The sequence below is a fragment of the Alternaria ethzedia genome, assembly GCF_023757985.1.
Source record: "Alternaria ethzedia strain BMP 0044 chromosome Unknown scaffold_32, whole genome shotgun sequence".
Classification (NCBI taxonomy): domain Eukaryota; kingdom Fungi; phylum Ascomycota; class Dothideomycetes; order Pleosporales; family Pleosporaceae; genus Alternaria; species Alternaria ethzedia.
Window position 1 is genome coordinate 5,556 of NW_026056225.1, and position 132,406 is coordinate 137,961.

At 51.8% G+C, this 132,406-nt stretch overlaps 52 protein-coding genes across 52 annotated transcripts in view; 26 read left to right on the plus strand and 26 right to left on the minus strand.

The window, feature by feature from the left end:
• Window positions 1-8,259: 8,259 nt before the first annotated feature.
• Window positions 8,260-8,782, minus strand: J4E87_009076 (uncharacterized protein; the record flags this gene model as incomplete). Its single annotated transcript, XM_049380656.1, has 2 exons — window positions 8,260-8,595; window positions 8,660-8,782. The coding sequence occupies 2 exons, from the start codon at window positions 8,780-8,782 to the stop codon at window positions 8,260-8,262; spliced, it is 459 nt and encodes a 152-aa protein (XP_049229500.1).
• A 790-nt stretch (window positions 8,783-9,572) lies between these two features.
• J4E87_009077 (uncharacterized protein) lies at window positions 9,573-10,523 on the plus strand (the record flags this gene model as incomplete). The annotated part of the gene is made up of 2 exons (XM_049380657.1): window positions 9,573-9,578; window positions 9,636-10,523. 2 exons carry the CDS (start codon window positions 9,573-9,575, stop codon window positions 10,521-10,523), a joined length of 894 nt encoding a protein of 297 aa, XP_049229501.1.
• A 419-nt stretch (window positions 10,524-10,942) lies between these two features.
• J4E87_009078 (uncharacterized protein) lies at window positions 10,943-11,310 on the minus strand (the record flags this gene model as incomplete). The annotated part of the gene is made up of 2 exons (XM_049380658.1): window positions 10,943-11,053; window positions 11,107-11,310. The coding sequence occupies 2 exons, from the start codon at window positions 11,308-11,310 to the stop codon at window positions 10,943-10,945; spliced, it is 315 nt and encodes a 104-aa protein (XP_049229502.1).
• Window positions 11,311-12,241: 931 nt separating this feature from the next.
• On the plus strand, window positions 12,242-12,967 carry J4E87_009079 (uncharacterized protein; the record flags this gene model as incomplete). Its single annotated transcript, XM_049380659.1, has 1 exon — window positions 12,242-12,967. The coding sequence occupies one exon, from the start codon at window positions 12,242-12,244 to the stop codon at window positions 12,965-12,967; it is 726 nt and encodes a 241-aa protein (XP_049229503.1).
• A 202-nt stretch (window positions 12,968-13,169) lies between these two features.
• On the minus strand, window positions 13,170-14,561 carry J4E87_009080 (uncharacterized protein; the record flags this gene model as incomplete). Its single annotated transcript, XM_049380660.1, has 1 exon — window positions 13,170-14,561. One exon carries the CDS (start codon window positions 14,559-14,561, stop codon window positions 13,170-13,172), a length of 1,392 nt encoding a protein of 463 aa, XP_049229504.1.
• A 98-nt stretch (window positions 14,562-14,659) lies between these two features.
• J4E87_009081 (uncharacterized protein) lies at window positions 14,660-15,089 on the plus strand (the record flags this gene model as incomplete). Its single annotated transcript, XM_049380661.1, has 2 exons — window positions 14,660-14,700; window positions 14,759-15,089. The coding sequence occupies 2 exons, from the start codon at window positions 14,660-14,662 to the stop codon at window positions 15,087-15,089; spliced, it is 372 nt and encodes a 123-aa protein (XP_049229505.1).
• Window positions 15,090-15,221: 132 nt separating this feature from the next.
• Window positions 15,222-17,412, minus strand: J4E87_009082 (uncharacterized protein; the record flags this gene model as incomplete). The annotated part of the gene is made up of 2 exons (XM_049380662.1): window positions 15,222-16,944; window positions 17,000-17,412. The coding sequence occupies 2 exons, from the start codon at window positions 17,410-17,412 to the stop codon at window positions 15,222-15,224; spliced, it is 2,136 nt and encodes a 711-aa protein (XP_049229506.1).
• A 375-nt stretch (window positions 17,413-17,787) lies between these two features.
• Window positions 17,788-20,379, plus strand: J4E87_009083 (uncharacterized protein; the record flags this gene model as incomplete). Its single annotated transcript, XM_049380663.1, has 2 exons — window positions 17,788-18,999; window positions 19,051-20,379. 2 exons carry the CDS (start codon window positions 17,788-17,790, stop codon window positions 20,377-20,379), a joined length of 2,541 nt encoding a protein of 846 aa, XP_049229507.1.
• A 605-nt stretch (window positions 20,380-20,984) lies between these two features.
• On the minus strand, window positions 20,985-22,058 carry J4E87_009084 (uncharacterized protein; the record flags this gene model as incomplete). The annotated part of the gene is made up of 1 exon (XM_049380664.1): window positions 20,985-22,058. One exon carries the CDS (start codon window positions 22,056-22,058, stop codon window positions 20,985-20,987), a length of 1,074 nt encoding a protein of 357 aa, XP_049229508.1.
• Window positions 22,059-22,987: 929 nt separating this feature from the next.
• On the plus strand, window positions 22,988-23,789 carry J4E87_009085 (uncharacterized protein; the record flags this gene model as incomplete). Its single annotated transcript, XM_049380665.1, has 2 exons — window positions 22,988-23,286; window positions 23,348-23,789. The coding sequence occupies 2 exons, from the start codon at window positions 22,988-22,990 to the stop codon at window positions 23,787-23,789; spliced, it is 741 nt and encodes a 246-aa protein (XP_049229509.1).
• A 2,417-nt stretch (window positions 23,790-26,206) lies between these two features.
• Window positions 26,207-26,823, minus strand: J4E87_009086 (uncharacterized protein; the record flags this gene model as incomplete). The annotated part of the gene is made up of 2 exons (XM_049380666.1): window positions 26,207-26,483; window positions 26,603-26,823. 2 exons carry the CDS (start codon window positions 26,821-26,823, stop codon window positions 26,207-26,209), a joined length of 498 nt encoding a protein of 165 aa, XP_049229510.1.
• Window positions 26,824-27,061: 238 nt separating this feature from the next.
• J4E87_009087 (uncharacterized protein) lies at window positions 27,062-28,273 on the minus strand (the record flags this gene model as incomplete). The annotated part of the gene is made up of 5 exons (XM_049380667.1): window positions 27,062-27,216; window positions 27,266-27,541; window positions 27,649-27,888; window positions 28,048-28,131; window positions 28,219-28,273. The coding sequence occupies 5 exons, from the start codon at window positions 28,271-28,273 to the stop codon at window positions 27,062-27,064; spliced, it is 810 nt and encodes a 269-aa protein (XP_049229511.1).
• A 1,854-nt stretch (window positions 28,274-30,127) lies between these two features.
• Window positions 30,128-32,972, plus strand: J4E87_009088 (uncharacterized protein; the record flags this gene model as incomplete). Its single annotated transcript, XM_049380668.1, has 3 exons — window positions 30,128-30,160; window positions 30,214-32,563; window positions 32,815-32,972. 3 exons carry the CDS (start codon window positions 30,128-30,130, stop codon window positions 32,970-32,972), a joined length of 2,541 nt encoding a protein of 846 aa, XP_049229512.1.
• A 279-nt stretch (window positions 32,973-33,251) lies between these two features.
• J4E87_009089 (uncharacterized protein) lies at window positions 33,252-35,302 on the plus strand (the record flags this gene model as incomplete). The annotated part of the gene is made up of 6 exons (XM_049380669.1): window positions 33,252-33,257; window positions 33,925-33,970; window positions 34,136-34,314; window positions 34,389-34,790; window positions 34,863-35,162; window positions 35,216-35,302. 6 exons carry the CDS (start codon window positions 33,252-33,254, stop codon window positions 35,300-35,302), a joined length of 1,020 nt encoding a protein of 339 aa, XP_049229513.1.
• A 983-nt stretch (window positions 35,303-36,285) lies between these two features.
• J4E87_009090 (uncharacterized protein) lies at window positions 36,286-38,575 on the plus strand (the record flags this gene model as incomplete). The annotated part of the gene is made up of 2 exons (XM_049380670.1): window positions 36,286-36,293; window positions 36,364-38,575. The coding sequence occupies 2 exons, from the start codon at window positions 36,286-36,288 to the stop codon at window positions 38,573-38,575; spliced, it is 2,220 nt and encodes a 739-aa protein (XP_049229514.1).
• An 825-nt stretch (window positions 38,576-39,400) lies between these two features.
• On the minus strand, window positions 39,401-41,023 carry J4E87_009091 (uncharacterized protein; the record flags this gene model as incomplete). The annotated part of the gene is made up of 1 exon (XM_049380671.1): window positions 39,401-41,023. One exon carries the CDS (start codon window positions 41,021-41,023, stop codon window positions 39,401-39,403), a length of 1,623 nt encoding a protein of 540 aa, XP_049229515.1.
• A 7-nt stretch (window positions 41,024-41,030) lies between these two features.
• On the plus strand, window positions 41,031-41,993 carry J4E87_009092 (uncharacterized protein; the record flags this gene model as incomplete). The annotated part of the gene is made up of 1 exon (XM_049380672.1): window positions 41,031-41,993. One exon carries the CDS (start codon window positions 41,031-41,033, stop codon window positions 41,991-41,993), a length of 963 nt encoding a protein of 320 aa, XP_049229516.1.
• Window positions 41,994-42,462: 469 nt separating this feature from the next.
• On the minus strand, window positions 42,463-43,840 carry J4E87_009093 (uncharacterized protein; the record flags this gene model as incomplete). The annotated part of the gene is made up of 3 exons (XM_049380673.1): window positions 42,463-42,512; window positions 42,567-43,709; window positions 43,774-43,840. The coding sequence occupies 3 exons, from the start codon at window positions 43,838-43,840 to the stop codon at window positions 42,463-42,465; spliced, it is 1,260 nt and encodes a 419-aa protein (XP_049229517.1).
• A 1,402-nt stretch (window positions 43,841-45,242) lies between these two features.
• J4E87_009094 (uncharacterized protein) lies at window positions 45,243-46,306 on the plus strand (the record flags this gene model as incomplete). Its single annotated transcript, XM_049380674.1, has 3 exons — window positions 45,243-45,365; window positions 45,497-46,068; window positions 46,117-46,306. The coding sequence occupies 3 exons, from the start codon at window positions 45,243-45,245 to the stop codon at window positions 46,304-46,306; spliced, it is 885 nt and encodes a 294-aa protein (XP_049229518.1).
• Window positions 46,307-46,938: 632 nt separating this feature from the next.
• Window positions 46,939-49,083, minus strand: J4E87_009095 (uncharacterized protein; the record flags this gene model as incomplete). Its single annotated transcript, XM_049380675.1, has 4 exons — window positions 46,939-47,372; window positions 47,426-48,230; window positions 48,294-48,909; window positions 48,965-49,083. The coding sequence occupies 4 exons, from the start codon at window positions 49,081-49,083 to the stop codon at window positions 46,939-46,941; spliced, it is 1,974 nt and encodes a 657-aa protein (XP_049229519.1).
• Window positions 49,084-50,467: 1,384 nt separating this feature from the next.
• J4E87_009096 (uncharacterized protein) lies at window positions 50,468-52,194 on the plus strand (the record flags this gene model as incomplete). Its single annotated transcript, XM_049380676.1, has 2 exons — window positions 50,468-51,673; window positions 51,796-52,194. 2 exons carry the CDS (start codon window positions 50,468-50,470, stop codon window positions 52,192-52,194), a joined length of 1,605 nt encoding a protein of 534 aa, XP_049229520.1.
• Window positions 52,195-52,846: 652 nt separating this feature from the next.
• Window positions 52,847-53,311, minus strand: J4E87_009097 (uncharacterized protein; the record flags this gene model as incomplete). Its single annotated transcript, XM_049380677.1, has 2 exons — window positions 52,847-53,065; window positions 53,303-53,311. 2 exons carry the CDS (start codon window positions 53,309-53,311, stop codon window positions 52,847-52,849), a joined length of 228 nt encoding a protein of 75 aa, XP_049229521.1.
• A 712-nt stretch (window positions 53,312-54,023) lies between these two features.
• On the plus strand, window positions 54,024-54,915 carry J4E87_009098 (uncharacterized protein; the record flags this gene model as incomplete). The annotated part of the gene is made up of 3 exons (XM_049380678.1): window positions 54,024-54,597; window positions 54,653-54,758; window positions 54,813-54,915. The coding sequence occupies 3 exons, from the start codon at window positions 54,024-54,026 to the stop codon at window positions 54,913-54,915; spliced, it is 783 nt and encodes a 260-aa protein (XP_049229522.1).
• Window positions 54,916-54,932: 17 nt separating this feature from the next.
• On the minus strand, window positions 54,933-56,713 carry J4E87_009099 (uncharacterized protein; the record flags this gene model as incomplete). The annotated part of the gene is made up of 3 exons (XM_049380679.1): window positions 54,933-55,095; window positions 55,184-56,306; window positions 56,356-56,713. 3 exons carry the CDS (start codon window positions 56,711-56,713, stop codon window positions 54,933-54,935), a joined length of 1,644 nt encoding a protein of 547 aa, XP_049229523.1.
• Window positions 56,714-56,920: 207 nt separating this feature from the next.
• J4E87_009100 (uncharacterized protein) lies at window positions 56,921-57,807 on the plus strand (the record flags this gene model as incomplete). Its single annotated transcript, XM_049380680.1, has 2 exons — window positions 56,921-57,242; window positions 57,293-57,807. The coding sequence occupies 2 exons, from the start codon at window positions 56,921-56,923 to the stop codon at window positions 57,805-57,807; spliced, it is 837 nt and encodes a 278-aa protein (XP_049229524.1).
• Window positions 57,808-58,247: 440 nt separating this feature from the next.
• Window positions 58,248-59,040, plus strand: RAC1 (Rho GTPase protein rac1; the record flags this gene model as incomplete). The annotated part of the gene is made up of 5 exons (XM_049380681.1): window positions 58,248-58,310; window positions 58,360-58,418; window positions 58,464-58,644; window positions 58,695-58,927; window positions 58,974-59,040. The coding sequence occupies 5 exons, from the start codon at window positions 58,248-58,250 to the stop codon at window positions 59,038-59,040; spliced, it is 603 nt and encodes a 200-aa protein (XP_049229525.1).
• A 450-nt stretch (window positions 59,041-59,490) lies between these two features.
• J4E87_009102 (uncharacterized protein) lies at window positions 59,491-61,029 on the plus strand (the record flags this gene model as incomplete). The annotated part of the gene is made up of 3 exons (XM_049380682.1): window positions 59,491-59,569; window positions 59,627-59,679; window positions 59,734-61,029. The coding sequence occupies 3 exons, from the start codon at window positions 59,491-59,493 to the stop codon at window positions 61,027-61,029; spliced, it is 1,428 nt and encodes a 475-aa protein (XP_049229526.1).
• Window positions 61,030-61,248: 219 nt separating this feature from the next.
• J4E87_009103 (uncharacterized protein) lies at window positions 61,249-63,985 on the minus strand (the record flags this gene model as incomplete). Its single annotated transcript, XM_049380683.1, has 6 exons — window positions 61,249-62,234; window positions 62,291-62,929; window positions 62,976-63,110; window positions 63,549-63,603; window positions 63,653-63,824; window positions 63,879-63,985. 6 exons carry the CDS (start codon window positions 63,983-63,985, stop codon window positions 61,249-61,251), a joined length of 2,094 nt encoding a protein of 697 aa, XP_049229527.1.
• A 241-nt stretch (window positions 63,986-64,226) lies between these two features.
• J4E87_009104 (uncharacterized protein) lies at window positions 64,227-66,231 on the plus strand (the record flags this gene model as incomplete). The annotated part of the gene is made up of 3 exons (XM_049380684.1): window positions 64,227-64,380; window positions 64,430-64,784; window positions 64,833-66,231. 3 exons carry the CDS (start codon window positions 64,227-64,229, stop codon window positions 66,229-66,231), a joined length of 1,908 nt encoding a protein of 635 aa, XP_049229528.1.
• A 604-nt stretch (window positions 66,232-66,835) lies between these two features.
• Window positions 66,836-67,421, minus strand: J4E87_009105 (uncharacterized protein; the record flags this gene model as incomplete). The annotated part of the gene is made up of 3 exons (XM_049380685.1): window positions 66,836-67,125; window positions 67,245-67,255; window positions 67,309-67,421. 3 exons carry the CDS (start codon window positions 67,419-67,421, stop codon window positions 66,836-66,838), a joined length of 414 nt encoding a protein of 137 aa, XP_049229529.1.
• Window positions 67,422-70,913: 3,492 nt separating this feature from the next.
• Window positions 70,914-72,629, minus strand: J4E87_009106 (uncharacterized protein; the record flags this gene model as incomplete). The annotated part of the gene is made up of 5 exons (XM_049380686.1): window positions 70,914-71,172; window positions 71,221-71,896; window positions 71,958-72,218; window positions 72,276-72,363; window positions 72,435-72,629. 5 exons carry the CDS (start codon window positions 72,627-72,629, stop codon window positions 70,914-70,916), a joined length of 1,479 nt encoding a protein of 492 aa, XP_049229530.1.
• A 149-nt stretch (window positions 72,630-72,778) lies between these two features.
• Window positions 72,779-75,205, plus strand: J4E87_009107 (uncharacterized protein; the record flags this gene model as incomplete). The annotated part of the gene is made up of 1 exon (XM_049380687.1): window positions 72,779-75,205. The coding sequence occupies one exon, from the start codon at window positions 72,779-72,781 to the stop codon at window positions 75,203-75,205; it is 2,427 nt and encodes an 808-aa protein (XP_049229531.1).
• Window positions 75,206-75,751: 546 nt separating this feature from the next.
• On the plus strand, window positions 75,752-76,613 carry J4E87_009108 (uncharacterized protein; the record flags this gene model as incomplete). The annotated part of the gene is made up of 3 exons (XM_049380688.1): window positions 75,752-76,299; window positions 76,389-76,417; window positions 76,483-76,613. 3 exons carry the CDS (start codon window positions 75,752-75,754, stop codon window positions 76,611-76,613), a joined length of 708 nt encoding a protein of 235 aa, XP_049229532.1.
• Window positions 76,614-76,942: 329 nt separating this feature from the next.
• J4E87_009109 (uncharacterized protein) lies at window positions 76,943-78,529 on the minus strand (the record flags this gene model as incomplete). The annotated part of the gene is made up of 1 exon (XM_049380689.1): window positions 76,943-78,529. One exon carries the CDS (start codon window positions 78,527-78,529, stop codon window positions 76,943-76,945), a length of 1,587 nt encoding a protein of 528 aa, XP_049229533.1.
• A 1,812-nt stretch (window positions 78,530-80,341) lies between these two features.
• J4E87_009110 (uncharacterized protein) lies at window positions 80,342-81,559 on the minus strand (the record flags this gene model as incomplete). The annotated part of the gene is made up of 3 exons (XM_049380690.1): window positions 80,342-80,476; window positions 80,532-80,905; window positions 80,998-81,559. The coding sequence occupies 3 exons, from the start codon at window positions 81,557-81,559 to the stop codon at window positions 80,342-80,344; spliced, it is 1,071 nt and encodes a 356-aa protein (XP_049229534.1).
• Window positions 81,560-82,282: 723 nt separating this feature from the next.
• On the minus strand, window positions 82,283-84,040 carry J4E87_009111 (uncharacterized protein; the record flags this gene model as incomplete). The annotated part of the gene is made up of 3 exons (XM_049380691.1): window positions 82,283-83,399; window positions 83,452-83,842; window positions 84,001-84,040. The coding sequence occupies 3 exons, from the start codon at window positions 84,038-84,040 to the stop codon at window positions 82,283-82,285; spliced, it is 1,548 nt and encodes a 515-aa protein (XP_049229535.1).
• Window positions 84,041-85,853: 1,813 nt separating this feature from the next.
• On the plus strand, window positions 85,854-86,583 carry J4E87_009112 (uncharacterized protein; the record flags this gene model as incomplete). Its single annotated transcript, XM_049380692.1, has 2 exons — window positions 85,854-86,366; window positions 86,416-86,583. 2 exons carry the CDS (start codon window positions 85,854-85,856, stop codon window positions 86,581-86,583), a joined length of 681 nt encoding a protein of 226 aa, XP_049229536.1.
• Window positions 86,584-87,274: 691 nt separating this feature from the next.
• On the plus strand, window positions 87,275-88,270 carry J4E87_009113 (uncharacterized protein; the record flags this gene model as incomplete). The annotated part of the gene is made up of 2 exons (XM_049380693.1): window positions 87,275-87,968; window positions 88,017-88,270. 2 exons carry the CDS (start codon window positions 87,275-87,277, stop codon window positions 88,268-88,270), a joined length of 948 nt encoding a protein of 315 aa, XP_049229537.1.
• A 754-nt stretch (window positions 88,271-89,024) lies between these two features.
• On the minus strand, window positions 89,025-90,904 carry J4E87_009114 (uncharacterized protein; the record flags this gene model as incomplete). Its single annotated transcript, XM_049380694.1, has 2 exons — window positions 89,025-89,831; window positions 89,879-90,904. The coding sequence occupies 2 exons, from the start codon at window positions 90,902-90,904 to the stop codon at window positions 89,025-89,027; spliced, it is 1,833 nt and encodes a 610-aa protein (XP_049229538.1).
• Window positions 90,905-91,186: 282 nt separating this feature from the next.
• J4E87_009115 (uncharacterized protein) lies at window positions 91,187-92,395 on the plus strand (the record flags this gene model as incomplete). Its single annotated transcript, XM_049380695.1, has 1 exon — window positions 91,187-92,395. The coding sequence occupies one exon, from the start codon at window positions 91,187-91,189 to the stop codon at window positions 92,393-92,395; it is 1,209 nt and encodes a 402-aa protein (XP_049229539.1).
• Window positions 92,396-92,699: 304 nt separating this feature from the next.
• On the minus strand, window positions 92,700-93,519 carry J4E87_009116 (uncharacterized protein; the record flags this gene model as incomplete). Its single annotated transcript, XM_049380696.1, has 4 exons — window positions 92,700-92,773; window positions 92,827-92,966; window positions 93,027-93,240; window positions 93,294-93,519. The coding sequence occupies 4 exons, from the start codon at window positions 93,517-93,519 to the stop codon at window positions 92,700-92,702; spliced, it is 654 nt and encodes a 217-aa protein (XP_049229540.1).
• A 7,753-nt stretch (window positions 93,520-101,272) lies between these two features.
• On the plus strand, window positions 101,273-102,553 carry J4E87_009117 (uncharacterized protein; the record flags this gene model as incomplete). The annotated part of the gene is made up of 1 exon (XM_049380697.1): window positions 101,273-102,553. The coding sequence occupies one exon, from the start codon at window positions 101,273-101,275 to the stop codon at window positions 102,551-102,553; it is 1,281 nt and encodes a 426-aa protein (XP_049229541.1).
• Window positions 102,554-102,841: 288 nt separating this feature from the next.
• J4E87_009118 (uncharacterized protein) lies at window positions 102,842-104,783 on the plus strand (the record flags this gene model as incomplete). Its single annotated transcript, XM_049380698.1, has 3 exons — window positions 102,842-102,850; window positions 102,879-104,568; window positions 104,632-104,783. The coding sequence occupies 3 exons, from the start codon at window positions 102,842-102,844 to the stop codon at window positions 104,781-104,783; spliced, it is 1,851 nt and encodes a 616-aa protein (XP_049229542.1).
• Window positions 104,784-104,948: 165 nt separating this feature from the next.
• On the minus strand, window positions 104,949-105,737 carry J4E87_009119 (uncharacterized protein; the record flags this gene model as incomplete). Its single annotated transcript, XM_049380699.1, has 1 exon — window positions 104,949-105,737. The coding sequence occupies one exon, from the start codon at window positions 105,735-105,737 to the stop codon at window positions 104,949-104,951; it is 789 nt and encodes a 262-aa protein (XP_049229543.1).
• A 1,031-nt stretch (window positions 105,738-106,768) lies between these two features.
• Window positions 106,769-107,764, plus strand: J4E87_009120 (uncharacterized protein; the record flags this gene model as incomplete). Its single annotated transcript, XM_049380700.1, has 1 exon — window positions 106,769-107,764. One exon carries the CDS (start codon window positions 106,769-106,771, stop codon window positions 107,762-107,764), a length of 996 nt encoding a protein of 331 aa, XP_049229544.1.
• A 40-nt stretch (window positions 107,765-107,804) lies between these two features.
• J4E87_009121 (uncharacterized protein) lies at window positions 107,805-110,456 on the minus strand (the record flags this gene model as incomplete). Its single annotated transcript, XM_049380701.1, has 2 exons — window positions 107,805-110,342; window positions 110,394-110,456. 2 exons carry the CDS (start codon window positions 110,454-110,456, stop codon window positions 107,805-107,807), a joined length of 2,601 nt encoding a protein of 866 aa, XP_049229545.1.
• Window positions 110,457-111,196: 740 nt separating this feature from the next.
• Window positions 111,197-112,474, minus strand: J4E87_009122 (uncharacterized protein; the record flags this gene model as incomplete). Its single annotated transcript, XM_049380702.1, has 1 exon — window positions 111,197-112,474. One exon carries the CDS (start codon window positions 112,472-112,474, stop codon window positions 111,197-111,199), a length of 1,278 nt encoding a protein of 425 aa, XP_049229546.1.
• Window positions 112,475-113,607: 1,133 nt separating this feature from the next.
• Window positions 113,608-114,341, minus strand: J4E87_009123 (uncharacterized protein; the record flags this gene model as incomplete). The annotated part of the gene is made up of 2 exons (XM_049380703.1): window positions 113,608-114,127; window positions 114,181-114,341. 2 exons carry the CDS (start codon window positions 114,339-114,341, stop codon window positions 113,608-113,610), a joined length of 681 nt encoding a protein of 226 aa, XP_049229547.1.
• Window positions 114,342-114,647: 306 nt separating this feature from the next.
• J4E87_009124 (uncharacterized protein) lies at window positions 114,648-118,260 on the plus strand (the record flags this gene model as incomplete). Its single annotated transcript, XM_049380704.1, has 7 exons — window positions 114,648-115,374; window positions 115,426-115,507; window positions 116,084-116,163; window positions 116,220-116,640; window positions 116,687-117,579; window positions 117,627-118,045; window positions 118,099-118,260. The coding sequence occupies 7 exons, from the start codon at window positions 114,648-114,650 to the stop codon at window positions 118,258-118,260; spliced, it is 2,784 nt and encodes a 927-aa protein (XP_049229548.1).
• Window positions 118,261-118,837: 577 nt separating this feature from the next.
• Window positions 118,838-123,836, minus strand: J4E87_009125 (uncharacterized protein; the record flags this gene model as incomplete). Its single annotated transcript, XM_049380705.1, has 4 exons — window positions 118,838-119,514; window positions 119,594-119,774; window positions 120,785-123,757; window positions 123,810-123,836. The coding sequence occupies 4 exons, from the start codon at window positions 123,834-123,836 to the stop codon at window positions 118,838-118,840; spliced, it is 3,858 nt and encodes a 1,285-aa protein (XP_049229549.1).
• A 309-nt stretch (window positions 123,837-124,145) lies between these two features.
• J4E87_009126 (uncharacterized protein) lies at window positions 124,146-128,726 on the plus strand (the record flags this gene model as incomplete). The annotated part of the gene is made up of 1 exon (XM_049380706.1): window positions 124,146-128,726. The coding sequence occupies one exon, from the start codon at window positions 124,146-124,148 to the stop codon at window positions 128,724-128,726; it is 4,581 nt and encodes a 1,526-aa protein (XP_049229550.1).
• Window positions 128,727-131,592: 2,866 nt separating this feature from the next.
• Window positions 131,593-132,406, minus strand: part of J4E87_009127 (uncharacterized protein) — a gene marked incomplete at both ends in the record, with an annotated part of 1,661 nt that continues 847 nt past the window's right edge. Inside the window, one exon of the mRNA XM_049380707.1 lies at window positions 131,593-132,406. This exon is cut by the window's right edge and continues 622 nt beyond it. Within this exon, the coding sequence (XP_049229551.1) occupies window positions 131,593-132,406 (814 nt within the window).

Sequence of the window (132,406 nt, forward strand, 5' to 3'; positions counted from 1 at the left end):
CTTAGCTAGTATAATTCTTAATAGTAAAGCTATAGTCTACTTAGTTAATAATAAAGCTTTAATTAAGTTTAATTTCTTTATTAAAACTAATAGAGAAATAGTTAAAGTAGGTAGTAAAATCTTTTTAGTAAGTAGTATTAGTAATTATATACTTTATTTTATTTTTAGTACTTCTAAAGAATCTAAGAAGGCTAATCTTATACTTACTAGTATTAAGATTATCTCTAGTTTCTATACTAATATTATCTTAGAGAAGGTTTTTAGAAATAGTAGTATATAGTATATAGGCTATAATTATATAATTAGAATAAGTACACTAGAAGTATTTATTATTCTTATAACTCTTAAGTATAGATTTAACCTTTTATGTATTAAATATAATACTTCTATCTATTCTTCTAATTCTAGTAGAGAACTTAGTAATCTATAAGATACTAGATAGCTTTTAAAAGCTAGAATTATATATATAGCTTAACTATACGCTCTATAGATTATAAAACTCTTTACTATTATAGTATAAGAAGTTTTTAGAAATACTAAGAGCTATTAGTATAATAGCTTCTTAAGAGAAGCTCTATCTTTTCTTTAATTAAGAATATAAAATTCTTATTCTCTTCTATATTAATAATATCTTATTACTCTATTATAAAAGTATAAAGTAATACGTAATAGCTATATAGGCTAAAATCTCTAGTAAGTATAAGATCTAAGATTAGAGAGATATAGAGTAGTTTCTTAGTATTTATATAATTAGAGACTAATATCTAAAGATAATTATACTTATTTATAATATATATATAGATAAGATACTTAAGAAGTTTAAGCTTAAAGATAGATTTTTTTCTCTAATACCTCTACTATTAGAGAAGCTAATTAAGAATACTAAAAAAGTAACTAAGCCTAAGATTAAAAGATACTAGAAAATAGTTAGCTCTATACTTTATATAGTAATTATACTCTAACTAGATATAGTATATACTATTTTAAAGCTTTTATACTTTCTTATAAACTTAAGTAATAAGTATAAAAAAACTATAAAGTAAGTAATTATATATCTCTACTATATCTACTTTAATATAATTTAGTATAGTAACTATAATAGACTTAATCTAATAATTACTAGAAATATATTCTTTACTAATAATCTAGAGACTTACTAATTATTATATAGATATATTACTATATTATATAAAGAAGTAATCTTTTAGAAAGCTATAAAGTAGAGTATAGTTACTACTTCTACTATAGAAGTAGAGCTACTTACTCTTAAGTATACTACTAAAAAAGCTATAGCGCTTAGACGCTTTTTTAAAAAGCTAGTACTTAATTTTAAAGAACTCTAGATAGTCTAGTATAATAATTAGTAAACTATTAAGCTAGTTATTAGAAAGAATAAGTATATTAATACTTAGCTTAGATACGTTAATATCTAGAATATATAGCTATAGTAAAAATATACTAAAGAATTATTTAAAGTTAAGTATTTAGAGACTATAATTATACCTATAAATAGATTAACTAAATTACTTACTTAATAATAGTTTAAGAAGTTTAAATAGCTACTTAACTTATAAAATTTATAATATTTAATTTTTAAAAAGTAGATAGAGTAGAGAAATCTTTATTTAGACTACTACTATAAAAATTAATTATACCTAAGCTAGATCTTAGTTACTCTAAATAGTACTTAGTTATAGAGAAGTAATTACTAATAATTAATATAAGTATAAAGTAGCTAAATTACTAAACTTTTCTACTAAACTAATCTATATAGCTACTAACTTACTAACTACTATAGTAGTAATCTCTCTAATTATAACCTTTATAGTTATTCTTATTAAAGACTAGCTTACTATTCTAGCTATTTTTAAAATTCTTAATCTAAGTTTATAAGTAAGTAGTTTTAGTAGCTTAAGTCTATATATAAATCTTAAGCTATATCTAATTATACTTAGTATATAGTATTATCTTCTTATACTTAGCCTTAGCTAGCTAATACTAAGTATAGTAGTAAAATCTATTACTTATAATACTAGATATAGAGCTATTAGACTAATAACTATATAGCTAAGAATTATAATACTAAAAATAATTATTATATAGCTAAGACTAAGAATTATACTACTAAGACTAGTAATTACACTACTAAGACTAGTTATTACGCTACTAAAACTAATAATAACTATACTAATTCTACTACTAATTCTATAGTAGCTAATTTCTAAACTAAGAAAGCTATAGCTAGAAAGTTAGTAGTAGTAGCTACTAAGTTAAGCTCTAATAATAATATTCTAAGTATTATAATATTAGATTAAAAGCTATAAATAGATAACTCTAAGTAGAAATTATAGGTAGAGCTATTTAACTACTACTTATATTAATTTCTTTTATTCTTTTACTTAGTATTATAAACTTACTATAAGTACTATATTAATTAAACTTATAGAGAGTTATAAGTAGAGTACTTTTTAAGCTCTTCTTACTTAAGAACTTAGAAGTTCTATCTAATAGTTTAGCTAGAGTCTTAGAGCTACTCTTAGCTTCTTTTTTCTACTTTTTATAAGCGTAGAGATTTTTATAAAGCTACTTATAATACTTAATAGTATTTTTAGAGCTTTAGCACTATTATTAAGTTAGTAAAGAATTTAAAAAAGCTAAAAAAAAAAATTATAAACTTACTTAAGTACTATAGTAATTTACTATACTTATAAAGTAATTATAAAAGCTATAGTTAGCTAGATAGTAATTATAAAAGTTATAGAATAAATACTATATAACTTAGTAAAGTTACTTAAAGTAATTAAGCTCTAGAATATTATTAAGAAGCTACTAATAGATATAGTACTTATACTAAAAATATTAAAAAGCATTATAGTTAGATATTACTTTAACTTACTTACGCTAATAACTAGTATATACTAGGTATAGATAATCTAAAAAAGTTTTAGACTTAGAAGTTTTACTCTTAGACCTCTTAGAAAAGTAACTATAACTATAGTTTTTACTTAAAAATACTTTCTTCTCTTAATCTTAAGTGCCTTAGTTCTTAATATAGTTAGATTACTAAAAGTCTAAACTTTAAGTTTAGAAAGTAATATCTTTAATAAAGATACTACTTTTAGAAATAAGCTTAATAGTTTCTTAAATATTCTTATTATTAAAATTATTAAACTAAAAGCTTTTATAACCTAAGTAGATATACTTAATATATAATTCTAAGCGCTTATAATTTTTATAGAAGTTATTACTAAAGTTTCTAAATACTATAAAGCTCTAATCTAGTTAATTATTAGAATTTATAAAGCTTTAAAATAGTTAAGTATTAAGAGCTTAATTACTTTAGGTAAAGCTACTAGAGAATAGACTATTAGCTACTATTATTCTAGAAGAAAGAAGTAGAATATAATTAGTAAATACCTAGAGTTAATTAAAGTAGATAGATTAAGCGCTTAACTATAAAGTATTATTAAGTAAAGTACTATTACACTAAGCGCTATTACGCTAAGTACTTACTTATATATTATAATTACTACTACTAAGAGTATTATAATTAGAGCGTAAAATACTATTATAGTAGAAGCTAAAGCGCTAATACTTATAGCTATTATTTAAGTTAAAAGTTAAGTTATTAAACTAAATTATAATAGTTAGCTATTAATTTAGATATAAAAGTAAGAACTTACTATAGTAATAGAGAAAATAAAAAAGTAAGTAAAGTAGTATATTAAGTAGAGTAGAGAATTAAGCGTAAAGCTTAAAAGCGCTAAGACTTAAAAGCTAAGAATTTTAAGTAAATAAGTTAATTAGATAGATAGCTTATTAGCTTATTAGCTTATTAGCTTAAGTATCTTAATAATATAAAAGTAGATAATTATAGTAAAAAAGAGAAGAATTAAAAAACTTATTATTATAAAGTCTCTAATTCTAGTCTAAGTACGCACTTATATAGATAGCTAGCGTAGCTTATTAAGCTATTAATTACACTATAAATCTTACCTAAAAGAGATTAGAAACTTAGATCTTACTATTAGAATTATCTTTTACTAGTTAGATACCTAAATTTCTATAGCTATTAGCTATATTCTAGACTATTATAAAGTAATTTCTAAACTAATAGAGTTAATTTCTAAACTATTAGACTTTATTTAAATAAGTAAAAGCTTACTACTATTAGTGTTAAGTATAATTAAACGCTTAGTTAGGCTATAACCTACTACTACGCTCTAGATTCTTAAGCCTAGACTTTACTAAAGTATACTAATTATAGTAGATTTAATAGAATTAATTTTAGTAGAATAGATTAATACTTTTACTACTCTAGAAAGTATATTAAAGTTAGAGAGTAGTTATAATTATCTAATTATAAATACGTAATTACTTAGCTCTTAGGTATATAGCTAGAGATTTTATTCTAACTTTCTTAAATAGTAGAATAATTATAATATACTTAATTATCTTTAATTATTAATTATCTCTAGCTCTAATAAAATACTTTAGCTAGTAGTTAAGAAGCTTAAGAAAGCTACTTTTACTAAAAGTACTAATAGTAAATATCTAGATATTTTCTTCTTTACTAATAAAAGTAAACCTTCTACTTATAAAAGAGAGTAGTATATTTAGAATTATAATTATAGTATAAGAGATACTATTAAATATCTTATTAATAAAATTAATATAAAACTAGATATTTATTACTACTTCTATAACGCTACTAACTTTAATACTATACTTACTTCTTTCTCTCTATTTAAAACTTCTTAGGCTTATACTAGTAGTCTAGCGTCTAGTCTATTATTATCTTCTAGCTTCTTATTCTCTCTAATAATATTACTACTACTAGTTCTACTACTTTCTTTTTAGTTTAAGATACTAATACTAGCTCTATTAGCTTCTATAGCTAGTTTATTAGAACTATATTATAGTAGATAGAATATAAAGTAGACTAGATATATTAGTAACACTATTAGTATATAGATTTTAGATAAGCTTTTTATTTTATCTAAAATCTAACTACTATTTATACTATAATAGTATATTACTAATATCTCTACTTAAATATTTATTTTACTATTTACTTTCTTTCTTATATATTTTCTTTATCTTTTTTTTATATTATAAGTAAGTAATATAGTTTAGATAGTATAATAAAACTATACTATAAGAAAAAGAAGATTTATACTAGTATATAAAGTATTTTTATAAAAATAAAATCTATAATAATCTAAGAATTATTTAGAAGAAAAACGTCTTTTTATAAAAGCTTTTTAAGATTATCTTATTATAAACTATTTTATTTTTTACTTATACTTTTTAGTATTAAACTCTTATATATTACTTTAGATAATAGAATCTCTTTATAATAGAACTCTTTTCTACTAAATTAATATCTATATACTTTCTTACTTATACTAACTATTTTATATTATTATAGTAATATATCTTTATACTTTCTAATACCTATACACTATATTAATATATCTTTAGATTTCTAAGAGTAATTTATAAAATAGAAAAAGTATACTTTTACTAAGATTTTAGAATATATATTCTAATTATAAACTTTAAAATATATTACTCTATTAGTTATAAGCTAATAAGTATATATAATTATATTATAATTTTCTTAGAAATTAGTATTAAAATTTTTCTATAAAGTAGTTTAGTATTAAAATAGCTTTATAGCTAGCCTAAATTTAAAAGCTTTAACTACTTTAAAAGTAGTACTACTAAGACTCTAAGCTTTAGCTTATCTATCTCTAAAGTGCTAAAACTTTTAGTTATATATTCTTTAGTATACTAGTAATAAACCTTACTTTTTTAGAACTAGTTTATAGGCTATAGAATTATTAGTTTACTAATAAATTATAATTATATATATATAGTAAGTAATATTACTAGCTATTAGAGATATACTCTCTAATAAAAGAAGTTTATATAATACTTACGTTAGGTTACTATTATAGCTAGAAGCTAAGCCTTAGTAAGAAATATTAAAACTTTAGATAGAAGTAATACGCGTGCGCGCGCGTAGCGTAATACTTTAGATAGAAGTAAATATTACGCGTATAGCGTAAGATATAATATAATTACTTATATATATAAGTATATCTTAGCGTAAGTAAAAACTATAGCTAATAGAAGCTCTATAAAAGATAGATAGCGTAGACCTCTAGAGCTTATATAAGCTTTACATCTTAAGAAGATTTAAAATACTACTTTCTAGTATAGCTAGAAAGTAGAGTAATTCTATTTATAATTACTTCTAGCTATATTATTAGACTCTCTACGTAAGCTATAGTACACTTTCTATACTAATATATAGTTTACTTATACTCTATACTTTTTAGTAAAGTACTTTTATACTTTAATAAGTATAATCTCTTTCTAATCTTCTAAGAGTATTTTATTACTACTAGAAATCTTTTAAAAAATACTACTTATATAGTAAATATAGAAACTATAGATATATAGAAAAAGATAGAATTACTACTTTTCTAAGTAGTCTATTAAAAGGTTATAATTTTAAAGCTCTTAACATTACTATTATAAGTTATTAGATATCTTATCTTTAGTATATAAGTAGTTAGAATTTATATATAGTTAAGTGTTATATAGATAAGAGTACTTAAAACTATCTAGAATATTAAATCTATAGTAGTATATAAATATAGCTTTACTTACTATAGTAAAAGAGCTAAGTTAGTATATATTCTACATAAACTTAAAAGCTATAGACATATCTAGGTATAAATATATTATATAGTATTTTTATACTATAAAAATATACTAAATTTAAAGTTAGAGATAGCTATTATTAGTCTAGATTCTCTCTTACTAGATCTAGTATCTCTTAGTATTTAGAATAATTTTTCTTCTATTAATAAAGTATTTCTCTAACTCTTAGATAGTAAAGTCTTATATAAAGAGAATACTATACTTCTTACTAGTAGAATATTTCTTATACTAAACTCTATCTCTTAGAACACTACTCTTAGTGTTATTTATAACTTCTTTTAGATATAATACTTTCTAGTTAAATATTTACTCTAATAACACTACGTATAGAATAGAAGTAATTCTAGTAGCTACTAGTGTATAAGATTTTAGCTATTACGCCTATATTAGTAATAGATAAGTAGACTCTAAAGCTTCTTTCTCTAGTAGCTAGCTTTCTAGCTAGCGCTGTATAGACTCTATACTTTCTATAATATCTATAATAGTAGTATTAATAGTAGTAGTAAAGAAGAAGTAGTATTATTAATTAGCTATATAATATTAGAAGCGTAAGTTACTATATAGGTCTAAAGGTAAGTAAGAGGTTCTAAGCGTAATACGCTATCTTAAGTATAGTACTAAGCTATATTAGGTATTTATATCTTAGCTAAATAAAATATTAAAGCTACTTAAATTAGCTTAGCTATTATATACAGATCTATAGAGTAGTTAGTTACTATTTAATAAAATAGTTAAGAATATATATATAATATATTTAAGCTAAAGATAGTCTATAAATACTATAAACTTTTTAGATTAGTAGTAAAATATTATATATACGTAAAGTAAAGCTAGAATACGTAGAGTTTAATAGAGTCTTTATAATATAATTACTTTATAAACTTACTTTATATAGTAGAATAGCTTTTTATAGATAACTATAGTGTACCTACTAGTCTATTTTAAGAATTAAAGTGCTCTAGCGCTAGTAAGAGCTTTAGAATAGCGCTATCTTTAATAGAAAAGTTTACGCTCTTAGCGTAATAAAAAAGCATTAGTAGTAGAAGTCTCTAATAAGCGTAAGATTATACTGCGTATTAACTTAGAAGCTTATTTCTACTTAATGTATTAATTTCTACTTGTAAACCTTTTCTACACACCTAAGTAGCTAAGCTAATCTATGTTAATAGTAAGTATGCGTTCTAGTCGCAATATGCGACGAGTAGAGTAACTTACACTAGGTCCTATCTATAAATTAAATTTCTTGTCTCGTCTAAGTTGCTCTTAGTCTTCGCGACACTCTCTTGTAGATTATTAGAAAGAAGCGAGACTAGGTTATATATGTTACTGCTGCGCATGCTGTATGCTATAGCGTGTGCGTAAGGGCCCGCCTAGGACTAATATGCGGGTCATCGCACTATTTTTCTCCGCCTCAATCCGCTGGCCTGATCAAGTTGAAGCACGATGCGATATGCCAGATCTCCTGTAGGTGGTTAGGGGTTCGTTCCGTCCTGGAAGAGTGACTATAAGATCGGCGCCCTAGTTCTAGCCCTCCGAGGTTGTCACGCGCGCCCTATCGCCGGTGAACGAGCCCGGATTTATAGTCGTTACTTTTGCGTTCAGTACTACGATCACGCCCAGTTCTTGCGCTCGCTTGACCATGGCCTGCTGCAGATCTACGCGATGGCAGTCGGAGAATGGCGCTTCGTACTTGCGGCGGATGTTCGCATCGAACTCTGCCTCGTGCGCAAGTATCTTGCCGCGATAGTTGTGGACAGTCAGTGCGATGGGCTCGCAGACACGATCGCGGATAGTGTCGTAAACAGACCAGTTCAGAAGGAGACGTGTAGCATTAGGTGTAAGTTGAAGGCCTGCGCCTATCTGGAATGCTGGTTAGTATAGACACCGATTGCAACCATCTGGTGTCGTAGACGTGAGCACATACTTCAGCCAGCTCCCTTGCGCCCTCCAATACCGTCACCGAGTGTCCTGACAAGGCACATTGTATCGCTGCGGCGAGTCCAGAGAGCCCAGCGCCCACGACTAAGATGTCGAGCTTGTGTGGCATAGCTGGCGTTGGTTCAAGTCGTGGCGGAAAAGGCAAGACAAAAGTCAAGCTGCGAAGACGAGTCGACCCAGCGGAACTGACGTGTGCAGGCGCGTCGTCGCCGTACTCGACTAACGTTCTATCGGACACGCATCTATCGCCGGCCGCAGCGCGTTTCGATGCGTGCAGGATAATGTCTCTTCCGGAGTGGTGTGGGGGATGCGGGGTTGCTTTAAGCCACCCTTGCAGTGCTTGCAGCACCCGGGCGTGCGCGCAGGTCGGTAACGCTTGGCGTGGGATAACAATGGTGGCAGCACACAGAACAACGGAGCATAATCCCAGGTGGCACGTCGAAAGATTGATGCTTTGTCGCTTTGGAGGTGTCGGTATCATTTGCGATGGGCCATTCGAAAAGCATGCCAACTAGCCTGTATCGCAGCACCTCCCCAATGCGAGATTGGTATTGTACGGCAGCTTGCTCGACCGTCGTCATGACGCTAATACTGCAACGATCACGGCCAGACGCTCGCTTGTACATCCCGTGGCATTCAAAGATTCCCGTTGCTCGATAGCTACGGAGATGCGCCGCGCCTCACGTCATGGGGTGGGGTAATGGAAAGACGTTCCGCCCTACCGTTGTTCAAGATATATTCCACGTCACTACGCGTCTGCAACAACATTCCACGCTGTTCGAACAAATACCATTCAACAACCATGGTCTCTCTCGACAAGCCAATCGTGCTCCATTACGAAGGCTCCATCTTCTCGCACCGGGTATTATGGTATCTATGGCTTCGCGGTATACCCTATGATGAATGTGTACATCATTTCCGTCTCTTTCAGTTGCGTCAGCTAAGAAGTCATCTAGATCCAGCCGGCATTCATGCCGCGTGAAGACCTTGAACTGCTGGGCGTCGGCTACAGAAAGATACCCGTCGTGATCATCGGAAAGGACATATACTGCGATTCTCGATTCATCATCTCCAAGCTAGAGTCTCTGTACCCCAACAGCGCTCTCTCACCTTCCACGCCAATGGATGTTGGTATCAGAAAGCTCTTCGAAAACTGGACAATCGACGGCGGCATCTTCGCCAACGCCGTGAGGATGATACCATACTGGCAGGAGACAAGCTTCCTATCGAATGAAGCCTTTGTAGATGATCGTCAGAAGCTCATGGGAAGGCGCTTCACCGCCGATGATATGGAGATGGGGCGGCCCGATGGCACGCAGCATTTGCAGCTCGCTTTTGACATGTTGGAGTCTACTTTCCTTGCCGATGGCAGGGCGTGGATTTTGAACACACAAGAACCCTCGCTAGCAGATATTGATTGTGTGTGGCCGTTCAAGTGGTTGATGTCGGAGCCCACTATGAAGGACAGTCTTCCCGCGCGTTACTTCAACGCTGAGACGTATCCGAGAGTATTTTCGTGGGTAGAGAGATTTGTGGCACAACTGGAAAAGAAAAGGAAGAGAATGCCAATGCTCAAAACGCTGGATGGAAATACTATGGCACAACGAACTCTTGGCACTTCTACCTCACCAGAAAACGTCACATTCATCGATGACAATTCACATAAGCTCAAATACGGCGACGAGGTCGAGATATTTCCTTCCGATTACGGACATATGGGAAAGACTGTTGGGAATCTCGTTGGTCTTACAATTGACGAGGTCACTATCTGTAACAGCAAAAGCATCCGTGTACATTTTCCGCGCTGGAACTTCAGTGTCGTCAAAATCGCGTCTAAGTCCATGATCTAGACAACTGATAGATCCGATTTCCGTTCATCTTTCTCGCTACGGTTAGTGAATTTAGTGAGCTCGTTCCAAGGCAATAGTTGCTGTCTCATCGCTTTTCATCACCGAAGCGTTTTCCTATCGGTCACTGTAGCTGCTGTAACATTGCGTTATAGAACACCAGCGGACTAGATGTTTAGCAATTCGCACTTTAGTTTGTAGTCATTGCAGGTAAGCTGGGACATTTGAAACATAACGCTACGATGGAGATGAGCATATGAGCCCATGCAAAATGGTACGTCCGTGTCATAAGCCTTTTGTTATCGAATTAAATTAATCGTGGTTGGTAAAACTTTGCAGGACGGTATACATCGACCTCTGACGCAACACGACGACAGCAAAGTCACTGCTGTTCACGAAAGCTATTCTTCCTTGTCCGCAGCTTATGAGGCTAATGAATTGCCAGCGCCATTCTCCTTGCAGTAATAGTTCAACTCATCACCACCGATGTGATTCCCTAGCGATTGACAAAGGTTGAGCTTGCCGACTTCGGTCTGCACAATGTTAGCATGCGAAGGGTTCATGGAGGGATTCTTGTATGTCTCACCATCTTGCAATCGGCACATGTATCCCATTGCTGGTCGCCAGTGTTGCGATTCAGATATGCGTCGCATGCCTTTGTTGTTGCGTCGGCGTTGTACACGTATTGTCCGCCGACTTCATCGACACAAAGACCTTCCCTGTGGAGGTCGGCGTTGACGAAGGAGCCCACGAGGATGGGAAGTGCGGAGAGGACGACTGAGAAATGCATGACGGCTTCAGGTTTCGAAATAGCTCAGACAGAGCGAAGGTAACGACAGAATTGACTGTAAAAGCCAGGTGCACCAAAGGATTAAAGAGCGGAAGTTGGGTACTGCTCAGAACCGGATGTGGAAACAAGATAAATAAGTAAGAACTGATGATAGAACGGATCCTCGTTCATGCTTTCATGGCCATCACTACAATTGTCCTTTGTCCATTCTCGGCGCAATTGTGGCGAGCGCGCCCCTTCTTCCAAGGTTTTGAAACGTGGTTGAGCCACCGCGGTATCGAGGGACCGCACAGCAATGCCCCAATCCCACATTCCCTCGGCAGGTGAACCGAGTGCACTATTAGAGCGGTGTCCTATTAGAAGTCGGGAATTCTATGCCTTGTATTATTAAGGGTAGATGCCGAGAACCCGGAAAGGGTTTGCACTTCATGCGCTTCGGCCCGAAAGAACGATGCGGGCGTGCTTTTGTTACAGTGATACTCGAGGAGCCACTCGACTCATGTTGCGCCTAGCGAGACCCACTCAGAATAAGTAATCCTACGGCGAGCCTTTGGGTAGGCATGGAAGAACTATTCGTACTTCGAGACAGCAAATCACCGGACAACCATGAAACCAATCAGCCGCGCACCTGAACACGTTACCTAGGTTCGTATACTCCACCACTATTGATCCTTCATAAATCCCTGCCAAGAAATGTATTGACGTACCTGTTTACCAAGATAGCTGGAATGTTAAAATTGCGTCTCAGAACCCATGTTACGATCAGTCATACAGCCGACGCTGCCAATGCGGTGCTAACTTGCTCGCATTTCTTGACGATAAGTAGAGCACGCCTCCCTGATCATGAATTCTTCTCACCACCTTACCTGCCCTGTCACTCTTTTCGTAAAGTTCTACACATTCGTTTCACCTCATATATGTACTCGCTATAATGCACTCCACTTCCTTCATCACCCTCATTTTTGGCGCCGCTCTCGTCGCGGCTGCTCCCGCACCCGTCAAAATCGGACTGGATGACGTTATCCTCCACGGCAAAGGCCACTTCACCGTTATGAAACGATCTGCCTTTGAAGAGCTGGAAGCTGCACGCAAGGCCAGTGCTGTACCTCCGAAGCCTGCCTACCTTGCTGAGATTCACTTCTCCGGCAACGAGACCAAAACACCAGACAAGCAGCACTTGAAACGCGACACCAGCATTATCATTCCAAACCCCAACTCTCGTTTCTTGGGCTGGGATGTTCAAATGAGCCAAGTCACCAAGGGCGCACCGACTACTATCTCCGTCGCCTCGGGTTTCTCCATTAGTAACAGCATTTCGGTTGGGGCGAGCAGCACTTTGACACTAGTCAAGGACTTCCTCCAAGTCTCCATGTCAATCGACTACAGCCAGACGTGGCAAACGACTCAGACGCAAACCTTCACCGCCGAGGTCCCCAAGGACAAGTATGGCGCTTTTGTCAGTAACCCTTGGACCAACCGTGCGAGTGGAAGTGTCTGGACGGGTACCATCGGTGGTTATGGAGAGCTATCCGACTACCAGGCTGACTCGTTCGAGTCAAAGCAGTTTGACAATATGGAATGGGTTGATGGTGTTATCAGTCTTTGTACAGGCGACGAGTTTCCTCTCAAGAGATGCTTGGGCGAGGGTACACTATGAGGCTGGACAGCACATACTGACTTGACTGCGTGTCGGAATCGAGGATGCATGGAGGATCAAGACGGCTTCATAGATCCAGTACAGCTAATAATGTTCAAGTGCTGTTTTGTAGAGGAGAGCGTTTGTTGTGAGACCCATCGAGCATGAGGCAATCGCATGTCAAACACCCAGCACTAGGCCGAGAGCCTGGTTGATCATGCCTCTATACCTGCATCGTTCTGTCCATCCAAGGCTTCAGCGCCGCAAGGCCGATGACAACAGCCTCCTCTGTTCTAATTGTCCTGCTGCCCTGTCCCGGAACCAAATTAACCCAAGCATCAAAAAGCTCGCTAGCCATCGATTTGCCCAATCCTCTTGCCGCGAGAACCGGGTCGTTGGCAATAGCCGGTTCTATGCCGGCCTGGCCTCCGAACACAATAAGGAGGTGTTTAAAGGGTTTGTGAGCTTTGGCTTTGGCTGCAAACGTAGCAGACTCATTGCTGGTGTCAGTAAATAGTGAATAGACGGACTGGCCGCGTTCCGATGTTCCTATAGACATGTCATAGCCATCTGGGTATTCGCAATCGGAGAAGACGGCGCTGAGTGATGGAGCGCGTCGGACCGTGTAACCCCAGTAGTAGCCGCCTTCCTCACGTGGAAGACTGGCCGCGCATGCCGTAGCATTTAGTAGATTACATTCCTGCTGAGATAGGTGGGGCCAGTTGGGAGGTGCATCGGCGTTGGTGAAGCGAACGGTTGTGCGCATGCCTTGCTCAGGAGGGGCTTCTTTGGGGACAGGGACGCGGATGGGATGCGGCAGACCGCATTTGACGTATGCATACTCTGAGTCATGAGACAGAGATGTCCCTGAGCTGTTGTTCTTGGGTATCAATGATGCGGGCAAATGGGCTGGGCCGACAAAGACACCCTCGCGGTACCGACACCACTCGTGGCTTCGAAGATGGTGCGGCATATCCATACTTGGGAGATTACCAACCCATTTGAGATTCTGATGTTCCTTGAAGATGCTCAATCGGGGATCCTCGGCGTCGTATCGTAGATGAGGTGGGCATTCGGCATAAGACAATAAATGGCAAAGGAACTGGTCTGGGCTCTGCCATGCCTCATCGTGCTCCAGGATAGAGTCGAGGACTTGTTGCTTGGACCGTCCTCTGCGGATGTATCTTGGATCAACGACTCTGGGATCGACATTGGTAGGATCTTCATCGAATACGACGATTTCATCGACACAGTAGATGGCAGCTGCGCGTGCGATTCGTCCGACTTGGATAGTCTTGTGATCGGGCTTCTTGGCATTGAGAGTCCAGCTTCCGGGCAAAGCGATGGTGACGGTCCAGTCGCGACCTTTGGTTGGTGCGAAAAGAGCGGTAGGTTTAGAAGTATCAACGTCGTCTATTTGTTGCTCTTGGGTGTCGCGTTTGCGTTTCTTGGCAGGACTGACGTTATCATGTGGAGGCTTATGCACGGCCATGGTCAGTCTTGGACTTGAGCTGGAGCCCTTCGAAGTCACGATGTCGTGGACAAAGATGGCGCAACGTGCTCTCGGGTAGCGGGTGCGGTCGCGGGAAAATGTGAACCGGTCGGTAGGTAGCATGTTGCTACTTGAAGGTTGCAACTTTTCGGCCTGTCTTGGCGCGCCCACCCCTGTCGCACCGCGGCTTGCGGACTTAACTGCGATGTCTCTTTCCCACCATGACAGTGGTACAAGCGCCTCACAATATGGACGCGCACAGGTATGCCTAGCCACCGCCCCCTTCCTTGCTCGCAGACAAAACTGACAACCCCGTCCAGGCCCACGGCGTCGCCTGCGACGCCCACCGGCACGCTCTTGGCCTTCCTCGCCCTCTACCTCACTACGCTCTTCTCCCTCGATACGTGGGCCGCCGCACGAGGCTCCCCCTACCGCGCACCAGGCATCGACAACTCGACGCATCGTCCTCCCGTCACGGCACCGGCACGAGGCAGCTACCAGGGCGGCATGCATGGTCGCGGTCGTGCTGGACCCGGGCCTGGTAGTCAAGCGCGGGGCCGTGGACACGCCGGGAGCGTCGCGCAGACGGGCGACTCGAGACCGCCGATTCAGATGGGTGGCACAGCTGGGTGCGGCGCTTGTTTGACCTAGGGCAGGCGACGCGAGGCGGTGGGCACAGCACTTGCATGGCTGACGATGAGTGGCGGCCTAGTCTTGAGCCTATCTTGACATCTTCATTGCTCCCTTTCGCGCCAAGCGACTCGGTGATGCTAACGATACTAACTACGCTCCCCTCCGCACATTCGTACTCATCAACGTGATCTTTTTGCCCTTCTTCTTCTTTCCGCCGGCCGGCTTCTTCGCACCTTCCTCGCCTCCTTCTAAAGACATGGCTTGCGCTCGGGCAAGCATGTCCTCCTCGGCAAGCAAATCCTTCTCCCAGCCCTGCAGCCATCCATCGTCGCCATCATGATGATCCTGCGGCCCAAACACTGGAGACGCGCCTGCCACTATCGCCGTACCCCATACGGTCCGTGGCGCTGACGGGCTTGACGAAGGAGAAGCCAGCGGAGCGAAGCCATCGCCACGCCGCCGTGGCCAGGGTGGCGACGTCGAAGAGTTGTCTCCATCCATGACGGGCTGCGCGTCCGGCATGCTGCCTGATGCTAGAGGCTGGAAGTCGTCGGCGGAGAATCTCTCCGTCATGCTTGGACGCCTTCTGCGCGCAGATGCAAACTCGGCGTACTCGGCCTTTTCCGCACGCTGTCGTGCCTTCTCTTCTTTGCTCTCTTTCTCAACATGCCTCTTTCGCCTCCTCTCAATATCGGGTCGGAAGCGGTCCAGGACTTCTGGGGCAACAGTATCGGTCCAATCACATTCAAGGAAAGCAACCTCACAGCCGTGTGGTAGATGCGCCAGGTATTTTGTGCGCTTGCGCAATTCGTCATCGACTACGTGTCCCGTAGATACGTGCTCGACACGGGGAAGGATCGTTGAGGGGAACGAGGCGAAATTTCCGAAAGCCGCTTTCAAAATGCGGATGTCTAACGGAGATAAGTAGTAATGCAATAGTGCTTGGTAGAAGAAATATTCCGCGGGCGTCTGGTGGTGCTCGTGGTGCTGTCGATTGCGAAGCTCTGCAAGCGTCAGAGACATGCCGTGGCTTGCTGCTGAAGAGTGCGAAGAGACAGACATGGCCCTGTCCTTGCCATAAGCAGTCCCGACCTGGGAATGGTCCTGTACAGTGTTCATGTCTGGCGCCGTCGTCTCGTTGAATACCATGGGCGCTCTCTTCATCTTGGGTTCCGCGGGCTTGCAGGCCTCGTCTGGGGGGTTTCCGATTCCTCTAAGTTTCTCCTTGGCCTCTCGGATATTCCGTATCGCCTTGTTGGTCCATTCCATGCTGTCTTCGGCAAACATGACTTCATCCTCTTTGCCTTGGTGCTCCAGCTTCACAATCTCTTGATCATGTTGGTCCAGCATGTAGTCCTCACCGCCGCGCATTATGCGGGCATAGTCGGTCACCTCGGCGGCATGATACCAGGGGATATCTTCGTCTTTGGTCATAGCGTAGGCGCCATCGCGGGGCATAGCCAGGGTGCTTCCCGCGGATCTGACAGCCAAGCGGAGAACTACATCGCCTCCCTCGCGGGGAGGCTCGCCCTCCTGGCCTGTGTACCAGCGCACTGGCCTCGTTTCAGAGGCGTATATGGTGTCGAAGCACAGCGGGCATTTGCTCGAACGCGCCCGCTTGTCTCGGGCCTTGGCGTCGTCTTCGGAATGCATGTAGCGGATGAGACATGGGAGACAGAAGATGTGGCCACACCTCGCCATCCTGGGGGCTAGGGGTGTGCCAAGGCAGATGGGACACGAGGCATCTTGCGAAATCTCGGAAGCCAGTATCTGCAGGACGTTGTTCCAATCGAGGTGGACATCGGCATCGACACTTTGGGCGCGGTAGTCGCCGCGGGGGTCTACGATGAAGCGGTAGTTGGCGTGCACGTATCTGCATGGTGTTAGCGGAATGGTCGACACGGTGCTGCTCCGGCTGGGACTCTCACCTTGCCTTGTCTACGGCGTGGTAGCCCGAGCCAAGGCCCCACGTCGGGTTGCGCCGATAGCTCCTTGCGTGGCCATGGGCGGCATGGTTGGTTGGGCGGGGCGGCAAGCTGAAGTTCATGAGGTGGGTAATGGACGTCTGGCCCTTGCGGTTCTGGAAGGGACGCATGGCGAGAGACTCGGCAATGGCATCCTCGTCCGTCTGCCTGAAGCGCTTCGACGCCTTGTGCTGTTTCTTCTGCTGCTGCGAGTTGCGGGGAGTCGGCAATGACCGCGCGGGCGCGCCACTACCCCGCGGCTGCGTGGAGAAGCTGCTGGTGCTGGCGGAGGGCGTCTGCGTCTGGGCGGGTGAAGCGGGCCCCGAGGGAGCGGAGGCCTTGGACGAGGCGGCGGCGGTGGGCGGATTGCTGGACATGACGCCCAGCTAAGGGTTCACGAGCAGGACAAGGGCGAATAATGCGAGTGCGGTGGTATGTAGCTGCGAGGGTTGGCGTCCCCAAGAGGTGGCTTGGAGACGACGAGAGTCGCAAGACCGAGTGGCGATGGTGCTCTGACGACAGCGTCTCCGCACAGACGGCTGCGATTGCCCTTTCGGATCACGTTGGCGCGGCTTCTTGTACAACCTCATCGATTCCGACCCCAACAGCAATCCACCCCGACCTCTAGTCGTCCTGATACCATGACCCCGCAGTCCCACTAGACACTCCCCTCGACCCGTTGCCGCGCACGCTGGCTGCGACGGCTCCCGCCAGCGCCCACGGTCGAGGCAACACGGCCTCCAGCGCCCACGATGCCCGGCCCGTACCTGCCTGGCAGCAGAAGGCACGAGCAGCAGTACTACCACCACGCGATGCCGCCCCAGACACACTCGCCCGTCCACCACAATCCCTATGCCGCGCCCTACCACCACCAGCAACACCACCACCAGCAACATCACCACCAGCACCACCAGCACCACCAGCAGGCACCGCACCATGGCCCTCTCCACGCCTATGCCCAGCAGCCGCCGCCGTGGTACTCTTACCAGCAGCCGCCGCTCCAGTACGCCATGCCTCCGCGCCCGTTCCAGCCTCAACCCCATGCCTCGCCCGTCGTCGTCTCTTCGCAGCTGCACACGCTTCCCCCGCGCATGCCCACGCCGGCGCCGCACTCGCCCGCTGCCATGACTGTCGACGCCCCGCCGCCCTCGCCCCATTCCGTCACATTCAGGCCTTTCTACCCGCCTCTGCCCTGGCTGTCCGCCCCCGACTCCGTCTTCCCGCCACGCGCGACACCCCGCCGGCGAAGGCGCAGGGCTCCCGTTCACATCGAGGACCAGGCTCTGGCCCTACCCTCGCGTGACGCCACGTACCTCGACCAAGGCACCCACGGCCAGCTGACCCCGTCCGAGGAGCCCGACGACTCGCAGGCTTCTACCATACCGGCACCCTCTGACGCTGATGTCGATACTCCGTCCACCTCACACCCGCCTTCGGAAGTCGATCTGGCGCAATCTGCCCCGCCGTCTGCTGCAACACCATTGCCCGTACAATCGCCAGCCCAGCCTTCAGCCACTGTCAAGCAACACGCCCGCAACCCCACGATCCCAGCCGTGCCCCGCGTTCCTGTCAAACCAATACAGGCTCCCAGTGCACCTTCGATGACGCAACAGTCGGTTAAATCGCCCGCCGGCACTCATCAGGAACACACCCAGAATGGAGACACTACAGCAACAACACCCCACACAGGCCCAAACTCCGAAGAGACTCCAAAGGCATCTCCGCCTCGGCCGGCAGCACCAAAATCCTGGGCAGAGCTGTTGAGGGCAAAGAACACTCCCGCCGTCGCGCAGCCAGCTCCCTCTCCCAACAATACCTTGGCTATTTCCAACGGCCCTGTAGTACCTAGCAACACCACGCTTGCACACGTTCTGGCGTCTTTCTCAGTTGACGCCGAGACAAAGGCTTCCTTTATCGAGCCTCGAGGGCTTGTAAACACGGGCAACTTGTGCTACATGAACTCGGTGCGACCTAACCCGCTACTCTACTCTGTGCCACGCTGACTTGTCTTGCAGATTCTCCAAGTACTACTGTTCTGCGTTCCCTTTTACGACTTCCTTGATCAGGTGGCAAAGCGCGCTGCGCACAGCTTCAAGTCCGAAACTCCTCTCGTGGATGCCATGATCATGTTCCTGCGCGACTTCCGACTCATCGACTCTGCCGACACCGTCGACCAACTCCGTCTTCGGCTAAAAGGCAACGAGCTCGAGCAGTACGGCGACCCGCTCACACCAGAGTACGTATACGACGTCATAAAGCGTCTACCTCGATTCGACAATATGAAGAGGGGTCAGCAAGAAGACGCCGAGGAGTTTCTGGGCTTCTTGCTTGCTGGACTGCACGACGAGTGCGTCCACATCATCAAGAGTGGCAAGCAGAGCCAGTCCGCAGACGCCGTCGCATCCCCCGGGACCGCACGATCAGGCTCCATTGATGGTGGTTGGGAAGAGGTTGGGCACAAGCAAAAAACTTCTATTACACAAAATTCTGGGGCGATTGATGTTGAAAGTCCCATCACCAAGATCTTCGGTGGCAAGCTGCGGTCGGAATACAAGAGGCCAGGCGAGAAGGCCTCGGTCACACTTGAGCCGTACCAACCCCTCCAGCTCGATATCGGTGAGCCCAACACTAACAACATCTCTGATGCTCTCAAGAATCTTACGCGTCTCGAGACGTTGGATGGTGCGGCTCGGGGTTCCAAAGCTTCCACCAAACAAGTGCATATTGAGACCCTCCCACCAGTCCTCATTCTTCACCTGAAGCGTTTTCACTACGACGAAAAGGGACCACAAAAGATTTGGAAGAAGATTGGGTACCCCTTGGAGTTGGAGCTACCGAAAGAGGTTTTTCCCCCGCATAAACGAAGCAGCTACCACATCCAAGGATGCTTCCCGCGTTATCGCCTCATTGGGGTCGTGTACCACCACGGTAAGAACGCAAGTGGTGGCCACTACACCGTCGACCTCCGGCGCCAGGAGGGCAAGGAATGGATCCGAATGGACGATACCATCATCCGCCGCATCCGCGCCGAGGATGTCGCTGAAGGCGGCGCTGAAGAGGATCCCAAGGTCCTCGCGGCCGGACTCGAGCAACACCAGAGCGATATGGGGATGAGCAAGAACTACTTTGCCCGGATTGACCTGGATGAGCAAGGGACGGACAAAGGAGGCTGGAACCAAGTCAGTGGAGCCGAGAAGCAAAAGGATAGCATCAAGAAATGGACTGGTGCTGTCAATGGCACGACAACCCCCATCTCACCGGGCAAGAGGACGCCACTGCCCAGCGAGAATGTGCGCGACAACAAGGTGGCCTACATCCTGTTCTATCAGCGCATGGAGAATTGAAGAAGTATGAAGTAAATGGGCCAGGCCGAAAGTGACGAACCGGCCTCTATCCTAGCCGCTTTATGCACGTCACCTCAGAGCTCTACTACAGCATGTACGACTGAGTAAAAATGTCACGATATGCATACCAATGAAGCGTGCAACAGATCTGCCGGGTCTGCATGGTTTACCGCGCAGCAGCGTGGTAGCGCCTTCAGGTCAATGTGATAGCCTGTGGCGGTTGTTGAGCACGCGACAAATAATAAAACGATCCAATGTTCACTCCTGCCCCATTCGTACATGCTCTGCTAACAACCACGGTACCTAGGTACTGATGTAACCCATTAGGTTAGCTGCTTAGCCCACCACCCAAGGCTCACGGTCGTGACGTGCGGGGAAGAACGCACACATGATAAGAGACAGTGCAAAGCTTCAATGTAACGCACAGCAATGTTCGATTCCAACAACCAAAGTACACTCCAATTTTCTTGATTCTACGTGAACTAAGGCTACCTGTCTGATTGCGTCTGCATCAATCGATGCAGTTCGATATTGTATCAAGGTGCGCTCGTCATTCTCTCAAATTCCATCACACACCGGCGCTCATGTGTTACCACTTATCGTGTCTACCTGTTCTTCACGGCTACCTTGTCCGCCCCCTTCTTCGCCACCTTGGTTCGCTTGTTCGTCTTTTGTTGCGCATTCCTGGCTGGCTTGTCCTTCTGTTTTTGAGCATCCCTGGCTGCATACAGTGCCGCCTTCGCTGCCGCCTTGACTCGGTCGTCCTCCTCTTTGCGCTCGGCTTTGAGTTGCTCTTCTGCCTCCTCAGCGATACGCTTCTCTGCTCTCTTCCTCGCCGTCTTCGCTCTTTCCGTCGCCAGGCGGCGCTGTTCGTCGTCGAAAACCTTGTACAATTTCTCCTGCATAACTCGGCCGACTTCGCAGGTACTTGGGCAGTTCAAATGCCCGAAGCATTGCAAGCCTTCTGGGCCATGATCGCAAATGTAATCGCCAGCGTCTGATTGGCAGCTACCCGGACACAATATCCGTTGCATGTTGAAGCAACGCAACTCGCACACGAAGTGCAAGGGATTGTCGCACGAACTGTGCCCACACAAGTGGGACGCCTGCACGTCCTTGTTCCACATCAAATCCTCAAATCCAATGACCTTCAAGACGAGGAGATTGAATTGGAATCTCCGGGTCATACCACCTGCTGTGATGCTGACCTGCCCATATCTGTGTCGCTCCCCGAATGGGTCTGCGGGGGTTGAAGCCTCCTTCGGTATCCAGCATCCGTTGTGACCAACGGCAATTCGGCCGGCAGAGAGGTGGTTCAGGAGCGTCTTGGGGTTTGACTGGCGCATGACATACTCTCGGTCGGGGTGCACTTTCGATTTGACTCCGGAGGATGTGGCGGCAAGGTCGTGATAGATCATTTCGTTGTCTTTGCGGAGCTTGTCGAGTTGGGCTCTGATATCAGGGATTGGATCTCTACGTACGTCAGGCGTAGGAGGCATCGAGGAACGGATGGACTTCAGAACCTTGGCGAGATAGCGTTTTCGCGTTCGGGGTGTCTTGTCGCCGAGTTTACGTTGGACACGTATAAGAGGGGGAGCTGTCGGGGAACGCGTTGAGGCAACAGTCCGACGCGGTTGCTTGGCGCGTGGCTTCCTGCTCGTTTTACGACTTGGAGCCATGGTTGGTTTCTGAGATGAAAGATACAATAATAATGTAGAGAAGACTTAAGTGCAGAATAATAAAGATAAAGGTTAATTGTTGTTGCTTGCACAGCTACGCTACGCTACTTAAGTAGTAATGTTTGCTGCCTTAAATGCTAGACGCTTTAACTTCTGCAAGCCTTAGACCGCTAGACGCTTAGAGCCTACCTATAACGCGGACAATCTCGCTGCAGACAAGGTAATAAAACTAGACCCTACTATCTGCATGCAAGGGGTTCTAAAAAAGTGCTGGCAATAACTAGAGAACTGACCTAATTGTCATACACTAGCATCCTCCGACCACCAGGTTATTTTCAGCCTAATATATATCGTATCCGCAATATCGGTCCTCCTGCAATGACAATCTCTATGCCATCGAATCAGCGACAACTTTCAGTAGCAAACCTAGGCACGTCGCGCGTGCTTACGTGTGGATGCTGACAGCGTCTTGAAAACGACCCTGCCGCTGGCGAAAAAGGAGATGGTAGAAGAGGTATCAATCGCAATGTGATTTGAAGCTGTTGGCACAATTGTCGAGGCACTGAACCGAGCGACATGGGCACACTGGTGACAGACGAGCCAAACATTACCGAATTAGCGTCGTGCGGGGAAGACACCTCGGCTCCAGCACTCGCAGGCTTACCCATCTTCGTTCTATCGGCAATTAGGTAGCTTCTCTCAGAAACTTGGGCTGTCTATACCTTTGAATACTTCTAGCGAAAGCAGTCGCAAATGTGGCCTCACACAAACGGTTCATACCTAGATAGTGACCGTCTCGTCCGTCCTGCCCGGCCCTGCCCAACATGACATCCGTCAACTGCCAAACAACGCCACCTCCCACCTCCCACGTCGTCCTCTCTTATCCAGCCGACTATGTCCTCCTCGTTACAATCAACCGCGAAAGACAAATGAACTCCATACCGTTCGAAGGACACCTTGAAATGGGCCAAGTATTCGATTGGTTCGACCACGAGCCCAACCTCCGCGTTGCCATTGTCACAGGAGCAGGCAAGAAGAGCTTTTGCGCCGGGCAAGATCTCATTCAACTCGGAAAGATAAGGAGCGGGGAGCTGAAAGCAAGTCCTGGTATGATGCGACACCCTGTGAGTGGGTTTGGGGGGCTGAGCAGAAGGATGGGAAAGAAGCCGGTTATCGCTGCTGTCAATGGGTTTGCGCTGGGTGGAGGATTCGAGATTGTTCTGGGCTGGTACGTCGCGCTTCGCTATGACTTTGAGAACGAGACAGGCTGCTAATCAGCGGCTTCACAGCGACATGGTGGTAGCGGCACCTCACGCAACCTTTGGTCTCCCAGAAGCTCTCCGTGGCATCTTCGCCGGCGCAGGAGGCCCACCACGTCTAGTCCGCAACGTAGGCCTACCCATCGCATCCGAGATGGCATTGACAGGCCGATCCATTACCGCACACCGAGCCAAAGAGCTTAACCTCGTCAATCGCATATCTCCATCCCAAGACGCGGTAGTGGAAGAGGCGTTGAACCTGGCAAATGAAATCGCAGCCATTTCACCCGATTCAGCAATTGTCACACGAGCGGCGCTGAAGGAAGCTTGGGAAACTGGGAGCGTGGAGCGGGCTACTCAACTGACGATTGAGCAGTATAACCACGGCTTGAACGCGGGGGATAATGCGCTAGAGGGGCTCAATGCTTTTGCAGAGAAGCGGAAACCGAATTGGCGACCTTCCAAGCTGTAGACGTGACTGCAATATGGAGCTTGCTATTTTGAATAGTCAACTCCCGTGCACTGTTCTGGTATAATTAGTTTTTCTTACCTATCGGTTCGTTCTGGTAATTGAACAAGTCTTCATTCTACGTGGGTGAATGTTACCCATCGTGCATATGTTGGCAAGCTTCGGTGATGCTTTTCCTAGCACACGGTGTGCTCGGCCAATAGCTTCGCACCAAATTTTACGAGGCTGCTGAACCAAGCCAGGTAGAGTAAGCACAGTACCTAGGTATGTGGGAAGAGGTAGTCATCGCATGCATCCTACATGCGCCCCATAACCCCACCTCTCCCCGCATGACAGCGCTCGGGTAGCGCTAGCTCGACATGATGTCAAAGGAAACTCCCGAGGCAGGCGCTACTAAAGCGGTTTATAATGGAGTATCTAGTCCGGAAAGATTGTTGACTCAAAGACGTTGACATTCTACTAACTTGAACTGCACGATCCAATAGAGAACTGAATACCCTGCTTTGACATCATACCCGATATCTTGCCATGGTGAACCGACGAGCTAGCGATGCAGCGGCTCCCCTAACTCAACCACCCGTTGCAACCGTCGCCAAGCGAAAACGACGTGCTTCCTGCCTAGGAGAACAAGAGCGTCGCGAACGGAAAAGAGCTATTGACCGTGAAGCTCAACGCTCACTGCGAGAAAAGACCAAAACGCACATCGCGGAATTGGAACGAACAATCCAGATACTTCGCGATCAAGATCGTAACGGGGCTACGTCGAGTCTGCTCTCCGAGATTGATAATCTACGAGCGGAAAATGAGCAGTTGAGGGATGTCATCGATAGCGTCAAGAGTGTGGTGGGGCTGGACCTTGGGGTGTCGAGCAAGACCGCTGCGGCGATCGTACCACCATACCTCGCTGATGATGGTGACGATGAGGACACTCCTCTCGCTGCGACGAGTGCCGGTACGCATAAATCTCTAGCACTGACCCTTGACTCACTTTTGATGCTAGGGCAGCAATCGCCTAAGCCAAGCATTGTCTCGTCTAGCAGTGTGACGAGACCACCTGCATCTCTGCCGGCGCCCATCGACCAGCCCACCACCCATAGTTCTTCTGAAACAATGCGCTCGCTCGATCTTGATGGTATGACAGTAATGCCAGATCTATTTCCGCCGCCTGTGGGGTCGAATCAACCACTTAGCTTGGAGCCCGTTCTCCCGCCTGTACACAAGAGCTCAGCAGAAGAAAAGGGAGGAGGCCAGCACTGGGCCCATGCATCAGCTACAGCAACATGGGCGCCCATGATGGAAGAAGTATGTTAATCATCGCCTTCTTTCCCTGGCTGACTCAGAACTACCTACAGATTTTCGGCCCAAACTGGCGTTGTCCCTCTCCAACAATCCTCCACATTGGCAACCCAGACAACCCCACCCCCCTAGCCTCATCCTCCATTTGCCCTATTTGGAAAAAGAGCAACGAACTCTTTGGCAAAGTCTTTACCTACAATCGTCGTTACTCAGGCAATTCTGACAAGTATTCATCTTCCTGCCACAATCTAGTGCCGGTCGATATCGCAGAAGCAGGACTTCTATACGCTGGCATAAAGCAGGGTTGGAACAGCTTAGCCTCGTTGGAATGGAAGAAAAGTCCAGCGCTTACTATTCTGAAACAGGTCGACGAGTTGCTGTTTGTTCATTTACCCAATGTAGAGAGGCTGGCTGTGGCGTATAAGAGCTTCAAACTGCTCAAGGTACGTCGACGCCAGCTCACCATGCATGAAGCATGCAAATCAGGAAGCTAACCTGCGTACGGTAGTATTATCTGAACGCAAGAAAAGAAGAATTAGACAGAGTACCCGACTGGCTCCGTCCAAGGTAACCTTCTCACCTAGCTACCCACCCGCATGCATTCCCTTATGCCATGCGAGCCGAGTTCACTCCTTCGTCTGTCCGTCCGTCCGTCTGACACTACGATCAGTTTCTCACAGTCATCCACGGCCCACCCCATCGCCCTTGACTTCTTCGCCTGGCCCACCCTCCGCTCCCGCCTCTTGAATAACCATGCCACGATCTTCCAAAACACCGATCTCTCATGTTGTTACTCGCGCTATCTGCGCTTCGACTGGCCTTTTCCCATTGAAGACGCTTTCTTCCTCGATGATAGCAGTGGAAACCACTACCCCAGTCCTCTGTTTGAGCGATACCACGGGGATCTGAAGTATTGGTCGGTAGACGAAAGATTCTTTGACACGTTTCCGGAGATGAAGGGGGATATTGAGGGGGACCGGTGCAGGGGAGGATGACTGTATGTTGAATCAGCCAAGGTAATTGCGTTGTCCATTTGATGCTATATTAGAGATTGACCATGATGGAGAAATATGCCATGTTCGCTATCTATGCTGTACCAGTACATTGCCACCCTGTCCGTTCCACTAGTACTGGCCAGCCGCCGCTTGACACGCCTTGAGCTGGTCCAAGTACCAACCACAGATAGTCAGACTACCTTGGTTCTCATCCATACATTTGCGAAAGGTCTGAACATCGTTTGCGCAAGGACCGGACTGCGCCATTTGGGCGGATGCGGTGTCGGCGGGCTGGTGCTGGGCAGAGAACTCGGTGTTCTGAGGCGAAGCTTCGGCGGGGGCAGATGAACCGCCTCCGAACCAGCCTCCGACAGCGTGGCCGATAGAGGAACCTACTGCGACACCGCTGTTGCGAAGGTCAGCGACGAAAACGCATGTTGGTGCATTGGGCCGGGTTGGGATGCAGAGAGTATCCGCGTAGTGGCAAACAGGTAGCGCAAAGGTGGGTGCTCAGGATCTACTTACGCAGCAGTGCTGGCCATTTGCCCAAACAGACCGGGTCCCTGCGGCGTGGGAGCTTGCGCCTGTTGCTGGGGAGGCGCATGAGCGCTGGCTGGTGCGTGTGGGGGAGCTGCCGCCGTAGAATGAGGGCGCGAAGGAGCGGGCGCACGGGCAGTGGTTGCTTGCTTCGCGGCTGGGACCTGCGGGCGACGAGGAGGAGCGGTCCCAGAGCGTTGACGAGGCATGTTGAGCGATTTGGTGGTGGGTTGTGCGTTGCAGGTAGACTCGGGTGTGGTGGCAGGCAATGGGGATTCAAGGCATCGACATGGCGATTTCAAGCCGTTTTTTAGAGCAGCATTCGGGCTTGGCGCGGGTGGGCACGTCGCCGGCTTCCGCATTGGCTTATTGGCTCGTCGTCCATCAATTTGTACCCTGACAGGAACATCACAACATGGTGTGCCACGTCCGTTTGCCCGATCCATTCTAACAAATATCTTCGACCTCGACGTCACCACCACTCCTTGGCCCGAGGTCAGTTCGCAGCGTCCGATCGAAAAGCTCCTTGAGCATCTCAAAGCAGATCCCCGCCAACGCAGCATCGTACCGGCCCTTACTAAGTTCGTCGCGAATGAAAGCGTCTATAGCGTATGAGTGTTGTTTCCATAATCGCGCCGATACAGAACTCACGTTGTGCCCAAGCTGGTTCGTAGAATGAAAATGTTACTCCAGCCTCTTGAAGCGTCTGTCTTATCAAATCCCTACCCTCGGCTGGGACATGAGTATCCATCTTACCAAAGATCATGACCAGTTCTCCTTTGATGTCCTTGGTGCGAGCGAGTGAGTCATCCTTTTTGCCCTTACCCAACGTGGAGCTGTGGATATCGGTTGCGAAATAGCAAATTGCACTGGAGATGCGGAGATCGAAAGCGCAACGATAGGCTAGATGACCGCCTAGACACATGCCTGTTTACGGTTAGCCTGGATTGATGGGAACGCTGAAGTTGAGTGGGAAAGGGGTATAATGGAGATGGGACTGAATAAGGACAAGATACAAGATGGCGGCAACGTACCGGTAGCGCCAACACGGCCATTACACGTTGGCAGTTCAAGCAGGGCGTCAATGGAAAGCGTGGCATCTTCGTCATATGCTTCGACTGTCTTGGTGATTTTCCATTCGTTCCCAGCATCTGTACCCGGACCGTCGTACGCTAGAGGCTCGGGGCCGGTAAACTCGTGGTAGGAGGACGGTGCTGCGACGATATAGCCTCGGGATGCTATTTGACGGGCAAAGCGAGCAACAGGCCCAGTGACTTATCAAAGCTCAATTAGTAGATGAAATAGGTAGCGCAGATGGATGATGGGGACACATAGGTGGTTGTTGAAGAGTAAAAAGATGAATGATAAAGTTCATGTGGTGAGCGAGGTAGACGAGAAGATTTGACGTCGTGCAAGCAGGCGACTATATGTACCTTGGTATATCTCGGAGAACACAACAACAGCCGGAAATTTGGCCTTTGGGTAGTTGGCAATAGTAGGGTGGAAGATGAAGACCCCTGGACGGCGAGCATACAAATTAGCCTCCGTGTAACAACCTTCTCGTGACACCCATGGACGGCACACCTGGGCACGCAGTAACATACTCATATCACCACCTGCCTTGGTGGGTACATCTTTGTGTGTCTCTACAACGAGCATTGCGTGTTTCTTGTCTTGTTTGACCTGAGCGTTGTTTGGCTATTGGTAAGGCTGCGGCGTACGTGTTTGTGAAGGTGGTTTCGAGGTGGGGTGGTGGGGTAATGTTATGCGCACGGTCCAGGCGACATTGAAGCACATGCGATGCAGAGACAACCAGCGTCTCTATTATGCCACGAGGGGTTTGAGAAATTAAATGTCAGAACTGTGCTGATGCAAATGCCGCGAGTGTGATGAAAACATCTGCCATGCCATTTTTTATTATTGGGGTTGGCTTTTGCAGTTCATTCGACCTTCGCCGCGGTGGTTTCTACCTGACATGACCTCGGGATGCTGAGAGTGACAGATCGCAGAGTTGGTTTGCGGCTATGAGTACATGGTAGTCTGGGAGAAAGATATCAAGTCCATGTGACGACGTGCATTGCTGGAGGGCCATATCAGGGATCTGATAACATTTTCATGCGAGTTGGAATATCTACAAAAGCTTGTCCCAAACTACGGGTACCCAGTGGGTCAGTTCAGTAGTGTTGGTGGAGGCCGTCTAGGGGACACATGCGAGGTGATGTCAATCCCGAGCTAGACGGGGAAGGAGAAAAGAATAGCGACTTGAGGGACGGAGAGGTACGGGCTTGGTACGCTGCACCGAGAGGTGACGAAACGGTCGAGTGGGATTCATGAGGCCTCACCGCCAATGGCGCCAGTTCGGCGGCAGACTTGCGACGGTCGTGATGTGACTAGAGGAGAATAGCGAAGGGTTGCAGAGCAGACATGGACTAGCTGCACCGACAGTCGAGCATGCGATAGTGCAAGCACTGCGACGTGTGCGCGAGGTTCTTGAGAGTAGTCATGCGGGAATCCCGTGGCTGGGATGCTTGGGCACCTAGTGTTCGAAGGGTATGAGGCCCAAAAACACCCAATGGTTCTGTGCGTACGTCGATGCCACGAAACGGGCCGGGCGGTGTGCTTGGCCTCCTGCTCGATGTGTGCGCGGACGTCACGCACATCTGGCCGTGTCTTGACTGCTGGATCCCGCATGTCGCACGGCGTTGGGGACGATTGACGGCAGCCACATCTCGCGAGATTCCTCCAGGGTGCGCGGCGCGAGCCAATCACGTGTCTACCAGCTCTTGACTTGACTTTTGATGCCAAACTCGACCCTCGAAGCTTGCACTCCAACAAGGCCGCTCCCCGGCGCTTTCACCGTCGTCTCTTGCTTGCTTCTTCCCGCAGACTCAACGCCCCCCTCGACAGCACCGGGCGTTCCAAGGCGGCAAGCCGTGTTGGGGAAGCCATCCAATTTCCCAGGTGCTCGCTCGACTGCCCGAGCCCCACCCAAGCCCATTGTCGAGCACCGTTGTGCTCGTCCCCAACGCGAAGCAGCGCTGGTTTGGTCGGTTCCTGTTGTTGCACACGCCCGTCCCGCGCCTCCGCTGCCGCAGTCGCCGCGCCAGTCTTTGGCTCGCCGCCAGTACTCGCCGCCTGGCCTGGCCGCGCTGTGTGTGCTGCGGATTTGGAAGCCCTGGGCAGCTCTGTCCTGCGCCGCTGCATATCGTGCTGCCTGTCCGCAGTTCCTTGCTTCTACCTCGCGCTCCGTAGGTCGAGTCCAACCCCCGCCGCCAAGACTTTCTTCGCCAGCATCCCAACCATGACTGACTCTCACTCTACTCTACCCTCCTCTGTGTCCCCAGTGCCTCGCTGACTGGCGCAGTACCTAGGTCGCCGCTACCGCCCCGGAGGCACCTCGTCCCCTCCCTCCACGGCCCTCGCACCGCGCCTTCCCTCCCAGTAAACGTCGTGTTTTGCTACGACAGCCCCGGCGCCCTACATGCAGCCGTCGTTGTCTGCGGCTTTCTCATCATGGATACCGAGGATGGCCACGTCTTCATAAGGGTGCGGTTCTCAATGACTGGCCTTGCTCGGAACATGCGTTGACACGGCTCTAGAACCTGGCTTACTTTGTACGAACCCACGAAAAGGCCCTCGCCAACGCCCTGCAACTGCAGCGGCAGATGCCCAAGAATGGCCAGGCCATTATCTCACCCTCGTCTCCCAACGGCCCCGCTAGTCCGCCCTCATCCTCGTCGTCAAGCGTCTGGGCCGCCGCCCTGTCTTTGCCGTCCCTGACCTTCACCTCACAGTCCATCAAGCCAGCCAAGCTCACATTGACGCCCCACCATCTCTTCTACATCCTTTCTCGATTCGAGGAGCTCGGCATACCTGTTGGTCCCATGAATGTGCGACTGGAGAACATCCACACGGACGCTTCACCCGCAAACTATGTCTCGTTCCTCGGCAGCGCTCAGCGCAGCAAAACAAAGTCTTCCGACCGCGACTCCATACATTCAGTGTCGAGCGTTCGCAGTGTCATGTCAGGCATGTCCTCGCTTTGGTCCACCTTTCGCATTGGATCAAACAGTGAAGCCAAGGCAGAGAAACAGAAAGTTCAACTCCAAGAAGACTTGCGATATCTCTACTCTGCATTTACTAAGATTCCCTGCCTGAGGCTGTCTCCTGACCACAAAGCCCGTCTCATTGCGGGTTATGAAGAATTTCCCTTCGACACTGCCGTCCCTTTGTTCGCTTTCAAGAATGTCACTGCGCTTGAGATTCACGATGTAGACTTTCGGCAATTCTATGGCTGGGACCGCCTGGCCGAAAACCTTCGCAGTCTTACTGTCAAGCGAGCAGGTGTTGACGATCCCGCTGACCTTCTTATCAATGTCGTCTTGGACGACATGGACAAGCGTCGTAGACGGTCGGCAAAGACACACGCTTCTTCCGCGCCTTGGTCTACCGCAAGCCCGTCCGCCAAGGTTGGTCAGTTGGCGCCATCAGAATCTCCACCACTTTCCCCTACCTCCGCCAGTAAACAGAGCACAAGCCCAAGAAGCGCGGTCGTGGCGCCGGAGAATTCGTCCAAGACGCGCCAGCGACAGCGCAGTACCTCTCCCACGCGGCCCCCAAGCTCTCGTCATGGTTCGTCCCATGCCTATGGTCGAAGCACTACAAATGCACCCAACATCCGCCGCTCGTCTGGGAGTTCTAGTTCTAGCGTGCGCTCTACCACCCCAAGAGGCAGCTCCTCTAACCTCCTCTCCATGGGCTGGTTTCCTGCAACCAAGTGGCGCTTCTTGCGACATCTGAGCTTGGCCGACAATGCTCTGACCAACATATCAGTTGCAAGTCTGGCTCCCTTGGCAAACACATTACAGTCTCTTGATATTTCTGCCAATTTATTTGCTGAGATTCCTGACAGTCTTGCCAGCCTGACCTGTTTGCGCGCACTGAACCTGTCCAATTGCATGATTGACAGCTTGCACTCTTTGGGTCGTAACCCGCTGCCAGCCATCACGACGCTCAACCTTCGTTCCAACCGCTTGACATCGTTGGCTGGTGTTGAGCGACTGCTATCTCTGGAGCGGGTCGATTTCCGTGATAACAGGTTGACTGATCCTACAGAAGTTGCGCGACTGACTGGTGTTCCCGACATAACTGATATCTATGTCAATCGCAATCCGTTTTGCAAGACGCACTCCACCTACAGAGTGACCATTTTCAATCTGTTCCGCAAGACGCCAGGCTATACGGAAGATATTGTCATCGATTCTGTAGGACCTAGCAATGCCGAGAAGAAGCAACTCGTTGACCGAGTTCCCGAACGCCATGGTGTTCCCATCGTTAAGCCGCCACCCGAGGATGACTCGCAACCCCCGCGACACGTACCACCAAAGGTTGTCAAATCTGTCGATACTTCCTCCGACATAACAGGTGTGCTTCAGCGTACCGGTTCCCTGCAACGTACCAAGAGTGGGCGCAGTGCACAAGGTTCCCAAAAGAAGAAGAAGGGCCCTAAAAGGAGAATTGTCGAGCTCTCTCAGACCGACTCGCTGCAGTCGTCATCGCACTCTAGTTTGACAGGGTTGGCATACGAGGATACTGTCGTCGGACAAGCCCCTAAGATCACGAAGACAGCAAGCAACACATTGGCCACGGATACGCCCCGGCTTGTAGAGCCGTCTAAGGGACAAGTTTCTGGGGATCCTACCAAGAAGAGTATTTTAGAGGAGCGTACAGTCGCACACGAACCTCACACAAGCCACCAACAGTTGCCCTCAATCGATACCGCACCCCCGACCAAAACCGCGGATCCGGAATCAACGGAATTCGACGTCGGTGAGGACTTGTACAAGAAGAAGATCGAAGCCCTTCGGCAAGACTTCGGTAACACATGGCTTAGCGCGCTAGGAGACGAGAGCTGGGACAATACGTCGGTCACTAGTTTTCCTTCGGATCGTGGGTATAGCTCCCCTACCATGCGGCCAACACTACCTCGTACACCGAGCCAAAGCATCGTTTCTGGTCGTACACTTGGCTGACCTAATTTCCCCCGATCTGTCCACTTGCGATACCCAAAACAATTTGTTCGCTTTGCCAGACTCGCACTGCAGCTTCCGGAAGCGGACGCTTTTGTCTATACAGTTTGTTCATCAATTTATTCACGGGACTTCGGGCAAGGCGTTGGATAGATGTAAGTCGAATTTGAGCGTCGCAGTTTGTCACGCTCGTGGGACCGATCGAGACCATTTTCCGAGGGTGTTTCGACCTTACCGGCGGGATCTCTTCCTCTCCCTTGTCAACAGGCGGTCGTGTTGCATTTCTGCGTGTTCTCCTCTGGGAGCATAACGGCCATATTCCTGGTTGAATGGATAGTGTAAGATAACTTCTATGCCGGCGCACTGTAGGTTGGTTGCCCGTTACCTTTGGCGATGAGTGCGTAGCTTCTTGTTCCCTTTGTGTTGCTTGTTAGCGTCGTCTACGTTCTGGTGAGGGAGCCCAAGGAAGAAGGCAGGCGTTGGTTGATCTATTGCATCATGAAGCGCGCATTAGCAGTGAATGCTCACATGACTACAAATACAATAGCAGTTTCCTCGCAGATGGTGCACACGTTCAGCATGTATTGTTGACTACTGCGACATGTAAGATGTATGTAACGCGTGAGGTGCTGCCGGCGCTCAAGTGGGACATTGATTGGAGACGGCAAACACAGGCAAAGACTGGGTTGGAAACGGGGTGAGAGTGAAGGGCTTCGGCAATAGCTGGAGGAGTAGATACACCCTCTACAGTTGATTCCGCAAGGCAGTCGAGACGTCTGCAACCTCTCCCAGGTCCGACGCGCGTCTGTGTTGGGCTAGCACGCTCTGGTGCCAAGGCAGCCCCAGCCTAGGACTAACTGAAACGCTGCAAAACTACTACTCGGGCGGCGCGATCCTCTCACCACCGCAACCCAACCCGGCCTACAAATCAGCGTATACAAACACTTCGCGCGCGATCCCATAGGTACACTGTGTTGAGCAGTCGCACGCCGTTCGCCCCCAGTGTCCTCGCAGCCAGACCGTCCCCGCTTGCTACAGGCGGTGAAGTTACTCTTAGCATCCCACTCGACAGGCTTCCGGTCACAACAACGCCTCAGCGGCCCCCCCACCCACTGCACCGCACTCGCCTGCCCACGACGCAGCAGCAGCCCGCACAGGTATCGCCGTCTCAACAAGCACAATTGACCAGCGCACATCGCAGCCGCCCCACTCGTCGCGTGATCCCAGCTCTGCCGCCAGGCGCTTTTGAGGGGCTTTGAGCCATACTCCACCCGCCCATAGCGTCGACCACCCACGACCCGATCCGGCCGACTCTTTGAGATCAGAGGTACGTCGGCGTTCCCATTGGAGCCCCCAAGGCATAGGGCACTGCTAACACGCCCGGTGCAGGAGAATTACCGCCAGTGCTACGCGCAGCCCTCTGCCACCCACCCGCGCGAGGTCTTCCCTTGCACCTTCAGCCACCCACACCAGTGCCAGTAGCAAGTCCCAGCTATGGCCGAGAACGAGGTGGACCTGGACTCCATCATAGACCGTCTGCTCGAGGTCCGTGGCAGCCGGCCTGGCAAACAGGTACAGCTGCTCGAGACGGAGATCCGCTATCTATGCACCAAGGCACGCGAAATCTTCATCTCACAGCCTATCCTGCTCGAGCTCGAGGCACCGATAAAGGTCAGTCACAACGCGCAGTGCTGCGAAGCCCGAGATCTGGCTTCTGAGCACCTACTGACTGCTTTGCCTTCCAGATTTGCGGAGACATCCACGGCCAGTACTATGATCTGCTGCGGCTCTTCGAGTACGGCGGCTTCCCTCCAGAGGCCAACTACCTCTTCCTAGGCGACTACGTCGACCGTGGCAAGCAGTCTCTCGAGACGATATGCCTTCTGCTGGCGTACAAGATCAAGTACCCCGAGAACTTCTTCGTCCTCCGTGGCAACCACGAGTGCGCCTCCATCAACCGCATCTACGGCTTCTACGACGAGTGCAAACGAAGATACAACATCAAGCTGTGGAAGACGTTTACCGACTGCTTCAACTGCCTACCCATTGCCGCCATCATCGACGAGAAGATCTTCACTATGCACGGCGGTCTCAGCCCAGACCTTAACTCGATGGAACAGATCAGGCGCGTCATGCGACCCACGGACGTGAGTCAGGCTCAGATTGCAACTGCAACTGCAACTGCAGTGTCCATGAAGCGCACAGGCTAACAAGGACAGATTCCCGACTGCGGTCTCCTCTGCGACCTTCTCTGGTCCGACCCAGACAAGGACATTACCGGATGGAGCGAGAATGACCGAGGTGTGAGCTTCACATTCGGGCCCGACGTAGTATCGCGCTTCCTGCAAAAGCATGACATGGACCTTATCTGCCGTGCGCACCAAGTTGTCGAAGACGGTTACGAGTTCTTTTCCAAGCGCCAGCTCGTCACACTGTTCAGCGCACCCAACTACTGCGGTGAATTTGACAACGCTGGCGCGATGATGAGCGTTGACGAGAGTCTGCTGTGTTCCTTCCAGGTAAGCTCTAGGCGCACAAGGTTACGTCGAACAGGTACTAATGGGGTATGCAGATTCTCAAGCCTGCAGAGAAGAAACAAAAGTACGTCCCCAGCCTTGGCAGCGGCAGAGCAGCGTCTCCTCGCACCAAGAAAAGCTAGAAGTAGCCATGACCACACTCATTCAGAATCAATACGAACTTCTCTTACAGCAGGTTTGGGCGTCGTTAGACGATGGCAATCGTTAGCCCACCCCCGAGACCCGATGCCGAACGACGCGAAACACGCTCCATCTCGATTTCCTTACCCCCTTTCAGCCATGGGCTTGCGGACGGCCGTTGGCATTTGTACACAATCCTGTCGTTGATTCTTGCCATTCCAGTACCGTTACACGCACACGACGACAAAGGACACGACGGTCGGCCCTCTCTTTCCCGGACGATTCAACGACGACGACGGTGGCTAGCCTTGGCGTTTGGCATGGTTGGCGGCGACACAAGAGGGCGGATATCAGAGCATTGTTTTATGTGGACGTCACAGGCAACAGCACTGGAGAAAGCGCGGAAAGGTCGAAGGGGGGAAAGACATGGTGGACAACATGGGGGAATTCACCGCTGGCTCGCGGCTTGTCATGACGGGGTGCGAGACGTCGATGCGATAATGTCAGTCGTTTTCTTTTCTCTTTGTGTCGCGTTTGAACAAGCAGCCTTTTGGGGATGAAGCATGTAAGCTAGTGTGGAATGGAGTATGCGTATCCCTTGCTCGTGGTTGGCGTGTTTGCCATGGTGACCAAAGTGGATTGGATCAGCGTGCGACAGTGTCCGTGTCAGCCACTTGGGTGTGGCGGTGCAGAAAAGCAGGCCTGCAGCAGGCAAGGGCGGGCGCGGGCGGCGGGATGGCCTGTGTGTGATTGGCGGCGGCGCGCGCGGGGGCTTGGGAGGCGATCTGAGCGTAGGCGCCCGACGCGAGCGTCGTCGTCGTCGTCGTCGTTGTTTGAAGGTCCATCACGCAGTGTTTGTCAGACGCTCTTCGTCACGTCACTCCTTGTCCACCCCGTCGGCCGGCCGCGCCCTCGTGCTGTTTCGCTCGGTTGGATTCTGTCATGCCTGCGACGACATAGCACATTGCCTGCATCGCCATCTGCCATGGCCGAGTACTCGTACGTCCACGTTGGCCGAGCGAGGCGCTGCGTGGGCCATCGCTAACGTCCATTCTCCCACCAGCTTCATAGCCCACTCGGCCCCCTGGGTCCACGGCTCAGGTGCAATGACGCCCTCGCGACTGCGCTCTCTGTCGCCCATGCCCAAGAGCCATGTCACACGATCCATGTCGACACCACAGCTCGCCAAAACCGCCCAGTCGCAATCGCAGTCCGACAGCGACGGCATCAACACCATCCCCGACCCGCGCTCGGCCACTCCACAGCCGCCTCTGTCGCGCCACGACTCGACCGACTCGCACCCCGACCTCAGCCAGGAAGTCTCGACCCTCAGCACCAAGCTCATCAACGCCATCAATCACTCCACCATGCTCGACGATGCACTGCAGCAGACGAGACACGAGCTCGACGCCGCGCGCGAGAAGCTGGCCCACCTCGAGGCCCAGGTCAAGGCCCATGAGGCCAAGCTCTCCACGGGGCTGCTGGTGGACAAGGTCGTCTACGACAAGATGGAGAAGCAGCTGTCCACGGAGCTGCGCGAGGAGCGCAAACGCAGAGCCCACGCAGAAGCTGCCAAGCGCAAGACGGACAGCGAAGTCGAGGCCCTGACGGCTGCCCTGTTCGAAGAGGCCAACGTCATGGTTGCAGCTGCGCGCAAAGAGACGGAGGCTTCGGAGAAACGCGGCGAGCAACTCAAGCAGCAGTTGGGCGACGCTGACGTCCTGCAACACTCCCTCCAGGACCAGCTGCACGATCTCAAGGCCGTTGTCGAGAGGATGAGCTCTCATGGCGACGACAACGAAAGCCACGCTCTCACTGCAACCACCGCTCCGTCAACACCAGGCATCGCTCCGGCCGACAAGATGAGCAAGCTGTTCGAGGCCATGAACCTGACACCCACCACGCCGGGAACCGACGACATCAGCCCCGATCATCCCCTCCACTTTTCCCATCTTATCCATCCCGTACTACGCTCCGATCTTGCCGCTTTCAACGAGTTTCAGGACATGCTCAAGATCAGCGCCCGTTCCTCTGCCCCAGCAAGTCGCGCATCCAGCGGCAACTACAGCAGCCTGAATGTGCTGGGACTGGCATCACTGACCAACAGCTCCACCACGTCGCTGCCCTCCAAGTCGCCCACTTCGGCTACCAACTCACCTCGCGAATCTGTAGCCACTGCTGGTATGCCCAACCTCAAGGACGAGAAGTTCTATAAACGTGCTCTGGTCGAGGACATAGAGCCAACACTGCGTCTGGATATCGCCCCCGGTCTCTCATGGATGGCACGCCGCACGGTACTGAACAGCATCACTTCTGGTTCCCTGGTCGTAGAGCCGAACCCTGCTCCTCCATCCAAATTTCGGGTTCCCATCTTTCCATGCTCGCTTTGTGGCGAAGCAAGGAATGGTGATCAGTACGCCCGAAAATTTCGATTCAAGCCCTCCGATACTGAAGACTCTCAGCGCTACCCCTTGTGTGACTGGTGTCTGGGTCGCGTTCGGGCAACGTGCGACTACATTGGTTTCCTACGCATGGTAGCAGCGGGGCACTGGCGCGCAGAGACGGATGAAGAGAAGAAGTCGTCCTGGGAAGAGAGTGTGCGACTTCGCGAACGCATGTTCTGGACTCGCGTTGGTGGCGGTGTGGTTCCTTCCTTCGTTCCTTTGCGAGATGGCCCACGCAGTCCCCCATTCACGAACAGCGATGTGAAGTTTGAGGAGAGGATGAGTGAAGAGAGCATCATGTCGTTTGAGCCTCGAGACATCACAGCAGGTGGTTCTGCTGCGTCGATGGCGAATGAGCCAAGGAAGAGCGATGAAGACCCTTTTCGGAGCAAAAGCGGTGATAAGGTCAAGAGAATTTCCATTGGCAAGACGGTCCTTTTGAAGCACAACGACGCTTTGACCTCAGAGTCCAAGACAATCGCCAATCCGGAAGCCGAAACATCGTCAGCCGAAGCTCACCACGGTAGTCAGAATGAGTCTGTCACTGCAGCCCCGTCAATACCCTCATTGACAGTGGAAGAGGAAAAGGACATTGAACAGCAAGCTGAAGCTCAACTCCAAGACGAAGTGAACAAGTCTCTCGATACCAGGAAAGCAACAGCGGTCTCTGAACAGGAACAGGAAATGACGAAGCTGGAGGATCCACGCCTACAGCGTCAACGCTCCTCTTCGAACCCTGCACCTGCTTTGCCGAGCAGAGAGAAGGATGCCAGTGGCAGTAGACTTAGTTTGAGGATGCCCGGTACGAGTATGCCTGGTGCTTTCGACTGAGCCATACATGATGCAGTAACTGGCTGATTCTTGTTGGGTAACTCGCTATTTGCCGGTCTTGTGCTTGGAGTTTTACACGACCATTACTCTTTTATTCAATCATGTTACACTATCCTAGTTGACGTTTGTATACGGCGAGTAAGAGGCGAATGCTTTGGTTGTTTTTCTTTACTTGCTGAGCATCTTCAGTGGCTTGTTAGAGGGGTAGGTTTACGGACCCGTTACTGTCGGATATACACATAGCAAGAGAGGTATCTTCGCTGCTAGTTCTCGTCTCGGGATGGTGGGAACTTGAGTTTGATGGATACCGGGAGTTGTTCTGGTAGTCTTTTGTTCTGGTTAAGAAGCTTTGGGGGAAGGGTTTGCGGTGGGCAGGAGTATTATTGGTCTGGTTGACTAAACATGTTGGATGTGTGTCTTTACACATAATGTACTATAGCTTTATCTAATACTAGCTCTTGGAAGATAGGACAAGAAAGAGAAACGATGAAGAGTAGGAGAAGAAATATACACATTGACCATGTCCATCGCCTGCAGTTCTACTAATCGCAATCTGTCGTTTACTTCTTTGGTATCGAGAGAATTACAAGGACGCTACTATTCTTTCGGTTGCTCTACTGTTATGCCTACCGGCTCTTGGGTGGACATGTGCATCATCAGAAGCCGGGATATAAGCAGATCTACGCTCTAGGGACATGGACATGGCGACTGATGGCGCATTCTGCTCTGCGGATTGTATCTAGTATTGATTCTGATAGCCCGTGGAGCGCTGTGTAGTCGAACTGTGCAAAAGGTTTGGCCGTAGCGTCAAAGACGAATGCCGTCTCACGGTGTGCCTTTCTTATGGGCTTCCGCGCCATCCCTCTTAACCACCAAGTCCGCCTCCGCCCTCCCCCCTTTCTTACTCCCTACCAGGGGAAGCTCTTCTTCCATGTCATGCTGCACCACCATGCTCTTGCCCTTGATCAACTGCATAACCATATAGTTCATGGCACATCGAATACCCAATTCCTCGCCTCGCCTCACAATCCAGCCGTTGAGATAGTCAATCTCGGTGTGCGCACCCTGACGCGTATCGGCTAGCATACTGCTCACGTTGTCGCTGGTGCGGTGTGCAACGGCCACAACCACGGTCTCAAGGCGGCCTGGGTCGAAGCGCTGGGACACGTTGGGAATGTATTGGAGTTCGGGGAGGGAGCGAATGACGAGGCTTATCTCGGATAGGAGGAGGCGCATTGTGCGGGTCAAGGCGTAGTTGTTCAGAATGGCGCCGTTGCGCGCGTCGAGGAGGGCGGTTAGGGGGTTTATGATGCAATTGACGGCCAACTTGTCGAGTTGGATTTGCAAGAGATCGGGGGGCGAGAAGGAGGCTGCGCTGAGTACTGGAGTGCGGAGGAGGGTGCGGAGTAGATAGCGTTGGTTAGGCGTGAAGGGGAATTTGGCGCTCCTTGGGGGTGGGTACTCTGGATTGAGTTTGTCGGGAGGGTGCGGGTAGACGGGCTTGCCATGTCTTGATGCGGAGAATCTTAAGTCGGGGGTGTAGGGCTCGTTGGCATGGCCGTCTCGTTGGTGGGGTAGGATGCCCAGCGAGAGGGTGCCGAAACCAGCGTGGACAGTAGTGAAGCGACTGTGTGGCGAGGCGTGCATGCCATGAGAGTTGATGCCGAGCATATAGTGTGGCCGGTGGTCGGGGTCCGGGAAGACGGCCGCGTTGACTTGGTCGATGACGCCCATGCCGTTGTGCAGGAAGCAGACGACCGAGTGGTTGTGCAGCCGGTGCTTTACGGCGGAGATGGCCTGCAGGACATGGGGGGCTTTGGAGCAGACGATGAGCGAGCTGATGGGCTCAGCAGACTCGCCAGGCAGCATCTGAGGGCCTTGGGTCGTGTCTAGCGAGGAGGGATTCAGGCCGACCTCGTGGCCATGGTAGCGAAGACGGGGGATGGCTAGCTCGGCATCGTAGCCGTCTCTGGTGTCGACACGGCCGTCGGTGACGAGGGCCAGGCGGCGTTGCGAGTCGTTCCATTCGTTCAACTTTTGCCAGCCCCCGAAGACCAGCGTTACTGGAGGAGGGTTGGGTATGCCGCGCAGGGCGTGGGCGATGAATTTGCCCACGTTGCCGACACCGATGATGTGAATGCGTCGGTCGAGTACAGGCTGTCTGCGATAGAAGCCGGCCGTGTGGAGGAAGGCTCTCGTCTGAGCCGAAGCCGCGGCGCATCGTGACGCTGCGTGTGGTATCCGAGGCCGGAGCCTGGGGAGAAAGGGTGAAACGGAGGAGAACGACAGCTTGAACGACTTGGGATTCCCATGGGCTTCGGGGCCGAGGCGAGTTAGTGAGTGAGGCTGTCTGCTGTGAGCGATCCGACCTCGGGACGCTTGCACGTCGGAGCGCTCGGCCCGCTGCTTTTCTTTGGCGTGCGCATGCGACCGCCGCTTGACCTCCATCACCACCATGGACCCGCAGACCGACCTCCCCGACCTCGTCGAGGACCTCGAAGTCAACATCGATGAGCTCACCGCCGCGCTCGACCCTCTGCTGGCCGCGCCTCTTCACACGACCGCGTCCTCTCTCCCGCTCCTCGACAAGGCAGAGTTCTACTGCATGTCCGCATACGCCATCGAAGCTATTCTCTTCTCCGTGCTCAAGGCGTCGGGCGTCAATGCCACGCAACACCATGTCTTCAAGGAAATTGCCCGTCTCAAGCAGTACAACAGCAAGATCAAGCACATCAAGGACCGCGGCGTCATGGGCAGCGCCGAGGGCAGAGCGCGACTAGACCTTGGCGCCGCCCAACGCTTCATCAAGCACGGCCTGGCTGGCAACGACAGGTACGACTTGGAGCGGCAGGAGCGCATGGCCAAGGAGAAGGCCCGCGCCCACCTCAAGGCTCAAAACATCAACAAGAAATTCGACTCCGACGGCAACGCCCTCGAGTCTACTGACGCCACGTCCAGCAAGAGGGCTGTCGACGAGCTCAATGCTCAGGAGGACTATTCGGACAGCCACGTCCTGCAAGGCTCCGACCAAGCAGAGCCGGCTCCCAAGAAAGCTCGCGTCGACGCAGCTGCCGAATCGCAACAAGAACCCGCGCCAGATACCGGCACACCGCAGCCCAAAAAGCGCCGTCGCCCCGCAAAGAGAGACAACAAGACAACAAAGACCAGGCAGGACTTGGACACAGTCAGCCTTGCAACACCCTCAAGAGCAGAGGAGCGCGTAACGAGGACGAGGAACAAGAGGCTTTCGACGCAAAACTCACAGGAAGACGAGCCTGTAGTGCCGACCCCAGATCGCGCGCCCAAGACGCGGAGTGAGACTTTTAGCGCGCTTCTTGATGGCTCGTTGAACCAAACCAAGAAGAAAGGGATTGGTGGTAAAGGAAACAGGAAGGGGGGCAAGGGAAAAGCCAAGTGATTTCATGGCCATGGGTTTTCACAGAGTCCATTGGGCTGTGCGACACATCTCGAAACCTCTGAATATTTGAGTTCACTCCCGACATATGGCGAGCGAGTGGTCGCAGTATGCATTGGCAAGTTTGTGCAAAAAGTAATGATACCCCCTAATCAAACTTCTTATAATTTCGACACCATTGCACGGAGTATATACACTTGATCTGAGTGCACTGACGAGAATATACCCCATGTGCGAGTACATGCGAAATCACAGATCTATGTCAACAGCATCATGGATGCATATAACAGACAAGTATAACATTGCTCATCAAGAGCGAGCACTGCGGCAGAACCAAATTGACAGGGAGATTACTATTCATTGAGCTACTACGCTACTTGGGGGTATTCATGCAAATCACACCATCAAAACCACCATGTGACTTGCTCTCGCAACACACTACGAGTGAGATGGCAAAAAGACGACGACAAATCTAGTCCATGATGCCAGTCTTGCCGTCGTGGTCAGCGTCCTTCTTGGGGTCTAGAGTGTCTTGTCAGCGTCAATCCAACTTTCAACCGCATGGGGAAGACGTACTCAGCTTGTCCATCATGGATGGCTTGCCGTGAACATCAGTGGTACCATGAGTGCCGGGAGCGCCACCTGAAACGTGTTGGTCATGTTGCAGAGAAGAGTGAGGCTCAGCGTGGGAAACAGGCTCGGTGAGGGCCTTGGGAAGATCGCCACTCTCGTTATTGCGGTGAGAGAGGTTGTCACGGCCTGTTCCCTCGACCTCCCCTGGGACGGTCTTGACGTGCTCACCTGTGGTGTATCCTCCTTGGCCCATGTTGCCTGAGCCGATGCCGCCAGCGTTGCTGCCGTAGGCTCCTGTGTTTGTACTGCCTACACCCCCAACACGCGGGTCGGCCGAGTTGGCCATGTGAGAGCTGTGAGGGCCAGTGGGGTCATTGTGAGAGTGGCCAAGACCGCCAGTGCTACCTACACCCCCAACACGCGGGTCGGCAGAGTTGGCCATGTGGGAGCCGTGGGGGCCGGTAGGGTCGTTGTGGGAGTGTCCAAGACCACCGGTAGTGCTATGGCCGGTGAGACCGGTTCCAGTAGTGTTGTATGCGCCAGCTCCAGTGCTACCAACACCACCGACGCGGGGGTCAGCCTGGTTGGCCATGCGTGAGCTGTGGGGACCAGTTGGGTCGTTGAAATCGGCAGTGCCGTGACCACCAGTCAGTCCACTGCTGTTACCTGAGCTGTAAGCTCCAGTAGTCGAAGAGCCGAGCCCTGTGCCGGTGAGGCCGCTGCCAGTAGTACCATGGGTGCCGTGGGACTCAGTATACTGTCCAGCACCATAACCGCCTGCGCCAGCAGTGTTACCGGCGTTTCCAAGACGGTCGGAGTCGACCCGGGGGTCAGCCTTGTTCATCGTGTGGGAGCCGTGAGGACCGGTAGGGTCATTGTGAGAGGTAGAGCCGTGGGTAGTTGAGGACCCGAGACCAGTGCTCCCATGAGTGGCTGATGACCCAAGACCCGTAGAACCATGGGTAGAAGATGTGTACTCGGGGTTGCGCTCGCCATGGCTACCAGAAGTACCGAGGCCAGTGCTTACACCAGAGCCATGGTGGGTACCGGAGAAGCCCCCAGTGCCAGTGGTAGCATTGGAAGTATTAGGTACAGTAGGATCGGCAGTGTTGGCAGTATGAGAGCTGTGAGGACCGGTGGGATCATCTAGAGAAGTGTGAGTAGCTGACGGTGGTCTTCAGGCCCTCGGCAGTCTGCAGGAAGTGCTTACCATGGGTCTTGTCCTTGTGCATCACCTGGTCGACCTTGGCCTTAACTTTGTCCATCACTCCTGACATGATCGCGGTGTGAAGTTTAAATAAGAGGTGGTATAGATAGCTGATTGGGCTTGAATGAAGTTGATTAGAGTGTTGCGTGGGTGTGGTGGTCGTCGTTGCGTAGATGGTCACCAAAAGCAAGCGCTGGTGGTCCAATATATACACTACAGGCGAGGGCCAAAGTCAGAGAGACCCATGGTCCTACGTCATGCCTTTGCATCAGCACACGTCGTACAAACGGCACCTGGGCAGTCACTGCTCACATCCCTGTTTCCTACTTTGGTCTTGGCACCTTGATCGAGGGAAGTGCTGACCACGCTGAAGCCTACATTGACGCTACACTTTCTAAATTGCTGATTTTATCCCAACGTAGGCTGCACATCCGCGCAGCTTTTTCGAGTATACGAGGCGTTTGGCTCTATCCCCTAGCACAGCCACTGGTGAATACCTGGCTCAACTCGTGTCGGACGTCATGCACGATGTGCCTGTTGTTTTCAAACGTGGCCATTGCAAGCCCCAACCGGCCATGGGTCGGTATTCTTTCCCTAATCCCTCAGCTTATACCTGCCGTGGCGTTCTCTCCTGTCTGCCGCTGCCACAAGATTTGGCTAATTACATCAGCCACTCCAGCGCTGGACCCTCGATGAGGGGCTTCGCGACGGATGCAGCTAGCCAATGTCCGGTTCGGTTGTGGTGGGGGCTAGCACGCGGCTGGCGCTGCGTCATTTTGCGATCCGGTGCATGGAAAGTGGGGAAGAGGAAAGCTTAGCCACGTCTTCAATTCCTGATTTACCCTGTCTTGCATCGGATTTTTGGTCCTTGACGCGTGTTTGTAGCAGATCTTCTGTAAAATCTTGATAACACCGCCACATTTACCTGGCACAATGGCCACGGTGGGGACTTTGTCAAGGGCCTAGAAGCGTGCGAATCCGGCATGGACTCACTCCTGAACTTGTGCCTTGGAAATGCATTCCTGAGCCATCGCCCATAGGTGGACTATTCTAAACTATTGCAGCATCAGCGGGACAGCAAATTGCCCTGACATTGCAATTACGCAGGATTCCCTGCACCTCAAAGCAAATGCGCAAAACCAGCACTGTATGACGTGCCTTGCACTGATCCGCTACCGTCCCAGCTTGCCTTATTGGCATTTTATACAATCAACATGTACCATCTCTCGGGTTTCTTCTCTCCTGCGGTAACAAGTTATCTGCTCAAACGACGTAGTTGGCGCAGGGACAGAGTCCGCGTTGTTAGGATTGGAGCTTGGGCCAAGTACGCGATTATGACGTAGTTTTCCACATTCCACAGCTTCACCCCACCAACACCTGGGCAAGGGAACACCACTTGTCTTCCATCACGACTCAGACGCCTTTCCCTACTTCCTAATCTTCTTAACCTTTCCGATCTATCCGTTGCAACCATGTCAGAGTCCAGAGTGAGAGTACCCGACAAGGTCAAGGAAGTCGCCAAGGAAGACTTCAACCAAGCTAGACAGCTTGCCTCAGAAGCTGTCCGCTCGGCCGCATATCTCTACCCTTTCAAGGTACGCGTCTGAATCCTTGCTACCTACATTGCATCGACGTTTGCCTGGAGAGGCCGGTCTGGGAGTGCTTTTCGGCCCTCTCGACCACACTAGGGGATTGCATTCAAAGCACAACACTGACATGACCCAAGGGCATTGCGTACTTCTTCACACACCGTGCTCTATGGAAGCCTCTCGCTGCGAAACTGGTCCCTACTGTCTCGCTCGGTCTTGGTGTCACCGTGCTCATGTTTGCCGTCACATACATTCCCCAAGTCGCACTTCTCACCCTTTTCAACGGACCACTCGCAGTCTTCACCACGGTTCTGCTCGTACTCAGCGAGTCGTCCACTATCTTCTCGGTTCTCAGCAAGAACTTCCTCATTGACGAAGCGCTTATTGATACCTTTGATTCAACCTTGGTCAGCCGCAACCAGACCACATTAGTTTCCAAAGAGCGCCAGGTAAAGTCGGGAACTGACCCTGTTGCGAAACTGGGCAAGCTCGTCTCGAAGCCTTTCGCAAAATTCGCCCCCAGCGCCATCATCCGATACTTCATGTACCTTCCGCTCAACTTCATCCCGGTCGTGGGCACCGTACTATTCGTCATCCTCCAAGGACGCAAGTTTGGTCCCACCGCACATGCCCGCTACTTCCAACTCAAGCAGATGAAGAAGCAGGAGAAGGAGCGCTTCATTGACGAGCGCAAGGCCGCATATGCTAGGTCGGTCCGTCTACGTGTAGTCATACTCAGACCACTAACCTTCCATAGTTTCGGCATCCCAGCTGTCCTCCTCGAACTCGTCCCGATTGCCGGAATCTTCTTTTCCTTCACAAACACCGTTGGCGCTGCGTTGTGGGCTGCCGATATGGAGCAGGGCGTTCAAAGCGGCGAGGCTAGCACCACGGCGCCGAACCTACGCCAACAAGCTGAACTGGCCAAGAATAGGCGGGAGTTGTGAGAATACACTGCTCTCGGTGTGAGGATGGATTCTTATCAAGTGGTGCTAATGATTTCGTCCAAGTGAAGTCGAGCCTTACGTTCGTTACGGAACTGATGGACGCTACCGATACCCGTGGAAACCTTAGTAGGCGCGAGGCAATCTGCTTGGTTGGCCGTGACATTCGCAGGAACTGTGTTGTTAGGGTGCTGTTGCCATGAACTGTGATAGCATTTGGCTCCACAGTGGCTTTCCTAGTGACAACAAAAACCAAAGACCTTCTCAGGATATTGGTTACATAACAACACTGTGACGCTTTCATGCAGCACCCGTCTGTTCATGTTCCCCCCCAACACGTAAAAACTAATGAATGATCAAATTCTGATAACTATGGCAATCGCGAAAAGCAACTAAAGACTTTTTCACATCACTTTCCGTGGCAGCTTTTTCCTGCGATGAAGATGTGTGAACACACTTTAGGCTCGAACCAAGGACAACTCAAATGTTGCACGAAGTAATATCATCACCAAGAATACATTACAACTACCCTAGAGCAGACGTAATTTTAGTATTACCACAACATCATCATCGTCCACGTGGTCATGAACCCTGCACCGTCCTTCTCTCTTCGACATTCCACCTAAAAAGATGCTCTACTCTTCAGCACTTGGCTTGCCTCTTCCTAGGCCAAAGCAAGTCGCCATGTTGTAGAAGATATCAATGCTGTTGTATGTCCCTTGGAAGAGCTCCTGGCATGGGCCCATGGCATAGACAGGCACATCCGTCAACGAATGCACACCTTGGTCGTTCTCGACAGGCAGCGTACCATTGATCAAGATACCGCCCTCGCCATCCTCGGGGTTTGCGTAGTTGTCGTCGCTATCTTCTTCGATTTCGGCTGCGGGCTCGCGGGGACCGCTCTTGCGGACGGACCAATTCTCCCGACGATCAGGATCTGCCATTAACCCCTGAAACAAACTGAATCTGGGCTCCCAAGTCGACGGGAAGTTAGAATCTGTGTACGTCAGATTGCCGGTGTTGATGTATTGGGATTCGCCAGATTGCTCGTACGTCCCCACAGCATTGCCTGTACGAAGTCAGTTAATGTCTCACAACAGTTCGTACATGGGTATTACTTGCGTTTCTTGCGGTCGACGTTTTGGGCAGCTAGATAGTGGGTGTCGACGGAGCCCATGACATCGAAGCCATGGCCGTGGTCGGCAGTGACAAGGATCAGAGTCTCCTTGAGGCAGTTGGTGGAGTTGAGGTGGTCAATAGTGGCCTTCACCGTGTCGTCGAGTTCGAGAAGTTCACCGAGTGCGCGATCATAGTCGAGAACATGCATCATCTTGTCAATGCTGGCGGCTTCTGACATAAGGAACCATCCTTTGTCGCCTGAGCGAGTTTCGAGGATGTCAATGGCCTTGAGGGTCATCTCTTTGAGACCCGGCTGATCAAGAGCGGGTGTCTCATCTCCAGTAGGGGAAAGCGATTGGTTGAGGTTGTCACGGTAGACATTGCGGTCGAGCCACTTGGCCATATTGGAGGTGGTGAAGATACCGAGAGCCTTTTCCTCATTGCTGGCAGAGAGCAGAGCAGTGCGGTTCTGAATGATCTGATAGTCCTGCGCGGCAAACTCATCATAGTAGTTCTTGTCCTGATACGTGACACCTCCAAGTTCAGACGGGTAGAACTGCTCGGCGCCACCACCGAAAATGACATCGAGAGGAACCTTTGTCCAGGTGTAATTCTGTAGACCATTGAGGTAGGTATCGACGATAGCTCCATACTGGCTACGGAGACGGGTGTGTGATACCAAGGCAGCGGGAGTAGCATCCGCAATGTATGCTGTCGATACTATTCCTACGTGACCTCCGGTAAGACGATGAAAGATCTCAGCAATGCTCTCAACCTTCGGGTCATCAAAAGGATCCTTGCTACTGTCCTATACTGTTTGTTAGTAAAATGATGATGTATACAAGTGCGCAACGAGATGGAAGACACGTACCGCATAAACGTTCAAAGAGTTGACTGTTGACTTGTGACCAGTGTTGAGCGCAGCAGCAGAGTTAGCGGAGTCGGTGATGAAGCTATCGATCGAGTGGGTCATCTGGTGGCCAACGACAGGGAATTTGTCCATGGCCATGAGAGATTGGTATTTGCCGTTGACCTGCTTATGGCCTATCAAACGAGCAGCTGTGATCATGTTTGTGGTCATCCCGTCACCGATGAAGAGAACGATGTTCTTGGCCTTGCGCTCCTCAGCCAGGTCGCGAACGAGCCAAGTAGCCTCCGTCTTGCTTCCATTGTTATAGTTGAGGGTAGCAGTGTACTCGCCAGGTTCGTAAAGAGCGATGCGGCGGTACGCTCGAGCGGCAACGTTGACTAGGGTTGGCTTTTGCGCGTCGCGTGCGAAGAGGTCTTCGTACCATGTGAAGTTCCACTTCTCCAATTTGGGTTCTTCGAGGTTGAAAAACTCTGTTACTAGCTTCGCTTCCTCGCCCTTCTTTCCAAGAGTGAAGGTAAACTGCTCATCCAGAGGTAGACCGATGAACTCGGATCCGTTCCTTGGCTGGTGAACTTCTAGACGGATGTCGAAGTACTGGCCCGCAAGAAAGTCGGCCCTGAGTTGTGTATCAGCAATTGAGCTCTCTGAGCTCGTTCAATCTGCATGCTTACTGGTCAGGAGGGAACACGCAACCGAGCGTTGGGCAAGCTCCCAGACGGCGGAATGTCTGCGCGGAGACAGACCCGACCAAAAGGGCTGCAGCCACGACAGCTGAGCATGTACACTTCATAACGAACGCGATTGAGAGATCAGTAGGTGGGCAAGACTCTCAAAAGTGCGATGAACCGACATTCTGGGAAGCTGTTGCTCCAACCTTTATAAGCTCACAGAGCTTCCCGGACCTGCATACATGCATCAAGACGAATCAGACTATGTCCCGCGTATCAATCTACTAGCGTCCACATTTCATACCCGAGGCATGCCTTCCTCTGCAGTACAAGGTGCATTAAGTGCCTTTTCCCGTCCCTCGTGCGATAACACAGCGCTCTTACTGCTCGAGAGGAAGACTCCGGCTACCTGGGCCCAGTCCCCATTCCGCTGGCCTGGTCCGCGCCGCGAGCCACTGTCATCATCGAGAATCTTAACGAGCTGCCTCATTGGGAAAGACATGCACGTTTCTGCCAGTTAATGGAAGGCTGGAGGATGAGGACTTGGCGTGGCTTGGTACATCTTGGCGTCACGTTCCGCGCAGCTATGATCTGATTCGCTATCCAATGGTTCTCTCGTGGAAGCCAAAATTGGTATCCCCGTAGATTTTCCCTTGGCGATGGGGTATTGCGGGCGGCTGGGATTTTGATGCCTACGGTGTGCTCCGGACGGGGCAATTCCATTCGCCATCGTAGTGAGGGCCAGCGACACAACACAACAAAGCTTTGCTAGCCTAGCTCGTCGACGGATATAGTGCCGACGAGCTCAAGGAAGAGAGCTTGATCGCAGTCCGAAAGACGCATCACGTGTCAGCAACTAGGCACCGTGCCCGGCTGGCATAATTCGGCTGCGGTCAATCTGTCAGACCAACAAAACTCCAACATAGAAATTATGCAACTCCTTGTCTGCGCGTTAGAGCAGAATTATGTCAGTCGCATTAACACCTCGCACTAGCAACGTAGTTTGTCGCGTGCTCACATCCATCGTCGTCGCCTGGAACCCTGAATCGAATGCAGCCCTATGCAAAGCACCAAAATCCCAGGAAGCGGCGACAGATCGCGAAACGCAGCGGGAACCAAGGGTCTCTCCAGATCTTGTATCTGAAACGCCGATAGGCATGCCTTCGATTGGTGTTCGACGCCAGGTGTCCATCAGGGTAACGTCTTGATCGGCTCTAGTTGGTGTGGTTGGGTGGTCCGCCGACGTCACCACTCTGAACCTTTAGTCTAAGGTTTATCGATGATCAGGTACAAAGGTACGCCTAAGCGCAGAGCGCATGTTCAATGCCTTCCTTCGAACGCGTCTTCTTATTGCAAACTCTACCTAGGCCGGCAGCTGCTCAATTTAGATGTGTTAGTGTCAAAGTACGACAACCGATCCGCGCGTTTCAACACGCGACTCTTTTCCAAAGTAGAGCACCGCCAAAAAAGCCCGCACAGCCGAACAAATCCCAGACACATACGAACATGTCCAAAAGAACATCATACGAACGCTCCGAACTCGGGCATACGACTCTCAAACGCGCGAAACGAGTAGATGATAATCTTCCCTACGATCAAGTTCAAGAAGCCCTCGGTGCACAAGAGGAAATCAAGGTTGTGACAAAGGTAGCGCACTGGTTTCGTCCAAAAGATCTCCGCATTCAAGATAACACCGCGCTGCATCATGCTTCCGAGCTTGCCCAAAGTGCGAGGAAGCCTCTGGTATGTTTTTACGTCAATTGCGCTGCAGACGAGTCGTGGCATGGGACTAGCCCTGCAAGGGTCGACTTCATGTGCGAGGGATTGCGCATCATGCAGAAAGAGCTCAAGGAATTGAACATACCGCTAGTCTTCCTAGAGTGCGAGGATAGGAAGAAGATCGTACAGACAGCAGTGGATTGGATGAAAAAGTGGGAGATTTCACACGTGTTTGGCAACTTGGAGTACGAGATTGATGAGATGCGGAGGGATTTGAAACTCTGCCAAACAGCTGGGGATGGTATTCAAGTCTCATTGTACCATGACCAGACCGTTGTCGAGCCTGGTACAATGCTTACAGGTGCTGGGACACCCATGAAAGTCTTTACACCCTTCTTCAAAGCGTGGCTCGAGAGGCTGAAAGACGAGCCGGAATTGCTTGACACTAACCCTTCACCTACCGCAAATGCTCCCTCTGCGAAGAAGGAGCTAAAAAGTCTCTTCGATACAGCCGTGCCCCAGCCTGCAAAAGACAAGCAATTCGAGTCGGAAGAAGACAAGAAGAGGATACGGAAGCTGTGGCCTGTCGGTCACGATGCAGCAGCACAACGAATGGATGCGTTCCTAAAGCAAATTGACCACTACGCCGCTACACGCTCAAATCCTGCCGCAAATAGCACGTCACGCATGTCTGCCTACTTTAGTGCGGGCATGTTCTCCGTACGCGAAGCACTGCAGAAAGTTGTAGATTACAATCGCGGCAGTACCGATTTTACCGAAGCCAAGGCATCCAATGGCGTCTACGGCTGGGTCCGCGAGATTGTTTTCAGAGAACTCTACAGACAGACAACCATGACTACGCCACACACCTCCATGAACCTCCCACAGAATCTCAAATTCGACGCAGTAGAGTGGGAAGACGATCAAGCAGGCTGGGAGAAATGGTATGAAGGCAAAACAGGCGAACCTCTTGTAGATGCCGGCATGCTGTTGGTTAGGATCCTATCACGTGATTCACTCACTAGCGTCGCCCTAGTAGTATATATACAGGGCTTCCTCCCTCTTACATAGAACAATCATCACATCTTTCTCTTCTTGTTCTACACATGCGGCAGCTCAAAGCCGAGGCATACATGCACAATCGCTTACGTATGAACGTGTCTTCCTATCTCTACTGCAACCTCCTGCTCGACTACCGCCGCGGCGAACGCTACTTTGCCGAAACTCTGATTGACTGGGACCTTTCCAACAATACCCAAGGCTGGGAGCCTTCTTACACCGTCTTCAACCCCGTCTCTCAGGCCGAGAAGAACGATCCCGATGGTGATTATATCCGTAAATGGATCCCAGAGCTCAAAGATGTCAAGGGAAAGGCGGTATTTGCTCCTTACGCGAGGTTGTCAAAGAGCGAGTTCGAAAAGCTGGGTTATCCAAAACCGCATGTGGACTGGAAAGAGACGAAAGCTAGGGCGTTGGATAGGTTCAAACGAGGGTTGAGGAACGCGGATATCTAGGTGAGCGTGCGACTGTATATAGGGCGAGGTTCATACTACACCAATGTTGAAACCCATACGATGTGGATGCATGTAGCACTAGGCTCATGGCTACTACCTTGATGTAACCCTCTCCGGCAAGGTCCGTGAATTTGGCAATATGAATGATTGCTTTACAAGCAACAAAGGTGGCACAGCTCGCGCCACTATCTTGATCTGGCAAAGTTTTCATGATCGAAAAAGAAATCGTCCCAAGTCTAGTGGGCCTTCCCCTGCCAGCACACACGGGAATAAAACGACCAAATTATTATGCTACTCCGGCTGACCACCAATAGAGCGGAGGTGAATCATCGCATATTATACGCCCATCCAGAGCTACTCTTGTCTCCAGTCGGCATAAACCAGTGCCGAGAGTAAATATAGTGTTGCGACAACGCGTAATGCTACTGATTAGTCTAAAGTACGCGCAACAATCTGCAGCCAACCCGAGTCACGATATCGAATGCGCGCAACCCAGTGCTCATGCGCGATTTTCCCTAATATCCCCACAAGCAGCACCTGACTTGTCTCTACATTTTTTTAATCTGCTTCCTCACCCTCCCAATTTCGATCTCTTGGGCCCGTAGATCTCTCACAACGGTGGCTAATTGGGGGATTGGGCCTTCGACTGCACCTACAAATGTCGATTGCGCAGTACGTAGTGCGGGCGGAACAAGGATACCAAACCATCTGAGAGGATCTGTAGGCTTTCCGACAGATCCGGTTTCTTCTTGGTTGTCCCTTGATCCTTGGGCGGGTTCGTCATCCAAATCGGAAGTAGGGCCTGTTTCTCCTTCTCTAGCTTCTGAACCTGTGGAAGGGAGGCCCGGTCCTTGGACTTCGTTCGCTTGTTCTGTTGATCTCATGTGGTTGTCAAGGCTCGCGTCCTGGCGAGTGGTAGCGGAAGATTTGATGGAAAAATGGGGTCGATCGTTCTTCTTGGTACATCCGTGTTCGGAGACATGGCTGTGGTCTGTCAACAGAGCACATAAGGTAGATAGACATTCCAGAGGATCGTTGTAGCACCCCTGGTAGCTATGAAATCTCGAAGAAAACTGTATAACTCACACCTTGCGTACACTCTGCATACGTTCGTCATAGCAGTCCTGTCCGTACCGGATCGCTGAGGACGAATTGTAAAAGTTTGCTTGAGCAAGCGACATGTAACCCTTGTTGGCATCAACACCACGTGCCATTAACCAGACGTAAACATTGCTTACCGAGGATAGCTCTGCGGAAAGCTGCTGCATAATGTCGTGATATTCATGCAGTGTATGCAAATAGTGTTCAAGTCGAGTATCCAAAACATCAAGAAGCGCATCTTTATCCCGCCTCGCAGCCATCTCTGCTCGATCCATTGGTGGGTCCTGTGCATCCGCCATGATGTTGCAGTCTTGCATGGATGGGAGTGAAAAAAGAGTGATGTAAGAGGAGCAGTGCGATGGGAGGTCGAGATCAGCCCAGAGCCAGGCTTAGGTTGGCGGGTGCTAAGACGCGGGAACCATACCGCATCGGCGTCTAGCAGCCGGGTAGCTCGCAGCTCGCATATCCGACACGACTGAGCCATTCCCAACTTTCCATCCACCCAACCACCCGCCATGTCGAAACCAAATCCATTCCTCAATCTTTTCCGGCGATACTACTCACAGCCCGCATCGGCATTCTTCCGCACCGCCCACGCCCGTCCCCCACCCACGCGACCCCAATGTCCGCACACACGCATCCTCTTCCTCCGCTCACAAAGTCGCCGAGTGGGCGGCGGCCCCGGCCTGGACCCAAGTTTCGTCTCGATTCTCGACCGGCCGGCGAAGATGGCGCGAGTAGGAAAACAACATGGGCCCGGCCTAATCATCCTCGCGATAATCCCCGTCACAGCCTTCATACTAGGATGCTGGCAAGTGCAGCGTCTGGGCTGGAAAACCGAATTAGTCGCCCGCTTTGAAGATAGATTGACCTTCCCGCCTCTCGAACTCCCGCTACGAATCGACCCGGCTGCAATTCAGGATTTTGACTATCGCAGGGTCTATGCGAGGGGCGTGTTGAGACATGATCAGGAAATGTTGATTGGGCCGCGGATTTTGGATGGCGAAGAGGGGTACACGGTTGTTACGCCGCTCGAACGGCGGGATGCGCGCGGCAATGTGCATAAGATATTGGCGTGTAGGGGGTGGATCAAGAAGGACGCTGCGCCGCAGTGGTTTCGCAAGAAGAATGGGGCGTTGCCTGAGGGTGAGGTTACGATTGAGGGCTTGTTGAGGATACCGCCCAAGGGCAACATGTTTACGCCGAAAAACGAGCCGGAAAAGGGAAAGTGGTTCTTTCCCAGTGTCGAGGAGATGGCCGAGTATAGCGGGAGTCAGGCTGTGTGGGTGGAGGAGACGATGAGTAAGTAATCTGTCTTTCTTGGATGATGTGATTGGGGTATCTAACTATGACACAGCGCCTGATTTGCTCACAAATTATGAACGTGAACCCAAGGGCGTACCGATTGGTAGGGCGCCCACCGTGAACCTACGAAACAACCACACGCAGTACATCTTCACATGGTACGGTTCGCCGCCTCGCTCTTTTCCTGCAAGCAATCATCTAACTCCAAGTAGGTACGCGCTCAGTTTCGCGACCTCAGTCATGTTTTGGATGGTCGTCAAGAAGCCCATGTCGGGCACCCAACGGAGAGTACGCCACAGCGTTGATTGGTCGTGAGACATTACCGTGCCTTTTCAGTCGTCATCTTCGTCTTCCTCACGGACAGCATTCAATCGTTTCCGTTTATATCTCTTCAACTTGGCCGGACGCTCCATACGCAGCTGCTGAAGTAACTCCCTAGGAAGCATCCTTTGCGCCAGAGAAAACGAGGTACAGGTACCGGTGGTCTTGCGAGTCCTGCTTGAAAGTCAGTATACCGAACGTATATGTCTGCTATAAGTCTGCACGCCATGTACGCCAAACAGAGTCGAGTAGAGCAGCATACCTCTTCATAAGCGCGATGACATCGCTTTCTTCAATCGTCGTTCGTCCACCGTGCTGTGCATATGCTGCGAGATCTATGCTAATCTGCTCGAAGAAGTCGTTGGTCGTGCGTACGAGTGCGTCGAGTGTTTCCGTATTGAGTTGGGTCTTGCCTCCCTGCGACTTCAAGAAGCTCAAAGTGAGCTTCTTGACAGGCGCGGCTGGAAACGAGGGGAAGCCGATACCGTGTTCGGATACCATGTATTCTTTCGGTTTGCGAACACTCTTCATCTGGGCTACATGTGTTTGCTTGGGCGACTTGGCCTGCAGGCTTCGATCAATTGCAGATTCTTCTTCTCGATAGGCGACTAGTTCGGCGTCGTTGTCTGCAGGGGGATCTGATGCCCAACCTAACATGCCGGCGGTTACTGTTTGGTCTTTGCCGTCGAAAGCAGCAGCTATTCCGTCCTTGTCGTCGCTATTGAGTGAGTCGTAATCATCGGACTGGTGCAGAAGCTCGTCATCCGGCTCTTGTTCGTCTTCTTCCCGCTCGTCTTGAAATGCTTGTACGTCTTCTTGGGCTGGCACACGCATGCGCTCCGGTATCATAAAGCGAAAGGTAGGCTCTTCTAAATCGTCCTCTGCCTCTCCAAACACGCCCAAATCCTCCTCACTCGGCCTTGCGTCTCTTCGCCCGGTCAGTGCTTGTACTGTGGTTTCGTCTCCATCTAGAGCTTCGTCGATTGCAGGATCAAAGAGGCCATCTGCGCGCGTGTTGATGAAGGTGCCATCGACCTCGTACTCCTCCTGGACCGCCCCGAGCTCGCTTAGGTCGCCGAATCGCTCACTCTGCCTTCCCGTGAACATGAAGCGTGGATCCTCACTGATGGCTCGCCGTCCAAACTCGAGCGATTGTACGGTCCCGCCATCGACGTCGTCTGGTAGGTCTGGTAGGAGAGACTGCCGTGGTGGGGCACTGTGGAAACTATCGTCGTCGTCGTACATGTTCTCCAGGGGCATTGAAAGACGGGGCGGAGGCATGGCAGGGCCGTCTTCGACGTCTGGAAGGTCGAGGGTGGAATGGCGCGTTCGCCGAGGTAGGGCTTGTGGGGAGGGCTGGGCCGGGCGCGGTTCACGAGCGAGGGCTGCATGGACAGTTAGCTAGGTGAGAGATGGCGGCTGCAAGAGCCGTACCTCTGCTAAGATGGCGCAGTATGTCCCGCGGTGTCTCCCTCTGTACGCGGCCGCTTCGTCTCCGGGTGTTTCCTGGCGTCCTTGCCGCATTGGCTCGCTCTCTCAGGGCTCGTATCGCGTGGGGAGTAGTGGGTGCAATCCTGCGCGAAGGAAGAGGGCGAGCTGCGGGTCCGCCCCGCGGTGTCGCGCCCGATGCTGGTGTGCGAAGAGCTGGCGTCCGCCTGCTTGCTGGAGTAGGGCCCACACTAGTGGCCTGGTGGAAGGGTGTCGTGGGCTCCATGGACGCGTCGTTGTCGGGTGTCGGCTGCAAGTCGCGCCGCGGGGGAAGGCGCTGCGTTTTGCGCGCAGACTCGGCCATGGCAAGAGAGGCATGCGAGAGGCGAGGTGGGTGCCCAGGCGGGTGTTGATGGGCGTCAGGGAAACGCGTCGCTTACCAAGGTAGCGCGACTTCCCCGGCGTGCATCTGCGCTAGCCGCTTATCGATAGCAGCTGAAGCTCGATGCGCTGCAACTTTTTCCGTCGCGAACTCAGGTGTCGCGCCGTCACACAAAACACTAGTCTCACCATGTCCGACTCGGAATCAGAGGGAGGCGTGCCCCTGATGGAAGCCCAGTTCGATCTTGACGCGTCGTCGAAGAAAAGGAAACGGCAAGCCGAGCCCGAAGCCAGCAAGGACGGCAAAAAAGCAGCCAAGAAGGCCAAACGTAAAGAGAAGAAGAAGCAGAAAGCAAAGGCGATTTCTGAAGACGATCTGGACCAAGGGCTGGGAGTCAATCACGCTTTCGAGCGCATGGATGGTCAGCTTGTTGCCGACTATGTCAACGCACGAACACGGCTTTACGGGAAGGATTTGAGCAGTGTCGAGCTCGAGGACTTGTGGATTTCTGGTCAGTGTTTGAGCGCCCGAGACATGTCGTGAAATGCTGACGTCAAGCAGCGCGGACGGTGCAGGACAGCAGCAGCTGGACGGAGCCGCGAACTACAGACAAGCTGCCTGCCTTCCTCAAGAAGCAGGCAGGGACGCTGGAGGCGACGCCATGCAAGCCGCCCGGCGCTCCCCACACGCTTGTAGTGACGGGCTCTGGGATGCGAGCGGCAGACGTCTGCCGATGTCTCAAGTCTGGGCTACCTACCCAGGGAGTCGAGAAGCCCAGCGTGGCCAAGCTGTTTGCAAAGCACCTGAAGCTCGCAGACCAGGTCGCGCATTTGAGCAAGAGCAGAATCGACTACGGGGTTGGGACACCGGATCGGTTGATGGCGCTCTTGCAAGAGGGAGCCTTGTCGACGGCCAACTTGAAACGAGTCGTGGTGGACGTGTCGTACATTGACGGGAAGAAGCGCGGCATTCTCGACATGAGAGAGTTGCACGAGGCCGTGGTCAGGCTGGTGGTGTGCAAGCAGCTGGTGGGCGAGGACAGGCAAGGCGGCGAGGGACTGTTTGTGTGGTATTGAAGCATGTAGGCGTAGCACGAGCCCGTAGCTAGCTAGCACGGCGGATGGCAGGCGTGAGCAGCGTGTTGCACAAGGGTTTCAAGAGGGTACGCGCTCGTCGAGCTTGGTCGCTCCAGCTCCAGCTCGCTTCGTGACCCGCCGCCTGCCAAGCGATAAAACGCCCCCCTACGCTGCAGATAGCTCCCGCGCCTTCACAGAAGCTACCTGCTACCCGCATCGTGCTGCGCAGTCTCGCCGGTGCGTCCTCTACCTCCCACGCGCCGCCTCGCTGCATCTGCATCGTGCCCTGCCCTGTCCTGCCCTGCCTGCCTGCCTGCCTGCCGCCCTGCCTGCCCTGCCCTGCCCTGCGCCCGACTCGATCCGCTCCACCCTCGCCGCCCCGTTGCTCCGCCGAACCGGGTCCGCCAAAGCCACGCTCCCCGGGCGACACCTCGCGCACCATGGCTGCTCCCGCGACGCAATCGCTCAAGTGCGTCGTGACCGGCGACGGCGCTGTAGGCAAGGTGAGCCTCGCCGCCCCCGCGACAGCCGCGCAGCCTGCTAACCGCGCAGACATGTCTCCTCATCTCGTACACGACCAACGCCTTCCCGGGCGAGTACATCCCCACCGTGTACGCCCGCCCCTCGCTGCACCACGCGTGAGCTAACTCGCCCAGCTTCGACAACTACTCGGCAAATGTCATGGTCGACGGCAAGCCCATAAGCCTGGGGCTGTGGGACACGGCCGGCCAGGAGGACTACGACCGACTGCGCCCGCTCTCGTACCCCCAGACGGACGTGTTCCTCATCTGCTTCTCCATCGTCAGCCCCCCGTCGTTTGACAACGTCAAGGCAAAGGTACCAAGCCGCCCGCCACGCCGCGTGCGCACCCGCTAACCCCCTGCCAGTGGTACCCTGAGATAGATCACCACGCGCCCGGCGTTCCCATTATCCTCGTCGGCACCAAGCTCGATCTGAGGGACGATGAGGCGACCAAGGAGTCGTTGAGGCAGAAGAAGATGGCGCCCATCCAGTACGAGCAGGCCGTCATGGTCGCAAAGGAGATCAAGGCGCAGAAGTACCTCGAGTGCTCCGCCCTCACACAGCGCAACCTGAAGAGTGTCTTTGACGAAGCTATTCGGTACGTCCCCATGTGCTCCCTGCATGACTGTCCTAACCTGCCCCAGCGCCGTCCTCAGCCCCCGTCCCCAGCAGTCGGCGACCAAGAACAAGAAGAAGTGCACCATCCTATAAGCCGATACCAGGGCCCAGGGGCCACGGCTTTGGCCTGACTGGGAAAAGACCAACAACTTGGATATGCCACTCACTCCCGACACTGTACACGGTCGGCATCATTGGGAAGCCCAAGCGGAACGGCTGGACCAAGCAGAAGGGGCACATGCTGTGCAGCACCTTCTGGCTTGATGTTTGGATATAGAGCGAGTCTAGCATTGGCTTATTGCAGCATTACCCTTCTTCGGCGTGGAGGATTCATGGGCTTGGCATTACCGATAGAACTGTTTATTGCATCTTTTCCCTTTGCACATCTCCAACGCCGTGTGAATAAGCCACTGAATGAAGCGGGCGCTGACGGCCGCCGGCCATGCTCGTGCGTCGTCTGCCCTCGGTACCACGCGCCGAGCAGGTTCCCAGGCTAATCCCCGCGGTAGTGCAGACATGGAGCCACCACCACCACCCACCAACATGTTCCACCAAGGCAGCCTACAGAGCGGAATCGCGCTTGCCATTCAGGAGCAGAAACTCGTTGCCTGCTTCGTTCGAGGTACGTGACGGTGCACTATCGGAATCTGGGAAGCATCGTGACTGACTAGCTGCGTAGACGACGGCGCCACGAGCCACGAGTGGGAAGGCGAGTGGCTGAAGAGCGGATGGGTACGTTGGGACTCGGCCAGGTTTTCACAACACGCGCTGATGATGCATGTCTAGCTGTCGACTCTGCTCCACCAAAAAGCGGTCGTCCTGCGACTCGAAGCGGGCTCGACCGAAGCCGGTTTTCTGGCTGCCTTCTCCGATGTCTCGAGCGTGCCCACTTTCGTCGTCATCCAGAACGGCCAACTCCAAGTTCAACTCAAGAACGATGCCACGAGAGATGACTTTATCAACTCAATCCGACGCGTCCTGGGAGCGAATCCCATCCCAGCCTCCAACGCAGCACCAACCTCTCCCCCACAAGCAAGCACACCAGAACCTACGAATAGTATAGCGAATGCTGCAGCCGAAGACGACCTGTATGGCCTCCCCGAAACCTCACTACCCACCCTCACGTCCAACACACCAGGCAAGCAAAAAGCCACAGGCTCCCAGCACCCCACTCTCCCATCCACATCCGCCACCAAAGCCCAACAAGAAGCCCGCGACGCCCTGCGAAAGAAGAAACGAGAAGATGCCGAAGAGTTAGCCCGTATAAAAGCACGAATAGAAGCCGACAAAGCAGCGCGCAAAGTAGATGCCGAATTGCGCAAAGCAGAACGCGAAAAGGAGAGGAACAAGGGCGCACTACGAGCCCCCGACACATCACAGCCAGTGCCAACGTCCTCGCGAGGCACCAACTCCAAAACCGTCGCTCTCAATGTTCGTTTGTTCGATGGCCGCACCATTCGCTCTACATTCCCTCGCTCCGCCACCCTGCAGACCGACGTGCGGTCCTGGGTTGACACTGAGTTTGGGAAATTGACCCAGGATGACGAGCACATCAACAACAAACAACTGCCTCCTTACTTTTTCCGACATATACTCGCTCCATCGCCCAGTCGTGAGCTCTCTGCCGGCGACGAGGCCGTCGAGTTGGGCGATATTGATCTAGCGCCCAGTGCGACGTTGGTACTGGTGCCAGTAAAGGGTTACTCGGATGCGTATTCCGGGGGCACTGGAGGAGGTATAGCAGGAGCCGCGACGGGCATCGTTGGCGGGGCCTTTGGGCTTCTCACTTCTACTGTTGGCTACGTGGGGAGTACCATCAGTTCCGTTATAGGCTACGGGGCGCAACACGAGCAAGGTGGTGATGGTAGTAGCAGTAACAACCATGGCGGTGGTGGTCGTACCATGGGCAGCAGACCTACCCGGGATCCCAGTCACGATCCTGTGCTGGATCAGGCAACTTCGGGTGGGATGAGGGTAAGAACGCTGGCGGACCAGCGGGCAAGAGATGTACCTCAACAGTTCTATAACGGGAATCAGTTGAGTACTGAACCTAGGCCTGAGGACAACGATAAGCGAGATTGAGGCTGTGGTCTTATTCTCAAAGACATGATGCAAATAAGGTAGATGACCCTAACTCCATCGCCGAGCAGCCAAAAGACGTCTTCCTCGTGCTGGCGTAACAAGAGGAGGAGTTCGTGGTGCGTAGGATGGCTGAAAAACAAACGCTTTTGTGTCCTTTCCATCCGGGACTTGCCATCATCCCCTCATCTTCGCTACACGATTAGAGCTGCCATTCGCCATTCAAACAAAAGCCTTTTCTTCATCCACAGACTCCATGAGCCCCGCCGCCTTCAACAGTTCACTATCCACCATGGTCCCTGCAAATGGTACCTGGGGACCCTCAACCTGCGGCTTCCAATCCTCGCGCTTCTCGACCACTTCACCCGCGGCCAGTCCGCCGTGACTCAGCGCCTTGATCTCTAAAGCCTCAATCTTCGCCTCCATGCTCTTCACCTTAACTTCCAACTTCACGCGACCCTTGTCTAGCTCTGCAGCATCAGTAGGGCAGGCAGACAAGGCAACTTGTAACTCAGCGAGCCGCTCGCGAGCTTCATCTAGCTCAGCGTGCTCAGACGTCGTCTGCGGCAAGAGATTTTGCAAGTAGAGCCCAGCGTCATTCTCGTGGTCTGAAGATAGTGCAAGAGGATTTTCGGGGCTGGGCTTGGGGGCTTCGGTAAAGATTTGGAGGCCAGGTGGGTTGCGATAGTGGACCGGGTCTTGCGCGACGTCTTGGAAGAAAGAGAGAATGGCATGCTGGGTGGGAGGGTAGGTAAAGATGCATTCACCAACCGAATTGTCGCCGCCCGCGAAGGTAGGGCAGATGACAGCTTGACCCGAGGACCATTCTGTGCTTTCTTCTCCACTAGTAGAGGTTGATGTTGCGGTTGGAGTGGAAGCCCCGGCCGAAGAGGTGACGCTGAGAGCGAGGCTGTGGAAAGCCTTCGTTAGAGCCGAGACTGGGCCTGTAGGAATCGAAGCGTGCCAAGACATGTGCTTGATTGATTGCATGGTTGATGGTGTGTCTGCAGAACAAGGCCCGTTGACTTGTCGATTGTAGTCAGTCGGTAAGTCGACACAGTGCTGGGGGTTGCATGTCAGATCGCTGAATCGCCACTGACGTGTGCGCTGATGCATGAAAGCGCGAATCTGTTCATCTTTGATTTGGGAGTCGTCGATCAAGGAGTGAATGAACGCCATGGCCGTGATACGGGTACCATACTTGCCGACTATAACAATACGTTAGTGTAAACTCCTCAGGTGAAAGCAGGGCCAGGAGACGTACAGTCGTGCGTGAGCAGGTTCAAGATACTCTCCGTTCCGTCTTCAATAGCGATGACGTAGACTTCTGCGTCAGCTGCAACACGATCGGGGTTGCAGATGACTTCGTCAAAGACAGTCTTGACATGTTTCTTGGCATTTTCATGACCTGGAACACGGTTCTCGTTGTCACGGATGCGGACCATGTCGTGGGCGATTGACTTGCGTGGCATGGCGGACCAACTGCGTAGAGTCATGGCCTGGTCGTACTTGTGCGAGTACAGCAGCTGGCCCGCGTTCAAGACAATCAAAGCAGGAGTGGTAGTCTTGTCTTGGAGAACATGACCATCTTTGAAAATCTTCGCGTCCCTTTCAGCGGTGTTGTCAGTGTCGGAGCACTTGACCATCTCCTTGGCAAAGTTGACGACTGAGCCACCGTTGATGCCGAGTTCCCGCTGCAACTGTCTATACGCCAGGATGCCTAGATCTTGCATGGTGTCGTTTACCAGTACAATCAGTCGCTTTCGCGTCTTGAGGAGGTCAGGCGGTGGAGCAAGGATAGGTACATGTGGACCATTGGGCTTGGTCATGGCGAAGTCGGGAAGGTGGATGCACTCGAGGCCGAGGTAGGACAGGCGCTTCTCTGCTTCCTTGCGCTGGCAGGCTGTGACGTGTTAGCTGCGAGTGTTTCAATGGAGATTGGAATGTACTTTGCATGGCCTCGCGGCGCACCTCGTTGACGCGCTCATTGTTGGTCGCGTGGTAGACATAGGGCTTCTCGGGGGCGTCGATCATACGGATATCACCTGAGAGGTTGATGAAGAAGCCAAGTTGGTTGAGGTCGGCTGGAAATGATGGATCCGGCTCCAGAGTGTCTTCTATGCGGCGGAACATGCTGACGCAGATGCTTGAGGGCGTCTATGGACCGTAGACAGTGGCGAAGTGAGTTGCTAGAAAACGGCAGCCAGAGCTATTGCGGGAGTAGGGATTGTAGGTGTAATGGCTACGGAAGTCGGCTTTTATCACTGGCGCAGTGGGTAGCCGCTGCCGTCGTTTGTAGCGCGTGGTGAGAGCAAACCGATTAGGAAAGGGTGTCTCGCACGGTGAGAGAGCGAGGGGAGGGCAAAGTAGACAGTGAGATGGGTCAACCACGAAGATTTCGCACGCAATGTCTCACAGTGTGCGCCCGAAGAGCGGCCATGTGCAAGGCTACATGTGTAGCCAAAAGTAGGTGGGATTGTACATGGAACCAGTCGGGTTCTCGTAGAAGCACAGCTACCAACTTGCCTTCTTCACGCCCGGCAGGTTCCCCGCGAGAGCGTTTACGCGAAATTGATACTGTAGCATCGTCAGCCCTGCGTCGCGCGAAGAGAAGGCCATGGCATACTCGGCCCATTCTGAAGTCGCTGAAGACACCACGGCCCTTGCCGCCCATTATACACCTGTTCTTGATCTGGGTGTAGCGTGTGTAGCAGTGCATCTGCGAGAGCTGGAGCTGAGCCTGCGCGCGGACTCGTTGCGGAAGCGTGGTATTGCGGATCAGGTATCGCAGAGCTTGTCTGTGTCGTCGTCAGTCGTTGCGCCATGGGAGCGTTAGGTGCAGAGGCGCATGCCGTTCTGGCTCATTCTCCGAGTACACCTTCCGCTTGGTGTGGTCGCGGATATTGCGAATCTTTGCGAAACATCCAATGTCCAGCTTGGCCGCGCGGAATTGAGACATGGTGGCGGTGGGCGGAATGGGTTGGATGTCTGCGCGCACTCGACCATGAGCCACAACATTGTTCAATCCCGGTGTTCTGCCGCCCGATGCCCGCTCCCCACCAATCAGCGCAATCCAGCCTCTGACGCTTTCCCTTGCACTATATACTCCAACGCCGCCGAACCGTTCGAGCTCACAGCACTGTTCCTGAACAGTACATGTTGGCAATCTAGTCTGCAGCGCTACCCAACGTCCAGCTGGCATGTTTACCGCACATGATGTGAAGGACATCTTCGCCCTCTTCCCTCCGCAAGACACTTCCGATTTTGTTCCGCGGCTTGCGCTATCCTCCAGCGGCCATGCTTTCGTTACGCTCCAGTTTGTCCAGGCTCGTTTCAGAAGCCGCGTGACCAAAGGTGAGCGTTCGTAGTCTCTCTTGGCTACATTTACTGAAGCATGCACCAGAGACACAGCGGATACCGGTTTCCACATTGGCCAACGACCTCGACATAGGTCGATTACTTGTCCATCAACTAGTCCACAGCCACCCCAAGCTATGTTTGTTCAGCGCGGACGAGGAAAGCATTATTCCCATAGATGAGCGAGACACGATAGTCACTCGCCTGTCATCTGGGGGACTGGCATCCAAGGCCGAATTCATTGCCCAGCACCGTGTCTCTTCCAAGAGTCTTGACTTCCTCCTGTCCAGTCAAGATTATAACGTCCTGGAAACTAACGGCTACATCTACGCTAAGGCCTATGCTCACAAGATCGCGGACATAGTAAAGAGTATGATTCAAAAGACGGTCGATGATGTCCGGTAAGTGCAGGACTTGCCTTAGATGCATCGCATGCTCACTCTGTACAGGACTCTCAATATCAAACCAGCTGATTTGCCTGACAATCCCCCTACATGGTTCATTCTGCATACTCTCGAGCGACTCTTGCAGTCTGAAAATCTTACTTCCAAGGTCAACATCCAGGAAACTGACGTTAGCGTTTTGTGCACACCCAAGCGATATCTAGAATCCGAACGCGATACCACAGTCTACGATCTGCAGTCCGGCGCTCTTGCCTATCTCGATGTGCAAAGATTCGCCTCCGACTTCATCGAACTTTTCCCGTCTTCCCAAGTCGCATTGTCTTACTTCCAGCAACTCTCAGGCATTGAGGTAATAGACTCTTTCGCTGTATCACTGATCTGGATCTCCAGGTTAGAGCAAGATTGCGTACGCATCCTTGAACAAGAAGGTTGTACCCTTGATGTCACCGAAGTGATTGGCTCCCGTCTTCCACCAACTATAAGGGAGCAGGTGGCCGGCCGAGCCAAGAACTCCATTGTCGCTCACTTCTCCGAGACCACTGGAGGGCTGAAGATAGTGCGCGTCGGCACTCTGATACTCACTGAAAGGCGCCGAGACGGAGCACTCGACGAGCTCGCTGGCTACGCAAAAGAAGCTGCAAAGGCACAATGGCAAAGTCTACACGACGATCCAACCCTAGTGGAAGACGTGAAATTCACTCGAGACAAGATCAAAGACATGATTCCTCCCACAGGCCTTGTTCAGCGCCTTCTCCTCCAACAAAAACCAGTTGAGAAGTTATTAGAAGAGCGCTTCTGGTTCCACGTGTCCTCGTTCGAAACACTGAATGAAGAGGAGTTTGCCATGTACTGGACAGATCGCATGCTCACCCGATATCGGATATACAGCGCCGGTTTAGTTTCAGTCATGGACCAAAAGGTGCACAGCCAGCTTGCTCAGGTCTTTGCAACTTACGCACACAAGGACCTTATACCCGATACTATTGCCAAAGCACGAGCGCAGGGTCTAGTCCTCAGCCGCAAAACAAGAAAGAATGTTACCAAGTTCTCGAGTGTGCTGGAGTCCACGACGCCTCTGGATAATACATCACTATCTTCAGCTTTGGAGAAATTCAACAAAAAACAAGGTATCAACCATCCATCTACAGATTCGCTGGCTGCTGCCAAGCAATCGATGCTCGACGACATGCTTCGCCGAATCAAGAAACAAAAAGCTTCCGACGGCCCCGTACTCTTCTTAACGCTAGTTATCTTGCTCTTCGCAAAGCAGTACGATGGTGTCGTATATGCAACGGGAAAGTTCACACCAAAGCTGTTGAAGTTATTGAAAGGCAAGCTGGAGTATGAGCAGTATGAGCAGCTTGAGAGATGGAAGGAAGCTGCCAAGGCCAATACCTTGAGCGCGGAGGATAGGGAGGGTATGGCCAGGATGGCAGCGACGTGAGATCATTGGTTTCAATGCCTACGACAACTCCAAGATCGCGCTTGTGATCGAATCTGGTACTTTCATTTGGGGGTTACATGCAAATGCTTGTCATGGTCTTTGCGACAGGTTGGCTTGTTCATCTATACCTCAGATAACACTCGGAAGATGGTATACTGGTAGAAACCCACGCTTACCTAGCATTAGAACAATGTTTGAGTCTTTCACGCGGCATCTATAGCCTCACTTCGTCCGAACCCTCTTTTCAACTGCGCACACTGTTTGCACCAAGCGGATGGTGGTACTACTCCCATTTGCGGCTGCGATTTTATCGAACGGCACATCTGATGTTGTTCTTCTCTTGTGCTTGCTTCTTCACTAATCCACAGGTTATCATTCGTCATGATTGAGCACTAAGTAGCGAGTATTGAACAACCACCGGTAGATGGATAATAGTCACAAATCATGTACGACTTGATGCACGTCGTGAAGTTGCCATGAGAAGTCGTACCTTAGCTTTCATGCGCAAGACTACCTGCCTTACATGTCCCAGAAGCACCGCCTAATGCAACACCCAGCATCTGTGTGTGTGTCTCTCTCTCTTTGTTTACCTATCCTCGCTTCCCTATACATCCTTCATGAGTTCCTCGAGCTCATCATCATCGTCCCAGTTCCCTCCCCTCCTGTTGACAACAATCTTCTGCTCTTCCTTCTCCTGTTGCTCTGCTACAGCCCCCAGTATCTCTTTGAGCTGATCTTCTGTAACCTTCTGTCGTAATTGGCCAGTCCGCGCAAGCATTATAAGTCTGTTCTCGATGTCGGTTGCGCGCGATTCCTTGACAAGGCGGATACGGCCGAGACGGTCGGCTGCTTCGGGGAGAAGGATTTGTGAGAGAATGGAGGAACGCTGGTCGGCTGATGGGAAGGGTTAGCCCGTGGTTGCTAATGGACGGCGGGGTTTGGACGAGTGGGCGAAGGGGGAGTGTGTGGTCAAGTGATGCATGTCTGCGCCAGGAGAGATTCTGAAAACGTACCCTCTTGCTGCCTGTAACTCTGCCTTAGTAAGAAACCTTGATCTTCGTGTATAATTGTATTTACTTTCGCGAATCTTGCTCGGCGCCTTCGCCTCCTTGTCCTCCGCTTCCCCCGCCCTGTTGTTGTAACTGCTGCAGGCGCGCGCGTCTTATCTGCTCGAGATCTTCGTCGGACATTTCGGTATTATGTAGAGTATCTGAGGGCTCGACGCGAAAGGTTGTTAGAGTAACGGCCTCTGCGGCGCAAGTACTGGTCGAGCAAAAGTGTGTTTACGCGGGGAAGTTCGCGGGTTGCTAGGGCACGGTCCCAATCGCACACCCCCCACTCCCTAGGTAGCTTGTCAGACACCTCAACCAAGAAGAGAATGCGATCTTGACTAAGACTGGGGCCTGGTCTTAGTTTGAGCTGGTCATTGAAGGCGCGCTCTGGTATGCGGGATGATTGAGATAGCTTTGAGGTGCTTCGCTGGAGTGTTGCCCGGCTGGTGTGTCGCCGACGCCCCAAAGATGCTCAGGGTGACGATAAAGCTGCAGCCGTCATCTCACGATGCTTTCTTTACATGTCGATCTTGGATATACTTACGGATGCTCTAATTGCTGTACTCCAGGGTGTGATTAGGAAGACTGAGAGGTGGAACTGACGAAGCTGGCTCAATGTATCGCTGCATTACGAAATTGACGACTGAGATGGACACGCAGTTGGCGTCATCGGCCATCGCGTAGGCCATAGTTTTAGTACCAGCTGAAAAGGCAGCTCTACATAGCTAGGCTGTGGACAAAGGGCGGAATGATAGAGACGATTTGTCGCTCACGACTTGTGTTTTACGAAGAACGTGTTTAGAATGACAAACTCAAGTCACGACTGATAGCGTGCGGCTATTCTAGTATGCTTTCAAGTATTCCACTTCGATTAGCCCTCTCGTCCAATCTGATTTCGCAACATGAAGCCCCCGCGTGTTGCATTCCACATTACGAGGCGGGTATTGACGCTTCTGCGACACCTTCAGCCCGCGGCAAATTTGCTACTACTCCTTAACTTCTCCCCAAACTTCCATAGCATGAACGGCGCTGGGACACCCAAAGCCAAGGCAATAAAGCCCAGCACGCTATTTCCCCATCCAAAATCCAACTTGTCATACATGGCCGGTGCAAACAACGGAAATCCAAACCCAGCCAACGACCTGAGCACCGTCGCCGCCGCGATAGCACTCGCAGCGTAGCGTGTATAGCTGTCAACAAGATAAGTCTGTATACACTGAAACCCCACAATAACACCCGCGCAAAATATCGCAGCACCGATATTAGGCATGATCCAATGTACCTGCGCTTGTGCACTCCAACCATACCAAAAAAGGCCGATTGGAACGAGAAGAGACGCAGGGATCATGATTGGAATGCGAAATTCTGGTTTACCGATGCCGTTGTTGCGTTTCTTTAGGCGGCGGTAGAGGGCGTCATTGAGGGGTGCGGTGATCTGTGTGCCGAGGAAGAAGCCCATGCCCATGGAGATGAAGTTCAAAGAACCAATCCCTATAGTCATGCCATAGCGCGTGACCCATAAGCTGGGGAAGGTCGAGAGCATCAGATACATGAGGCCATACAGGTAGGCCGTGTAGCAAGCTAGAACTTGCACAATGGGCTGGGTGATGAGCAGCTTGAACGGCCTTCTCATGGCGATTTTAATAGTTGTTGCAAGCGTTCGATCAGGATTATCGAACTCAGTGTGTAGCTCTTCGTTGCTTGTCTCTTTACGCAGTTTGTTTCGCTTCCACTCAAGGAGCTTTGGTGCGTATGTTTCTTGCAGAAAGAAGAACCCGAGACATTGCACTATTGCTGTGAAGATCGTGGTGGCGTAGAAACACCATCTCCAAGTCGTGTTTTGAGAGATGAAACCACCGGCAATAGGCCCGATAGCCGGGCCCAGTAATGAAGCCAGTGAATAGATTGCTATGGCTCGGCCACGCTGCTCGGGAAGGAAACAATCGCTAAGAACACCCTAGTAAGTCAATTAGCGTTTTATCTTCCAACGGCATTTTTCAGGAAGAGAGTACATACACCACCAATAGCTAATGGTGCAGATCCGCCTAAACCACTGAAGAATCGGAATGCCATGAGTTGGCCAGACGTCTGAGCAAATCCACATCCCAAATTCCAAGCCAAGTAGAACAAGTTTGACAGCTGCAAGACGATGACTCGTCCATAGATCTCCGATAGTGGGCCTAGGAACAGCGGTCCAATTGCATACGCCAGAACGAAGATGGATAAGGTAAGCTGGGCTTCGACTTCATTTGTGATGCCAAATTCAGCACTGATGCTGCTCAGAGCTGGCGAGATCATGGACGAGGATATTGGCGAGACGAGGGTAAAAGAAGAGACAATGATAGTTGCTGCCCATTTCCGCTTCATGGACCCTACCAGCTGTTAGACCACAACTTATCTGTGCTTAGTTGGGGAGACCAAACCTACAGATCTTTGGATTATGTGGGTCGAACTCTGAATCCCATGTGACCTTATGTATGTTAGATGTTACAGTAGCAGTCAATATTTGTCGGGTAGACTATACCAAATTTGGGTCTTTGACGGACCGCGTAGACTTTTGCTCTTCTAAAGGTGATAGTGCCACCACATCACGCTCGTATGGAGTACCACCCCGTATCTCCTCGTAAGTCGTATTTTCCTCTTGAGCGGTATCGTCTTTTACTTCTCTCCCACCTTTGTCATCGCCGCTGTCGCCGCCGTCGTCGTTGTCACTGGACGAGTTCTCGTCTCGCCTTTCAGTCTCAGTCTTGTGCAATGAACTGGCGTCCTCGTCGACATGGGTTCCCTCGCCATCTTCATGGTGATAAACCGAATGATCGTCTGGGAATTGACTGGACAAGATACGATGTAATGGTGCGTTGTCGAGTCGCCGTTGTCGGGATACTGATCGGCACGTGGATGATCTTTGAGCTCGTGGTCGTCTTGTGCTTTCCATGGTGACGTGAGACTGAGAAGAGGCGTTCACAAAGACTGGGTATGCTGTCAAATACGTGTAGCAGACTATGATTACTAGTGTAGGGCGTGAACTTCCATGTATATAAATATAACTCGTCTGTGTTTTTCAACGATAGAGAAGGTTGTGGTGAGGGAAACAGTGTCGCTATGCCGGCGTTCAAGCTTGGAAAGTGAATAGATACAGAACTTGCATGCGGCGAACTTCGCGATTTTGATAGAGTCTGCACGCTCGGTTTTAAGCACGTGTAGGACGAATCTCCGTGGATCGCGTGCCCCACAACGTTGGTCCTTTGATTCAGAGACTGTCGGTGCATCGGTAGACATTATTTCCCGAGCGCAGACTGAAAAGGAGTGGATACGGTTAGTCGTGCAGGGTTATCTGGGTGTGGCGTAGAAGCTTGGTAATATTGTAGAGGCCGGTAGTATGGGGTGACGTCAGGGGTTGCTGATTTCCGGCGCTACTGTCGCGTCGTGTAGTGTAGACATATATCCGATGTGGTAACTCCGACCTCGAGCCGAGACGAAGGAAAGTACACAGAAGTATGTACTGAGCTGTTGGTAAACAAAGCATCATCGTGGTAAATAGATAGTAGTAAACCGGAGACTGAATTTTGTACGCATCTGATTCGATACATTTCATCCCGTGTTGTATATATGCACATATGGTGGGAGTACTCAATTCACCACTACCAAGGGACGCGGAGTCAATTTTGTGCCATGACTGAACAGGTTATCGGGGTCGTACTTGTGCTTAAGTTCCTCGAGTCGCTTCACGTTTGCGCCGAAGATCTCGTTCGCCTCAACATCGGCAGCTGCATAGTTGCCGTACTGACCTACACCACCATCCTTTGACCGTTCCGAGGCAGTTTCTGAGGCTTTTTTGAGAAGGTTTCGTGAGAACGTACGAATTTTGTCGTCAAGTGAAGGATCGAACCTGTGCTCTCTTTAATATTAACTCCTCTGTGGTGCTGATTTGGCTTACCATTTCATCATCACAGCTACATTATAGTAATCGCCACGATTTGAGAAAGCCGTCTTGTCGTTGGAAATCTCCATGACCTTCTTATAAGGAACGGCTTCAAAAAGCATCATGCTTTCGTTCATTCGCTCATGCGACGCCACAAAAGCATTGAACTCAGCGTGAAGCTGCATAGCGAAGTTTGGGTCCATGGGGAGTCTGAAAGCGCCACCACCGAAAAGCTTACGTCCATCAAAGCCGGCTCCTTGGTTAAGAAGGCTGTTGAGTTGAGGGTAGGGAATCATGGCGGTCATGTTCGCTATTGGGCCGAGTTCAAATAAGTCGGCGAAGAAGGCGTTTCCTTCTTCTTCGTTACCATTGTGAAAGATCTGGCAAATTACAACTGAAGCATTCGCTGGTGGTGGGGCAGAGAAGCCCATTAGCATCGCTTGGTTGCCGTCGTTGGTAGTATGAAACTTATTTGCGAACTGAACGACCTGTGGTAGCTTATCCGGAAGGAAAACCAGCGGCCCCGCAAACACATGGCTCCTCTGTTGATAACCCTGGAATGTGAATGCCGTCACTACTCCAAAATTCTGACCTGCGCCTCGTACAGCCCAGTATAGGTCGGGGTTTGAGGTGGCTGACGCGACAACTTGTTCACCAGAAGCGAGGACAATGTCAACGGACAAGAGATTATCTGGAAGATGTCAGTAACGCAGACTTTGTCAATACTCATTGATACTGGTTCATGCACATACCAATCGTTAAGCCGTACTTTCCTGTAAGATAACCATAGCCTCCTCCCAGAGTCAAGCCCCCCACGCCGGTATGGTTGACGGTGCCACCTACAGTTGCAAGACCAAACTTGGCAGCCTCAACGTCGACATCTTCCCAGATAGTCCCACCGTCTGCCTTGATTGTTTCGGCATCCACATCGACAATCACCTTGCGCATCTTGGAAAGATCGATGACGATGCCATCTCGGATAGACGCAGCTCCAGACGTGCTGTGGCCTCCCCCTACAGGAAGTGAGTCTTTCTCTCACATGTAACTTGGCTGTACTCTAATGTGCTTACCGCGGACTGTGAAGGGGATTCTGTGCTCGCGTATTTGAGCTAAAACCGCGGAGACGTCACGGGCGGACCGGACTAGGACTACAGCAGCCTTTGCTCGTATAAGTGCGTGAACATGATGCAGAAACATTTGTATAGAAAGACAGAACTAGGGGGACGTACAGCTCGTTTTATGCAGTGCTCACTCCACCTCTCGATGCTCTTTTCGTACTCTTCACCGTCGCCCGGAAGTAGGACTTCAGCAGTCGTGTTGTCGAGTAGCTTCTTCAGCGACGGATAGTCAAAGTCTCCAGACCCCAGGCCCATTTTCATAGTTTCGAAACAACTAAACGATGTTGTATAGTTGGTGGGAGCCATCTCTAGCGGGGCGCAGGCTGAGTAAACATGTCGGCACGCATCTGGATTGGGCAGGGCTTAGCGCGTGGACCCTGGATTCAAGATGCGGCGAACTTTGCCTCGAGCGGCCAGAATGCATTGCTCGACAAGATCAAGGTCGGCGTTCGATGATGCTGAAGACGAGAGGCTTACCGTCAGTATGTGCATCGTGCCGACTAAACATTGCCATTTCACGAGCGCGTAGCGCAAGATTACCCTCTCAGACACGGCACGCGCCGCCGCCGCTACGCTTGGTCGCCCCGGAGCCTACAACGCCCCGAAGAGCCTTCTCTACAGCCTTTGGAAGACGACAATTGCAGCAACATGCCTCACGGGATACTGAAGGCTTGCCTCCCTCGGCAGCCGACGCGGTTAGCCACGAAGTCAACGCGCGGAGAGCAAGGCAGCAGTTCGGCGATACGTTGCCGCGGGACCACTTGACCGACGACGAGTACACAATATACAAGAGGCTGTATGGCCCAGCCGTCTTCGCAGATGCTGCCGAAGAGGCGGAACGCGTTGACGGTGCAGTTGACGACGAGATTGTCGAGCAGGAGGGGCCTGATGGTTCCATCGTCTTGCTCAGGAAGGGGGTGGACGGCCAACTCGAAGAGATTGAAGTCGCGGAAGAGGTCGATGCCGAAGACGAGGCAGCTGCTGAGCCGGACCAAGAGACAATGACACCTGAAGAATGGGAAGCGCGCAGGGAGGAAGAGGCGCAGGCATACCACGACGACATCTACGAGCAGAGTCGACTGCAACAAGAGGAAGCAGAGGCCTGGGAGGACGTAGATGAAGTGCAAGAGGAAGACGGCTTTATGCGCGCACATCCATTGACCATCGAGGGCCGCTTCAAGCCATCGCCTTCGACCGTCTTTCTGCCCAAGAACTCGCTCGTCGACCCTACCGCGCTGCTTCTGACGCGCGCCAACCACAAACACCTCGCCGAGTCTGCGAACCGTATCTTTGGCGGTCGTGGTTTGCCTCACTCCGCTAGCACGACCCCTGCACGCTTGGGCCACGAGCAGAAACCAATTCCGCTCGACCCTTCGCAGTCAGATATGGGCAACATCGAGGCTGATGTTTACATGGCTTCTGTACAGCCAGGCACATACGCAAGTGTCATGAGCGCCATGGTTGAAGTCCGTCGCCGATTAGGGTCAGGATGGCTGCAACACATGCTGCAGGACAAAAAGGGTGGCACCATACTAGACGCTGGCTCTGGTGGTGTCGGCGTGCTCGCATGGCACGAGATGCTAGAGGCCGAATGGCAACGTATGCACGAGTACTCGGGAAACACGTCGCTTGGCGCTACCCCGTTGGGAAAGGCGACTGTCTTGACCGCATCTGATGCACTGCGCCACCGTGCAAGCAAGTTGCTGGACAACACAACATTTATCCCGCGACTGCCAGAGACTGTGACAGCGGCCGACGATGCAAACACGCAGCAACCGCGCAAGTTCTATGACGTCATCATTGCGCCACATACACTTTGGCCCATCCGACAAGACTATCTTCGCAGAGAGCAAGTCGAAAAATACTGGTCTCTTCTGAACCCCAAGGGTGGTGTTCTCATCCTCATTGAGAAAGGCCTACCACGAGGCTTTGAAGTTGTAGCCGCTGCCCGTTCATACCTTCTAAACAAACACATATCTTCTCCCGGCTCAGAAACTATCGAGACGCTACTCGAATCTCAGGTGTCAAAACCGGACGAAGAGACTAGATTCTCTGAGAAGGAGACGGGAATGATCGTTGCACCATGCACGAATCACAGCACGTGCCCGATGTATCAGTCTACAGGTGTGAGCCAAGGAAGGAAGGACTTTTGTTTCTTCAATCAGCGGTACATCCGCCCTCCATACCTTCAACGTATCTTGAATGCAAAAGACAAGAACCATGAGGATGTGCAGTTCAGCTACCTAGCCGTCCAGCGTGGACGCGACCAGCGCCTTCCACAATATGACATCCTCGGCAAAGGGTTCGTGCAAGGTGAAGCATCAACCGCCGCAGCTTTTGAAGGGCACGAATGGCGCCCATCATCAGACCCAGGAACCGAAGAGCCCGTCATGTCCTCATCTACCGACGTTAACCCACTCACCTTCCCACGTCTTGTGCTCCCCGCACTTAAGCGCAGAGGCCATATCATCTTAGATGTGTGCACACCTGCTGGCACGCTAGAGCGCTGGACCGTCCCACGCTCCTTCAGCAAGCAAGCTTACCGCGACGCGCGAAAAGTCCGCTGGGGCGACCTCTGGGCCCTCGGCGCAAAGACGCGGATACCACGCAACGTACGTCTAGGCCGGCCAAACGACGAATTCGACAAAAAGGGCAGGAAAGTCAAGAAGGCGAAGCAAGTCACTATCGAAATAGGTGTTGGTGAGAAAGATGGAAGGACCGTCGAGGAAGGCCCCGCAAAGGTGCTTGGCAAGGGAGGGAGGTTGTTGGTTGGTGACCGCGATGGACGGTATACTGCGGATCGGAAAATTCGGGGTAGCAAGGGAAGGAAAGGGAGGAAGCAGAGGGTTGAGCACGATGCTTATGACTTGGATGACGTATGAATGGTGACTATAGGTATGAGTGGTGTATTGTACGATATGGCTGTTTCCGCGGATTCAGAGAATTGCCGCTCAGTTCAAGTTCTCTTCCATTTCGCTTCCTGCGCGGCACAGTTCCGTTGCATTTCAACCTACCAAACGGCCAAATATCCCGATTCGCCAAGTCATGTTGATTGGTAAGTCTTCGCTTGGCACCGATTACGTCCTGTTTGTAACCCTTCATGCACGTTCCCGACGTCCTCCTTCTGGATTCGTCCTCTTGGCTTCTCACCTACTCAACGACTGGCAAAGAGCGAGAATGTATGAAAGCAAAGTCCGGGGTGATTGTGCTGACATACAGGTATGCAGCACAGATTATAAATGCAACGGGACTCTGGAAGCTGGCGGATGGATGGGAGGCTGCCTGATTGTCCGTTCCACTGCATATAAGTATCAACGGAGGGCACATGCATCTTCAATAGGACCACCAACCGCTTCTGTATCTTGGCCCCATTTGTCTCTTGTCTCATCGTACCGCCTCACGCACCTGGGCAGCATCAACCCAACATCATGCCCACCAAACCCGTCGCCCTCATTCTCGGCGCAGGCCCCAATGTAGGCTTAGCCATAAGCACCTCATTCACCATCCTGAACTACCGCGTTGCAACTGCCTCCCGATCCGGCACGAACAGCATCAACCCTGACACGGGCATCCTCACCCTGAAAGCCGATTTCACGGCGCCAACATCCATTCCCAACCTCTTCTCGCTCGTGCTAAAAGAGTACGGCACATCGCCCAGCGTTGTGGTCTGGAATGCCGCCGCGCTGACGCCTCCCCCTGTGGAAGAGAGCGTGCTATCCATATCCCAGGAACAATTTGCCAAAGACCTGAATGTCAATACCGTGAGTCCGTATGTAGCAGCGCAGGAAGCGGTCAAGAGCTGGGAAAGCATGGGGGAGGAGCATGCAGGGGATAAGAAGACGTTTATCTACACTGGCAATACGCTGAATCAGACCATTGCGCCTGTCCCGCTGTTCTTGACACTGGGTGTGGGAAAGAGCGCGAGTGCGCATTGGGTTGGCATGGCAGATGCTTTGTACAAGGAGAAGGGGTATCGGTGAGTTGTTTTTTTCCCTCTACGCAACACTTCTCTTGCTGTCAACGTGTGGGTTGGACATGGGATGTTCTGCTAATATCGGGTTATAGGTTCTTCTATGCAGACCAACGACAGCATGGTAAGAAAATGACTATACAAACCGCATATGAGAGATACACTAACTTCATAACTTTACATTTGCAGATGGTGCACCCATGCTAAACGGTGTAGATGGCCCTGCGCACGGCGCATTCTATGCGCAGTTGGTGCAGCAAGAAAGGGATGTACCGTGGTTAGCTACGTTTGTCAAGGACAAGGGCTATGTCAAGTTTTAGACGTGTCAGGATCGCGACTTTGCTTGAGAGGTGGAGCTATGGAAAGACTACATGCACGGGTCATTTCTATAGATGAATTTGATTAATGTCAGCATGGCCTATATACAGACGACCCGCTGCCGTCGACTACGACTGCTAGCCCAACGCAAACGCTCTCGTTATATGCCGTACAAAGTAAAATGGGTATATCCTCCTTCCGGCTTATGACACCAGTGCAAACTCTAAAAAGAAAAGTAGTGGTCCCTCTAAGCCGAGTGTAGGCTCGGTTGACGCCCAGTGATGCAGCAAGACATAAGAGAGTATGTGTAGATGTAATGTATGATGGATGCTCAGATCATCAAGCCGGCACCAATTGTGACGGCGCTCAGGCCTGTCTCGCGACTGTCCTCGCTCGCTCGTCGCTTTCCTAACGTCTTCAGTTGACGCGCGGTATCCATCTTTGTTTGCGACATGCCAGACGGCGATGGTGGGCCTGATGGGCCTGTAGCATCGCTGTTTGACTTGGAGCGCATAGGGCCTAGGTCTTCGCCGAAAGTGATTGAGGTGATGGAATCATCACTGACACCACGAATAGGCGAGCTGGGTCTCTCTGATGAGGCAGCAGCGGATTCAGTTTTGTCTGCGGTGGCTGTTGGTGAGCTGTGGATCGTTGTAAGCCTTGCAGAGCGTTTGGACCTCGCGAAACCATGCACGTCGTAACGGGGTGGGTGCGGGGTATAGTCGACGAGCATGTGCGCCTTGACGCTAATGCGGAAGCGTTGGCCTTTTCCAAAGACTACGTCGCTGACACGTGGAGAAGAAGCAAGCAACACTGGAGCGCAACGGCGGCGGTAACGCAGGGTCTGCGCAGGGCAAGGTCGGATCGCGGGTGCCGATTTGGAATCTGACGAGGAGTCACTCTCAGGACGCTCGTCATCGCCTTGCTCGTAATCGTGCGAAGATATGCGTGCTAGAGATTCTCTCGCATGCCGCGTCGGGAAACGAACGTCTTCGGGGTCGAAGTCGTCGAATTCTAAGTCTGGCGCGGGTGCTGCGTGACTGATGCCCGAATCGCGGGTGCCAGCCAGATGTGGGTAAAGTTGGCGGATAATCTGCTCCTGTTGTGCAATGATGCGTCGGCCGGCTTCTAGACTTGTCAGACTCTCGAGGTTTTCTCCGAACTGCGCGTTGTCCAGAATGCGTTGACGCCTGCCCCTTCGAGGAAGACTTCTGTAGCGGGGCTCGCTGCGATCTTCTAGGGGTGCACTGATGTCGATGGCGGCGCAAAACAATTCCACCCAGTCGAGCATGCCTTGCTCGGTCGACGGACAGAGCAAGAACTGCTCAAACTCCAGGCGCAGGCGGATGGCATGTTCCCGTACAGGCTCGAAAAGCTGTGGATCCGTTTCGTACAGTTTAGGCCGAGCGACAGCGGGCACCAGGTGGGCGAAAGGAGACTTTGGTATCAGCAACGTCTTCTTGAAATCAGATGCCACGCCAACTTCAGCATGCTGCAAGGAATAGGTTCGCAACAAGCGACCTGGGCATGGCTCTTTGTTCTTGCTGAGGAGACGCGGGTACTTTATGCGGTGTATGCTCAACTGCGTGCCTCGAAGTATGGCGTAGACATCATGCCATTCTCGATGTCCCGAGACCTGGAATGGCGAGGATAGTTCCTGCTTGATGCCAACAAGTCCTTCCATCTCGACGGTGCAGGTGTAGGGCGGGGGTGACTGGATACTGCGCACCGCCTCTTTCTCTCTCCTTGTCCTTTCGTCTAGGACGCGACGGGTCTGAGGATCGGTTGCGCGAGCATACGAGGGCGGCGACCCGATGGGCAGTTGGGCGTGGGTGTGGTAGGTGTTGTGGTATCCATATGTTGACGTGGCCGGCGAAGGGTTTGTCGAGCGAGGCCGTGGTGCACGTGTTTGAGCCATGGCTTCAGTGGTCGAGTCTATGGAGCAGGGCGGTGCGTTGAAGAGTAGATGGCTGCAAGGCTGCAGGGCTCTAGGCCAAGGTCAGGGCACGACTTTAGTGTAGGTATCGGCGCTGTATTTGGAAGCGGCGTGTGGTGCCAAAGCAGCTCATGGACCTATCGAGGAGAAGGCGCCATGAACGGGTGGCTTGCGGTAGTGGTTTGACGATGGAATCCCCGGACTCGATGTGTCACAGTGATTTGTTCTCGTCAGGAAAAAGTAAGTCGAGCAAACGGACAAAGTCCAGTGTCGCTGTCGAGATGACGCCACAGGAGCTGCAGAAGCGAAAGAAGCGGTGGCAGGCGCGTTGGGTATATCTAAAAGCGACGACAGGGGTGGTCCTGCTGTGGAATGAAATGCGGACGGGGCGCGTCGTATGTGACCGAGGAAGATGCGACACCAGTCTGGCGGAGAGATTGACAGCGCAGGGCAGTGCGAATGGAAGCTGACGGAGAAGAGGAGCATCACTTGTTGCTATCAGCTGCCCTGCAGTTGTTGGTGCCATGCAAGGATAACTCGTCAAGGCCTGAAGACGTTCCAGATGCCGCTAACAGGACCTAGAAACAGGCCCACCCGCCCCTTTGAGCCAAGTCGAGTCCTGCACCTCTGCAAGCGATCCGTCGTCCGCCGCACTCCACTCCACCCTGCGTGCTTTTTGCCTCAGCTGGGAATCTCGCGCACCTCCCACCGAGCCTAGAATCACCACACCATCGCTTTTCTCGCTGCTCCCACACCACGCTGACAGTCTCGGCTCCACCACCATGACACGCCCCGCGCCCTGCTAACGCAAACCGCGCCACTTTAGCTGAGTCAGGCCTCGCCCTAGGTCGGCTTTATCTTGGCTTCGACACATGACGGCTTCTTGCCCTAGGCATGCGGAAGTCATCAGCTAATTGCAATCCCACGGCTCGGGTTCGCAGTACGCTGGCGCAGGCGGCACGCGTTCGCCGCTTGTCTTTGTCCTCCGTACCTCGGACACGCTCGCCTTGTGGCCTATACTGACCGACACACGCAGGTCGCACCCTCCTGTCCGATTCCAGATATCGCCAACACCTTCTTCCTGCTCGACTATCTTCCTTTCTTCTTTGCCGCTCCTTTTCGAACATCGTCTTTTTGTCTTTCTACGTCATCTTTCCCTCACTTTCGCGTCACCTATGAGGCAATCCTGCTTGTGCCACGCCAAAGACATTTTCAATAAACAATTTCCGTGGTACGGTTTGCGTAGGGTGAAGAGCCAGATGACTATCGCTATCTCAAATTAGCCCTAGGACAATCATACATCGCATAGCGGATATCTGCAGTGATGCACTCTATGCGTGTCTCACACTCATATCCGGCATATTCGTGGCAACCGGCACCTTTGTCTCGACAGCTTCGTCTAGTATCCTGGTCTTGATTTGAAACCTATGATCCTCTCCATACCGTCATCATCCATCACCTTAAATTTCGCTCATGCCTCCGTGGCTGGTTACTCTATTCTTCAATAGCAGATCGAGAGCTACATTTGAGTAGGTCTGTCACCGAGGTAGTGCTCCAAAGAGCGCTGACTAGTATTTGGAGGCAAGTTAAGATGAACCCATTGTAAAACACAGCCACTCGTAAACCCTTCAGCCACGCATTCAGCCGCATCATAACGAAGGAAGGAGTCAAGCAGAGCAGAAAAATGATTCGCCTCTGATTTGCTTCACGTAGGGTTTGGCGCAGATCTATCTTGAGTGTAGCATGGCGGTACCAAATTTCTACTTGATGTAGAGCATCGTGGACTGTACCCATCTACGCAGCGATCTTGATAACAGCCCGTCCAGCAAGCTTCCCTGCATTCATGTCTGCACAGAACCGATCAATATCCTCCAAACCACCATGAGTCAGAATCGGATGTACGAGTCCTCGCGAAGTAAAGTCGAGTGCCTACCCGCCCAGTTAGTAGCAGTCTCCCTACCTAGCTCGCGAGAATAACACTCACCTCCTCAACGTCCTTTAGCGTTCCTGTCACGCTTCCCACAACATTCAATCTCTTGAGGCACATCAGGATTGGACTAGCTCCCGCAATGATCGACGAATCTTTCGGTAGACCTACACACACCATCGTGCCGTTGGGTCTCAGCAAGTTTGGCGCTTGTTCGTAGCCTGCTTTCGTTGCTGCGAAAACGATCACGCCATGGGCGCCATAAGTAGTAATCTTCATGATCTCGGAAGTGATGTTCGAGCATGTAGTGAAGTCGATAAACCTCTCGGCACCAAGAGAGAGGCAGAGATCGCGTTTAGCGGCGCCGCCGTCGATGGCAATAACGCGCATACCCATATGGCGAGCGTACTGAACACCAAAATGACCAAGGCCTGGGTGGTATCAGTATCATCTTATATGACGGTTTCAATTTCGTCGCTGCGAAAGACGGAAGAGGACACAAAAGCGCTATGCGCATACTCACCACCACCCGCTCCCGGAATGACAATCCACTGCCCGGGGAGTACCTTACTTCTCTTGCAAGCCACATATGCTGTAACACCACCACACATGATCGGGCCCGCCTCCTCGTCCTTGACACCATCAGGCAATCTCGTCGCATACCTCGCATCCGTTAAGCAATACTCCTGGAACGTTCCCGCAACAGTAAATCCACTGTTCAGCTGCTTCGGGCAATGACATTCGTCTTGGCCATTAGTACAAAACTCGCATCGTCGGCATACAGACGCAATCCATTTGATACCAGCGCGATTACCAGGCTGCCAGAGATCCTGCACGTTTGCGCCAACGGCTACAACGATGCCAGCGCCCTCATGGCCTGCGATGCCTTTGGTACATTCGGCCATCTTGAAGTCCCACTCATCATGGAGCAGGGATTTGTCCGAGGCACAGAGGCCACTGTAGTTTATCTTGACGAGAATCTGGTCAGGAGCTGGTTCCGGGACAGGAATCTCCTTGATGGTAATCGTAGCGTTGTCGCCGGTGCCTTGTTTGATGGCCGCCTTTTGTGTTTTGGGGAGTTGCATAATGTTACTGTATTCGGGACGATGTGAAGAAAGGGACTATGGCTGATTGAGGAACATTGAGTCACTCCGAATACACCTATATATGTATCAACACGGACACCCGGCACTCACTGTCCTATGTGCGGGGGTCGAACTTAACGGACCTTGTTCTTGGCCTTTGTACGAATAGTCGAACGTTACTGATCGGGGTCGCAAAAGCATGAGCAGTCCGAATTCGGTACACAGATAATCCCTCTACCATTGTCAAGACGTTGCGTTCATAATCTACCGTGCATCGTCACCGAAGCCCTCGTGATCCTACGGCACTGCAACTCGGGAGACCAGATCGGATAAAGCACGTTCGTGTCAAGGTCTGCGGGGAGTATCCGCTGTGTATACGAACCGAGGATGAGGGGCACGCGAGACGGTGGACGTGCGGAGACGACTAACGATTAGCGTGCAAGGCGGGGTACAGACATGAGGTAGATTGGACATGAGCGAGCCGTTTGTGACAGAGTTGAAAGATTCGGGAAAACTAAGAGGAGAGAATTATTGGGTTGTTGTTGCTGCTCTCATGCTGCAGTACTTGGTGTCTACGAGGGGTTGAACCTCAGTTCGGGACGCCCCAGGGCGCATCATACTCATGCAGCCTTCTTTCAAGGCTATACCGAAATTTGTACGCCGACCAGTGCAGTTATCCTCTGAACCCAGAACGCCGTGCCAAATTCAATGCTCCCATTCTTCTTACCATGCCGTGATATCGTCGACCTCAGCCTCACCAAACGTGCTGCTTTTGGTGGCGACCATACCAGAATCGCTTGTTGCGGTCTCTACGTTTGGTGTTCTATTCATGATCTCTGGAAGCTCGGTCTCGAGGAAGCCTAGTAAGTGTTTGTTTACCTGCTCAAATTCGAGGAGGAAGGCGTCGTGACCATCTGGAGAATCGATCGTCTTAAGTGTAGCCTTGGGAATACAAGCGGCCAATTCCTTCTGTTCGGCAAATGTGAAGAGACCGTCCGACTGTATACCTAGTACCAGTGTAGGCTGTTCAATCAAGGAAAGCGCATAATGAAGGGCCGATACTGGATCTAGTGTGTCGGGTGTCTCGCCTTCAGGATAGCGGTAGCGGGATACATCATGCGTATCCAGCTTTCTTGTGATTGCGATGTAACAATTAGCGTCAAAACGCTTGATGAACTTGTCGGCCTGGTAACGGAGGTAGGACTGTGCTGAGAAGTAGTGCGGCGCAAGAGGCTTCGATGAGCGCGGGAATTGACTGTTGCTACTTGTCGAGCTTGACCTTTCGAGGTTCGGAGTGGCTGGGTCCGATGCATCATGGAACTCGAGGTCGGCATGTGCGGCTGCAGAACCGGGTATGGCGGTACTGCTGTTTGTCCGTGACATCAGACGCGGCGAGCCAGCGTTCTTGTGACCGTGGTTGTGTATCGCCCAGTGTTCATGGGAGGGATTGGACGGAGTGGTCGGTCGCGGTACAGTATTGATGCTCTGTTTCTTGGATAGGTCTGGTGTGTTGCGCCCAAATCTTGATTCGAACGAGTCGCGGCTTCTGTAAGTCAGTAAAGCAGACATGCGTGCGGCTCCAAGCCCGGTCGATGGAGGATCTTCATATGCGTAATAGCCGTCGTCGTATTTGGGGTCACTGTAGATACTTTGCCGTTGCGCTTCGCCCCAGCTGATGCCCCATGCGCTGTAGCGAGCGGAAGTGGCTATCGGGATGATGGTCTTGACGTAGTCTTTTCCGAAGTAGGCAAACTCGAGGACAAGCATACCGCCCATGGATCCTCCAATGACGGCAGCGACCTGCTTCACACCAAGATCATCCAAGAGGAGCTTGAAGACACTGTGCCCGTTAGCAGCTTCCAAGTACGAATTCCAGATTTCGCTCGACTAACTTGACATCGTCTCTTACAGTTGTCAGTGGAAACTCGGGTCCGTACGGACCCAGCGAGACGTCGCCATCTTTTGCTGTGACCGGGCTTGCGCTCCCGTAAGGACTGCCGAGACTGTTCATACAGACGACGAAGAAGCGCGATATATCAAAAGCCTTCCCAGGCCCACCTAGCAACGGTCCCCACCAGTCTCCCACGTCAGCGCTTCCGGTGAGCGCATGGCATATCACCATGGCATTGTCTCCGCTGGGCGCGAGGGTACCGTAGGTCTTGTAGGCAACGCTGACATTGTGTAACACGACGCCGGATTCGAGCGTGACCCGGGGGATGACGGCAAAGGTCTGGTCGGGGATAAGTTTGGCGAACGGATTCTCGGGCTGCGACGACACCGTCCCTACCGCATGTCAGTTTGGATCATGCACCGCCAGAACGCGTCAAGAAAGCCCGTCTGGATTCTTCAACATTCCGCATAGCAAATTACAGCAACCAGCCGTTCTTGCTTTGCCTGTCCGAAATGCTTGCGACGGCAAGAAAAGTTCAAAATGCACCTACTGTACTTCGTCGATCCATTGGCAGATCCATAAGTATCCATAGTCGCGATGTCGTACGTGTAGTCGTAGGGAAGAGTGGAGCCTGCGTTGCAGGAAGTCTGGCGTATCGATCACATTGTGGGGAGTCATCACATTGGTGTCGAGTGCTGCTTGCAGACGCCCGCTAGACGAGGCTCGCCAAGACAATGACGTGCTTTTGGGATTTGCCTGGCCCGTATGATGCCCTCGATCTGTCAAACATCAACCATCACCCTTTGCCTAGATTGGTTTTTTGAAGTGTCTGCCCAAGCCTTGATACTCTTGACACTGCTTCCAAAGTTCCCCGCAATGCCCGAGACCAGACTCGAGGCTTCCCTCCGAGTGTTGCCTGTCCGCCATCGTCTAGGATTGTTTTCACCTACTTGGCGATATAATCACTGCTTTGCGCAAAATGGCGTTACCATACGATTTCTCCCATGAGGTTGTGCAACAACACGAAGACTGTCGCCAAACCCTCGAGTGCAATCAAGAGACAGAGTCACCGGCTGCCCGTAGGTGTTTCAAGTTAGATGATTGGACAACAACAGAAAGGTTGAGCTCTCCCGACTTTGATTGCGATGGTCATGAGCAAATTGCAGGTTGTTGTCTGGTTTTTATAGTACACAGAAATATATTGTTGGCCCAAATACGACTTGTCATCGTCGAAATAATGCATCAACCGACTGGCGCAAAGCGTACTCTGACCAGTCAACGGCTGCAAATGGAAACCAAGCTCACCGTGCACTATATAGAATTCCTGCGATGGGAGCGAAATGAAGGCATCTAAAACAACAAGGACGGACACGGCTATGTAGCACGCACCTCTCGCTAACGGACGCCACACGTGGCTTGCGCGTGACACTAGCTCTCTCTGCCCACCCAAACGCGTCCGCATCCAACATCAACCATTATTACTGACATGCGATGCGACGGGTAGTAGTAACAGGCTTAGGGCTTGTAACCCCTCTTGGACTAGGTGACGCGACGTTCACCTTGCTTTGATCCCATTTCTCCTAACGCGGATAGGTGTTCGACGAACCTGGAAGCGTCTGATCGATAGCCAGTGTGGCATCGTTTCCATCAAAGACAGAAGCCCTGAATTCGCGCTGCTACCGAGCCAAGTCGCTGGTCTGGTTCCTCAGGGTAGCAAAACCGATGGCAAATGGAATACAAAGGAGCATCTAAGCCACAGCGTATGTGCCGCCACCCAACGTTCTCGTCTTTGACAATGTTAATTTTATTACAGGATGAACGCCGTATGGCACGCTTCGCACAGTACGCCATGGTGGCGTCCGATGAAGCTCTCAATGATGCGGGATGGTTTTCGAAGGAAGAGGCCGATCTTGAAGTCACAGTACGGAGGCTCAGCATCCGCCCAGCCTGCATCTTACTCACGCCGAGATAGGGAGTGTACATGGGATCTGGTATCGGCAGTTTAGACGATGTGTATGATACCACAATTGCTTATGAGAGAGGCGTGGGTTGTCCCAGCTATCGATCGTAACTGTCAACTGATTGTGCTAGGGTTACCGAAAGGTGTCCCCGCTCTTTGTTCCACGACTGTTGATCAACCTAGCCGCAGGTCACATATCGATGCGTTATGGGTTCAAGGTGGCTATAACCTTCTGGCTATGTTTGTTGATGCTGAGCCATGATAGGGACCGAACCATGCGGCAACAACAGCATGTACGACCGGAGCACATAGCATCGGAGACGCGTCACGTTTGATTCAGTTCGGAGATGCAGATGTTATGATAGCCGGCGGAGCTGAATCATGCATTCATCCTCTCGCCATATCAGGCTTTGCTAGGGCTAGAAGCCTGGCTACTGAGTTCAATGAACGGCCCATGGAGTCCAGTCGACCATTCGACCGAGAACGGGATGGTTTTGTCATTGGAGAAGGAGCCGGAGTTGTGGTTCTCGAGGTACGCGATCGCTGTGTGCAAGGTTGCCGTACCTGTCGTATCTAATCAGGTGCAGGAACTCGAGCACGCAAGGAAGCGAGGTGCGAACATCTATGCTGAAGTCGCCGGCTACGGACTGTCCAGCGACGCACACCACATGACGGCACCTCGCGAAGATGGCCAAGGCCCACGTCTCGCAATGAAGCATGCACTACGACATGCCGGCCTCAAGCCAAGCGCTGTCGACTACGTGAACGCCCATGCGACGAGCACCCCACTAGGTGATGCTGCGGAGAACCGAGCCATCAAAGAGCTTCTGCTTGGCGAAGACGGAAAAGATAGAGCTTGTGAAATCAATGTGAGCAGTACAAAAGGTGCGGTCGGACATCTTCTGGGTGCTGCAGGGAGCGTGGAGACAATTTTCACGATTCTTGGGATGCATCACGTAAGTCAGATGTGGTTCTTGCCATAGCCTACATGTTGACGATGACCAGAACATCCTACCTCCGACTCTCAATCTTGAGAATCCAGGAGATCCGGCGGTTGACTTTAACTGCAACTACGTCGCCAATGCTGCTCAACAGCACAGAGTCAATGTGGCTCTCTCGAATAGCTTCGGTTTTGGTGGCACCAACGCATGTCTATGCTTCCGCAAAATCTGAGAGTCGACGATAGTTCACCATATACAATACGAGCTTCTGATCGTCAAAACTTGATGCCGAGGTTTTGTGGATTCGCGACTATTAGTACACCATGATGCTAATTACCCCGCCAGAGGGTCACGATAACAGCTGCTAGCCCCACTTGGCGTCATTTGCATCCCACGGTGCTCTGCGATACTTACCTTCCAAGCTTCATTATAGGTACCTCTCTAAACTTCTTTCTCTTTCTATCACACTTCGATCGCAATTTCTCGTGTCCTTTGTTACGCGCGAGAGCGAGATCTGGTAGAATGGCAACCTCCCGCCCCTCATCTGTAGTGGGTAGCGATGCAGGGAGCAAATTATCATTCTTTCGCAATGCATCCAACAAAGCATCTGCATATCATGCGCAGACACCCTACCTCAGAAGGCTCCCATTCGCGGCAATCGCAATCATCATCACCCTCGTCGCTGTAAACCTCCTTGTTTGGGCGGCAGTTGGTATAGTCTTAGTAAGTAAAGAAGGTGAATCCAAATGGCGTTGATCGCATATGCTAAACGTCGGCAGCACTGGCATACGCCACTGATCTCGACAGCAATCCTCTCGTACACTCTGGGCTTGCGCCATGCCCTGGATGCAGATCATATTTCGGCGATCGATCTCATGACTCGCCGTCTGGTTGCTGCAGGCCAGCGGCCAGTGACGGTTGGAATGTTTTTCAGTCTCGGACATTCTACCATCGTCATCATCACGTCGCTCATCGTTGCAGGAACTGCAGCGGCGGTGTCAGACAAGTTTGACAATTTCGAGCGTGTCGGTGGCATCATCGGCACTTCTGTCTCTGCTGCTTTCTTGTTGCTCCTTGGTCTTATGAACATCTACATTCTGTACAAGCTCATAGTACAGATGCGAAAGATGGTTTCGAGCGACCCTGGTAGTGAGCACGAACAGTTCAAGATACAGGGCGGCGGTTGCCTCTTCCCGATATTGCAGAAGCTCTTCAAGTTGGTCGACCGACCCTGGAAGATGTATCCTCTGGGTGTACTTTTCGGGCTAGGTTTCGACACTTCTTCCGAGATCGCTATCCTAGGAATAAGTTCGATTCAAGCCACAAAGGGGACATCAATTTGGCTGATCTTGATCTTTCCACTGCTCTTCACAGCAGGCATGTGCCTTCTCGATACCACCGATGGTGCGCTGATGATGAGTCTGTACACAAGCACGCAACTTGCGCGCGACCCGATCGCCATTTGCTACTACAGCATTGTGCTAACAGTCATTACCGTGGTTGTCGCGACCATCATCGGGATAGTGCAGTTCCTCAATCTGGTGCTCAACGTTGCCGAGCCGCATGGCAAGTTTTGGGAAGGCGTCGAAAAGCTGGGCGATGCTTGGGATATAGTTGGTGAGTTGATTGATCGCACTAAAAGAATTCGACACTAACAGGATGCAGGCGGAGCTATATGCGGTACATTTATCGTTTTCGGTGGTCTCAGTGTTCTGCTGTACAAGCCTTGGAGACGTCGCATCGATAGGAAAAGAGTCAACAATGCGCACTTTGAGCCATTACCCCAGGAAAATGATGTGCGCGGCTCCGACGAAGAGCACAACCGAGGGATCGTCCCATCGAGTACGACACAGACAAAAGCGGTGGAGGTGAACATCGAGCCAGTAGAAGCCATAGGCGCTGGTCCTGCACGTTGTTGAAAACTTTGTGTCAACAGCACCAGACGTCGACCCTTCAATTTGATATTACCTGACAACCTGCCTATATCCTTTACCTCTTCCGATCCCGAGACCATTTTCCGTCAAACTGCGGACTCATACATGTCAAGTCGAGCATTCTCCCTGCGGAATCTTTCGAATACGCTATGACGTCCTGAAGAGCACACGAGACCGCTGCAGAGATCTGTTGGAGCTGGCCGTTCGAAGTGATGGTGTATGAGTAGTCTGTCAGAGTCATATGCATCGATTGAAAAAGGCAAATCGTGTATATCTGAGGAGGTGCGATCTTTTGGACCGAAAGTCGGGTTCGTGTACGGTAGAAGCAGACTGTATATGGGTGATGACATGGACGGGCGTGGAAATGAGCGGCAGCTGCCGAACCTATGTGTCTATGATGAAAAGGCGTGTTTGGTGACCTGCAACTTGATTGGGTCTGAGTGATTGTGGATGATGGCGCTGCTGAATTGGGACCGAAGGAATGCCGCAGGAGGCTGTCCATGCTTTACAAGAAGAGGGGAAGACATTGAAGAACTCTTTGTTACGCACTCAAACCACTGTCTCTTATGATGAATCACCATGATGGGCACAGAGACGAGTTGCGCATTAGAGACAACACATGTTTGTCTTTCTACTACCGCTCACGGCGTAACTTTAGCTCTTCAAGATTGTACACAACCATGAGAACCTTGGTGCCAACTCCACCTTTTATTAGCTTGGAGTCAAGCTTGCGCGGCTTTCAAACCTCCCAGTCTGCGATCTTCAGGACAGCTTCTTGAGTGCCAAACACACGCAATGTATTGCCAAACTCGTTCCAAAACTCTGAATCAAAGGCTGGGATGAGCTCCATTGGCTGTCGCTTAACCTGCTCCAACGGCACCCATCCCGTCTTATCTTGGACGTAGACGTCATTTTCCCATGACCCGGCGACGTCTTGAACCTGTTCGTCCCATTTTGCAAGTTCACTATCTTCAGGAAGCTTAACCTCTCCGTCATCTTCAGTCGAGGAAGATTCGGCGTCAGGGCTCAGAGCTTTGAGCGTGTCGAATAGGTTCTTAGTTTCGAATCGTTGTTGTCTTGCCTCCTTTTTCCTAGCCTTGGCCCTTTGTTTCTTTGTTTTCTTGGGTTGAGGCTGCTCCACTGGGGGCAGGGGAACGGGCAGGTCGACCTTCTCGCGTCCATCTTTTAGAAAATCCTGAACATCTTCCGCCAACACTCCTTTCGTTTTGTTACTGGAACGGCTGGGCAATGGCGCCGGAACCTGTTCTCCTCGCTCCGCACCAAGCTTGGCGGCGAGCCTGATCATGATGGTGGCAGTAAGGAGGCTGTCATAGCCTGCTTCGTGGAAGGCCTCAGTCTCTTGGTACTTTGGATGGTCGGCATGCGTGACAATGTGGGGCAACGGCTGCAGACTTGAATTCTCGGCAATATCCTGTAGTGTAGGGGAGGCGTTGAGGTCGCCTTCAGCATGAGTCGCTAGATATTTAGTGTCGATGATGTTAGGGAACAGCTCATGGATAGCATCCTGGAAGCCTTGCAGGGTATCCTGTACAGAGTTAGCGCGTTAACCAGATAAGGAGATGTTGCACGTGCAGGCAGTTGGCCGACAAAAGTACGATAAAAGTAGACAATGTCAGTGAACATGTTGTGGCCGACTAGCACGGGCTGCTTGATTTTAAGTCTCTCTATGGCTCTGTCGTAGCGATCCCTTATATCATGTGCGTCGGCAGTGACAATGGTGCCAGTAGTGCGTGCGACATAGAGTGGATCTGCGCGATTGATGTCGCCGCCCTTGACTAAAGCCTCAAAGATCCAGCGGAAGCCGGTTTGTCGGACAATGGATTCTTTGACGCGGTTCTTGATCCTGCGCATGTTGTCGGCCTCACGCACAGGGTCTAGATGAAGGATACGAATACACTCTCCGCGTCCTATGGACACCAACTCTGGGAACTCTGCGCGCACGAGCTGATGCACGAGACGCTTCTCGAATCGCGTGATGACGGGTATTACGGGCGGAGTGGAAAGCCCTGTATGAGTTGTAATGTCCAAGGACGGCGAAGTGCTAGATTTCCATTTCTCAATGGCTTGCCTCACCCTGCGCATAAAGTCGAGCGACTCGACATCTGCCGAGTTAAGTTGCAGATCGGGTATGGGATTCTTGTTCTCGAGTCGATCCCAGGCCATGCGCTTTGCTCGCTCTGCTTCCTCGCGGGATAAGTACTGTACGCCTGTGGCAAATGGAGCCCCCAGGTCGAAACCATTGTTGAGGAGGAAGGTACACGCGCCGCTCTGAAACTTGATCTCACGCTCAAAGTCGATGCGCTCGTCAAAAAGCGGGCTGATGTTGATGTTGTAAGGCCTCAAGACATAGGTATTGGCAAGGTAGTCGAAGCGCGCGCAAGTGATACCTACCTGTAGGATCTGATAGCGGTCGGCGCCCATTTTGGTCTCGGCATAGCGCTCCTCCATGGTGAAGCGGGCCGGGCCATGTGCAGGTTTGTCTTGGATGCGCGATGGAATGCCGGACAGTTCGAGATCAAAAGACACAAAGTCGGCCTCGGATATGTGGATGAAGATGGCCAGCAAGTGGTGCGGGAAGGTAGCTGCGTCGACGTCCATGATGGCGAGACGCGTAGAGATGGTCGTGGAGGTTAGCAGCGATGGATCAAGCGACAAAGCGCGTGTCTAGCTCCTGCCTCTGAGCTTGACGCAGGCAAGCGCGTGTCAATACCTTGACAACGTCTGCAGACTGATGCAAACGCAGATAGCTCGGGGTGTCGGAGGCAGGTGACGCGCCAAGGCGGTTCGGGTGAGGTGAGGTCAGCCGAGGTTCGAAATGTTGACACCGGGCGCTCCGTCACCCACCGCTATGCGCTCGTGAAGCTCAGAGGACATCGAAACATGGCGACGCTCTACGACGACGTCAGCGGGTCGCGCTACCTCTCATCATCCATCTCGTCGCTCTCGACGTCACGGCAACAGTCGTCGCAGATGGCCAAAGCCTACCGACAGGCTGCCCAGCTGTTCCTGACGCGACGCCTCCCCGAGGCGCTGTCGACCATCGAGCCCATCATCAGCCCGCCGCCAATCGACGCGGCCGACGTCGTGGGCCACGCGCCCGTCGCGACGGCGTCGCGCGGCACCCGGGTCAAGGTGTGGAGCTTCTACCTCACCTTCCTCAACGCCGTGGTCGAGCTGGGCGCCGAAGAGGGCAAGCACGCCTTTGGCAGCACGCGATGGAAGCACTTGGTCTCGCAGTGTCGCGACGGCAGCATCTGGGACCACGTGGTCCGCGACGGCTATGCGGGTGTCGAGGGCGACGTCGACGCCGACGTGGTCGTCAACCTCGCCACCCTCCTCCTTACCCATGCGCCCTCGCAGCGGCTCAACCAGCAGAAGCTCGAGACGTACCTGTCCGCCACGGCCAACCCGGCCCCCGACGCCTCCGCACACCTGTCTGACACCCCGCGCGACCTGGAAAAGCGCATCAAACTCCTCGAGCTCTACACCCTGCACGTCCTGCCACGCAACGACGAATGGGACTATGCCCGCGACTTCATCGACATGTCCGAGGTGCTGGACCAAGAGCGCAAGGAAGCCTTCCTGCTCGCACTGCACTCTCTCAAGGAAGAAAAGGAAGACACGCAAGCCCGCGAAGAGAAGCTGCGCCAGCAACAACAGGAGCAAATGGACCAGCGCCGCAGAGAAACCGAGGCCCAGCGCCTCGACCAGGCGCGCGCACAAGACGAACGCCGCATACGCGAGGAACAAAACAGACGCCAACCCCGCGGCTCAGACGAGCCACAACCCACGCCATCGCAGTCTTCCCGCACCTCCCGAACGCCCGCCAAGAAACCAACCACACCACCACCCGGCCTCTACAACCGCGCGTCTACCATGTTCGCAAACATACACACCATGATTTCGGATACGGCCCATCACATGACTTCCAATCCCATGGCTTTCTTCCGTACTTTACTTTTCTTATTGGCGTTTGGCTTGGCGTTTGGCAGGCGCCATCTTAGAGAGAGGATACTACGCATCATACGGAGTGCGTGGGACAAGGTGAGACGTACCGTAGGAATGGGCGTCAAGGTTTCCTACATCTAACCTGTCTGCCATATGTGGGTCCGGTTCTTATGGTTATATATTCTTCTTTCTAAACATTACTACCGTCGGCCATGCTAACCTCTTGCAATACTATCATGCTCTTCGTCTTCGTCCTTGGTGTCGGTCCTGTCATATCACATACGCTAGCCTTCATTGCAGCCTTGGCCTGTCCCGGGCTAATGCCATTGCGCGTGTCTTCCCACATTCCAGACATTAGCCGTTACGGAGACAGAGCTGTTCAAAAAGACTGCCCATCCTTTGCATATGACTACGTTCGTGCTGGAACGCAACCAAATCCATGCGCTTACTGGACCTTGTGTCTGGAACCCAGTGTCTTCCTTCTTTGCTTGATCATGTAGGTGTACATGGTGTAGGAACCTAATAAGATGTGAATTTCGAGTATAAACAGGCCGCCATAAAAGAGTACATACCTGGAATGTAGAGCATCAAACAGAAGTAAAAGACGGGCGGTATGACTGGGTTGACCTTCGCTCCAGGAGCAATAGACCGGTACAGTAACCACCACTCAGCCCCGATACCGACCGGATAGAGTGGGTAGAACATGGTATACCTGGGACAGTCAGCTACCTAGGTAGGACCAAGTAGCGGATGAGGTGGCTTGAGAACATACCGGAGCCATACCAGTCCTTTCGGAGCTTTCCCGTGCATGTTGACCGCAAGATACAGGTACCGGACGGTGTCTGCGACCGACCAAGCAAGGAGCAAGGCAAGATAAGCATGCGAAGTTGCCGTGCTTTGCGGAAAGCTGTACCACACCACCCAAACCTGTATGACGCGTGTAACAACTTGAAGTGCGGTTGTGCTGACTGGAGATTTGATGACACCTGGTATCGTTCTCAATGAGATGCACAAGAAGAGGTAGGAATGATGAACATACCAAACGCCGCATGTAAGACTTCTATCAACGAAGCGGTCTGTATCCATCGCGCATATGGCTCTGTTGCATCAAAGAGCTCGAATTTGCTATTTCGAGCATTAGACACGGCTCGAACGAAGACCGATGCCCATAGCGATGCGAAGAGGACGTTGTATGCAGTAAGGTAAATCGTGCGAAATTGCCATGTCACTGCTGGCGTAGTAAGCTCCATACGTTGGTTAGCCATTCTCGCTCCTGCCGCTCAGGATTTAGTTGGTGACACTTCGAGGCATGAGTGAACACATTGCGCAAGCAGAAATTGTCGTCGTGGTTTCCATCGGCCACCAAGTCAAATGTAGGCGATGAGCCGAGGCTAACTCGGTGTAACTCCGCTACTGAAGAGCACTCGTAACCTCTCGTTTCGAACTTTGAAACACTCTGTGTAAGGATATCTATGATTTTAGCTTCTAGCTTCCGCTTTTCTTCCTCCAATTCTTAGGCGCAAGCGCGAACTTCAGGTGCCATCTGCTGCATTGGCTAGGGTCGGTTGGGCACTGGCCAATCGGAAACACGTAATGACTGATTGCAGGCTGCCACTGGGAACTGCTCACCATCAAACAGAAAGCGTATCAAGCAGCACCTATACCCAAATGTGTACTACGGCCACAAAGAGTAAGGCGTGCACAAGCTCGCATCGCATCCCAGTTTCTTACTTCAAATCCTTACAAGCATTGCAGACGCCTGGCTGAATTGCTCACCTAGACAGCTGTTTGGAAAGCTTGCGACAGCCACTTACATACCTACCCAATGTATCAGTCTACACTCTTGAGTGTACGCCCCCATGGTCGCGTTGAGCCGACTGTTCGTGTGACACAAGCTCATGCGTGCGTCTACTAGTCTGCGCTACCCGAATGAATATCAGGGAAAGCGGGTGAACTCAAAGATATGGTCCCTCTATATCTGTTGTAAGCTTCCAAAGCAAAAGGAAGTAGTGCGACCATGTCCACAAATTCTGCATGCATCACTAAAGCGGCCTCTGTTGTTGCAACTTCAAAGCAGGTACATGTAATGGCGAAATAGCTTTCTTGGGCGGCATCCATGTTATTGATCTTTCCTCTTTTGCTTTTATGAATAGGGGTGTTGGCGAAGTATGGACTTTTGAGACGCTGAGTCGTCCAACCCCGGCGACGGAGATTCGCCAACAATAGTAGGAAATTGTTCTTCCACGCGCTGAGTCCATCGAATCTCCCCTTCTTGTCCATCCTGTTCCCCATCATTCAATGCGTTCGCGTGAGTTGGCGAGTTTATCGCACATAGCTCTACGACTGTGCCATCATTCTCGGCATCCACGATTGCGGATAGGCGATATGGATCCTTTGTATCGCGAGATGAGGCTTTGCCTCGCTGTTGTGCTGTATTAGAGGCATTATTTTTGTCCTGCAATGACTTGTAGCTTCGTTTGCTCGTAGAGTTGTAAGTGCTGCGGTCCGTGGTGTAGCTTGAAGGAATATTCGTGGGCATCTTGAACCCGTTCTGGCAGTATCGTATCAGGTTTCTGATTGTGGGGACGGCAGCGCATATATGTGCAACTCCACTGGAGGTGAATCCAGTAATCGATGTGCCAGTCACTGTGTAGGTTGGGTCGATAGTGTCGACAACCCCTGGTAAAAATGGCAAGCGTACGATGGACATGATAATAACACTTCGGAAGGGTTAGATTACACAAATCGAACAAGACCAAGACAAGACGTACCAGATACCAAGGCTAAAGAAGATGAGTAGCTGTATCTTCTTTGCAGTCTTCATCTGCAGCTTCCATACAATCGGGATAGGAAGACTGAATAGGATAGTCTCAGCGATGATCTCGTATACAACCGTCAGTCTCAAGACGGCAATATAGTCGATGCATTTCGCGGTTTCTTGCTCTTGAAGATTCCAGATAGCGCGGACTGGAATACATTGGAACGCAGCCAGGAAAAGTAGGGGCAGGGTGAACAGAGCCGTAAAAGCCATGAAGGCGAAGACCGCGCGCTTCAACCAGACGTTCGGAAAAATGCGAATATACAAGCAGAGAATGCTGTACTTTATGAGAAGCAATTCGACACCCCACAAGATGGTAGCAATATAGGCTGTCTGTAGTCAGTACTTATGTATCAGAGCTAGCAGATGGAAGCGTACTCCATTTGCCGATTGCGACGACACGTGGATATGTCAGGTCCCATATATGATGGCCGAGTCCCGCTTTGAGGTTCAATAATAGGGCAACAGTCATAGGGATGACCAGGACCTGCACAATCGTAAGTAAGATGACACTGATTTGTCCATCGAACACCTACCACCGCTGCTAGATGGAGCCAATCGTCCCACCAGAGCTTATTGCTGCCCACATATCGAGAAGCAAAGCGCATTACAATCACAATGATTGGTATGATTCCAGTCACGTATGCCACTATCCGGATGGAGTTCGATAGGTTATCGTGCGGCTTGTCGCAAATAGAGGCTTGAATGCGGAGCGTAGCTACAAACACATCAGTGATACCGCTTCCGATCACTGCGACGAACATACCAAAGGTCTCGTTGTAGTTGCACTGCTTTTCCAAGCACGGTTGCAAAATCTTGGTCGAGTTTTTGGAACTACATTGGCACTCTATGTCGAGGAGCGTACAGCCAATGGCAGGCAGGTTTTCGTTGATACAATCTAGCTTTGCAACAGTCAGCTGCAACAATCGTCCTCTTGTGCCATGTATATCTTACGGCGCATGGCGGAATCTGGCTCAATGCATCCAGTGCCGCATCGTCTAATGAGACAGCATTCGTCGTGGGGCAACAGGCGCTGACCAACAGCACAAAGGTAAACGCTAGGTGCGGGAACAGAAGGAGCATTTTGACAAGGTAGTTTACGACGATGTGCACGGGTAGTAATAATTGCTTTTCGTGCTGGTGTAGAATGCAGAGTCCGCTGTAAAAGCCACAACACATGAGCGCACGGGCGAGGCCATGTAACCTCGCCGAATCTACCCAATTCCTAAACTGACTCAGTTATCATATGCTATGTGCCGTTGGTGTCAACTTCAATTTGCCGGTGGCGGGTGGATTAGGGCTCGTCACGAAACGGGTTCGACGCAGTTAGTGGAGCTTTGTTTACGTCCAAGGAAGGGATAAGCCTGTCATCAAGCTGCCACTCTATGTCTCACAACGGCGCCCAGTCTTACCCACTGGTGAAGTGGCAGTGAGCAATCTTCCAAGGCCTGCTTCAGTTCCTCTACTAGAGTGAGATCGCAACGATTAGCGATGGAGATGATCTTTCCTTGAGTATCCACAAAATCGTATGCCACACGATCTCCACAACGGCTGGCTTGATCCGCTGCACCACGGCGGTGCAGGGTCGCTCGAGTCAGCCCTAAAGAGCTGGCGCATGTACCGGTGGATTCAACCCCTGGAAGCAATCATTGCTCCATCCCCGCAAAGCCGATCGGATAGCCCGCGATCAATTGTTCTTGATGACCAGGTCATGTTCGCCGAGCTATCGGTCATGTCGGCAAAATCCTCGATTGCGCAAGTGCTGCAAGCACCGCTGAGTCGGTACGCTAATGTTTTGATTGGCTGAGTGACATGAGAATTGCGCTACCATCGGAAGTGCATCAAAACACCTGCTTGCCGGCTCGCTATACCTTCTCCGACGTATCTATGCGCAGCACTTTATTCTGCTAGAATTCTGCTCGAGGCCCTGCATCGCGGAGGATAAACAACCCGGGAGCTAGCCTGCATCTAATTTTGGAAGTTGCCGAACGCACCACGAATGGCATATCGTGACGAAAGTGCGGCTGTTTATCGTGAGCCACCAATATTTGTCTTTCAGGCGACCCATTCCACCTCGTCAAGATGAACCTGTATAGTATAAAACCATAACATATCGAGGTGACCTTTAATTGGCCCACTCAACTCACCTACGCCCTTTCCAGTTCCACGTTCCTGACAGGCCATGTCCAGGCATGCCTCTCATTGGCAAGTAGAGTAGTAGCAACTTCCCGTAGCTCCGCATCGCTTAATGCTTGTGTTCCGGACACTCGTTTGCAACGCTACCTAGGTACACCAGAAAACCAGTACTAGCAAATATCAACAGCGCAGCCATCGCACCCTGCATGACACTCGTAATTGCGCCACTGCATATTGTTTCTTTCAAAAAGCGATGGCTATATCTGAAGACGAATTCACAAAGCCGGCACAGTTGTCAATGCCCATCACTGCTGATGTGAGAGACTTTCGCTGTATCGGAGTGATGGTGAATCTAGCTTTGTCGTAATTGGTTATCGGGTAAACACTAGATAAAAACGTATTTCCGGTTCGGGGCACCGTACAATTCTTTGGATCCAAGTAGCTTACGATAGGAACGTTCTCGAACCTGCGGTCTACCTTAATCCGCCCATTAGAGGTGATATAGGGTTCATCGAATAGGTGTCGCTCGTTGGGTATCGTGGCAGTAACGACATTGTTAGTGGTGATCGACAGGTGTCCGGTAAAGTTTCTGTCACCCATTAGCGCAAATGGCGGGCTTATGATGAGCACTAAACCTACGAAATGTTCGGCTGTACTCTCGTCGCGCCGCAGAAAGACCTGCTGGATGGGTCATTGTTGATTATCGACAATTTAATTCTAGGCCAGCATACCTAGGTAGCATGGACAGCCAAAAGACGCTCAGGACCGTCTGTACTACCGAGGTACGATGCTTCTAGCTGCTCCGAGCTGTTCAACATGTAACACTTTTCCTCTATATTCTAATTGTAACATGAGCCCAGTAAGGTCGAGCTTCGGGCCCTCGCGACATTGCCAGCGTGACTTGAACAACATCAAAGCTATCGCAATCATACCGTGTACCAAAGTACAATCTCAATGACCCAGCCCGAACCAGGACCAGACCGCAGTCTAAGTCTAAGGCGTACTGCACTCTATGCTTTCTATTCTTTTTGAATTCGATGGCTTTCTTTGACATGTTACATTGCCGAACTACCCAGTTAGCGCGGTGGTTCTGGGCTTGCCATGTATTGTAGACTATCGTGCGACAGCTGCCGCTACTCTCCTGATGGTAGATTTTTTCCTGTTCTCGGTGCTTCCATCCTTCTGCGAAGTGGCATTGTCGGGACTGAGGCAAGTACGCTTTCTAGCCGAGATTACTCGTGTGGCATCGTTTGCAGGGGCTGGGCATGAGTTCGTTCGGGCTCACATCGTAGTGGTCGGGAATACCTAGGTACTCTTGCATTCTTCAAAAACTCAGTGACTTGCGTAATAAGCACTGGGCATTGCTCATCAGCTAAATGCGGAAGGAGACGGGAAAAGTGACATGTACCTACCCAACGAGAACGCGGGCGAGCTCCCCGTATCCGCGAGTCATGCTTACGCTAAGCGCGCCCTTCGCCTAACATCCATGGATCTGAATCTTACAAAGATGCTACAAAAGCTGGAGAGTAGGCGCAGCATTACCTGGGTAGACATCCCGTTGATCCAGGTTCCGGAAATTGAGACATAATGTGTGCTACCAGGACAGACTTCGCAATCCCACGGCCTGGTGGAGCATTCCAACAAAAACCGCCTATCCCAGGTCCCTCAGAGTCATCTTTTGTTTCCACCTTTGGCGCCATCCTTCCACCCGCGCAATACCTGCAAACACAAGATGGAAAAGCTGCATACTACTCGATACCACCTTCGGTACCCTCCATAGACGCGCAGACGACAGATCACGTGCTGTTCGTTCATGGCATCCAGACTCCGGCAATAGGACTGCTACCTCTGGCTCGCGCTCTACACGATATCCTTCCACACTCACATTTTGTGCTGGTGGATCTCTGGGGTCACGGCTTAAGCGATACGCCGATAGTTCCGCATCAAGCCGCCACATTCCATAGGCTGCTAGATGCGCTGCTCGATCATCTACAATGGCCATCGGCACATTTCATCGGCTTTTCCTTTGGCGGCTCACTAACAGTCGGATATGTTGACTCACGGCCACATCGCGTCAGCAGTTTTACGCTCATTGCGCCTGCTGGGCTTCTTTGTATTTCATCTTTTCCAGAAGAGGATCAGCATCATCTTGATTACGGTGTCGATAACAATAACGATGAACTGAGCAGAGTCATCCTGCAGTTTCTCGAAGGCGGCCGGCTGGTAGTACCAAGTGACTGGAGGGAAAGAGCTGGAAGAGGCGAAGTTGTTGCGGAGGCAGTGAGGGAGTGGCAGATGCACGAACATCGTGGTCATACATCATCCGTGATTGCAGCGTTTAGAGATGGCGGCGCAATGAACAATCACGGTGCGTTTGAAAAGGCCGCAATGTCTGGTATACCATCATTAGTGGTACTGGGCGAGAACGATGAAGTTTGTGCAGAGCAAGAGTTGAGAGAAATTGGCTTTGATAGCATCTTTGTTGTCCCACAAGCCGGCCATAGTGTTGTACGAGAACGGGTGCCGGAGGTGGCTGGGTTTATCGCGGACTTCTGGGATAGGTTGAGGATCAATAAGAACTAGTGAACGCGGAGGTGAACGCGGAGATCTTTGCACTTACTCTATGATCATTTGCGCCTACTCGCCTCCTTACAAGAATCGGATCTGACTGCTTTAGTGCTCTGAACAAGCCGAAAACCACAGGAACCAGTTCACTTTGACGACAATAGCCACTGTGTCAGATGACGCCGCCAATAGCGGCACATCATAGTGTCCCCACTCATTCAAGAACTCGGACAGCGGCTCTACGCCTGTGAGCCATCGACAACCTCCACAAGCACCCCAAACCCCAGCCCGTGTAGTAAAGATCGATGGAATAGCCGTCAGCTCTTCAGATAAGCACGTACCCACCATCTCGACGGGCGGTGAACGACTATGGGTTAATCTGTCAGAGCTCGACTCGATCGCCAAGGTTGCCGCATACGCCAATCTTCAGGACCTTCATCTGACGATGGGTGCGCAGTATGATGCGCTTCTTGGCTAAGTACGACAACATAAGATACGGCGATGCAATTGATGTTGGTGAACTCGTACGCATCATGATGCAGATGGGTGCCTACGATGTCGTTTACAAATTAAAAAACGATGTCTCCGGGATTGAGTAGAAATTGGAACTATTGTTACATCCAGTTCGCGGAGATCGAAGCTAGAGGGTTCAGCATCAAGTACATGGATCGAGCTGGTTGCTTACAACGAGCGCAAGCAACATGTACCTAACCTACCTAATCTAAAGCCATAAGACACATGGGTGGTGAAAAAGTAGCACATTACCTTTCTTCCATCTTTCGCCCACGTCCGCAATGAGGCAGAACTCCGTTACCTTGTGTGCTACTGTCTTCTTCTTACGGTCGTCAACAATCCGTATCGCTTTTACGACATTAACGTGCCCCGGGAACCAAGGTTCATCGGCGTGCTTGTCGAGCTAAGCAAGAGGCAATGGGAAGATGAGAGGTTCGAAACTTTGTACATGACGGGTGTTTTGCCCAATAATAACGATGTCTGGGACTGACTTTCCAAGCTTGACGTACAATAGGGAAGGCGGGTAGAGCATCATTGAACATCAGAGAGTGAAGTTGAAAGTGAAGCTCCGGCGGTTATCCCTGAGAACGCGACATAGCAACTTGAGAAGAGGAAGAGGCGTCGGAAATTCGGATCTGAGAGGAAAATATCGAGAGACGTTTCTGTATGTCACACAAGAGGTTTGCAGGCGAAAAGGGAGTGGGGGGATGGAAATATGTATCCCAGGCGTGCGTGGATCGTTGATTCGCACATTGGATGGAGTCAGTCAGAAAACGACTTAGCACAATTTAGTACAGCCGGGCGATGACCAAGAGGTCTCAGTTACCGACAGAACTACAATCAGGCTGCATGTGGGGCCATGCTTGTGGCGTGCCAGTAAGCGGACCCCACACTGTATCTACGAGGAAGGAGATCAGCACACCTACCACGAAAGACACGATTGCTCTCTCATCTGCCTGTATACTCACCATACTTCTCACTTCATTATGGCGCACTTTCCTCGCCGCCCTCCGTCCGGTGTCAACGTCATCATAGTAGGCGCAGGTTTCGCGGGCATCGCAGCAGCAATAGAATGCGATCGCAAAGGCCACTCAGTCGTTCTTCTTGAGAAAGCGGAAAATGTGGAAGACATAATCCGGTTTGGCGATATCATCTCGTTCGATCCCAACGGTGCGCGCAACTTCGAACGCTGGCCCGGCGTCATCGAAGCGATGAAGGAAGTGGCACGGAAAACAACATGGCTGGATCTGTACCACTGGAAAGGGCAGTTTGTCACCAGGCAGAGTTTTGTGTCCGAACAGGAATGGGGGCCGAGAATCAATGGACATAGAGGAGAACTGTACAGTATTATTCATCAGCATGCTGTCGATCGGGGAGTGAATATTCAGTGGGGCAAACGTGTAACTGATTACTTCGAGGACGATGAAAAGGCTGGCGTGGTAGTCAATGGAGAAGAGATGATTGCCGATGCAGTCATTGCAGCAGAGGGAGTTCGTTCCCGCGGCCGTAAGATTGTGCTTGGTTTTGACGACAAACCGAAGAGTTCGGGATACGCTGTATATCGCTCATGGTTCTCTGGAGATGCCATCAAAGACAACCCGATCCTGAAACATCTCGTAGATGGAGACAGTCACTCTGGGTTCATAGGTCCAGATCTTCACTTTCTGGTATCGTCGCTCAAAGACGGCAAGGAGTTCAATTGGGTGTTTACTCACGTAGACGACGGGAATATCGAGGAGGACTGGCAATTCCCAGGCAGAGTGGAAGACTGCCTGAGGTATGTAGAAGGATGGGCACCCATCGTGCAAGAGATTGTAAGGTCGACGCCAAAAGGCGCGCGTCTCATCGATCATAAACTCGTCTTCCGCGATCCGCTGCCGACTCTCATCTCGCCACAGCACCGTATCGCTTTGATTGGAGACGCAGCGCATCCCTTTCTTCCAACATCCATCCAGGGTGCCAGTCAATCCATCGAAGACGGTGTTGTACTGGCGGCATGTCTGGAACTGGCTGGCAAAGAAAGCATTCCTCTAGCTGTACGAGCATTCGAGAAGATCCGCTACGAAAGGGTGCACAAAGCACAGGCGATGGGGGTTAAGACGCGCGAGCGATGGCACAAAGCCAACTGGGATGAGATAGCGAAGAGGCCGGAATCCATTCACCTAGCACGCGAGGCATGGCTGCTAAATTTTGATGCAGAGACCGACTGCTATGAGAGGTTTGATGAGGTTGCTAGGAACTTGCGGGGTGCACAAGCGCGACTGTAGGGAGCTTTGCTTGGGTAGCATCGTCGGTATATTGTGAGTGTTTGACGGGCCGAGCAGCTCACCTTGAGTGCACGGTATCTGCACGTGGCGTGCATCAGCGCAGGATAGCTTGCGCAGGCCTCACGCTACCTTTCTTATTTGAAGTAGTATTTGAACAACCTGGATTTTGGACAATGGTGATTCGCATCAATGATGTGGATGAGCTCTACGCTACTGCCGTCTAATGTCGCGCTAGCACCTGTTCCCGTCTATCACGTCACAACCGTGCACCTGCTACATGGGGCTAGCATGGAGGATGTTATCTATGTGCTTACAGCTACTGCAGTGTTTCTGTGCAACACAACAACTTTGCCAACTACCTATTACGAGAGCTTTTCGACTCACATTCGCCGCATCGTATAAGCCAACACGGGATTTACAGTGGTTGGTGATCAAGATGCACCTTCCTACGCTGTTCTGCTTCGTCGCCGCTGTCACCACGACGGCAGGTGTCCAGTTCGGCGACTTGAAAGATCCTATCAACATCCTAGGCATCGGACGCAACGACATCGAAATCTTCTTGGGCATTCCCTATGCTCATGATACCAGCGGCGAAAACAGATTCAAACCACCGATTCCCTACGAATACTCTCCAGGTACTACCATCGATGCTACCAAGCCTGGTCCCGCATGTCCACAACCATTGGGTGTGCTCTATCCACCTCTTGGATTGGGCAATATAACTGAAACATCCGAGGACTGCCTGAATTTGAACGTAGCGCGGCCAAAAGCGACTGACAGAGTTGGAAAGGGACCACTGCCAGTTCTGGTATGGATACATGGAGGATCTTTCTGGTGGGCAAGCAACACGGAGCCGACGACTGCGCCTGACGGAATGATCAAGCAGTCGGTAGAAAATGGGGACCCAATCATCCATGTGGCCATGAATTACCGTCTCGGGTTCTTTGGGTTTGCCAGTTCAGACTGGTTGAAAGAAGAAGGAAGCATGAACGCTGGTCTACGTGATCAGCGCGCTGCTATCGAGTGGGTCCGCACCAACATTGCTGCTTTTGGCGGGGATCCGGAGAGGATTACGATTGCCGGCCAGTCTTCCGGCGGCCTCGCAATCGGAATGCAGATTATGGCTTACGGCGGAGAGAAGCCACTTCCTTTCGAGCGAGGTATCGCCCAGTCTCAGTCCCTTGAGCCTGGTATCACAGGGAATTTCGCCAAGGATGCGATGATCGCGCTGGTCAATTACGTGGGGTGCAACACTACTGATGTGGACGCTCCAGGGACGATTGAGTGTCTACGGGGACTAGATACTGAAACACTCTTTGAAGCCTCGAACGCGACGTATCTCAGCGATATCGCGCATAATATTGGGGACATCTGGTTGCCACAGGTAGACGGCGATTTCCTTCCTGCGGCACCAAGTCAGCTCATCGCAGAAGGACGCTTCGGTAACGCTACCTTTATGTCCGGCTGGATGGAAGGCGACCTTAACGTGTACACCAACACCTCCATCGCAACCGCACAAGATACGTACGACTTTGTTCGCGACTACCTACCGGCTATGTCGGAGGAATCTCTCACTCAGTTACTGGACTTGTACCCGGTAGAAGAATTCGGAACCAGTGTGAACCTAACAGCAGAGTTCTATCGCTCTGCACGCATCTTCCGCGATATCCTCATGGTGTGCCCATCGCTACATCTGGGTGTTGCAATTGACAAAGTGCACAAAGCGCCAGTCTACTTCTACAACTTCAACCAGACAATACTTGATCCCATCCTCGAGTACACCGAAGACGTTGTTGGCTTTGGCGTGGTACACACGTCTGAGTTTGCGTACGTCTTCGACAGCATGCAAGTGTACAACAAGACGGACTACCCGTTTGACCCGACCGAGTATGACTACGAAATTGCTATGCGAGCAAGCCGGTCGTGGAGCACCTTTGTGAGTCAAGGAGCCCCGGCAGAGAGCGGATCACAATCCACCACATTGTTGAACTGGGATGAGGCATTTAGCCGGCCAGGTAAAATCTCTCATTTGCGAACTGCGTGTGAGGCATGCGCTGACTCCGTACATTGACATTTAGGCGGTCCGTATGTCAGGACGATTGGTGGCGCGCATCCGAGCAATAGTGCGCTGGGCATGGCGAACGCGACAAGAGAGATGGCAGAACAGAGATTACAGGAGCGATGTGCTTTCTTTAACAGTCCGAAGATCATCCAAGCGCTTCAGTATTGAGGAGTAGCCCAGTCTGAGACAAGGTCTCTCAGTATGGGCAGTACAGGGTGTGAAATACATAAAGACGTTGTCGACGATACAACATGAAACGGGAATTTTACAAGGGGTATCTCAGATCGATTCACGACATAATCAAGCTTCTACGACTGCATGTGGCGCACCTCTCTACTCTGCCTGAACTTCCTTGCTGTCCGTGGCCAACCCCAAAATAAACTCCCACTCCTCCTTCCTTACCCTACTCACACTCAGTCTCGAATTCGTGACAAGCTGCATATCCTTCAACGGCCCCTCTTTAGCAAACTCTTTAATCTTCGCTAAATCTATCACATGCTCAAACTCGCTCACAAACTCGACGTCTACACAGAACCATTTGGGCTTCTCCCTCTCGCTCTTCTTGTCATAGTAGGGGTCCTTGGGGTCAAAGGCCGTCTCATCGACCTTTGCTTCGTCAACAACACGCAGTATACCTACGATACCCGAAGGCTTGGCGTTGGAGTGGTAGAAGAAGCCCAGGTCGCCTTTGCGCATGGCCTGCATATTGTTGCGTGCCTGGGGGTTGCGGACGCCGCTCCAGGGCTCGGGTTCTGTGCAGGCGCGCAGGTCGCTGATTGAGAAGGCGACGTTTACGCCGTTCTCGTAGCGCGCGAGGGGCTCGGCTTTGAGCAGCCAGTAGACTTCTTGGGCGCCGGTTGCGTCGCGGTTGGTGGATGAAACAGGCGCGGGTAGAGAGTCCGTCTTAGGGGGTTTAGGCTTGGCTGTAGCAGCTTTTTTGGGCGGAGGAGCGCTGCTGTCTGTTTTGTCTTGGTCGGCGCCGTCTTCGCGGTCACGCTTGCGACGCGTCGCCTGCCGGGCATCGCGCTTGGGCTGTGTCTCTTCGGCGGACGAAGTGTCGTCTTGGTTGTAGTCCGGTGCTGCCGCTGCCGTTTGACGCGTAGATCTTCGTGTGCCGGCCATGACGAGTTTGTGGTAGCGTTGCAATGCTCGTCGACGTGGAGGTGCTGTACGCCGCGAGCGTGCAGCGCTCTGACGCTATTGGCTGACATCTCTCGTGTTTGCCGCTTGTACTTCGCTCCGCACCTCGACACAGTACTTCAGAAAGAATAGAGTGCGCCTTTAACTTAGACTGCGGTCTAGCTCTAGGTTAGGCTTAGTCTTTAAGATTGTGCTTTGGTATACAGTATAATTGCGATAGCTTTAATGTTGTTCGCTGGAGTGCTGTCTAGTGCGTCACCGCAGTACCGTGGATGTGTGTGGAGGCAGTACTTGCCACCCAAAGGACGTTGGAAGGACATTGGAAGGACATTGTATGGGCAGAACCCCGTCAAAATGTCCCTCGACGACCCAACTAGCCGTGCTCCGCTATGATACTGTGTAGGCACCTCCTCGGTCTGAGGCCATGCGCGCGATCACGCGCACCGCGACGCAAAGTCAAATATTCAAACCAGAACCCTCGGCCTTGCCGTGTCGCAATGCTCAAGCGGCAGTACCCGCGCAGCCCTTGCCATAACCCAGCGGTTTCCTCCACGTTCAATTTCGACCCATACCGAGCGCATCGGAGAGCCGCCACAAGCAGCAATCACCCAAACCACGGCGCGGCAATGAGAGGCGCAAACAACCATCATCCAAGCCCTATCTTAGGCCCGGCCGTTGCATGCACGATCCGGGACCGCCGCTTTCCTCCCTAGCGGTCGTGTCCTTGCACATCACGGTCCGGCCAACTGCCTCAACCTAGACAAGTTCATGCAACTCTACGGAGCACCCCACTAAATTTATAGACCCGACAACGCCGCTACGGACGTAGCTACGACGGAAACTCCGGTTGGGTAGTAGTACCTACCTAGCAAAGACCAACATTCGGCCGACATGGACTCCATTTGTGAGGGACAAGATGTAACGAGACTTGGCACTGGTATACATAGAAGACTCTTGCCCTTTCTTTACCAATTACAACAAGCCATTTCAAGTACGTTGCATTGAGATCCACCATGGACGCTTTCACCAAGAAGACCCTGAGAACCTCCCGAGGCATCACATACACCTACTACACGTGCTCTGGCAACACGTCTCTCCCAACCCTCCTCTTCCAACACGGCTTCCCCGACCATGCCGCCATGTGGGCAGACGTCGCTAGCTCTCTCCGACCACTAAACCACCCCGTTATCATTCCCGACATGCTGGGCTACGACGGAACGGACAAGCCCACAGACCCATCCGCCTACACCTGGGACCATATGACCAACGACATGGTGGAAATCCTCAATGCTGAACAAGTGCCAAGATGCATCTCCATCGGCCACGACTGGGGCTCCGCAGCCGCAAGCCGCCTGTACAACTACCACCCCGAACGCGTTGTCGGCTTGGTCAACCTGAACGTCGCCTACACGGCACCAAGTCGCAAACCCTTCGATCTTGACGCCGCAAACGCCCTCATGAACAAGATCTTTGGCTACCCATCGCTATCGTACTGGTACCTCTTCACCGCGCCTGACGGACCAGCACTTCTATCCCGCGATATAGAGGCCATGTTTAACATGATGCACGACAAAGATGGATTGAAAGAGTTCTTCTGCACACCCGACACCATGCGTGAAACACTCTCCGGGCAAAAGGAACCAACCTTTTCTCTCCGACCCTATGCGCAAGACCCAGCTTTCAAGAAGGCGTTCCTTGATCGTATGGCGCGCGATGGGTTCGAAGCGCCCGTGTGCTGGTACAAAGCCATGACAGGCAATCTGCAGCATCAAGTCGATGTCAAGTTGCCTGAAGGGAGAGAGATTGTCAATGTACCCACGCTGTACATCGGATGCAGAGAGGATGTGGTGTGCAGACCCGAAGCCATGTATGAGAGTATTAAAAAGGGCTTGTTGCCGCAATTGGAACAAGCGGATATGATTGATGCGGCGCATTGGGCGACGTATGAGAAGCCTGCCGAGGTGGTGAAGCGGTTGGAGGATTGGCTGAAGAGGAAGTTTGCGCAGTGAGTCTGCGTAGCATCGGCAGCTGACTATCTATGCATAAAACTTAGACAGCTGTGACATGGTTTGCAGGAAACAGTTTTCCAACACCACAGTAAACACCCCAATACCAGTCTCCATTGATATCAGCTGCTTCCCTTATCTCTGCTCCTCTAGGAAAGGATAATTCATCTTCTACTCCTTCATCCGGCAGATAGCCCCATCTAGCCAGTAATCTCAAGCCTATACCGCCATCTGGTGGGTACCGCTGTACTCTGGCCATTTCGTCTTCTTCTTTCAGTGCGTAGCCGCCTACTAGATCGCGGACAACCATGCGCCGTTGTGCGCCGTCACGGTCTTCGAATCCTACAATGTACATGCGATGGCTGCGGAGGCACTTGCGCCATCCGTTTACGCCGTCTTCTTTGGTGATGCGACCGCTGATGACGAGTTTGTGGTAGCAGCTCATGCAAATGTCGTAGTCGCCAGTGTTACACTTGAGGCAGTGATAGCGTGTGTTTGATGGTGGGATAGGGTAACTGCATATGTTACACAAGGTTGTAAAGGTGAGAGGGCGGAAGATGAAATTCGCAATGGTAAAGTACCCTGGCCCTCGCATAAGAGACGCGGATTTCGGTGTCAACGGAGGGGTTGTGGGTGTTGCGTCGAGGTCTGGGGGAGCAAGATGTCCATCCTGACGTGGCGTAGAGGGCGCGGAGGGAACTGTGTCAGTAGCAGACTGCGAGTCTCTTGTCTTGCGGGCAACGGGAACAAGAGGATGCGTACAGTGATGCCCCTGATTAACGCAATCATTGCAATAGCCCCAGTCGCCGTCGTTGCAATAGTCACATTTCCAGTAGCAGGCGTTGGCGTATGCCTTGCACATATCGCAGAAGACGCCAATTTCTACCCTCTGCTTGGGGTCATCCTCGCTCATGAGCACATGTGGTGGTGTCGTGGATTCCGTCAAGGGCGTCATGGGTCTGCGATATCGGTGCCCGACCAGGATATGGGGATGCTCGTGATAGGGCGGATAACCACCCTCTGGTGCTTCGCGCTCATACCGGGGCCAAGCAGTCCAACCAAAGCCGTACCAATGCTTGCATCCTCTGCCAAGACGATAGCAGCGAAGACACACGTTGTACTCGCCACCATCGCAGCGTCGACAATTGTAGTGAAGCTCGTACTGTATGTCGTTTTTACCACAGCGTTGGCATGCCACATGGGGCTCTGTATATAGGACAGGAGTACCTAGTGATGAGCTTGAAGCTTGTCTCGATCGAGTCTCGCTCACGGTCGGATCGGGGGTGGAACGAGGGAAAGCAGGAGGCGATAGCGAGGGGGGAGTAGTACTGTGAGAAGAGCGTGGCAGTTCGGCTGTGGTAGGGTCGGTAGTACGGCGAGCCGAAGGAGGCTGGAAAGGCGTGACGGCAGGAGTAGAGGAAGACAAGGGCACAGCTGGAGTGCCAACTGTAGCTAGAGAAGTCGTTGGACTGCCGCTGTTGGGCAGGTCGAAGCCGAGGCTCTGGGGCGAGCTAGGACTTGACACTGTCTCATTGTTGTTATTGTTGTTGCTGGCGTGGAGACTGATGCGGAACTGCTCTCGAACGTCGAGCCTATTTCTCTGCTGATTTTCGGACTGCCGACGTGGCCTTGGACGAGCGAGTTCCGATGATGAATGACGGTCGCCGGTCGCCGGATTTGCAGGAGCCGAGCCAGGTGCAGGGCGCTCTACCCTCGTGGCGGATCGAGAGCTGCCCTGGCTTGACGATCGCTGGCGCGGTGCCCGCCCGCCTCGATTTGCGGCGTCGATGAGAGCAGGTCTGGATATGGGGGGTCCTGCTGCCGTCTGGGGCGTCGATGCGCCACTCTCGGAACGTCCATGCCTTCTCCTGCGCGCAGCTTCGTCGTCCAGACGCTCCCGCCTCTCCCTCCTCTCGCGCTGTCTTTCGGCATGTCGCTCTGCCTGCCGCCGTCGCACAGCCTCGGCTATCCTCTCGGTGATCTCGTCTTCCTGCGCAGTGCCAATCTGGTTCAGGTCGACGCCCTCGGACACCAGCTCCTCCAGCACCTGGCGCACGAGATCTTCGTCGACGTCTTCTGCGTCGAGGTCCGAGGCGCTCAGCAGAGAGCGCAGGCTGGACTGGTGCTCGATAGCGCGGGGCGGTATGACGGCCCTGGACGGGGATGCGCCGGGCGGGTTTTGGCTGGCAGACCGCCTTTGATCGCGCGCCCTGCGGGATTCGCGGCTCCCGTTGCGGCTTCGCTCCCTTGTTGTGCGCTGATGGGTGTCATCGCGCTCATCCCGGCGCCTGAGCTTGGGTAGCACATTGTCGCCTGGCCGGTATCTGTCGCGGTCCGCCTGCTTCTCTTGGGCGCTTTTGCCGCTCTGGGGGTTCGCCTTGAGGAAGATGTCGAGCAGCGTGGTGACGGTGGCATTGGGCTGTGTGGTGCGCACCGAGGCCCGGCACGAGGGGCAGGTGTACGGGTGTATCGACGTGGCGGTCGAGGCTTGGAAGGCGAACCACTCCTTCAGACAGGCGCCGCAGAAGGTGTGCAGGCAGTCGAGCAGCGTGAGCGGCTGGTAGAGCACGTCGGTACAGATCTGGCCATGGCCGAGTTAGCAGCCGCCTCGTCGTCGTGCTCCTCGACTTACCGAGCACGTCAGTTCCTTTTCCAGGTCGCCCTGGACTCCGCCAGCGCCCTCGCCCTCGGCCATGGTTCGTCGCAAACTGCTCGTCAGGCGCCTGCGGTTGACTCTCAGCTAGACTGCACACTTGGCGAGCCTCGACGGTACAAGGCGCCGTAGCATATGCATGCCAGCACACGCTTTCATCGGCCCGCTGCAGCCTCTATGTTGCTTGCCGCAACGAGCGCACACTTCTCATGTCGCTACGTCACGCGACTTGCGCACGTGTCAGCACCTCAGAACCCCGGAGTCGGTGAGAGACGGCATCAAACATCCGACATGTCGTGACCAGCACAGGCGCCTGACGCCTCGTCCGTCTCGCACCCTCCCATTCTGGCATATATCAAGCTATCCGGTCCTGTAGCACCTGATGTTTGGTACATCGTTTCACCTGTGCTGCAGCCACCGCAACTTGCCCCTGGCCCAGGCGTACCCAAGACACGGTTCACGTCACTGGCTTCTTTCCGCGACCGTCAGGTATCCACGCGTTCACGCCTGAGGTTTCGAAACCTTGATCTTCAAGTCAGTGCCATCGCATGCAAGTCCAAAACAGAAAGACTGGGCGGCAGGCTCATAAATCGCATATCTACAACTATATCATATAATCCCTTCCTTCCTCATACATTCTTACATACAGGCTCCCACAGTCATCCCCCCTTTCAACCATTATTCTTATATACAGAAAAGACCGATTGGCTAGTCGCCAGCACATAGCCGTCACCTTGCTAATCCTTCACATCATCTTCTCAATCAAGTACCAAGCCTAGTGCTCAGTTGTTGTTGTTGTTGTTGTTGTTGCCACCGTTGCCGCCCTGAGACTGTTGTCCAGCACCATTACCTGCCTGTTGGGGCTGGTTACCTCCGGCCTGGGTCTGACCCTGAGATGCTTGGCCTGCAGCCGCACCGTTGCCTGCCTGTTGCTGGGAACCGCCGTTTTGCGTCTGGCCTTGAGACTGCTGTCCTGCAGCCGCACCCTTGGTTCCCTGCTGTTGGTTGCCATTGTTCTGGTTACCACCATTTGGTGTCGCCTGTTGTCCATTCTGCTGTCCCTGCTGCTGTCCCGTTTGTTGTCCAGCTTGTTGACCTTGTTGTGGAACCTGCTGTCCGGCGGCACCTTGAGCCCCCTGCTGGGGAGCCTGCACACCTGTAGTTCCCTGGGGTGCTTGTCCGTTGGTAGGGGAGATGCCGGCGCCTTGCTGAGGCGCTTGTCCGTTGTTCGTAGCAGTGCCAGTATTGCCGGCGGCAGCACCACCAGCTGTTCCGGTATTCTGGACTTGGCCATTGCCAGTTCCTTGAGCAAGAGCCTGACCAGCGGCAAATGCAGCGGCGGGGCTACCTGCTGGCGCACCAGGCTGAGTGGGGCCAGTCCCCTGGACACCACCAGCAACGCCAGTCTGGTCGCAGACAGTGGGACGAACTGCCTGCGAGGTAGATCCAGTAGAGGCCATGTAGGCATCAATGTTGGGGAGGACGTTAACGCAGCGGTTCTGGTTGATCAAGTCGATGTTACCAGCGGCAGCCATTCCCTGAACAGACATCTGCTGAAGCTTGTCGACGACATCCTGGAAGGAACCGCCAGTGGCGAGGGTGCTGTTGGCAGCAATGACATTGGGGTCCGCGCCGTTAGCAGCGTCAATGATGGCCTTGTGGTTGAGCTCATCGACCTCGGCGTTGAAGGCTACGGTAGCAGCCTGCTTGAACTGAACGTTGTTCTGGATGCTAGCTCCAGTGTTGAGGAAGTTAGAAACCATCGAGGTATCGGCCATCCAATTGGAGACCGCAGTAGCGAGGTCGTTCGCAGTGGGAGTTTGTCCATTTTGGATACCAGCGCCAAGTCCAGTCGGGGCATTGGTGGTGCCTTGCTGTTGCTGGTTTCCGGTCTGCGCTCCTTGTTGCTGTTGTTGCTGATTGCCGCCCTGGTTCGTAGTCTGTTGACCAGTCGTGGCGGCAGCAGTATTGCCGTTACCACCGTTGCCGCCCTGCACCTGGGCGAATGGGGCAGCGTAAGCTGCAGAGCTAAGGAGCGAGGCAATGAAAATGTACTTCATTTTGTCTGTGAGAACGGATCTGTCGAGTGGACTAAGATTATGAGTAGAGATATCAAAGAGTGAATGGAATGCTGAGGTTGTAGAGTGGAAAATATTAGTCTGTAGTGAGTGAGGAACCAGTCCGATGAAGACTATCAGGATGATGGGAGCTGTGGTATTTGTATCGCCTCTGTTACAACTTCGGAAAGCCTTGCCGTCAAGGCATGATGGTGGGCAGGCCTATGCATCGTAACAGTCTGGGGATCAAGCCCTAGGGCTCGCAGCCCTTGGCGTCAAGTCAGGTAGCACACGCTTAGCTCAATGGCGTAGTTTCGAAGTATGCCATATTTTGAATCAGGCGCTTCCAAATGGCCTTCCAAATTGCCGAGACCCTCAAAGCGAGCGATGCCGAAGTTCAGCCCTAAACTCAAACAGGACGTTTCGCAAGGTACGCCATGTCGTGCATGTAAGTTGGATTAGTTAATGATGTTTTGCAAGCCGATGTCATTGTTTTGACAGCGTCTGGGAACAGGTTTCGTCGGTCTTGGCGCCCGAAGCTTGCAGGCGATCATCAGATCTTGTGTTGAACCTTAGTCCAAACGCCCCACAATTGTTCCAGATCGACACAGGCAGGCTTCAGGTCGCCCAATTCCTGTTGCGTGCTCATACGACTTGATCGCGCTGTGTATCTGTGGATTTGATCCTTGAGTACGCACAATGATGCTTCATTAGACTGTAGAGATGTGTAAGCAAAAAGATTTACGATATTGCTTGTTGCAAACAATCTGTCAAGATAAACAAGTTTCGCGTCGAATCTGTTCATAATCGTATCCGTATTGCAAATATCTAAGATCTTAGAGGATCTTCAGAGGCGTGCAATCATTCATCGTCCCGTTTGGAAAATGCTGAGGGAAGCTGGAACCGGCAAGAAGCGCTAGAGTCCACTAAAGCACGGCGTAACAAGGTCTGGTGTATCAGTTGCAGGAGCAGCAGAGATTTGTAGGGAGGTTTATGCGACTGTAGCCTTCTCTTCTTACATTGCCATTCCAAATGCAGTTCGGCGTCCGAGAGAACTCATGATGCTCGATTTGAGAGTTGTGAAACTGCCGCTCGTAACGAGGGGAAGCCCATTGCGAGGGTGACTGATATACAAGTCAGTGCTGCAGGTCGTTCTGCCTGCCAGCATAGCGACTATTGCTTTCAGAGTCCATTTCGGTCTCGATCTTGCGGATAATGCGAGCGGGATTGCCAGCGACGACTGTAAACTCTGGGACGCTCTTCGTAACGACGCTTCCTGCGCCTACGACGCTGCCTCTACCAATCACAACACCAGGCAGTATGCAAACATTGCCACCGATCCAGCAGTCTTCGCCAACGTGGATCTCCTTGCCCAACTCAGGCCCGCTAAGGCCGTTCCGGATGGCTGGGTCGAGAGGATGAGTAGCTGAGTAGAAGTTGACGTTCGGACCGACGAGTGTGCGTGCGCCAATAGTAGTAAGACAGGTGTCGAGGAAGACGGCGTGGAAGTTGACAAAGACATGTTTGCCCAAACGCACATTATATCCATAGTCCATAGTAACCGGTGGGTTAATCCATGGTTCAGCCTCGAACAGCTTGGCGTCTTCATCTGTTGTAGGTGCTGGTAGTGGAAGAGGGGTTTCGTCTTGGATGATGCTAGGCAAAGTATAAGGACGTCTCTCGACAAGCAATCGAGCAGCCACACATACTCTCGAAACAGTTGGACTAGCCTGCGACGCGGTACATCACCGGCATCGTTGAAGCGTCTGCAAGCTTGCCTGCATCGTGCGCGCTCTGCTGTCAGCTCAGGCGTCATGGCATGGTAGAGCTCGCCGCAGAGCATACGCTGCTTGTTCTGCGAGATGTCCATGGCTGGCATGCAGGAAGCTGGCTGCCCGGCGCATGCTACCGAGGCCGGTGTGACGGTTGTGAAGGAGCACAGGTCGCGGGAGCTATGCGCGGGGCGCCAAGGCCCTCGGCTGTTCCCGAGGCCAGCCGGTCCTGGATAGTCGCTCACGCCTTGCTATTGTTCAGCCTCCGCAAGCCATGCGATCGGGGTTGTGCAGCAGGGCCCCTTCTTCTGCGCCTTGGTAGAACCATGTCTTGAACGCCATCGTCCATCCCGTCCTCGCCCCCCGAGCTCCCCGTACTTGACCTCTACCTGCCTGCCATCATCATGGCTCCGAACGGCTCGCTATCCCCCGGTGTCGATATTCTCCCGCCCAACGGAAATGCATCACGCGAGCTTGAGGCCTCAACTGTGGCGGCTAGGAGCCAGCATGCCATCGCGCCCGAGTTCTTTCCCCACGGCAAGCGCTCGCTTTGTGGCATCGCCGTGCGTGCTTTCTGCTTGGGATGCGCCATGGCTCTCGGCGTCGTCGGTACGGCTCTGCTAGCATACAACGGCAATCATTTATGGCGGCCTTTCATGTTTCTCAGCGCGCTGTCCATGTTCCACTTCCTCGAGTTTTACACGACGGCCGCGTACAACACCCCGGTCGCGTACATCTCCTCGTTCCTCCTCACCAACGGCGACCAATACCGACAAGCCCATACCATGGCTTTCATCGAGACTCTGGTGACTTCGTCTTTCTTTCCCGATTACCAATCGACAATCCACCCGCCGTGGGTCATCGCGCTGGGCATAAGCATGGTCGTGGTGGGACAAGCTGTGCGCAGCACAGCGATGATGCAGGCGGGTACCAACTTCAACCACCAAGTGCAGTCGCGTAAGAGCGATGGGCACGAATTGGTGACCCATGGACTGTACCGCTACTTCCGTCACCCCTCGTACTTCGGTTTCTTCTGGTGGGGCATCGGCACACAGGTCATGCTGGGTAACACTGTCTGCTTCTTGGGATACACAGGCGTGCTGTGGTATTTTTTCATGACACGCATTTCACGTAAGTCTTACACACACCCATGGCCCCAGTCAAGCTGCTCACCCAACCTAGACGAAGAAAAACATCTAATCGAGTTCTTCGGCGAAGAGTACAAGGTGTACAGGGCAAGAACTCGTGTCTGGATACCCTTCATGTAAGCGTCAACTGTGCAGCTTCCGGACAGTTTGGTCGTGCCAGCTAAGTAAAATGAATCTCATAATGCTAAGCTTCACTTCACAACCGAGTCACTTTCCGTCTGGATATATGCAACCTGTGAAGCTCTTTCGTGTTCATTTGCAAGCCAAGAGACGTGTCTGAGCATACGCAAATGAGCTTGTGTCATATTGACGGACTATCTGCATTTTCTTCACCATCTGCCGCTTGTCTCCTCGGCTCAAAGCGACTACACAATCATGCTTTAATGCCGCACTGCTGGTAGGAGCTCCCTGCTCGACAGTAATAGCCGTATGGCCAGCTTGCGTCGCTATATCGGCAATGTATCGAGGTGGAGTGCAAGTATTCTCACTTGCACAGCATTCAGCTTCGTCTTCATCACTGCCGTCTCATTGGCTGTAGGCTACCGCCAGGAACGGCAACCGCGTGTGGGCGCTCAGACTGTTTTTGTCTCCTGCTCTGTAACCCGACGTCCCCCCAACGGTTGCCCACGCCAACGCAGCACGTCTTGTCTCATGCCTGGCGAGCCCCATCCACGTCCTCGTATACGTAACAGCGAGGACAAACTCTACCAATCCTGCCTCGACGCCTGCATCGAGGGTATCGCGAATATAACGGTGAACAAGCGGATTGGTGGTACGTGCAGACTCTCTCACCTGCTCACGCGCCCTGCTCCACTAACCTTTCCCCAGCGACATCCACTCCGAACAACACAGTCAACATCAAAATCACTGCGCACGAGGGCAGTGATCTTGTAAGAAAGTCTGCTCCGGCTGCGCTCTCTCTTATATCGCCACCTGTATCGCCCGCGCGGGAGGAAGTCGTACGACACACCAGTCCACCTCCACTGTCGTCTGCAGCCATAAACATGGATCGCTCGAGGTACATGATCGCACCGCCGGCTGCCTCGCCATCTGGGGACGCACGCAGCAATCTCGCTGTTCAACCTGCAGCTTCTGCTGGCAAGTTGAAGCTCAAGAAGAACGCCGTCAAGATAGTCGGGGCTGCGGGACCAATTCCTACGACCCCGTCGCGATTCGCACCGCCCGCCCCGTCAGTGACATCATCGCCAGCTCCAGGCTCAGTCAAGACCATGCCCCAGGCTGTTGAAGGGTACGCATTACTACTTAATCCTTGGACTCCACTAATGTGCGTACAGACCAGCGAACGCCAATACCTCTAGAGCGTCCAAGCCCGGTCCCCTTCACAAAGAGGGCGCAGCACTTGCTTTGACTGCTCCTACATCGAAAGTGGTTCCGTCCACCAAGGAGGTCGTGAGAGCTACAACTGATGCCATGGACGAAGAATCCGCAATGGATGCACTTTACGCTCGCCTTAACAGCAAAACCATCCTAGGGCCTCGGACACCCGTAGGTCCCACGGTAGCAAGACCTGGCCAAACTGCATTCTCGTTTGGTGCACGTCTTGCTGAGGCCAAGGCAGATAAGATCAAGACGGATGATTCAGAGGCTGAGAAGGGAGGCATCCAGAAGTCTCCCGGTAGCAAGACCGCAGAACCGAGACAAGACAAGCTAGAGAGTGAGTACATGCGTAAGGCGACTGAGTACATCCAGGCGCTTCCGAACAGCACGGGAAACACGGCATATCTCGTCAAGGCCATGTCAAGGAAGCTCCACGACTCATACACGTCAACCACCAAGGTAGATGCTGGAAGCAACGAAGCTCTCAAGGCACGTCTAGCATTCGCAGTCGCCAACTATCTCAATAAGATATTGAAGAAGCGCCCGGAGTCACGTACAGCCGACTCAATCAAACAAACGCTTGGGGATATGGATGGAGATTTTCTCCGGCTGTGTGCCAAGCTCGTGGACGAGGGGTACGTCTCCTTGGAGACACTGACTGAAGTATCTGGTATCGTCGCCGCCATGCGTGATGTTCTGCCCAAGCCAGAGCAACCTACCACCACGTCGGTGGAAGCGCCTTTGACGCCAGCACCTTCTGTTGCGATGGGCTCTGAGAACAGCAAGCCCATGTCCAAGGACCCAGTGGATAGCATGAAGGGATGGCCGACCCAGGAGAAGCGCGAGAATCGTAAGTCCTTTTCCGTGCAGACAGAAATTTAGACTGACAAGACATAGCCGCTGCACATCGTACGTGCATCTTGAAGGGTGTTGGGGGGATTACCAGTATCAACCAGTTGCAGGCTCTTGTATGGGGTGGCAAGCTTGAGTCCATTTCCATGCCAGAGCCGGGCTCCTCGAACGCTCTTGTCAAGTTTCTTACACCCGAGGCATGCGACAAGTATCACAAGGACACTGCAAACGGAATCGAGATAGTGGGCGAGATGAAGAAAACGGTTGTCTTCGTGGAGAAGGCTGAAGGACCAAACTCTATCAACGATGTCATCCGCAACTGCATCGATGGCGAAGCGTCACGCTGCGTGCGAGCTATCGGCGCGAACGAGCACAACGAAGCGGCTCTTATGAAGCTCGCTCGGGGCAAGAGCGTTAGCAAGCGCGACGTTGATCGTATCAAGAGCGGAAAGACCGCCCGTGGTGTAAGTAACATGTGCGGACCCATGTCTGTATAACACTGACACGGCCACTCTAGCATTCGTACGTCGAGTTCCGCTTTGCAAACATCTACAACGCTCTCAACTTCAAGCGCGAACTCGTGGATAGTGAGGACTGGGAACATTGCACCATTGGCTATGCACCCGACCCGTGTGAGCTAGCCAAGGGTGTTCATTACAAGGATCTGGATGAGAAATAGAGCTGCATTGGTATACTCGACCAGACCATGTGCATCATGCTAGGCGGGGAGCACGGGCTGGAAGAGGTGGGCGAAACCCATTGTGTCTGCATACGAAGACTTTTGATGGGAGTGAATGCTCGAGTGCGGGAAAACAAAACGTGGGGTGAGTCGGGACATGTACCAAGTGCGATCGTGACGGCTTGAAGTCACTGAAAGCTGTGTTTGGTGTTCGCACTACTTCATCTTGCACGTGCAGTAATTAGTCAAGGTGATAGCACAAGTGGAAATCCTAGGTGTACTTTGCTTTGCTCATGTACGTGCTATTGTGACACGAGTGCAACACCGCTCGTGCAAGAAGGAAAGATCAAACAACTTGCCAAAAGCCATGGGAGCATACCTGGAAGACTCAAGCCCCGCTTCACAATCACAACACCAGGCAGTGGATAAGTACACTAATACACAAAAGAAGAATTACAATACCCCCCCTACCTAGAACTCTGAGAAGCCCAAACGCCTCGCTGCCCTCCCATGGTGTTCCTGGTTACTGTCATCTGTTCTCGCTTGCCGTCAAAAGGGGCTGCCCGGCTTCGCAGTCTTAGCGGTTGACGGCTGTGAAAGCTGCATCTGTCATGTCGGTATCACCGTTGTGCGGTGGAGGGGGCGCAGCGTCGGTCGCGGGCGGGCGCTGCTCATCGTAAGCCGGGTCGAAGTAGGCGCGCTGAGGGGGTGGCTGCTGTTGCGGCTGCTGTGCGTGCAGCGGCGGGAGCGCGTGCAGGGGAGGAAGTGTAGGAGGCGCGCCGTTGACAGCGGTGTGTGGACTGGTCGTCGTGGCAGCGCCAATGGCACCGAAGTAGCTGTTCTGGGGCCGTCCCGACGGGTCTGGTGTACTCTGCGCACTGCTCATAGGGTTGATGGCATGCGGCAGGGGGCCCAGTCCCAGTCGGCCCTCGGCGCTGCCACCAAGAGGAGGCGTGCCCTTCCTGTTGTGGCTCCTTTTGCTCCTCAAGGGCTTATCGGTTGGGGTGGGCGGTGGGCTGCTGCTGCGATCGCTGTCGTCGACATTGTACTCCATGTGCTTGTTCAGCTGCTCGAGCAGGAATGCGCGCTCGAGGCGCATCTTCTGGATGCCGCGGTTCAGGCGTGTGATGCGCAGGCGCGTGCCGTCGTTGTTCTCTTCAATGTCGGTTATGCGGCGGCGGAGGTCGATGCATTTGCGGTAGTAGGCGCCTTCGACCGAAGGAGGGAGGTCTTTGGACGAGACGGCGCGGGTCGCTGGTAGCTTGTTAGTGCACTGCGTCGTGGCCGCCTACGTGTGGTTTGCGACGCGCTTGAGCGCGACGGGAGTGCCTACGGGCTGGTGGCATCTTCGCGCCTTGTCGTGTTGTTGGGACGTAGACGATAGTACGTGCTGTGCGCCTGGAGATGATGCCGTATTGCAGTGTGTTTGGGTTCAGTGTGTTTGGATTTAGTGCGGTGATGTGGGTTTGCTGGTCACAGTCGGCGTTGCTGGTAGCTATGGTCTTGAGCTTGGTCTGTGGGGCCCGGGCTGGTTCCGAATAGTCTCATCTTGTGACATTCTTGGCGCGCTGTACAATTTGAACACTCATTTGACGAATTCCACTTCGGTCCTGCCGTCAACCTTATGTATGATAGACTACGTTGCTGTCCCTCTGCTCTAGGGTATACTCCCTGCAAGGTCCCTCGTGTTGCACCTTTGTGGTTATACGAGGTCACACGTGCAACGTAGAATATCTGAGTTGCTTCATGTAAAGAGCGCGCAGTCAGAAGACCCAAAGATCTGGCTGTGACAAAAGGCGTACATCAGCTAGTATAATGCCTATATTAGTCCTGAGAGTTGAGCGAAAGAACGGGGAAAAAACACCGCAAAGTCATTTTATCATCCTTGAGAACATGTACGAGTGATCAGACATGGACAAAATGTGAGGCGGATACCATGACGAAAGTTGGGTTATGTATTGTACAGAATGCTGTTAATTTTGGGTTCTCTTCTATATTTTCATGATCTATAGAAGAGTGCACCAAACAGTGAGCGATAAGTAACGGAGAAGGAATCTCCTTCACAGCTAATCTACAGCGTGACACTCGAGTAGCAAAGGTACAGTGACTGGGCAATGTGGAAAATTGAAGAACGAGGAGCATGCGATGCTCGATGGAGGGGCAGACGGGTGAAATGCTTGCACTAGTACTAAAGTATCTGAACTTCCAACTATTCCATATATACGATAACAGTATGGTCACATGGGAATCCTTCAATATTGCAGGTCAACTGCATTGTTGCTGCTGCTGCGTCTGGCCGAATGGAAAGCTCTTCGATAGACATCCGTGGCTGTGCAGACATCGTTTCGCTTTAGGCTCGCACGAAATGCCAGTGGGGCTTGCCTACGGGTATTTTGCCTGCTACCTCATGTGCTTTTGTTGATACAAATGACCTAGAATGCTTCCCTCTGTCAGTCCCCTGCCGCTTTTTGTATAGTCGCAACCATATCGCGTCGGCGTTGCTGTGACCCAGCGCTCCGCGTACGTCGTCTCTCGCTAGCACAGGGTCCAGCATGTCCAGCATTTCTTCGAAGCGCTCATCCCGCATCGTTACGTTTTTCGCAATGGCGCATAGCAAGGCGGTCAGACTGTTCCAGATCATCCGTGTAGGCGTATCAACGTACAGCTCCACTGGTGAAAAGTCGGCCGTAGGCTGCGAGTCCACGGCGAGCCTCGTCAGGCCAGTCCCGATAGCCTTGATCTCTAGCGACATCGGTTGGAAGCTGCCTTTCCTGTTGCAGTCGTCGTTCTGTCTAGTGCGTTCGTAGACCTTCCTGGTAATGTTCCATGCGTCATCGATCCTAGTTCGCATGAAATCTTTTCCGTGTTCACACATCAATGCTACAATATCGAGCGCATTTGATACCACGTATGCTTCCGAATCTTGTAGACGAGGTAGTAATACAGGCCAGAGCGTATTAATGAGGGGCAGGAGGGAGTTCTCATGTGCTGCAATAGCAGGTATAGTGGTACGAAGGAGGGACAGAAGCGAGTTCCGGAGGTTAGGCGACATGGTGGTGAGATAGTGCTGTGTCAACTCGGAGATTTTGAGGAGAATAGCAAAGGCACGTGGGGCGGGAGGGGAAGACTCCTCGGTGTGCGGGGGAGGCGGGCGACCGTTCTCCTCGTCCGTGCTATTGGAGTCGGTATCTTCTGAAGTCTTACCGACTTTCCAGGGCTTTCGTGGGAGTGCCTCCCTTGACGCTTGCTTCTCTTCCTCTTCCCGCTCTTGTGTCTCTACCTCGAACTTTTGAATTGCTTCGATGACATCGTTCATGACGACCGTTCTCTTCAGATGCACATGTTCCTCTTTCTTATTGTCGGCTGACACGGCAAGTTGTGGTGCTTTGACACCTTGTTCCGTCATGCCTTTCAAGACGTTGAAAAGCAGCTCCACAAGCTTAGGATAGCCATGATATCTCTCCAAGGCGTTGAAAATACTATCCACCAAGTCATCTAGGTAAGGTAGGAGAGGTGGGCCACAAAGCCTTATCATCATGAGTAGGACTTGTGGTGCTTGAGGCGACACATCGCCATATGCCAACTTTAGGCCAATTGCGTTGACAATGTAATCGACATTACTGACAACAAGCTCCCCTGCGTCCTTGTATCCCGAGGCCCCTGCTACGATATTGAGACAAATCAGGGCGTGCTCGCGTAGTGCGCTGTTGGAACTGCCAAGGTAATGCAGCACCGGATAAAGTACTTCACTCAACTCAGGGCGAAACTCGGTCTTGTACCGCTTCGCCTGCAAAGCTACCGTCTCCAGCGCTAATGCATATAAATGCCAATGGCTGTTGGTGTCCACAGTTCGCTGGTTCAGCAATGACAGAGAATGCGAGTACAAGTCATCCAAGACTTCCTCCCTCGGGTTTGGCGTTCCCAGATTCATGAAATCATCGACAGATGGATTGACTGATGCCATGTCTCTTACTAGATTGACTGAGAGCCAGAAGCTCGCCAAGCGCATCTCGGGCGCCCCAAGATCGACGGAATTGGTCAGGCCCTGAGCAACGGCCAACGCAGAGTTGGATCGCGCAAGTTCTTGAACTAATACTTTAAACCCCTTCATCATGTCTTCCTGGCCTTTGAATTGCATGCTGATTAGTGGGAAAGAAGACGACTCTGTCGAGCTAAATACCAGCGTACGACCAGCGACGAGACTGGTGTTGCGGTCGTTTATTTCTTCGAGCCCCCTGCCATGGATAAACACTGCAGACACGCCATCCCGAAGACTATCGGCCAGACGCTCATCTAGAATCATTGGATCTTCATCGAACAGGCGAAGCGAGACTGATATCTGATGTACGATTTTATGGCGGGTACGGTCGTCTTTTGATCGCATCAATCTAGGCAAGGCGACGATCCAACCATGCAAACTTTCGCGCAAAAGTTCGGAGAGATTCTGGTCTGCTGATAACAGTCTTTTGAGTTTGTCCTCAGTGGTGTCGGCCGGGGTCTCATGGCCTGCCAGATCGACCATGGTTTCGATAGCCATGCTTGTGCAAAGAGACAGTGATGTACGACAATCCCTTACGACGCAAAGACACAGAGTCAAGAGCGCTTGCCGTACCTCTTGCTTATCATGATCCCTCAATCTGAAGATATTGGCAAGCGCAATCTTCATCTGTGTTGCAGTTGCTTGTAGCCAAGCGAGTGATCGAGATATTGTGGTGCATCCGCCAGACTCATCCGACAGTAGTGTCTCGGGCAAATCTTTGGTCTGGGCATCGCCAAGTAAACGGACAAGAAGTGATGCAAGAACTTCCAAGCCTTGCTCAACAACGCGAAAGCCGGGTCGAACACTGCTACGGGGAGTCAATATTTTAGCCAAAGACGAGACTATCCTGGGCAGAAAGCTGGCAAGAGCATCGTCATCGCCAATCGCGCCGACAGTTTGTTTGAGGGCGCAAGTGGACTGCAGCTTGACGGTGTTGGAGTTGCTATCTGTGAGACGTTCGAGCATGACTAGTACAGCCTCGCCCAAGGCAGGTATGTTAGCCGCAGCCGTCATGGCCTCTTTGCCCTGCTTGGTACGAGACGTCGCACTCATCAACTCGGATGTGCACCCGAGAGCGAGCGACTGTAGCTCCTCTGAGGTGGCCGAGATGCCATTCTCGGCGGATGAAGGTTTGGCGAGAAAGGTGAAGAGGATGAGGAGTTGTCCAGAGAGCGCAGGCTCAAGGCCACCTCCCCAGTTAGCAGATAGCAAGGTCGAGATGCATTCCAGGCAGAGCTCTAGCGCTCTAACTGGGACGTGTCGGGAATTCCGCAGTACCTGAGATAGAGAGACGAAAGCGTACTCAGTGAGTTTAGCGTCCAGGAGACCAGGTGTGGAGGTGATGGATTGGAGGTTAGTGAGCAGACGGGTGAGGGCGTGGATCAGCTCCCTCGGAGCGCTTGGGCTCTGCGAGAGAGTGGCCGTGGCTTGTAGGACTTGGACACACGGCTGCTTCAACTGAGAGAGAGAGGGGTCAGCGCACGTGGGGAGGTCTGGGCAGACAGCGTACCTGCAGGAAGGTGTGTTGGCGCTCCATGTGACATGGCCAGATGCGCGTCAAGGCCAAGGGGCTGGTAGTGTCGGAGAGTGCGTGTGTTCGGGCTGGGGCGTACAGGAGTGGTGGGCGGTGGTGGTGGAGCACGGTCCCGACAGGCGGACGTCAGTCGCGTAGTTAGCGCGTCGCGGCTCAGAAAGTCGGACCACAAGCACGTTGGCCTCAACATCGCCGCCCCATGCCCATCACCGCGCTGCTACTCGACGACCCCACTGCCGCGCGCAACCGCAGCCACAGCCGACACACACTACCTCGTCTCTGCACGCCGCTGCCCACGCACAGCCACGCGACATGGCACCGCGCAGTAGGCGCAGCGCGGCCGCCGCGCCCGAGGCGGTGCAAGACGAGCAGGAGCAGGAGCCGGAGCAGGAGCAAGAGCTGGAGCTGGAACGCGGCGACGAGGCACGCGAGGGCCTGAAGAAGCTCACGTTCAAGCAACCGCTTGTTGGCCGGCCCGGCAAACAGATTGGCGTCAACGACCTGTTGACGCGACTCAAGGCGCTGCTCGACGAACTGCGCACCATAGACCAGGAAGAGGCACACCGCGACTCGCTCATGCCCGTCGCCGAGTCGCTGGCCCACCACAGCCTCGTACAGCACAAGGACAACGGCGTCCGCGCGTGGACCCTGTGCTGCATCGTCGACATGCTGAAGCTGTTTGCGCCCGATGCGCCCTACCCGGCCTCGAAGCTCAAGGACATCTTCTCCGTCATCATCCTCAAGCTGCTGCCGCTCCTCGCCGAGCCCGCGCACCCCTACAACAGCCAGCACATGTACATCCTCCGCTCGCTCGCCGAATGGAAGAGCATCCTCCTCATCAACGAGATCCCGGGCTCCCATCACCTCACCGCCGCCCTCTTCACCACCTGCTTCGACGTCCTGTCTGCCTCGTCCAGCGGCCAAGAGCTGAGCAAGAACGTCGAGCACAACATGACCGAGATCCTCTCCACCATCATAGACGAGGCCCCGGCAGTCACGCACGACGTGGTCGACGTTGTCGTCGCCCAGTTTCTCTGGGCCGATCCCTTCACCCTCGCCGCCTCAGCCAGGGCCAACAAGAGCCTGCACATCGACGCCAAGCAATCAACGCTGCGGCGCAAAGAGGCACCGCCCGCCTACAACATGGCTAAGAATGTCTGCAACGCTTTCCCAGAGAAGATGGCTCGCCTCATCGGCAACTATTTCAGCTCAGTCATTGTCGACTTCACCAACTCGGGGAGCACATACAAGCCCCACTCCAAGGACCAAGGTGCCGACGACCTTCGTCGCGGCCCCTCAGAGGACGATATCAATGAGGCACATAAAGCACACCGGCTATTGCGCGAGCTATGGAAATGCTGTCCTGGCGTGCTTCAGGAGATCGTCCCGCATCTACAGGACGAGCTCGCCACGGAGAATGTGCAGCTCCGTCAGCTTGCTACCGAAACATTCGGCGACATGATATCAGGCATTGGTGCAGCTGGCCCACCTCCTCTGCCCGACATGGACCCGGTGGCCTATCCTTCACAGAGCCTGTCGCGCGCAGACTCGGCGCGACCCTTCGACTATCTCACCACGCCAGTCTCCATCAACTCGTTCCCCACGCAATACCCCGTGGCCTATCATTCTTTCCTCCAGCGTAAGAACGACAAGTCTGCCATCATACGCGCCGCTTGGACCACCGGAATCGGTCGCATATTGATGACATCCGCGGGTGGTATTGGTCTCGATCTCGAAGAAGAACAGAAGCTGCTCAAGTACTTTAGTGAGTGCTTGATTGATAGCGACGAGAAGGTGCGTCTAGCCGCCGTCAAAGCGATTGCGCACTTTGACTTCATCGACATCGTTCGCAAGCTCGGAAGCAACGGCAGTATGGCGGAAGCAGGGTCCATTCTCTCCAATCTTGCCGATCGCGTAAAGGACAAGAAAAACGTCATCCATTCCGAGTCTATGAGACTCCTCGGCAAGATATGGGGTGTAGCTGCTGGTGCCATCGCTGAGGGCGATGACAGCATCAAGGCTCTGCTCGGCCCAATTCCATCCCGCATTCTCGAAGCTTGCTACGTGAACGACCTCGAAATCAACGTGCAGGTCGATCTCGCGCTATACGACTCGCTGCTTCCGCTTGCTTATCCACCCGTTAAAGCAAAAGCACCGCCAGCTGGGAACTCCCAAACCGGAAAAGACAGCCAGACAAACAACGACCCGGGTTACACAGAAGCAGGCCTGGATAAGATGCGAACCGAAAGACTGCTCGTACTCGTCAACGGGCTGGAGGCGAAAGCCAAGAAGGTCTTTTTCGCGAAACAAGGGAACCAGGGTCCCGGTGCTAGGTACATGGAGCACTTTCTAAAACTATGCGAAGACTACAATGGTGGCGTCACAGAAAAGGGTGAGAAGGATGTCAAGACAAATCTGGAGGGCCTCATCACCTACTACGCGAAGACACTTCCCGATCCAACCCGCGTTAGGGACGATTTATGGAAATTTGCCAAAGCCCACGATCGCCGTACCTATGCTCTCATCCGGTTCTGCGTGGATCCAGCGAGTGACTACCGCCGGGTTGTTAGGTCCATCAAGGAGCTAAGAAAGAGGATTGAGGAGGGGCCAGGCTCTTCAGTGCTCGATACCTTGACACCACTTCTCTACCGCGTTAGCCTACTGTGCTACAACAAAAGCCATGTACCAGCTGTCATCGAGTATACTCGCACCAACGACAAGGGCCTTGGTGCCACTGCTCACGAGTTGTTGAAAGAAATCTCCACAAAACACCCCAAGGTTTTCTCCACCCACGTAAAGGATCTCTGTAAAACACTTGAAAGTGAGGCACCTACAGCAACGAAACCCAACCCTCCTGGTGCAGTAGACGATCTCAAAGCCTGTGCTGCATTTGCACAGAAGTTCCCCACGGACATACCAATGAACGGAAAGGACAGCCTAAAGTTGGTACAAAGCTTTCTCAACTTTGCCTTCTACGGTACACCTCCGCAAGCGGCAAAGCATGCAATCACCATCATTATGAACAGTGATGACAAGAAGGAGATGCATGCGAAGGAAATTCTCACGAAGAGCATCAAAGGCTTCCAGTACGCTGGGGCTCACTGGCTTAGCAAATTAGCTGCGCTGAGTCAACTAGTATTACTAGCGCAGCAAGATTGCGAAGATGATATGGATGCCATCGTTGAGATTGCTATCAAGGAGGTTCTCCAGAAACCACATGTGATGCTAGCCGACGCAGATATCGAGTGGATGGATATACCGGATGACGAAATCCAAGGCAGGTCGTGGGCGATCAAGATTCTAGTGAACCGGCTACGCTCCTTGCCGTCTGATGCCAACTTCAACGATGCTGCAGAAGACACGTACAGGCTACTAAACCGCTACGTGAAAGACAGCGGGGAAGGCTCGGCGGATGGCAACACCCCAGCAGGACACAAATCGCGCCAACGGCTTCTTGCAGCCAATTCCTTACTCAAACTCTCATGCAACAAGCGCCTAGATGCTTTCTTGAGCCCCGCTGACTTTGTTCAACTCGCTCTCATTACACATGATCCTTGTGCGCAAGTGCGTCAGAGCTTTGCTGACAAGTTGATGAAATATCTTGGTCAGGGCCGGTTGCCGCCACGATTCTATACCATCCTCTTCTTCCTCGCACATGAGCCTGAAAAGACCATCAAGAACAGCACCATGACCTGGATTCGAGCACGCCGCGCTGCTTTTTCTGCACGAAAGGAGACAATATTGGAGACCGTATTCGCTCGGCTATTGAGCTTGCTTGCTCACCACCCCGACTTCGACACAGAAGACGAGACACTAAAGCTTATGGCAGAGTACATCTTGTATTACCTCAAATGTATCGCAACTGAGGAGAACCTGTCGCTTATCTTCCATGTCGCTCAACGCGTCAAGGGCGTAGCAGACGGCATTGCACCATCACGCCAGGCTGATGAGAATCTTTACATCTTGTCAGATCTAGCGCAGGCTCTGATTCGTTCGTGGGAAGAGCAGAACAACTGGACAATGCAATCATGGCCAGGGAAAACGAAATTACCCTCCGGTATCTTCCGGCCTCTTGAGAGTCACGATCGGGCGCAAGAGATTGCCAAGAAGACATGGATTGGGGAAGACCTCGTCGACGAACTTGATGTACTCGTGCGAAAAGCTATTCGAAGCAAGAAGCGCAAGGCCTCAGATGGTATGGAGAAGCCACGTAAGAAGATCAAGGGCGACCGATCTATCAAGAATAAGAAGGCCAAGACTGAGCGACCCGTTAAGACACCGAAGAAGAAGAGGAGAGCTGGTGACGATGATGGTGCGAGCGATGTTGAGGGCGGTGTTCCGCCATCTAGTGGACCACGAAGAAAGAGCGATCGACGGAGCATTGCACACAAGAGCTATGTTGAGGTATCAAGCGATGAAGAAGGCGCAGGAGGTGTTGCTGAAGATATCCAAGAAGAAGCTGAAGAAGAAGCTGAAGAAGAGAGCGATGCATCGGATGCAGAACAAGAAGACAAATCTACTCCTGCTGCGGAAGTAGATGTGGCTATGAACGACGCAGAAGTAGCGGCTGAGAAAGAGCACGGAGATAAAGCAGAAGACTCTGAACTTTCAGACCCAGGATCGTCTTCAGAGCCCGAGCCCGAGCCCGAACCTGCGCCAGCAAAAAGAACACGCGGAAAGGGTGCTGCTAACACGAACGGCGTTAATCCATTACCGGTCATCCAAAAACGCAAAGCTGCCAATCTGATCAAAGAAGCCACACCGCCCAAGTCCGCGAGGAGCACGACTAGAACCAAAGCAAACAAAGCCAAGGTCAATGGCGCTGCTGCGACCTCCTCACCCACTTCTGCCACCAATGGTACTGTCCGACGCAGCGGCCGCGCTCGTGGCTGAGGTAGTGAATTATTCTTTCAAAGTTCTTTCGGTTGTTTCGAATACACCTGGGTACAATGTGTGTAGTTACCACCACACAATACGGATTAGATTCTTTACATTGTACCGTAGCTTCAGCCTTGTAGGCTTCTTTCCTAAGAGTCAGTTAAGGGTCCCGTTTAGCGGCGTTTTTGAGAAATGGGTGATTTCTTATCCAAGGACAGTTTTGCTCCGGCCGTTCGCGGCGCCTTCCGGCTGCTTTGTCTTTTCATACCTCGTGCATGCCTGTCACTCGCTTTCACCACAACACATGGGAAAGTAAAGTGCGATCCCACGCTGGTCTTTATGCTTTCCATCTTTATCAGAGGAATTCCTATGTTTTTACGTTAGCGATGCGACATGAGCATCTGGAAGTTCGTGCTTAGTGTAGGATAGAACCATGTATACGACTGCTTGTTCAGCCCCAGCGTGCTCCTGTTGCCATGGTCTATCTTCTGGTCTAAACCAAAATTACATCGAAACGATCTTAAGATTCATCACCATGTGATTTGCTCCAAGTACCCAGAATGGTCGCATTCGCTACAAGAGTATGTTGGACCTGCAGGACCTGATTGTTGAGGTTTACTGGCCCAGTAGCAACAACGCAATTTATGGATCTTGACCCCCTTTCCCCGACTTCTAACTGTAATGACAATAAGCCCCTTCGATTGACAGCGTCTCCGTGCATCCAACCAAGACCAAGGGATCGCGTGACTATCCCCAAAGCGCCTAGCAAAGTTCGGATATCTCGCATCGCGATTACGGTATGAGACCCAATTGGGTTGCATGAACCATGTTTGCTTCAAGCTTCGCACTGGATCACTTCACGCGCACAAAAGCCTTCACAGCAAGCGCCTCTCTCAGGGCAGTGCTGACTGAAACCTGCAAATGTCTCCTCGGAGAGGCAAGACAACAATACGACAGGTCTTGCAACAGAATCAACGTCAACACATTCCTCGGGCAACGCCGTCAGATCTCTTTACTCCCACACCATGGAGGCTCGCCAACATGCGGCCGAAGCGGCCGTCTTTGATCAATCCAATTTACTTCAGCGAAAGAAGCTCCTCGTTGTATTTTCGGCCCTTGCGATATCGCATTTCATCTGCTTCGTCGACCAAACTGGTATCGGAGTTGCCTTGCCCACGATAGGGCGGGATCTTAATGCTGAAGACACCATCAGTTGGGCTGGCACAAGCGCTCTGATAGCGAATACAATCTTTCAAGTGTTGTATGGGAGGATGAGCGACCTATTTGGTACGTCCACTAGCCTGTGTAAACCACCAGGAAATGACTTATAATGAATCTAGGTAGAAAATCCGTTCTTCTTTCCGCCCTCGCGCTTCTCACTGTCTCCGACCTTCTCTGTGGCCTCTCGCGCGATGCCACGATGTTGTACGTCTTCCGCGGTCTATCAGGTGTGGCAAATGGCGGTATAGCGTCCCTCTCAGCCATGATCGTCTCCGATATAGTGACCTTGAAAGAACGCGGGAAATGGCAAGGCTTGATAGGCGCATGCGTGGGACTTGGCAACATGACTGGACCTTTCATCGCCGCAGCTTTTGTGCAACATAGTACCTGGAGAGGCTTCTTCTGGTTCGTCAGCCCGATTTCGGCGGCTTGCGGGGTGTTGTGTCTTCTGGTGCTGCCTACACCTAAGGATCAACCGAGAGCGGATATGAAATTGGTTTTGAAAAGGATCGACTATGGAGGCATCCTCTTCGGAAGTGCAGGATTGATACTGCTGCTCATTCCTATTGCAGGTGGCGGCGATTACTTTGCGTGGGCATCTCCAATGGTTGTCTCCATGCTGGCCATTGGAGGATGCTGCATCGCAGCTTTTGTCTACATCGAGCACAGCGTCGCCATACTGCCCATGATGCCACGTGAGTTTTACTTATCCCGCAACCGAACATACTCCAACTGTGGACCATCTCTGATTCGAATAGTATCTCTCTTCAAATCTGGCCCGGTTTCCATCATGCTTCTCCAAAATTTCCTCTTCGGAGTTGTAGCCTACTCGCAAACCTACTATCTACCTCTCTTTTTCCAAAACGCCCGCCTCCTCGCGCCTCTTATGTCAGCCTCCCTAATGCTGCCTATGACCGCCTCACAGATGGTTTCCTCCATCCTATCCGGTCAATACATATCCCGTAGAGAACGCTATGGCGAGGTAATCTGGCTAGGCTTCTTCCTTTGGACATTGGGCGTAGGGTTGACATGCATGTTCAATCTCTCCACGCCAATTTGGGCTATGGTTGTCATACTTGTCGTCCAGGGATTAGGGATTGGTGCCGTTTTTCAGCCCACATTGGTTGCAATACAAGCCCACTGTACTAAAGCCCAGCGTGCAGTCGTCATCTCGAACCGCAACTTCATTCGCAGTCTCGGCGGTGCTGTGGGTCTTGCAATCTCCGCTGCTGCATTGCAAAACTCTTTGCATAGTGCAATGCCAGCAGAATTCCGCTCATTATCGCTCTCTTCATACGACACAACCGACTTCAACTCCTTGAGCCCACGGCAAATACTGCAGATTCTGCAGGCGTACGCAACAGCGAGTCGGACGGTCTTCATCGTGAATGTACCATTCATGGGATTATGTTTACTTGGATGCTTCTTCATTGAAGATAGAGGTCTGCAGAGGCCAGATGAAGTTGGAGAAGATGTGCAATTAAAAGAGAGACATGATGGTGGAGGTGGAGAGGTTGAAGTGAGCGGCGACAGAAGAGACCATGGGCACAGGATCAAAGAAGACGTTGTTGTGTTGTCACGGTGACAAATCACCTTGAACACCTTTCAGCGTTAAATTCGGGCGCGAGCGACGTTATGGTCTTACATAAAACTTCGTTCGTCACATACCCCTCCAGCTACTTGCCCTCTCCCACGCGAACGCCGCTTCATAAACACCCACTTCATCCCACCATTTTCCAATGACCTGCATGCTAACCGGTAAAACGACTCTCTTTTCCACTCCAGGGCCTTCCGTGACTGGCAACATACCAATCGGCATCGCCAACACTGGATGCCCACTCTGATTGAACGGCGCCGTGTTGGAAGTCAAGCCGATCTGCTTTCCAATCTGTTCGAGTGGTGTTGCATCAAAGCTCGCATGACTCGTTGCTACATACGGTAGTGTAGGTGTCAACAATATATCGTACTGTGCCAGAGCCGCGTCGTAAGCATCACGAAGCTGTCTTGATAGATTCGTCGCTTTCGCGAGGAGGTTGGGAAATTTTTGTGTAGCGTACAAACCGTTGAGGTAGATGTTCTTCGTAGATGCATATGCTTCGTTCCAGTTGTCCTGGCCCATGGGATGCAGCAATGAGTTCAGCTCGAGCATCTGGTGTCCGCGACGCCCGAACGAGCCTGTGGTTTTCCCAAGAAATCCACCGACTTTCGATATGCCATTCCATATCGCTGCTCCTTTTGAGTGCAGCGGTATCGAGATCTCGGTGACTGTGGCACCAAGGTCTTCGTACTTGGTGACTGCGGTGCGAAAGATTTGGACCACTCGTGGATCCAAGGCTGGTGTAGAGAGCGACTCAGTAATTATAGCGAATTGCTTGCCTTCCAAGGGTCTGTGCATTGGAGTATTCCTGATGGAACTGTAAATAGGTATCTTGGATGGGTGAGGTGCAGCGAAAGAACGATCGTCAATATTGTCC